The following is a 122,772-nucleotide window of genomic DNA, read 5'->3' on the forward strand; positions in this document are numbered from 1 at the left end:
GGTTGATTTGACTCAGTGCAATGTGAAACCAAATCATGGCAGCTGAAAATGTAACAAATATTGCAACTTTTGGTCCCCAATCCAACCCAATCTACTGGACAACCAGGTTTGAAAGCACCCTATATGTACAGTGCTATTCTTAATTAGATAAATATTAGACCTGTTCATCAAACCTTCTCCTTCCAGTCATATTGAAAACACATTGGTTGTTTTTTTTAAGGTTTAGGATAATAAAACAATAAAACGTTGAAAAATTTTTAAAATCTTGGTCGCCAATCGAACCGAGTCTACAAGACTATCAGGTATGAACATATTCATCAATCCTCTGTCTCTACCTGCTGGTCCTTGCAGTGCACAGTCTCAGGGAGACTGGTGCCGATCTTTGGCGTTCACTGGACAGATTACATCTCGGATATGTCACCAAACCATTTGTCATAGGACAAATGACCATGCGGACAGTCAATCACACATACACTCCTTTGGGTAATTTAGAGAGACCAATTAACGCAACAGTCGTGTTTGAGCTCACTGTTGGTTATTTTTGATGCTTGGATTTTGATAGCTCCTAATGTCTTCCATCTATACTAAAATCATCAACTCATGAACCCAAAGCCAGAAGAGTCTGAATTCGTACTTCTCATCCTGGCCGGTTCAAGTCTCCTGAAAAACACAGAGAAAGGAAAAGCAATTTGTCAGGCCAGACTGGCACTTTGTTTTTGAACGTGGAGGAATGTCCAGGTCTGAAATATCTTCTCATCTCGGGGTCTTTCTTCCTTTCCTTCTCATTTCTTCATTTCTGTGTCCCTCTGTAGACCTATCGCCCCTCCCACTTCGCTCCCCCCTGTCAAAATAAACACGCTGAGAGCTGGCCTTCTTTTCATTCAGACGCTCCAGGTCCACAAGGCTAATTTCAGGCTCCACTGTCCTCCAATATTTGTGTGTGTGTTTGACTGTACCTTTGTAGTATTTATAACGCTCGTTGAAAAGCCGCTTTTTTACATCCCGCCATTGCTCTTCCTCCTCCTCGTTCGGTACCATGATGGTATCTGACATACCCGGCGCTGGCTTTCTCTCCGTTCCTGGCAGATAGAGGGGCCGTCGACCGCTGCTGGGGGAACTTTCCTGGCTCGTGGAAGCTGTCGGACAATCACACCTTTCATGGGCCAGAGAGAACGCCGCCCATCCGCCGGCATACAGGCCCAGGCCAGGGAATTTCTCTCCTTTCAAAGACCCTCTCTTGCTCCATTTTCAGTCTCTTTTGTAACTTGTTGAATTCTTAAATCATGTTAGGATTTTCAAAGATATCCCTGGCAACAAAGAAAGACGTCTTGAAGGATCTCAAACACGGCAGACCAAAATTAGACTCAGATGAAAGTAGATTTTTAGAAGCGGATTCAGGAATCTCTTTTCTTTTAAGGGTATTTTCCACACCTGATAGGCTAGTAGACTCGGTTTGATTCAGCAACAATTGTTACATTTTCACTGCGCTGTGTCAAACGATTCAAACCACTTGAGAAACATGTTGTAGAAGAACCAGTTCTTCTTGGTGTAGAAGTCGTTCTTCCACACCAAACAAATGGTGTAAATGAACTGGACTTTTTGTCATTCAATCAATCATATTTGTTTGGATCACACATTTCAGTAACAAAGCAGTTCAAAGTGCTTTACATCTTCTAGACAAACGGACTAGAGTTGGTGTGATTGCACCCTTAATGTTTTATAGGTTCAAAAGGTTTGGTTGTGGTAATTTAGCAAAGACAACCTAATTTCTTAATAATCTTTGTTTGTTTTCCTTCCTTGATCTCCGCAAATTTTCTCCCCACATCTTTCTCCTCAAGATCTAACTCCCTGTGGGTCAACAAAGCCACCTTTTCATGGTTTAAAATTAGCATCACCTTCGTTGGGCCGCGGCTTGTAGCAGAGGCCATCATGAGGAGAGAGCGAGAGAGAGATTTTCTAAACTTGACCCTGAATTAGTATGTTCTGTGAAGACCGATTTGGAAAGGCTCGGTTTGGAGGCATGAGAGGTGCAGTTGTGATGTTGAGTTGTGTGCTTCCCGTAAGGGTGGTGAGTAGCTTTATTCAAAGAGCAGCTGTAAAAAGGCCAAAAAAAGATCAAATCAGCATGGAGGAAGCTCAGAGGGACGACAGCAGCGGTAAGGGCAACCTGGGACGTGGAAAACATTAAACACCGTTTCAAACATTTGGAGAATTTATGGGCATCCTGGGAGAACATCACAGAGCAAGTCTTCAAAGTGCAAACTGAATGAAAACGGGTAAAAAGCAAACAAGTTTGATTCCAACTTGTCAAGCTGCAGGAATGCAAAGCAGACACAATTTAATGACTGAAAGACACTTTTGTGCCTGAACATGATCAACCCGTACTCAGTTTTTTGACGTAGATACAGTAAATCAGGTTCAAGGCGAAAGTAACGGACAATCATCGAATCCAAGACGTGGATAGAGATGGAGACAGGATGTCATCGGTGCAATAAGTCCGTTCTCGCTCCTGAATATTCCACGATCAGCTGTTAGGAAAGTGGAAAGGGAACAACTGCAATTCAGCTAATAAGTGGTAGGCTTGTTAAATCACAGAGTGGGAACACCGAATGCTGAGGAAGACGAAGTCAGCAACTTTCTGCAGTTATTGGATCTTAAGGTCAGAGTTAGTGAGAAACCCTATGACTTTCCTACTTCCACTGCTGGCTTCGGAAAACCTTTCTGTTTATCTTTTTAACTTTGAAATAAGAAATTTATCTCCATAGTACAAACTGAACATGTAGTTTTACCAAATACTCAGCGGCAATCGTGTTCCTTATTTGCCTATTTAGATTATTTGTTCTTTACAACAAATCACAAACAATTAAGATAATCCTAGTTTAAAATGCCATAAATTTAAAGTGGTAGTGTAATAAAACATTCCACAACAACCACCTGAAAGTCATTTAGTCTTCTTTCAATTCAGAGTGAATGTAACTGAAAAAGTTCAATAGAAAGCTCCACAGCTTGATTTAAGGAGGATGCTGCTATGTGTAAATTAAAGTGTCATCAGCGTAAACATGTTATTTATCTGCTGCTGGTTGCTGTGCCAACTCATTTATAAAAACAGAATAAATCCTTCGGTCCAATTACAGTCCCATCAGCTTGTTTACATTTAGTTTTCTACAGTGAGATATTTAAATGTCAAAGTATAAATATCTCTCAAGGAAGGAGTGTCAGTGGATTACACTGGATTTTTTACTGATTGTTTTTATTATAATCAATTTTATTTGACTGTTAGTAACATGAAGTATGTAGTTTATAGACTAAATTCAGGGTGGACACACTTTTGCTAATTGCAGAGCTATTTTTCTTTATTAGCACTTTAGCATTTTTGTTAACGTTGAACATGTTTAGCACACTTAACTTCCCTTAAATTATTGTTTTGATGAATTCTAAAGCACTAAATTACTTGGCTGTCTTGTAAAATTTTGACACCTGCATTAAAGTTTTGAATATCGGCTATTAAGAATATTTGAAGTAGTTAGCCATTTGCTCATGCTCTTATTTTGAAAAGGACTAAAAATAGCAGGTATATATAACGTGGGTGATGGAATGGTAGCAAATGAGTAAAATGTATCTGTGCAGAAGCTCTGTTTCCTCTTCTCACCTTCTCCATCTGTGATGCGGTGAAACTAATGTTTATTCTTACCCAGAATGCATCAGTAAACTGTTTAAAAGCTACTGATGTCCTTCGTGTTTTCTGACCAAAACTCTGTTTTGCTAACCAAGTTAGCAAAACACAGCTAACTCAGTTAGTTTTGCTAACCAAGTTAGCAAAACTCAACAACTGTAACAGTGAAGCTGTGAGTGGAAGTGAATCACTTTCAGAAGCACCACTTCTCAACTCGGTTATGCAATAAAAATATGAGAATTTAACTCTTTAGGATTAACTTCTGCTAAATACCATAATGGTGTAGTGCATTAGCATTAGCAAAGCCAGTGGTTATGATTAGTGTTTCAGCATTGGAACAGCTTATATTTTAGTTAGTGGTGCCCACCACTGCTGACGTATGTCAATAACACATAGTAGGTATCAACATGGTTGAATTTAGCGCCTTACAGGTAGTTTCTGCTAAACACCATGAGGGTGTAGCGCATTAGCATTAGCAAAGCTAATATCTATGATTAGGGTTTTAGTGTTAGCACAGCTTGTTTTTAGTTAGCGGTGCCCAGGTTTGTCATTCACACTTGGTGTCAATGACAACATGGTTGAATTTAGTATGTTAGCAATAGCTTCTGCTAAATACCTTAACATCAGAGAAACTAATGCTTAAGACTATGACTTTAGCATTAGCGCTGCCAACTGTTTAGTGGCTAAAAGACAAAAACATTGTCATAAAGTGCGTGAATTTTTATTCCAGTCTGTTGCAGGTAAAATAGGAGACTTTCCTCCATGTTGAGGCAGTCCTTAAGACGTGCTGCGGGATAAAAACACACTGACCTGGGGAACCATTTGGGTGGGGCCAGCCCTGCAGGGCAGTCTTGCATCCTGGTTTCACGTCAGCCTCTTTAATTCCTTCCAGGAACCAGTGAGGATTTTCATGGTGTTCGCAAGGTGTGCTTATGCGTGACTCATACAAACATTAACCTCATATAACTTCTTTTTCCCCTTCCCATCTTTTTGCCTCTTTTGCTGTCTTAAGTGGCAGACTCAAAATTTCTCCTTCCCTTTTAAGTGGAAATCCACATGTTTGTTTTGTGGATTGATATTCTTGCAGTGTTTATGTACCTGCTCCCCACGAAAGGATTCAGATCTTGTCTCTTTAGCACGGTCTGCAGGGATTTTAGTTTCCTCGCCTGGTTTATACCAGAACATTCAACCAAACTGAAATATTTTCTGCTTTCTGTGTAAACCTCATCGTTTACACCAATCAGACGAAAAAGTGTTTCTGTCATGAAAGCTGCTTTTTGCTGAATCCAACTTGCTTCTGAGTCTCAGTTTGGATCAGTAATCTCATTCAGAATGAAGCTTCTAGTCAACGAGCGTATAACCAAGATAAAATCAGGCATTTCCAGGCCTTTCAGTGTCAACATTTGAAAGATAAACAAGATGTATCTTGACAGAAACTAAATACCATCACACAAGGCTTTAGACTAACTTTTTGCACTGGTTTCCATGGTTTACCACAGGTTTTTTTTATTATTCACTGTACAATTAAAGTAATATTGATCTGTAAATCATAAATTAATCCAGTAAACATAAGTTCTTTATTTGAAGCAGAATTACTTAAAAAGTGTTTAAGCAATTTCTATGAGCTGGAATTTACGGTGCACGTATTATTCAAAATTAAAATTTTCAATGTTTTATGCTTTTTATATTTCTCCTAAAAACTGTCCGAAAGCTTAGAAAACACCCAACCATTTTGATTAATAAGTTAATGTTTTTTAGTGTCTGGAAAATTAGTGGTTTCAAAAACCTTTGGAATGTATCATCACAAATCAGCAGCTAGTGCCCCTCCCCTAGCAACCCTAGCGAACCCCGTTACCTAGCAACCCGAGCTGAGCCTTTTTACCGCTCAGAGACAAGTGGAAGAGACAAGTGTTTTGTTGTTGGATTACCGTCCGGAAACCACGTGCTGCATCTTTGGTGGTTGTGCAGGAGGCCCCACTTCTGCTTTTCAAAGATGTAAGGTTGTATAATTACGCATCTGTTTTGCAGCTATTTTCACGTGTGAGTGTAAGCGTTGAGTTGGGAGGATGTGACAAATATTTTAGTAAATTTTAAATAAGACAATTATTCCTTAGAATTAATGAAAAAGTATTAGTTCCTTAGGAAGATAAATGTACAAGACATTTTTCCAATGGTTTAAGTGCCAATGATTTAAATCTGCCAATGGAACTAGAAATTTTTCATCAGTTCTAAGGAATTATTTACTAAAAACAAAACAAAGTTACTTTTAAGTTAGTTTCAGGTATTCTAAGATATTTGCGGGAGAAACTAGACCAAAATTACTTTGGTGAGATTTTGTGTTTTTGCAGTTTTTCCCTTTTCTCTGCAGATAGCGTCATGTTGACGTGAATGATTGAACCTTGCGATGTAGTCGTGCCGTTTGAGCTGGAGTTAAATCCAACGACTGCAGCTTTTGGCCCGGTTAAAGTAGCTGTGAGCAGCGAGCAGAACGCCGGTTCAGAACAAACAGAGCAGAGCTGGGATATAACTGGTCCGACTGGTTTCCCTTCAAAGATCGGTGATGCTTCAGGCAACACCGAGATGCAACTGGAGGTTTTATTTCTATGAGTTTGTGTTTTCATCCATGATAGAGAGCAACAGAACTATAAAAAACAAGATGTTTTGTAAATTCACTTTTGTAAAGCCAACAGGTATTGTTAGTTTTTGTGTCCTCATGTGACCAATCTTCAATAATAAAATGTCAAATTTACTCTTACAAAGAGAAGATGACAGTGACCATCATTCAGCCTTTTTCAAATTAACAGTTTATGACTTTAATAGCAGCTGCCTTTTCTCTCTCCTTCTGGATTTTATTTGAAGTTGAATGAGGCCGGCAAATCTAAATGAAACCCTTTGTTTGCTTGTGAAGACGGTTAATTAAAACTCATTAAAGCTGCAGTGTGGAATTTTTATTTGAAAAAAATCCGACTTTTTTTCATATCTATTGAAGCTGTCGCCATGTTGTGACAGTTTGTTTTGAGACAGATAATCTAATAAAAACAATCTCTTATTCCTCCCACTGCTGCTATTGGTAAGAAATGCACCGCTCCTGATGAAAAAAAAACAACCAAGCAGAGCCAGGAGGCGGGTCTTAATGCTGTCAATCAACCTCCTGTAAATTCCAAGGTTATTACAGTGAACTAAAACCAACAAAGTAACAAAAATTTAAATTGAAAAAACATTTTCATTAGCTGAAATAAATGAAAATGATAACTAACTGGAATCTTTATAAAACTAAAGCATACTGAAATTACAGATATTTTTCGTTTTTGTGTTTTATAAATCTATTTATAAGCCTTTCGAATTGATATGAAATGGATTTTTTTATGTCAGATTTTGTTTAATTACAGCACTCCATAGTCCTCATGGCGGCTACGCTAGTCCACAAAATGGCAGCACCAAATGTTAGGAGAAAATGCCAAAGTCATTCGGTTGATCAACAATAACTGAATTAATTTTTTTTTAAATTTATCTTCTGTTGAGTATTCTTTTCCATTTGATGTATACATAATCACAATATTTTATAATTCTGCTCTTAAATGTTAATCGAAACTACTACTATTGCTAATAAAAACTAGCAAACACACTCTAGCAACTAATTAAAACTAACCGATAGAAACATCATTCAAGGTTATTGCAGTTAACTAACTAAAATAACAAAAACTGAAATTGAGAAAACAATTTTGTTAAGTGAATTAAATAAAAACAGCAATTAGTGGACAAAAAACAATAACTAGAACTACAGTATATAGTGTTTTTATAAGACTAACTAAAACATACTGAAATTATAATATTCTTCATTTCCTGTTTTTTAATTTATTAATTAGCCTAAATTCGAAAAAGTTGAACAAAAGTTGGTTGTTCAACAATAATTGAATAAATTGTTTGAAAATGGTTGTGTTGACTATTCATTACCAATTGATAATCCCAATACTTTCACCTTTTTAATATGAAAACTAAAACCACTGCTATAACTAATAAGAACTACACAAAAACTAAACAATATTTAACCAATAATAACTGATAAAAACACACTCTAAGAACGTATTAAAATTAACTGAATTAGACAAACAAAAAGTCACAACGAAATGAAACTAAACCAAATTGAAAACCAAGAAACTATTATAATCTTACAACATTATAAAAGTAACTTTTTCTGCGCCTAAATTTCATCTACTGTATATAAAAAGATAAAGACTCGCCTTTTCTTGAGCCATTTTAGAGTGCAGCTGGTCCGCTCATAGAGTTTACACGTGGCTGCTGAAATTCTGCTACACACACACAATTTCCCACAAACATGCCATAAATAGATAATACGCATAAATCAGTCATTTACACAAGGTTTCTTACACTTTTCACACACACACACGCTCCCTGTTGGGGTCTGCTGCTCAGACGGGACAAAATTAGCGACATGGCGGGTAATTTTTCAGTCAACCAAACCAAATAAATAACACCACCATTCATTCACTTTTCTTTCCGCAGCTAGTTTCCCTTCTCCTGCTGAGAAATCAGAGAAAACACGCGACTCAAAAGCAACTCCAGAAGCGCTGAGATCCAGGTTTAGATCCAACGCTTGTTAAATAATAATAGTTTTTCCATGCTATCTTCTAAATATCCTTCTGTTGTTGCTTCCTTCAGGTCCTTAATAAGTAGATAATAACCAATAAATCAATTAATCACTTTCTAAATTAATCTAGCAACATTTATCATAGCAGACCTATTTGCATATTTCCATCAGTCTTTGCTACTTCCTTCCTGTCCTCCGCCATGTTTTTTGTTTTTTTTAATTACTTTTCATATCAACGTCCTTCCTTCCTTTATTTATACTGACACTAGATTAAATACTGTTAAACTATTGGCAGTCATCAAGCAACTTCCAAAGGGAATTGGTTGCACTCAGAGAAAAGGCGGCTAAATACATTTGCACACCGCACTTTTCAGTTTTTTTACATGTCTTGAATCATGTATAATTTTCTTTCTACTTCATAATTGTATTCCATGTTGTGTCAGTTTTTCACATAAAATTCCAGTGAAATGTGTTTGTTGTTTTTGAATTTTTAACTGTTATTTTTAATGTTATCGCCCCCTAGTGGCTGGTCAAAGGTAAATAGATATTTTTTTAATTAAACATGTCAGTATTCTTGACTGAAAAAGTTACTTTCTGGATGTTTTTGAAATGGCTCATTTTCCACACACCAAAAATCATCAACTTATCAAAAACTGCTTTGGTGTTTTCATCTTAAGCGCTTGGCTGTTTTTAGAAACCCAATATTGGTATTGCTATCACCCCCTATTGGCCAGTCACAGGTAGTTTGTCATTTTTTATTGAGAATTTTTTATATTCTTGGCTGAAAATGTCAAATTCAGGAGGTTTTTGAAATGGCTAATTTTCTAGACATTTTCTTATTTTTGAATTTCAAGCTACTATTTTTAGTGTTACTGCCCCCTAGTGGCAGGTAAAGAGTAATGTGAGATTTTTTATTGAGAATTTCAATATTCTTGGCTGAAAAAGTTACACTCGTGAAACTAGGCATTTTATCATTTTTTTAATTTTGAGCTATGTTTTTAGTGTTACTGCCCCCTAGTGGCCAGGCACAAGTAGTTTGGCATTTTTTAATTGAGAATTTTAATATCCTTCCCTCAGAAAGCCAAGGAATATTTTCATCAAATTGAGGGAAAAATAAACCATATCTGGATTGGTGTCATTATGTCTTTAATGTGACAGAATTTTGCGCTGCTAACATTCAAACAGATTTAAGCGTTTCCTCATCTTTTCAGTGATATTTTGTGTAAACAAAAACAAAAATGTCTCCGCGGCTCTGGGATAGCGCTGGTGCGTCTTGGATGGAGAGAAAGACGTAAAATGAAGTGCATCAATGGAGGAAGTGTCCTGCTCCAGATGCAGTGAGGGTCCAGTGCAAGGCAAACAGAACGGGTCCAGTTCGGTTCATTTCCTCCCCTGAAAACAGAGAGGGAAAAGACCCAAAGTTAGCGCCGCTACATCCTCAGGTCTGTTTCCCTCAAAACATCCGCTGCATGAATCAAACATCTTATTTACCGAGCGCGCTCCCTCCACTCGTCGACGTCTCGCCTCTCCCACGCCTCCCCTTCGTACGCGAGCGGGTCAAAATCTCCGAAGGGTTCTGGTTACCGTGGCTGGTCACTACCAAACCGCCGTGACTCAAAAAGCTCTCTGATTGCTCAACGGGGAAAAACTACTGGGCAAAACAAATAAACAACCAGGGTTCATAAGGAGCTATTTTTAGTTCCACTGACTGAAAGAACTTAGTGTGAAAAAAAATTATATATTCATCAACAACCCGACGGCTCACCGACAACAAGGCTCAAAATTTAGCAGCAACACTTTATCTGAAGGGGGATGCCCTTGCAAAAAATTCACATGTGAAAGTCACATGTGAAAACCGTGAAAACTGTACATGTGGTTCAGACAAATTTTCACATTTAAAACCACATTTATACGCTAGATTTTGGAACATTTTGTGGTAAAAACACGTGAACCCTATGTATTCACATGTGTATCTACATATAGAATATGTAGATTCACATGTATATCTACATATAAAATATGTAGATTCACATGTAAAATACATTGTAAAAGCACATGTATAAGTGTGATTTTGGAACATTCCGTGGTAAAAACATGTGAACCCTATGTATTCACATGTGTATCACATATAGAATATGTGAAACACATGTAAAAGCACATGTATAAGTGTGATTTTGAAACAGTTTGTGGTAAAAACCCATGTGATTGCGATGTTTTCACATGGATTCCACATGTGTGATACCCATGTGAAGGGGTACCACTAGCCCTTCACATGTTGTACCCATGTTTCACACATTTTCATGTGAATAACATGCATGTGATACCTATGTAAAATATGTGTATCACATATTTCATGTGTATCGCATATTAAATATGTGATACACATGTGATACCCATGTGAAAACTTGGGAATCACATGGGTTTTTACCATAAAAAGTTCCAAAATCACTCACATACATGTGCTTTTACATGTGTTTCATGTCGTTTACATGTGAAAATTTGTGTGGACCACATGTGTGATTTTGGAGTGTTTCTTGGTAAAAACCCATGTGATTCCCAAGTTTTTACACATTTTCACATGTGTATCACACACAAAATATATGATACACAATGTGGTACACGTGTGAAAACATGTGAATCACATGGGTTTTACCACGAAACATTCCAAAATCACATGTATTCATGTGCTTTGACGTGTTTCACATTGTTCACATGTAAAAATTTGTGTGAACCACGTGTATATTTCATGTGGTACGTGATGTTCACATGTGATTTACACAAATGCTACCAGCTAGTAAATTTTACACATCATAGGTACACTAAAAATATTTTAATTCCATCTAAAATTTTCAAGTCAAACCACAGAAAAAAATATTATTACTGATCTTTCTAGGCACTATTTAGAAATTTAGCTAGCTACAGATGCTACTAGCTAGAAGAGTGTAAATGTTTACAAATTAAATGTATATTAAAGGTATACTTTAATTTGATTTGAAATTTTCAAGTCAAACCTCAGAAAAAAACTTGCTTCCTCAATCCTATTACTGATCTTACTAGACATTTTAGCTAGAAATTTAGCGAGCTATAAATGCTATTTGCTGGTAGTGTGCACATTTTCCATGTTATAGGTATATTTTAATTTTATCTAAACTTATCCTACAAAATTTTAGAAGACTTTTTCAGTCAAACCACCGTAAAAGACTTTGTTTCTAAATCCTATTACTGATCTTATTGTAGCTAGAAATTTAGCTAGCTACACATGCCACCAACTTGCAGTGGATAAATTTTCCATGTTAAAGGTATATTTTAATTTAATCTAAAAATTTCCTCCAAATTTTTAGAAGAAAAATGTTCTTCCTCAATCCTATTATTGATCTTTTTGGTCAAAAATTGAGATTTTTTGCCGCAGAAAGCGTCCATGTTTATAGAGAACGTTGCTCTAACTTAGACTGAACTGAGCTGCTACACCCAGTTAACTTTTCCACAGCATTCCTGAATGGGTTCAAATAATAAGATAAAGCATTTTCTTTCCCTCTATCCTCCGTCTCCCGTCTCCCTGTTCTGTGTTTCTGCCCATTGTTCAGGTTCAGGTGCTGCGGCGGCTGGTTAATGGATAACCTTGGGCTCGGCGCTGGCGGGGAGCAAGGGGAGGAGGCGGCCGCCATGACGAAACGGTGACATTTCACTGCCATTATTCATCCGTGCTTTGTTCCCGCAGCGCAGAGAAGTGTTTGCACTGGGATGGAGCGCAGGGCGGAGGGATGAATGGGGCAGGGTGTGGAAGTGAAGGGGTTGATTGGGGGGATTGAGAGGTGAAGAAGTCATGGGGTTAAAATGTGAGACACTTATGAGGAGAGGATAAGGCAGACAAAGGCCTCTGTGTCTCTTCCCTGCTATCTCTGCCTGTAAATCCTGACTTTTTCCTTCCCTGTTTTTTGTTGCCTTGATGCTTTTTCTCTTGAATTCACACACATGCGCATGCGCCGCTCAGCTGTTTACCTGGTGTGTTTGAACAATATATTGGATGAGAGGAGGGAGAACAGCTAAGGAGGAGCAAGGATGTTCGCCTTGTCTGCATAGACGGATACAAACAAGAAAAAAACCTGTCAGTCGCAAAAAGTTTTATTGTTTTATTATCCCAAACCTTAAAAAAAAACACCAGATGAGTTTTCAACATGCAGATCAGAAGGATAAGGTTTGGTGAACAGGTCTAATATCTATCTAATTAAGAATCGTACTGTATATTTAGGCTGTTTTCAATCCTGATAGTCCAGTAGATTCATTTTGATTGGGGACAAAAGTTGCACCATTTGTTACATTTTCAGCTGCCATGGTTTCATTTCACACTGCACCGAAACCAAACAATTTGAAAAAACTGTTCCCTTTCTCGCCTATGGGGGCGCTGCACCAAGAACTACTGAACAAAATGACACAAAAACCTCTGAAGAAGAAACTAGACACAATTTGTTCTTCACAAAATGTAAACAAAAATGGAGTAGCACCAGATTTTAGCGGATTTTAGCGGATTTCTCTGGTTCTTCATTTCTTTCTTTCCTTTTTCTCTCTTTTTTCTTTCTTTCTTTATCTCTTTCATTCTTTCCCTTTTCCTTGTCTGTTTTCATTTTTTTATCTTTGTTTCCTTTTCTTTTACTCTGTCTTTTCTTTTTTCTGCCATTTCTTTTTCTATATTTTTTCTTTGCTTTTTTTTATTTTTTTATATATTTCTGAAAAATACCTACTTTTCTGTTCCAAATACCTTTTATTTATCTTTAAAAAGCTGTGAAACAAAGTGATAATATTCAGAACATTTAAAAAATTTAATCTGTAGTCCTAATATTTAATCATAGTCAAAATAAATTTTACAAGTGCATCCAATCTTAAATAAAGTGGCATAAATCTTCACCTTGAAGTCAACTGTACACTTCAGATAAAAATGCAAACACCCAAGAACAGATTTAATGGCATCCATTTTCTTCCGCTTTATCCGGTATCCGGGGCCGGGTCGTGGGGGTAGCAGCTTCAGAAGGGAGGCCCAGACTTCCCTCTCCCCGACCACTTGTTCCAGCTCCTCTGGGGGAATCCCGAGGCATTTCCAGGCCAGCCGAGAGACATAGTCCCTCCAGTCTGTCTTGGGTCTTCCCCGGTTCTTCCTCCCGGTGGGACGTGCCCGGAACACCTCACCAGGGAGGCCTCCAGGAGGCATCCTGACCAGATGCCCGAGCCTCCTCAACTGGCTCCTCTCGATGTGAAGGAGCAGCGGCTCTACTCTGAGTCCCACCCGGATGACTGAGCTTCTTACCCTATCTTTAAGGGAGAGCCCAGACACCCTGTGGAGAAACCCATTTCGGCCGCTTGTAGCCACGATCTCATTCTTTCGGTCATGACCCAAAGCTCATGACCATAGATGAGGACGGGAACATAGATCGACCAGTAAATCGAGAGCTTCGCTTTTTGGCTCAGTTCTCTCTTCACCATGACAGACCGATACCTAAGAAGCTGCATCTATCCGCCTGTCGATCTCCCGCTCCCTTCTTCCCCAATTCGTGAACAAGATCCCGAAATACTTAAACTCCTCCACTTGGGACAGGACACCCCCCCCCCTGACCTGGAGAAGGCACTCTACCCTTTTCCGGCTCAAGACCATGGCCTCGGATTTGGAGGCACTGATCCTCATCCCGGCCGCTTCACACTCGGCTGCAAACTGCTCCAGCGAAAGCTGCAGATCACGGCCTGATGAAGCCAACAGGACCACATCATCCGCATTAAACAGAGATGCGATCCTAAGGCCACCAAAACTGATCCCCTCAACACCTTGGCTGCGCCTAGAAATTCTGTCCATAAAAGTAATGTACAGAATCTGTGACAAAGGGCAGCCCTGGCGGAGTCCAACTCTCACCGGAAACGAGCCCGACTTACTGCCGGCAATGCGGACCAGACTCTGACTCCGGTCATACAGGGACCTGACAGCCCGTATCAAAGGGCCCGGTACCCCATACTCCCCGAGACCCCCCAGAGGGCTCCCCGAGGGACACGGTCGAACTCCAAGTCCACAAAACACATGTAGACCTTTTGGGCGAACTCTCAGAACCCTCCAGGACCCTGCCGAGGGTGTAGAGCTGGTCCAGTGTTCCACGACCAGGACGAAAACCACACTGCTCTTCCTGAATCCAAGTTTCGACTATCCGATGGACCCTCTTCTCCAGAACCCCTGAATAGACCTTGCCCTGGAGGCTTAAGAGTGTGACCCCCTATAATTGGAGTACACCCTCCGGTCCCCCTTTTTGAACAGGGGGACCACCACCCCAGTCTGCCAATCCAGGGGAACTGCCCCCGATGTCTATGCGATATTGCAGAGTCATGTCAGCCAACACAACCTTACACGTGGCTGCTGAAACCGTACCGTCCTTAAGGAACTCCGGGCGGATCTCATCCACCCCCGGAGCCCTGCCACCAAGGAGCTTTTTAACCACCTCGGCGACCTCGTCCCCAGAGATTGGAGAGCCCAACCCAGAGTCCCCAGGCTCAGCTTCCTCAATGGAAGGCATGTTGGTGGGATTGAGGAGGTCTTCGAAGTATTCTGCCCACCGGCCCACAACGTACCGAGTAGAGGTCAGCAGCACACCATCCCCACTATAAACAGTGTTGGTGCTGCACTGCTTCCCCCTCCTGAGACTCCGGATGGTGGACCAGAATCGCCTCGAAGCCGTACGGAACTCTTTCTCCATGGCCTCTCCAAAATCCTCCCACGTCTGAGTTTTTGCCTCAGCAACCAACCAAGCCGCATGCCGCTTCGCCAGCCGGTACCCATCAGCTGCTTCCGGGGTCCCACAGGCCAAAAAGGCCCGATAGGACTCCTTCTTCAGCCTGACGGCATCCCTCACCAAAGGTGTCCACCAACAGGTTCGAGGGTTGCCGCCACGACAGGCACCGACAACCTTGCGGCCACAGCTCCGATAAGCCGCCTCGACAATGGAGGCACAGAACACGGTCCACTCAGACTCAATGATCCCCACATCCCGTGCAGAACTTTGAACGTGTTCAAACAACAACTTTGAACGTGTTCAAAGTTCTGCCGGAGATGGAAGTTAAAGCTCCGTCTCACAGGGGATTCCGCCAGACGTTCCCAGCAGACCCTCACAACACGTTTGGGCCTGCCAGGTCTGACCGGCATCCTCCCCCAGCACCGGAGCCAACTCACCACCAGGTAGTGGTCAGTGGACAGCTCCGCGAGTGTCCAAGACATACGGCCGCAGACCCGATCAAAAGATGACAAAGTCGATCATCAAACTGCGGCCTAGGGTGTCCTGATGCCAAGTGCACATATGGACACCCTTATGCCTGAACATGGTGTTCGTTATGGACAATTCGTGACGAGCACAGAAGTCCAACAACAGAACATCGCTCGAGTTCAGATCCGGGGGGCCGTTCCTCCCAACCACGCCCCTCCAGGTCTCATTGTCATTGCCCACGTGAGCATTGAAGTTCCCCAGCAGAACAAGGGAGTCCCCAGGAGGGGCACTCTCCAGTACCCCCTCTAAGGACTCCAAAAAGGGTGGGTAATCTGAACTGTCATTCGGCCCGTAAGCACAAACAACAATCAGAACCCGTCCCCCCACCGGTAGGTGGAGGGAGGCTACCCTCTCATTCACCGGGGTAAACCCCAACGTACAGGCGTCGAGATGGGGAGCAACAAGTATGCCCACTCCTGCCTGACGCCTCTCATCGTGGGCAACTCCAGAGTGGAAGTATGTCCAGCCCTTCTCAAGGAGATTTAATGGATTTAATTTAAATATTTAATGTGTAGAAATCAGAAGAAAAAGCTGACAAATTTTGGCTCTGTCTTTGGAAAGGTTGCCAGGAGAAACCACAATGCTGCAGCAATATTGAGTCAAAAGCTGGAGAAAATGTCTGCAAGCTGAAGTATTGCTCAGTCAAATGCTTCTGTGTCGGAAAGGTAAAACTTAAACCAAACTGGACTCCTCAGTGGTGCATTTTTCTCAAATGTAGCTGCAAATCTACAACTGAATGGCCAAAAAACAGAGCGATAATAAGATGTTGCAATGGGCCAAAGTCCAGAACTCAACCCGAAATACTGTGCTGGGATCCGGACGTAAATCTGCAGTTAGAGCTTGTATCACAGCAGAGGTGTATTGCATTTTGCAGGTGATCTTAGTCATTGCATTTATTATGATTATGGGATGGTTCTGACTGTGTTTATCAGTCAGAAACAGAAACATGGACACTCCCACAGGTGTAAATTTTGGATTTAGGTCAGACCTTTAGTTCACCACTGTGTGGTGAATATTTGCTTATTTTCACAGCCTGGGTAAAATGACAGACTTTTCTGATAAAAAATAAATAAATTATACATAATTTAAAAAGTGTTTTTGACATTAAATCTGACATAAATAAAATAGTTAATATCTAAGAAGTGCAGGGTATGTAAAATATGAAAAGCTGTGATAACCTGGTTGCCCAAGTTTAACTAAAAAGTTAGTGTCACTAAAGTTATATATGCTAAAACTACAGAACTAATTATAAACATCAGTTCTGCTAATGCTAACCACTAAATCCACAGTATTTAGCAGAAGCTAATGCTAACTTTAATGCAAATTATATCTGCCCTTGTAAGACTACAATTCTTGAGAACAATTTAATTTTAATATTATAATCTTTATATTCTATAATACCTTTAGATTGTATATATGTTTACATCTTGTTCTCTACTGTTTTCTTTTGTTCACTTATGTTTCTTGTTTGAAATCATAATAGTGAAAAAAGAGAGACAGAGAAAGAAGGAAGATGAGGAAACAGAACTGCTGCATAAACAGACTTCAAAATAAGAGCATGAATATAAATGTCCACTTGAAGAATTATTAAAGGGGCAGTATTATGTAAAATCACCTTTTTTTTTAGCTTTACATCATGTTATGTTATTCCCGCAACTAAAACATACCTGGAGTGTTACTTTGATTCTTTCATGCATGTTTGAGAAATCATTTCATCTCCATGGCAACCATTCAGCTGTGAAACGCCTTGGTGGACCTAGCTCTGCCTTCAAGGACGAAGCTCCTCCCCTCACTCAGCTCCTTCAGACTAGCCAGCAGCAACTAGCAAACACCTGGTGGAGCTGCTGAGCTCATTATAGGATCTACTTCTTAGTGAAACTCTGGTAAAAACGTCGTTAAGGGGTCAATAGAGGAGCCATGTTGGAATGACTTCCTGAAGGCGGAGCTTCAGAACGAGCAGGTGATTTTAAAGAGACAGAGGCCCAATTTCAAGTTGTTCAATTATTAAGTTATGTCATGATGTGGTGTGGTGGGCCCAAAAGCAGCAGGTAACGAATTGGTGCGGTTTAGAAAATTTAATTAACAAAATCAGAGTCCAACTTACAAAAGTGAACATCCAAGGGAAACACAAAAACAAACCAAAGCAAATCCAAAACTGAGACACAAAGAGGTTCTAAGGAACACAGGGGGAATGACGAGCATGGAGATAAGCAGGGTAACAAGACGGACTGACGAGTTGTGACTGAAAAAGAGGAGCTTAAGTACTGGGAGGTAGTAATTGGAACAATGGCCTACCGAGAGGAGAAGAGTGATTGAAGGTGTGAGTAATTGGCACAGGAGCTGGCTGAGGGGCGGGGAGAAGGTGGCACAGGGAAACTAAGGAGATCTGCTGGGGAACCCAAAAGGGAGGAAACGGGGAGCTGAAAAATACAAATACAAAAGACACCAAGAGTAAAGAAAACCTGATGAACTAGGAGAGAAAGATATGAGGAAACCATAACCAAACCTAAATAGGAACCAGGCTGATCTATCAACAATAAGAATTAAGGAACATAGAGCTAGAGAAACTAGAAGATCTAAACAAAGAAATAACCTAACTAGAATGACTAAAGAAAGACTAACTGAACTTTGTGACAAAATAAGAACTAGTAACACTACAGGAGCAACTAGAAGGACTTAAGAAATAACCAAACTAGAATTAATAAAGGAAAATGTACACAGACTCGAACATGGAAGAATAACTGAACCTACGGTGATGAAATTAAGAAATAAACATTACTAGAAACACTGCAGGGAGGCTGAAATAAGAAAAAACTAGAAGGATAAAATAGAAATAAACTGTAGTCATTAAAGAAGGCTTGACATGGACTCAGACAAACAAGGACAGAACCTAAGGTAACTAAAGAATAAACCTAACTAGAAACACTATAAAGGACTGAAAATAAGGAAAGCAATAAAACAATTCTAATTACACTAAATAAATCAAATAATATCAAAAGGACCATAAAGGGCTAAACTAAAGTGAACTAAAACATAAAGCTAAATAAAATGAAAAGCAAAACCAACCCAAAAACCCAGAGTCCTGACAAGTTATATTTGTTATATACAGCATTTTTATAATAACTGAAGCTAACATAGTTACTTGATTGTGCTATAGTGGCACTATGATCCTGGAAAACATGCAACACTGCCCCTTTAAGAGTCAATAACCAAAACTTCAAATCATATGTCGAACTTAATTTAAAGGAAAGCTTACAAATCAGCGCTTTAGGATTTATCAAGCTAAGTATGCTAAATGTTTTCAAAAGTTAGCAAAAACTACTAACAAAGTATTCTCACCACTGATGACATTCAAAAATATTCACTTAAATGATGCTAAACAGCAAACTCCACCTGACTACATCTCCATATGAGTCAGTGGATATGTTGATGTGCTACCTGTACACAGTGGGGGTATCTCCTCAGTGTGTAACACACACACGCGCGCGCACACACACCCGCCTGCATGCAGAGTGTGTGAGCGGAACAATGGCTGTCTTTGAGCGCGCCGGGCTAACAGGCGGAGATGGGCTGCAGCTATTGTTCGCTGTGTTTGCTCACAGACTCACCTGGCACTGAGCTAACATCAGTGGCTCTATATGTCACTGCCGAGGGTCTCGGCCCACACACACACACGCACACACACACACGCACACACGCACACACACACCTACACACACACAAAGAACAAGTCTCCAAACTATTCATTTTGGATGCCTTGTTCTATATTTTTTAAAGTCTCAGCTGGGAGATTGTGCGTAAAACAGGGCGGGTTTATGGTGGAGAGTAAGTTGGTGGGGGTGGGGCTCTCTTAGGGTTTACTACTGTGCAAACAGACAGAGACACCGGCCACAGTTGATGGGTTTTGGTGGGATCAGTTAGGAGCCTCACGGCGACCCTCCCATGTTTGATCGACGGCGTTAGAAGAAGAAGAAGAAGAGGGGTCGGAGTTTATTTCATGCTTTGTGTTGCTGAAAAGGCCTCAAGTGTGATGGGACAGGTTAAACACAGGTGTCCGTCGCTAATGCCTTTTTATAATTATCCACTTCTCATCAGGGTATTTACAGTTTACAACAAACCCCAAGTTACACTGAGGAATTTAAATAAAAGTAGTGCTGTAATTCAAATGACAAAAGTAAACTGATTAATCGCCACTAGGCCTCTAACAATAACAAATTGTCTCAGAGATTATCGCGATAAACAATAATACTGTTGTTCTGAGGCCATTTTCAACTAACAGTAATGGAATAATGCAATATCACAATATCAATACACTTTAAATTCTAATGAGCATTTAACACTGGAACTGGGAGACATTTTAAATATCAAAAATAAATAAACAAAAACAAATATAATTAACTGTGAAGTCTCTGTAAACAAAATTGTTCTTAAAAAAAGCTCCAGACTGAAAACTTTTATCATCCAGTTTTTGGTAGAAAGAGAGAAAACGATAAATTACGCAAATGGAAATTATTGAGTTTGCTTCAATTTAACTGGTGATTAATTCATTTATTGGTTTATTGCATTAAACCAAACATGAGAAAATATCTTGTTACAAGTGAATTTATCTTCCAATGGATCTAGTGCTTTTTTAAAATAATTATCAAGGAATTACTGACTTAAAACAAACTCATATTTATCACCTGAAAAGTTACTTGTAAGTTAATTTCATCTTATTTCAAGTGTACTAAGAAATCTGCACTAGAAACTAAGCCAAAAATAATTTTTTGCAGTGTTAGCTATGCTACGCTAAACAGGCTAATCATGTAACAAACAAATCTACTGCACAGCTTTTGTGCTAAACTTATAAATGTGTTTTCTTTGGGTAAAGAAATAGTTTTCAATTGTTTATTTAGTGAATTCAATGAATTTAGATGAACTTGCAGTTTTAGTGCTTGGCCCCGTTAAGCCAGGCCTAGAGCCGCCCCTGTTGGGATCTGGCTGCATTAATGATTGGTCAGAAACGCCTTCTGGCTTCAGTCAGCTTCTGAAATTTATCGTATTTCTTCATCATCGCTTACAGACAGAAACACAACGAGACGTTTGAAGCAGAGTTGCGTTGCAGCTGGAGCAGGAGGAGGAAGCGATGTTTGCTTTTCCTTCCTTTAGTGAAGTAGTTGAAATCGTGAAGGTAGCAGAATCAGATGGCGTGTGCAGCCATACCTGCGTGACCTCATTAAGATCAAACGGGAGTTCACTGGACATTGGCAGCGGCCGGCAGTAATGGAGGAAAGGCCTTTTATCCCGGGCGGCGTGTTGCGCGTCGCTGCACAGCTAACTGCGCCGCATGTGGGCTTTCATGTGGCGCACGCCGCCTCCGCTGCAGCCGACCTCATCACGTCTCTGACTCAGCGGCCGCCATTACCAAAAAGTTCAATTTGTTCAGTGTACTTCAGTTTAATTTCAGCAAGGACACTGCACCGTGTACTTGTGGCTAGATAGTGTACTAAGTTAATACTATTTTGGACTAAATTGGCACATAAAAAGCAAATGGTTGTAAGGTTTGCCAAATTATGCTCTCAACTACAAAGGGTTGACCTTTAGCTTTATAACAAGAAAATAAAATAATCACATTTTGAGAATAAAGTCAAGATAATGAAAGAACAGTCATAATATTTCAACTTTATTCTCATTTTATTATGACTTATTCTCTTATTATTTCAACTTTATTCTCAGATTATTTCGACTTTGATCTCCAAATATTATGACTTTTTTTTCTCATGCAATTTCAGATTTATTAAGGTAGAACTTCTTGTAAACTATAAATTTATTCTTTTACGGGTTTATTCTAATGTTATGACTTTAATCTCAAAATATTCTGACTCATTTTGTTATTCTCATCTTATTACGACTTTTTCCCGTATTATTTCAAATTTATCCACGTGCGACTTCTCGTAATATTATGACTTTGTCGTTTATTCTTAATATTCGTAACTGTTCTCATATTTGATGTTATTCTTGTAATTTTATGATTTTATTTTTGTAATTTTATTTCTAATTTTTTTCTTAATTTGGCCCTGATGTGCAGTCCTACTTTGTGATAACGATAAAATGACAATAAGAACAACGTATTAATTTCTTAGGTAACTATATGGCTGTGACTGTGTGTCACAGTAATTGTAGTCCCATGAACACAAATACTGCTCTGAAAAACATTCCCATTTGTAACACGTTTTTATTTTTTAGAAACAGAGCGTTTTTTGTGGCCATCGCCATCAGGTCGGCGGCGGCGCTGCGCCTGAAGCCGAGCGCTGTGGGTCGGGCAGTGACCTCGGGGGCGTCTGGCCTGGATAAAAGGAAGTCCTGGTTAATCAGTAACCGTGGCGATGTGGCCTGGCGCTACAGGTGGTGTGGGTGGGGGTTGGCAGGAGCGCACACTGATAAGGGAAGGTGAGTTTCAGTGGGTGGGGGCAGCAAGAACACAGAGCCTGGAGCTTTGTTTTATACACCTTCAAGCATGTGGAGTATTTCATCTGAAGCAGAGGAATCAGTGAGAGTGGGAATGAATAACTCAACCAGCATCACAGCTGCAGGTTCCTATCTTCCTTACTGGATAAATAAAAGACCTACTTTCGGTTTTTAGTTCAGGTTCACACACCTGTTTGACGTTTTTGAATAAAACCAAGGAACAAGTAAAGTTCTGCCAGGAAAAATGCTACAGAAAACAACATGCTAGTGGCGTAGCATCCCAACCAGCGTTCCTAGGTGGGCCCCATATGGGATAAATGAGGGCAAAACAATATGGCTTTGCCCAGATATCTCAGTAAACCCACCATGCACTGCAAAAACACAAAATCCTACCCAGTATTGCTGGTCTAGTTTCTAGTTCAAATATCTTAAAATAAGAAAAAACTAACTTACAGGTCACCTTTTTAGTAAAATATAGGAGCTTGTTTTAAGTAAATAATTCCTTAATCTTGAAACGTTCTAGTTCCACGGGCAGAATATTCCACTGCGCTGTTACCTAGCAACCCCAGCCAAGCCCAGCCCGTAACCTAGCAACCCGATTCTAGTTCCATTGGCACGTTATTTCATTTATAACGTGACATTTTTCCCATGTTGTAAGTTAACTTTTTTGCCAATGAAACTAGAACTTTTTCATCAATATTAAATAATTATTTACTTAAAATTAGCCGCCATTTATTGCTAAAAACGTACTTATGAGTTAGTTTGTCTTATTTCAAGTGTACTGAGATATTTACACTAGACGGTAGGCTAAAAATACTTGGTAAGATTTTGTGTTTTTGCAGTGTGGAAATCTTGGACAAAACCCTTTGGGACCCATATTATTTGCCCTTATTTATACCATATAGGTCCCACCTAGGTATGCTGGCTAAGACTGGGCTTATCTCTAAAAATCAAATATAAAACTATTAGAGATTACATAAGCCATGTTTCCATTACAAAAGTGTGTAAAACTTTTGCCCATAAATGGATCGTTGACTAACATATTTAACGTGTATTGATGGTTTTGATGATGACAATTGTCAAAATGCAATGTCTGTCTCCGGTTTCTCAGTAGTTGATTGTATGTTGTTTTTATGATGTAAAGCTTGCCTGTATAGTTGCTGACATGTGCTACACAAATACACTCGGTTGATTGAATGATGACATTTGTCGATGTTCCGCTAATGTCAAAAAAACACAATTTTGTCATTTTGGTGTTTCCATTGAATAAGAAACTAAAATCAAACACGAATAAGTTTGTTCACGTGATAAGTAATTAAAAACATGCTGTGCCATCATCCTCTTTCCACTTCCTGTTGTTGTCTTTGTCGTTTCCAGCAGTAGCAACATCCTGTTTTTGATCATCTAACTTGTATGATGTGAAATACAAAAAGTAAAAATATTTGTATGCTTAACCCCATATTCTTAGGCTTCAAAATTGAATTATGTCAAACTTTTGTTTCTTAAATCTTAACATTGGTCATTTCTGCTACTTGTTTCCATGTTGATTTGCTGGTTACTACTTATTCATTCAAAATAATGAATAGATTAGACGAAATACAACTGTTGTGTTTGCACATTAAAAAACTTACTTTGTGTGTGAAAGACACATGAAATGTTCTGTGTTTTTTGGCCCTCCTGGCTTTCCGTACAAGCGCAGGACAGCCAGAGTTGAGCGCCAGAATACGTACTGAGCGAATGTGAGTGAGATTATTTCAATAATCGATTTGAAATAATCGTTTTCTATTAAATGAAATAATGGATTTCGATGAAATAATAGATTCATTTAATAATTGATTAATTACGATTCATTTGTTTAATCATTTCAGCCAGAATTTTATATTCTGTTTCTTGGGCGCCCTCTATGTTCTACCGCCCTGGGCATCTGCCCATTTGACCCATATCAAAATCCGCCACTGTGTGAAACTGAAACTTCTCTAAAGCTGCGGTGTGTAAATTCAAGTTGCAAAGCTTGCTTATGCTTTGGGCTAGCTCTGACTGCAGGGTTTAATAACGAGGAACGTGTCAGTTGTTTTTGCGGCAGAAGGAAGTATTTGGTTTTTTATGAGCTGCAGCAGAAGTAGTGAGGTTGTATTCGCGAGCGCAGCCCCGGCCGTAGCGCTACAAGCTGCCGCGGTTGTCAGGTTGGGTTTTATTGATCTGAAAACGGGAAATTCCTTGCCGTGCTGAAATGCACAACAGACACGGCACAGACAGCAGCTGAAGCTCGGATCATCCCGGATCCGCCAGGTAACGGACTCAACCGGCCAAACGACGGTTTCTCTCCGTTTTCTGGGGTTTTAACCAGAGACCTGAATGAACGGACAGAGCTGGAATGTGAAGTTGATTCGCATTGATCTCTTTCAGGCAGAAAGAAGTTTAGCCAGCGCTGATAAGACCCCCTGATACGGACCTAAAAGAGGTCGCCATGACAACAAAGGTCACCTTTAACCTCAGAACTTTAGTCTCACTTCCTCATTCTAGGCCGCGAGATGGAAACACGAAGGGCGGTGGGGCTAGAAACAGGAATTTAGAGATTAAAAGCTCTCTCCTTTATCAGAGCTTAACGTCGGATTTTAGCTAATATTTCCTCCAGAAAATGTACATTATAACCTTAATTTACTTTGTCTACTTACGTGGCCATTTCTAGTTGTTTGCATCCAAATCAAAGGGTTGAATTAACATCTTATTTTGACCTGATATAGCTGAAGCACTGTAAAAAACACAACATTTTATCAAGTAAAATGCTGGTCTAGTATCTAGTGCAAACACATTAGCTCACTTGAATTAAGACAAAACTAACTTATAAGTAACTTTTCAATAAGATATATGAGCTGGTTTACAGTCAATAAATCCTTAATATTCGTGAATAAAAGTGCTAGTTCCACTGGCAGATTATTTCACTCATAAGACATTTTTCTCATTTTAAAAGTGAAATAATCTGCCAGTGGAGCTAAAACCTTTTCATCAATATTGAGGAATTATTGACTTAAAACTTTCTAAAAAGGTATTTGTAAGTTAGTTTTGTCTTACTTAAAGTGCACTAAGATATTTCCACTGAAACTAGACCAAAAATCAAAAAATTGGTAAAGATTTGAATTTTTGTAGTGTACCAAAGTAATTTGTAGCATGAAAAACAGAAAGTTTTGAAGTATTAATTTTAGTAACAAATTAGTCTTAAAAGATAAAATCTCACAATTAAACACTATGTAGGAAGTTTTTCCATTTTTAAGAACAAAATCTACATGTAAAATGTCTGGGTACGAAAAGACTATTTATTCTTGTCTTAATGAAAAAAACAAGTATCTTTAATTTTTAGTCTAGTTTCTAGTGGAAATATCTTGGGACACTAAACTAACTTATAAGTAACAAGATAAAGAAGCTTGTTTTAGCTCAGTAATTGCATAATAAAACATTTCAGTATAGAATATTCCTCTGTGCGGTTACCTAGCAACCCCAGCCCAGCCCAGGTCGTTACCTAGCAACCCATTTCTAGCTCCACTGGCAGATTATTTCACTAATAACATGGGAAAAATGTCTTGTTATAAGTTAAACTAGAACTTTTTTCATCAATATTAATGAACTACTAACTTAAAATAAGGTGCTGTGTCTTGCTGAAACGTTACTTTTAAGTTAGTTTTGTCTTAATTCAAGAAAATAAATTTTTTTTTTAGATTGGTCAGATTTTGTGTTTTTGCAGTGAGTTTGCTGTTATTTGAAACCTCTTGTCGTCCTAAGTGCAGAATATTCCCCCTCTTAAGGAAGCCTGTTTGTTTTTCTTGAGTCTTAGCGGGAACAAAAGGCGGCTCTGAGTGCAACAATGCGTCGTCAAATCCCTGGCATTCACGGTCAGGGTGTAAAGTTTGGGGATGAACGCTTCGGGAGTCGGACTAATGAGGATAGAGAGCTGCTCCTCCCCGCCGCTGTCCCCTCCTCTTCCCGCACGCAGACCCGGTTCGACCGGACTGGGTAATCAGTTACCTGCTCTGTCTGACCTGCGCTGCCCACAGAGCGTACTCACAAACACCAACGGGAGCCAAATCAAGGCCACCGCCACAGGGCTTACCTCTTTTCTACGCTGAGATTATAATCCTCACTGCAAAAACACAAATTATTACCAAGTATTTTTGTCTAGTTTCTACTGCAAATATCTTAGTACATTTGAAGTAGCACAAAACTAACTTACAAGTAGCTTTTCAGCACGATACACAAGCTTGCTTTAAAGTAAATAATTCAATAATATTTGTAAAAAGTAGTAGTACTTTTAGATTGCTTCACTTATAATGCGGGAAAAATGTCTTATTGTAAGTAAAATAAGTTAAAAGTGGAACTAGAACTTTTTCATAAATATTAAGGATTTATTGACTGTTACCCAAAACATTTTGCATGTAGATTTTGCTCCTAAAAATGGAAAATGCTGCTATAAAGTGTTTGATTTTGAGATTTTAGCTTTTCTTTCAGACTAATGTGTTATTGAAATGAATACTTACTTCAAAACTTTGGGTCTTTCCTGCTACAAATTATTTCAATACACTGCAAAAACACAAAATCTTACCAAGTATTTTTGGTCTGTTTTCTACTAAAAATACTTTAGTTCACATGAAATAAGACAAAACTAACTTATAGGTAACCTTTCAGCAAGATACAGGCGATTGTTTTCAGTCAATAATTCCCTAATATTGATGAAAATGTTCTGGCAAATTATTTCAATTATAACATGGGAAAAAAATGTTATGTCATAAGTGAAATAATCTAAAAGTGGAACTAGAACTTTTTCATCAATATTAGGGAATTATTGACTTAAAACCAGCTCCTCTATCTTGCAGAAAAGTTACTTGTAAGTTAGTTTTGTCTTATTTCATGTGAACTAAAGTATTTTCAGTAAAAACGTAACATTTTTCCTTCTGCTATAAAAGCCTTTAAACAAATACAACTGGCTGTTAACACTGCATGCAAATTTCTGTGGTTTACACTGTTTTGTCCTTTTTCTTTCTACTGTATCTGATTAGCTCACATCCCACAACTAAAGGACCACATGTGTTTTCCTTATTCAAATGTTACCTCATGTTGACTTGGTTCGTCACATTTCTGCAGCAGCAGTAGCTTTGTGACTCATGATTAATGTTTTCTTTTAAAAGTGTTTCTGGTTTTACTCAGTAAGGTTTCTTAACAAACTCCTTCTCAGCAAGATACAGTATAACATTAATTTTATTTACATTAAAAAATATATAAGGCCGCAACTACTAACTATTTATATATTCGTAATCAATTATTCTGACGATTAATCGATTAGTCATCAGATAAACATAGCCATATTTTTCATTAAACCACTTAAACTTATTTTATAGAATACTATGAATATATTAATCTTACTTTTTATTTACCTGTAAGGCTGCAGCTATTAAGTATTTGTATATTAGTAATTGGTTATTCTGACGATTAATCAATTAATCGGATAAAACATTGACATGTTCTGCAGATTTTTCATTTAACCACTTAAGCTTATTTTATATGAGAAATATGATCATCTTGATTTTTATTTACCTTAATTAATGTAAGGTTGTAACTAACATTTATTTTAGCAATCCATTATTCAATTAATCGATTAATTGGGTAAAGGAATTGGCACATTTTCCAGATTTTTCATTTCTATCTTAAATGCAGACAATATGTTTTGACAACAAATGTTTTGCTGTTGATTTCCATTCAGAAACTATTTCCTGCATTCTTGTTAGTTGTGCAGGAGTCGCAACTTCTGCTCTTCAAGAAGTGGAGACGTATACTGGCGTATCTGTTTGCAGAGAGTGTAAAAGTTGAGTTAGGGGGCGTGGCCAGCATCAGGTTATTTAGATTTAAAGAGACAAGACGCCCTAAAACAACTCAAAATAGGCAGGAATAAGCAGGACTCTCATTTTGTAAGAATGATTTTGTGCAAAAAGTGTAATGAACATGTTTTGTATCGCCACTAACTTGTTGAAGGAAGCATATTAGGTCACCTTAAATTGTTTTCTAATTCTACCTTGGTCGATTCAGGCTTAAATTATTTATGAAGGACTTTTAAACGTACCACCTTACAGTTCACCCAGTCTGTGGTTCAGCAGTTCATCTCTGGGCGAACAGCTTGTTCTTCTGCCCTTTTCAACCCCCACATCCACATCCACACTCTCTGACCAGGATCGCCCACACCTGGTCATGCGGTCCAGCCCAGGCAGACGTGGGCTGAAGGGGAACAGAACGAACTGGCCCTCTGTCAAAATCAATTTGTTGTCATCATTTCTGGGCTCTGATTTATCGGCTGTGTTGCAGAGTCCGACCCCTGCACATCACAGCTCCAGCTTGCTCACTGTTTAGGCTTTTTACCTGCGTTTGTCCAGGTGATTCAAAGGAGAAACAGCAACTTTTACACCTTAAACAGGATGATATCATCACACCTGTGGAAATAACTTTCCACAGTCATTTACTGTGGAAATAACTTGAAGGATTTTTTTTATCAGCACATTTCTCTACTTTTCAACTCTACTGCTACAGATTAAGATTACAAGTCAGTAAAAAACATTTTTCTCCATCATCCTACCACTTCCTGTTGTCGACTTCTTTGATGTTTCTGTCAATAGTAACATCCTGTTGTTCATCATGTGACACGTGATGCAAAAAGTGTTGCCGTTTCGGTTTAGCGAAATACACTAATATGGATACAGCCGATAGAACCACCTCATCCTCACGCCAAAACGTTTTATCAAAAAACGAGTTTTTCCGAAATTGGTGTGTTTCCATTAAGGAAATTTATTTTCGAAATTGTTCAAATATATGGACAATGGAAATGCAGCTAGTGAGCACAGCTTAACAACTTAACAAAATGTAAACAAAAATGGAGTAGTGTCAGATTTTAGCAGTTTTAGGATTTCTCTTTTGTCTTTTGCTAAAGACCATAAGCCATTTCTAGCACCAGGCTAGCCCAGAATGCCCAGTGTTATAGTCCACTTCCTGTTTTTGGAGCAGTCTACGGTCCACTTGGCGTTCACATTTACATTCAAACCACAGCAGAGTTCACTTCAACCAAACCCAGACTGAGGTTTGTAGATGGACCAGAGTTAGCTTCTTTGGTTCAACTGCACATTCACACCTCTCAAACAAACTGGACTTTCTGGACAAACGGACTGGAGTTGGATTAAGGGGACAGTATTTTGTGTTTTAGAGACACATGGTGTCATTTTTATAGCACAGTCAAGTAACTATGTTACTAACAATATCAAATATGACTTAAAAGAAATTTGACATCATAATTTAATACCTTGAAATTGGGCCTCTGTCTCTTTAGGAAACTATGCCAACATGGCTCCTCTATTAACCCTTTAACAATGTTTTTACCAGCACTTTACTGAGAATTAGCTCCTATAATGAGCTCAGCAGATGGACCAGGTTTTTGCTAATTGCTACTGGCTAGTCTGAAGGAGCTGATTTGAGGAGGAGCTGCATTTCGTAGGCGGAGCTTGGTCCGACCAGGCATTTAGCTCAGCTGAATGTTTGCCATGGAGACTAAAGGATTTCTCAAGCATGCATGAAAGAATCAAAGCAACACTCCCGGTTTGTGTTTGTTGCATTTTAACTTTTACATAAATGCTGCCACTTTAAATCCGCTCACAAATATAAACGAACGGGCTTTGAGGTGAATCTTGTGTGCACGTCGCCACAGCAACAGGTGTTTATGACACCCGAGCCGCCGTCTGCTGCTTGTGGAATATCATCCAGGAATGCCGTGCGGAGGCACACCTGACAGCCAGTTGGGCGGCGGCTCCGGTTTATGGCGGCCCGCTCCGCTTCCGTCTCTGCATCCTTTAACTGCACAGGTGAGCAGCTTTCCGGAGATCCTGGAGGCAAAGACGGAGAGAGAGAGAGAGAGAGAGAGAGAGAGAGAATGGATCAACGGTGGAAGACTAGTGTTTCTTTGTTCCTCCGTTGTCGCCGCCCCTAAACAGGAACACATGAGTCAGAGTGTTACCTGATGTGGGTGTGTTGCTTTAAGAGGCTTATCATACAAGCTGTTGTTTAGTTAACAGCAGAGGCACTAAACCTGTTAACTGGTCCGGGACAACGCTGCATTTCTCCATTTACACACTGAAGCTTAAATGTTATTCTAAGCTGCAACAGAAAAATAAAAAATGGTTTTTAAATCTGTGATCATAAATATGACGCAACTGCTTGTTGTGCATATTTCGCTTTTTCTGATTATTATTCTGTAAAGGAGCTTTTAATAAAACCTGAAGCGTCTGTTTCTGGTCGTCAAGATGTTAGTGAAATATATCAATATCTGTAATATTGGTTATCAGCCATAATAGCAAAGTTAATATCAGATATCAGTGTTGGCCTAAATTTGCATCACTAGAGGAAACAGTTTATTGGCAATCTTTTTTTTTGACAATTTGGGTACCTAAAAATTTAAAAATTGACAAATTTTTGTTATTTTAGATCTTTTCTTTCCAGAAATAAGAAAAAAAAATCTACATATTTATAGTGCAAACCAACATAACGCTTTGAAAAATGACAATTTACAGGAAATGTGTTGTAATTTTTTAACGAACCGCCATTTTATTTTGAATTGTTGACGATTAAGATAAAGGAAAACATCAATATTTTGCAAAATGATGATGGAAATATTTTCTACTTTGACAGTTTGGATGTTTAAACATTTAAAAATTGTAACATTTGTTTTATTTTTAGATATTTGTCAATATTTTGTGGGTGGCTGGGGAACACTGTGAAATTAAAGCATTTTCATCAGTTGCACCAAGATAAATCAGTGTTTTTTTCTGATTTGTTTTCTACCATATTTGAATGCAACACTGACAAAAAAAAACTGTAAAAAAAGAAACATTTAAAAAAAAATAGAAATCTGTTTTGTCCTGTTTATTATATCACATTAGAAACCAAATTCACAGCCAGAAGACAAATATTTGATCAGATGAAAGACATTAGAGACACTTAAAGGTTTAACAGATAAACAGTAAAATAAAAGAAGACGCGTTTTAGTGTTTATTTAATAAATATTTTTAGAAACTTCTCCAGAGAGCGGACTCTTCCTGAATAGAGATGTTGTAGGTTGTGGTGTCCCTCAGGGATTCATGTTGGGCCCATTTTAATTTACGTCTTACATGTTTTTAAATATTATATTTGATTGTTATGGAAAAACTAAATATATTTGAGTTCTGATGACTCCACACTGTAAAATCTATTCAGACCTGAAGAAAACCGAAGGACAGCTGATAACTTTCATAAATCAGAGATGCTCGTTTTTGGTTAACAAATTTTTAATCCCGTTTAGAACCGTTGAAATATTATTCAGACCCAAACCAGGAATTCAGGTTTGATTTTTCTCCATCTATTTAAAATTAACTCAACTCTCTTTGCTTTGGTTGTGCATTAAAAATCGAAACAAACTTCAAATTTTGTTTAAACCTTTTTTAGAGTAACCTACTTTGAATCGGTTTTGAATTATTTTTGTTCATTTTTAATCATTTGTAGTTCATTTTTAAGTAAAATTATGCACATCTTCCTTACAGATTGTCTTTTTTAATTATTTTATGCAACACTTTGGTCATTTCTATTGATTTAATTTGATATAAACTAATTAATAAATAGCTGAATAAAGCTGTGTTATGCTGCCACACCCCCAAAAAAACACTCTGTCACTTAACTGAACAAACAATAAAGCACTTCAGTTATACTTTTGGTTGAGAGTAAAAGCTTGAATACTGTCAATTTTTTATCATTTAAGTGGAAAAAATGTCTATTTTCTGTTTGTGGCAGCTCAGATCTCCTACTTATGGACATTTTTGGGTTTATTTTAACAGAAAAAGAGTAAAAAGTCTTAATTTCCACATTTCTTGTCTCGCCCATCATTCATTCAGATCAGAAATGTTTCCTTTAAAGCGTCTATTTTGGGTTTAAAATGAGATAAATACTCAGAAGGAAGAGAAAAAAATTATCTCCTTGGGACAACAAGGCAGTGACCTAAAATAGTTCATGTTTCCATGTGCACCGTCACCAGCCATTACAGCCTGCTGTAGTGATGTCACCGGGTTTTATGGCCATCTCTGCCATAAATAGTCCTCACACAGTAGAAATAAAACAATATCAACTGACACTTATTTATTAAAAACGCACCTACAGACCTCTGACGCTGCTAAAATATTAGTTTACTGTCTTATTTTAGCTCTGGTTGTGTTTAAGGAAGTTTTGTTTTCACTTGAACTTTTACAAACGCATTGTAAAGAACTGAAATGGATAAATAAAAAAAAAAACAGGAAGTTGTGATAGTAATAAAAGTGGAGCCACAGTTGAGTTCTGGGTCGATCCTTCGGCAGAGTCACAGGGACACAAACACGCCTCCTATGGGAAAAATACAACCTGAAAGCATCACTGTTAGGAAAACAGAAGGAAAAAACGCATTTTACCTGCAAAACGATGGAAACAAACACGTCAAAGTTATCCCCAAAAATATGAGTCAATGGAAATAATAATAGTAAAAAATAAAATGTGCTACAGAAGAAAAGCCTGCCAGGGTTTTATTGCCTCACTATAAGTCTGTCTGTGTTGCTGTAAAACAATAAAACTGTCTAGATTTTTTTCTGACCTGGTTTCTGTGGTTACACACCTTCAGCTTGATATTTCATTGGTTTTTAACCTGAAGGAAGCAGGTGTGTTTGCATGTGTGAACCTGGAATTTCTCCTCTTCTTTCTTTCTTTCTTTCTTATCAATCTGCTGGTTTCACCGCCAACAAAAGCAAACTGGCCATTCATCACCTTTAAATAAAAGCACATTCCTCTGTTTTACACGGATGTTTCTGCTGCCTGCGCTCCGAGCTGCTGCTGGAAATGAACTCATCTGTTATCAAACCGAAACATCTCCGGCTTTAGCGGTTTATTCCTGCGCTCTTGTGCCCCCTGTTGGTCGCCAGAGGAAGTGATGTCTTTCTACAGTTTAACCTGGAAATAAAGGTGGATTTAAGCAAAATAATGCGTCATAAGAGTCGCAAATGTTACGTAACGTTGGGGAAAGAAGTACATTTGTTGTTATTTTAAAGAACCGTCCTGTTGTTTTGTATTGTTGCCGTTTAAAATAAGGAAGAGCATCGATATTATGCAAAATGTTCATGGAAATATTTTCTTTTTTGGCACTTAAAAGTTTCAAATGTAAAAGTTTTTGTGGATTATCAGATATTTTCGTTTATAAAGAAGAAAAATTCTACATATGTATAGTGCAAAGCTGCATAACAATTTGAAGATTATTTAAATTACTAATAAGAAACCGCCATTTTATTTTGTAAGTACTTTAAAATAAAATAAAAAAACATAAAAATATTATGGAAATATTTCCTATTTTGACAATTTGGTCACTTAATCATTTACAAATTTTTAAAATTGTTTTATTTTTAAATGTTTTCTTTCCAAAATGAAGGAAAATTCAACATATTGACAGCTAAAAAGCTACATACGCTTTGAAAAGAGACGATTTATAATCTACTACAAGAAATTTGTTATTATTTATAAAGAAGTGCCATTTTATTTTGTACTGTTTGCCTTTAAAATAAAGAAAAACATCCATATTTTGCCAGAAGATGATGAAAATATTTTATATTTTGACTATTTGGACAGTTAAACCTTAAAAACTAAAATGTGTTTTTATATTTTGATATTTTCTTTCTGAAAAGAAGAGAAAATTTACATATATTTTGTGCAAAGCTAGATAATGCTATGGAAAAAGCTGATTTACAACCTACTACACACAATTTGTCATCATTTTTAAAGAAACACAATTTATTTTGTATTGTTTGCCATAAAAATATAGAAAAAGATCAATCTTTTGCCAAAACAAAAGATGGATATATTTTTCTTCTGCATGTTGTGGTGATATTGAAAAGAAATTGCAAAGTTTACAACCTAATGACTAAAAAATATGCTTTAAAATGTTGCTGGCCCTTTTAGTGTAATTCTGTTGTGGAAATCGACTGCAATTATTCCATAAAAAATGGTAAAATTGGCATTTGTTATCATATGTACATTTAAAACATGCCAAAATGTGGTTCTCTTGTGTGTTTCTATTATTTTTAGCCAGTTATTAGAGTCATTGTGGAATATCCAAAGTCAGACATGTGAATTTCTTGATTATCACAAAGTAAATATATTTTCCACTGCTGGAAAATGTTTTTAAAATACCTCTCCCCTATGAATAAAATAAATTAAGGACTATTATGTTCAGAATATATAAATATTTCATTTAATTTCGTTTTCTTTCATGTAAATAGATACATATTTCCACCCCACGTTTCACTATGTGTAGTGTAAAACAGCGGCCTCATGTGGTGAAAAGTGATATTGTCAATTCTGGAATTCGTGAATTACGTCACGGTGCAGTCTCCGTTCTGATTGGCTGTTTCGCCGGATCACATGACCACCTGCCCAGCTCGCTGTTGTTGGTTCTGTATGAAGCTAGCACTAAACTGTGACAGATAATAGCGCTTAACATCTGTTTTCTCAATGTGTTGCCAGTTAAACGCGTATTTAACCATTACTGTGTTTAAAGAGAATACCTAGACGCAGTTATCGAAGGATTTTTAACCCATGTTAACAGGTGAGTTGGGAGTTTTTTTTTATTATTTTTTAACTGAAAGTTAGTTTTTTTGTGGTTTTGCTCTGTCAGCGACTTTGGTTCCTCTCATCTCACGTAAACAATGTAAGTTGTTTTCCTCACTTTAGATAAGTTATTTTATAGTTATACGGTGAACCAGATTATTTCTGCGGAGCTGACATGAACTCACTTACTGCCAAACGTGTTTGAGTTCATTCGCAACCGTTTATCACAAGATGAGTCAGAAAAACTCAAGTCATAGTTCCTTTGTTTTTTTTATTGTCGTTCCTCAGTTCAATGTAAACAACATGTGAGTTATTTTAGCTATAAATGGGGCAGATTTTTATTTTATTTCATTCATATTCACTATCAGTTTATGAAAGTTTAACGGTGCGTTTAGTACTCGGAAGTTGGGATTTCCTAGTTCCAATTTGTAAACAATGTGTTGGGAATTTCCTTTAAATTGGTGTTGCCTTCGGTTTTATGATGAACTCTTCTGTTTTATGTTTTGTTTCCCCCGTTTATTTCTTTTTAACACTGAAATGAAAAAGATTGTTGGCATAAATGTTCCGCTTTATTCAGTTATTACCTCTTGGTTTGGTCTGACTGGATGTTTGCTACTTTCCTGTAGCTTTACGCTATTATCATACGTAACTGATTATCAACTCAAAAGCTAATTTAATACCTGAACTTTGACCCCAAACCCATCAGGAGTTAAAAAAGAAAGATTTCTGGATGCAGAGGCAATTGGAGGAAGGTCAAACCATTTCCTCCAGCGATTATATTGTTTAAGATCCTATCCCCAACTCCAACGTCTTTCTGATTTCTAACCAGACAAAGATTATAAAGCAATCGAGCTGGATTAGCAGTGCTTGTCAACAATTGATGATGTCATTCAGGACTTATTACTGTAAAATATAATTTCTTCTGCTTGGAAATGGAGCTGTTAGCACGTGATGACAGTCATGAGACATTCATACGGCAACATTCTGGCTGCTACTGGAAATTCTCACTGCCTTCATCATCACTACCTACTGCAACTCTTTGAAGAAGGTCAGATGAGTTATGACTTTGGAATGAATAAAGCATTTTTTAAATTGAATTAATTGGCAAAAGCAGTCACCGGACTGAAGGATTAAACTATGCTCAACAGGTTCAGAAATTTGCTTTCACAGAGAGGAGCTAAGGTTAATGTTACCAGTAACAAGGTAAAGTTACACACTGCAAAAACACAAAGTCTTACCAAGTATTTTTGGTTTAGTTTCTGGTGCAAATGTCTTAGTACATTAAAATAACACAAAACTAGCTTACAAATGACCTTTCAGCAAGAAATATGAGCCTGTTTAAAGTAAATAATTCCTTAGCATTGATTTAAAATATAAAGTACTATTTCCACTGGTAGATTATTCCACTTATTTCATAACCAACTGTAACTGTACCGTTACCTAGCAACCCCGGCCCGTCTCCTAGCAACCAAATTCTAATTCCACTGGCAGATTATTTCACTTATGGGAAAAAATGTCTTGTGGAAGCAGCACTTTTTCATCAACATTAAGGAATCGTTTAAACAAGCTTTTATATCTTACTGAAAAGTGATTTGTAAGTTAATTTAGTCTCATTTCAAGTGTTATAACATATTAGACCAAAATTACTTGGTAAAATTGTGTTTTTTTTAGTGCATTTTCAGAACTATAAAACATTTCCATCACATCAGTCGTTTAGTTAAACTCATTAAAGGAGATGGCAGGGAAAGTGAGAACAGATTCCTCTTACCAACATGTTCACAGAGTAGAAGTAGAATATTAGATTTTAACAGAAGTAGTAGCTGGATCATAATATGTTGGTTTTTTTTATAACCCGAGGATCGCGGGATGTTTGATTTTTGAAGTCAAAGAACAGTTTGATCTGATTGCAGCGGTCCCTGTTCCAGCTGCAGAGACGCCTCACATGTTTCTCTTGCGGCACAAACTCTCGTGACTGCCGTCTCAGGGATTTTACAGCGCCACATTCCTGCTGTCAGCATCTGAACTTCCCCAGTTCCTTAAAAGGAGCAGTATTAAGTAAAATTGACTTTTTTTAAGCATCGCATAACATTATAATGTTATTTCATCATAAAAAACAAACCTGAGGTGTTAATTTGATTCTTTAATGCATGTTTGAGAAATCCTTCAGACTAGCCAGCAGCAGCTCAGAGGCAGGAGGAGGCTCTTAACACTGTCAATCATCCTCATGTACTCACTGCTAAATGTGCTAATGGTGAAGAAACAACTTACAGAAAAGCCGTTTATCTGCTGCCATCTGTGGCTATGCTAACTAGCTTTAGCGTTCACAACAAGCTATGCTAGCTAGCACAGAAGGTGACTGACAGCGCTAAGACCCGCCTCCCTACTCAGATTGGTCAGAACTAGTCCGAACTGAGAGAAGACAGAGGAGTTAAAATTTTTTCACAGATTATACATACAATACTGTCATAACATAGTGACAGTTTTCAAAAATATGTTTGTTTATTTTACAAAATTTACATTCTGCAGCTTTCACACAGGAGCGCTATACTGATAACGTCCTGAAGGTGGAGATTCAGAAAGAGCAGGAGCTTCTTAAAGAGACAGAGGCCCAATTTCAAGGCGTTAAATCAGGAAGTCAAATTTCTTTTAAGTCATGTTTTCTATGTAGCATTTTTACAACAACTGCAGGTAACATGATTACTTGATTGTGTTAAAAAATGACACTTTGTGCCTGGAAATCTATAAACAAAGAAAGCTGTGTGTCTGTTGATTGTCTTTCAGTTTGGAAATTTCCGTTTGTTGAGTTTGGAAAGAATAGAGCAGCTTCTGTTTTGTTCTCACTCTCTTTGGTTTGTTTGCTCTTTGACTGAAAAATGTGAAATATTTTTATTTTCTTTATGTTTTCTCAGATTTTTAGAGAAAAATCGGACAGAAACATAAACATGAAGTCGGACATCTCCTATAACCCGGTAACCAAGTTCTTCAGGCATTAGCAACTTACAAGAGACACACATTCAATAAATTAAAATATTACTGAAAAACCTAATTATTTTATTAACTTCAACACTTATTAAAACATATTACACATGAGCTGTTACTGATTAAAGTCTTGGTCTGTACCAGTAAATTATTTAAAATGTTTTAATATGCTAGTAATTCTGCGTATTAAAGCATTCTAAACCTCTTAGTTCTTGTTTTTTTTTTAAGTGTATTTCAGGTTTCATTGATAGTCATGAGATCATGAGATGCAAAAACAGGAAGTTATTGATTTGATAAATTATGAAAATGTAAAGCGACCGGAAGGTATTATTCCAGTTTCAGTCACATAACTGGTTTCACTTCTCACAAAGCTAAAGTATCAACTAACCTGTATTGTTGATTGTAGCTTCCAGACTCAGCTTCATATGAAAATCCCTACAGAGTTGAGTGTAATTTAGTGAATTTGTGTGCAGATGGTGGATCCGGAGAGACGGAGGCAGGAATTCTCCCGCAGAGCGCAGCTGGTGAGTTTCTCCTCGGTTTCAGTCTGTTGCTCTGATTCAGGACAGAATAAATAAATGAACAACTGCAGCCGTTTCTCCGTCAGTTCGCCAGGTGTCAGATCGCTCTGGCCGCCGCAGCCTGTGTGCTTCTGGCTGCCATGGCGCTCTACAACATCCTGAGCCCGAGGTCGGCGGGGTCAGTGAAGTCGGCAGGTTCAACGTTCCACCATCCTGCCTCCATCAGCAGCCGCCTTCAGGAGACGGTGGAGTCCTGCTCGGACCCCTGCAAGTAAGCAAAGACCCTAACATGAGCGGTAATGTGCTAATAGCGCAGCTAATTTTTCACTTAGCGGTGAAAAATTTACTCAAAATGTTCCAATATTGAGTTATTGGAAAATAACTCAATAAAAAAATATATGTTTGCATATATATGTATATCTATTGATATAAATATCAATAGATAATGCATCTGATAGAATATTTAATATTCAATATATAGGATATTTAACAAACGCTGATCCAGAACCGGCTAAAAGTATGAAGTGGCGTGTAAATTGGACCAACGCACCCGCCACTGTGGCGGGTTGACCATTTGAACAGAAGAAAAAAAAAAAAGCTCCATTCAGTTTGAACTTCTGTCCAGAGGAGGACTGACCGTCTGGGAGACATTACAGACTAACGCACATACTCTATATGGGGCGGCCCTAGGCTGTCATAATTTAACAAAAAAAGGACTTGAAATATAATCTTTATCGACGGCGACAGCCCATTGGTTGATTTTATTGAAGGACATTGGGCTTATCCAATGAAATCCCTCAGTCCCTCTCCCTTCTAAGTTTATAAATTGCGTTATTTCAGTTAACCGGAGTCCAAGCAAAGTGAGCGGATACGAGACCGGGCGGGTCAGAAAAACTACGATAACAAAAGCTAAAAAGCGCATAAACCCATTCAGAAAAAATTGTCAAACTAACCGATAAGTTTAGCACACAATTTTTGACCCCTGGAGCAGATTGAGGAGCAGAGAAGGAGGGAGAATTAGCGATTCAGGGGATTTATTATCATTGGAGGAGGATGATGAGAGAGATGTGACGAGGGACAGATTGAGGAAGAGTTCAGATTAGCTGCTGCTGCCCGGTAAGGAGTGAACATGTTCACAAAGAGGCAGGAGGGCAGGTGTGAGTGAGGAAAGCTAACGCTAAGCTAGCAGGCAGACTGAAAAACACTGGGATAACAGGAATAATGACGGCCGTGGAATTAATAATGAACACGTTCTGAGATGTTTTTAGTAAAAATAAGAATTGTGAATTTCAATCGAAAACGTAATAAGTAAGGGAAAACAAATAAAACAGTTAGAAAACAGCTATTAATATAATTTAAAAAATGTTAAAAAATTACTACACACAACTTAATACTATCTGGGGGAGTTGTAGCCTAAATGTGGAAACGTTCAACATAGGAAATGATTGCAGGAATTTAAGGTTTGTGTAGTTAAAGTTTGCTGTTAGTAATTACTTCAGTGAACTTATTGCTTTACACCTCTGTTAAGGTGTCCATGCTTTATGTTAAATTAGTCTGTATTTGTACATATGTATGGTAAACTTATCATCAGTAAATCAGTTTTCATAGAGTTAAGAATAAATTGCATATTTTATATAATTTGCTTGTACAGGTGGGGTTTGTAATCAAAAGAAAAAATCAGGCTGGTGGAGAAAAAATTTAATTTCCACCACTGACTTTAGATATTTAAACCAAAAAACTAATCAATGATTATCAATAACGATATAAAAAGCTTACGCCATGATATGTTTTTAGCCATCTTGTCCAGCCCTGTGTTTTAGCATTTTTGCTAACTTTGAAAACGTTTAGCCCACTTAGCTTCTGCTAAAGGAATTTAATTGGCTGCTTTGTGAAAAAAGTTTAACATGTTTGACGTGTGGTGGGAGTCGACCTGTCTGACATTAGCACGTTAGCATTAGCCTCCTCCTGCTACTATATTGTTGTAGCGCTTTAGTGTTAGCGGAGCTAAGATTTTAATTAGAATATCATATCACTCCGACATTTACATTGTCTGTATTTTAAAATACAAATAAAAAACATTGAAGTTTCAGGTTTTAACTTGACAAAAATGGAAAAAGTTAGTAAGTATGAACACCTAAAAAAAAAAGCTTCTGGTTTTCTACATAACATTAGAAATAAAAGGGAAGAAAAATTAGTAAATTTCCACCAAAGAAAATCAAACATTTTGAGATTAATTTTACATATTTCCAATACAAAAAAATGTAAATATTCTCTGATTAAATTTGCTAGAAAAAATGTAAAGTTTCCCATGTTGAAGGTACTTTACTTGGAGTTTCTGTGGAACCCGACTGTGACGGTTTGTAATTTCTGGGATGTCTCCTGACACTTCCTGTTCTTCTCCCCGGTCAGGATCGTTCTGGTGGAGAGCATCCCTGAGGGGATGGAGTTCAACTCCAGCACCAGCAACCCCTCCATCTTCCAGGCGTGGGTCCGCCTGATGAGCGAGGCGCGCAGCAGCGTCGACATCGCCTCCTTCTATTGGACGCTCACTAACGAGGACACCAGCACTCACGAACCCTCAGCCTCTCAGGTCAGAGCCAACCCAAGGTCCTTTACACTGCAAAAACACAAAATATTACACAGTATTTTATAGTTCCTAGTATAAATAGTACAGTGTTTTTCATAGTGGAGGCCGCCAGGGGGCGCTGTGGCACCTCAGAAAGTTGGATGGAAAAGTAAAGAGAATTAAATCTGATAAATTTTTTAATCTTTAATTTTCCTCATAATTTTTTGTTTTACTATTATGTATTTTTTAATAGTAAAATACAAGTTAAAATAATTTATTTAAATCTTATTTTTGATGCTCATTCTCTGATTGACTACCAGACAAATTCATCACTCTGCTATTCTCCTCAAGCTAGCATAGCAAGAAAAAGACCAAAACAAAAAAAAATGTTCAGCTGCAAAAAACTATAAGAACGGTGAGGAAAAAATTAAATTTGATGTATTTCATGTAAAATATTAAATATTTTCTTATAATTTAAAGAGAAAATTGTGGTGAAAAAAGATATTATCTGATAACGAAATGTTCTCCCACAGAACTTATGACCGTCTAAAATGAGTCGGTATGAGGTCAGCACTTATGTTAATTGATGTAATATTCATTGAATAGTGAATAAAAAACATTCAAAATGTTTCTTTCCATGATATCGGAGTTTGTTTTAAATTAATAATTCCTTAATGGTATATAACAAAACATTTTTCCCATATTATAAGTGAAATAATCTGCCAGTGGAGCTAGAACTGGGTTGCTAAGAAACTGGTTGGGCTTGGCTGGGGTTGCTAGGTAACGGCACAGTGGATCATTCTACAGATGGAACTAGAACCGTTTCATCAATATTAAGGAAATATTAACTTAAAATAAGCCCCTGTTTCTCGCTGAAGTTATTTTAAAGTTGGTTTTGTCAAGTGAACTAGGACACACTAGAAATTAAACCAGAAGTACTTGGTAAGATTTCATGGTTTTTGCAGTGTAGTGTGTAATGGCGGTTTCTGTTTGCGCAGGGGGAGGAAGTTTTGAAGAGGCTGGCTGATCTCTCCGGGAAGCTTCAAGTTCGGATCGCAGTCGATTCGCAGGAGGGAAAACCACAAGCTGACCTCAAACTGCTCAACGATTCAGGTGATTCGTTTACCTTCACATCAGCAACTGCAAAACCCTCATAGTTAATGTTTGGTTTTTAATTGAAGTGCAACGTTTTTGCCTCTTTCCCTTTAAGAGATTGAATTCTAGAAAAAAAAGAGCACAAGCTAATTATACTGTCACTTTGTTATACAGAAAACAATATCAAAATCAAAGCAGCAAAATCTTTTCTGAATATTTTTCTAAAAACCGTCTCAGAGGAATTCCAGATAAGTCTGTAGAAAAGCTCATAAAGATGCTAGAATAACCTACATTTGGTTGATATATAGCTTTATTAAGTCATGATTAATTAATTATAAATCTTACAATTAACTTAATTAAAATTTTTATCAAGTCCAACCACTAATTAAACAATTAAGCCTTTTTTGTGATTTATAAAAGTATGCCTTTATACGTTTTTACATTTATAAATTATATATTCATTCAGAAGTGAACTCTCAGTATACAGAAATACCTAAGACTTGTGAATATTTAAAATTTTCTAAAATTATTAAAGCTGCCTATTTTAATAGTTAAAACACCAAATATACCTTGATACGCATTAATACACTCAGTGGAAACCGTCTTAGCGCTACCGCTAAGCACTACATTTTCCCTCATTTCCTCTCTCTAGCGTTCAGTCAATCAGCACCAAGCGAAACAAATGGCGCTAGCATTTCTCCCATGTATTTCAGATTCTCATGCTGCATTTTCTTTCGAATATTTCCGATTTTTCAACAACAAAAAAGCCACTAGTAGGAAAACTTTTTGCATTCACTTTGCAGTTTTTCTTCACATAAAAATCAGTTCATAACTGATCATGTTCATAGGCTCCTCTGAACTTCACATTTATTTGTGCATCTTATGAATAATTGGCTATAATCTGATTATTAACAAAGAGCGCCTGCTAAAGCCCAGGTGTGTTTCAGGAGCCGACGTCAGGACGGTCAACATGAGGGCGCTCACCACCGGGGTTCTTCACACCAAGTTCTGGCTCGTAGACAGGAAGCACATTTACATCGGCAGCGCCAACATGGACTGGAGGTCCCTGACGCAGGTACAGCTAAACTGCTTGAAATGCTCAGGGTAGGCCTATGGCCTATACAAAACATGTTTATTACATTTTTCCACTAAATCATTCTTAGATAATGAGATTTCAGTCTGCTCAGTTATAAAACTATCTAAAACTATCTTAAGCTGTTTTAGAGTGAAAATGGCTGCAATCTGATATGCAGTTATACAACTGTACATCTTTGTAAAAAGCATTAGTAGAGCCTTCTGCACAACCAACAAGAATGCAGCAAGTAGTAGAGGTGGGTGGATCGATACAAAATTTCAATAATATTGATACCAAGTCTGTATCAACATCAGATCATTGTTAGCGTGGTAAGATTTATACTTTGTTTCTTGAAATTTTATTTTATTGTTGTATTGTAGTTTAAGTATCCTGTAAAAACTATTTTGCTTTGATTTGCTCTCAGATGATAAATAGCTTTTATTTAGAAAATAATTCACATAAATTTGTTTAGTTTTTCTAATATTTCTGTTTATTATGCTGATACGTTATTAAAGCATTTTATAGACACCTATAAACTTTATTTAGATTCTGTCCTAGACTTTAGCAAAATAATTCAAAGGAAAACCCACAGAAATACGTAAAGGTCTAAAGTTTGATGATGTATCATACTTAAAAAGTAAGTATCGATATTGATATTGGCGAAACTGGCCCTGTGTTTACTTGATATTGGATTGATACTAAAATATGCAACATCTCACACCTCTAGTTTCTGGTTGGTAAGTCAGCAACTCTTGTGTAGCGTTCTGATCTATCAGAATCTCCTAAACTTTTTAAGCTCCACCAGCTGCTACACAACAATGTCCACTACTGTTATAAAACTCAAAGAAATTATATAAATGTCATGTTTTGTGATTGGAATACCCCTGAATCAAATCCATTTATGTCAAAAATGAAGGAAGGAGATACAGAACCGAGACTCCCACTTGTTTTCCCACCTGATAGTCCAGTAGACTCGGCTCGATTGGGGTTTAAAGTAGAAACATTTGTCACATTTTCAGTTGCTGTTGTGCTCTTTCACACTGCACTGAGTCAAACCAACCAAACCAGCTGAAAAACCTGTTCCCTCCTCGCCTGGGGGGGGGCGCTGCACCAAGAATCACTGAAGGATAAGACACAGAAAACCTCTGAAGAAGCCGAGCCCATCTGCCTCCTTCTTGAAATGTAAACAAAAATGGAGTGGCATCAGATTTTAGCGGTTGTAGGATTTCTCTTTTGTCTTTGGTTAAACATCAAAAGTCATTTCTAGCGCTAGCCTAGCATGTTTGTTTTGGTTGTATTTACCCAGAATGCCCTGGGCTGTAGCCCACTTTCTGCTTTTGGAGCGGTCTATGGTCCACTTGGTGTTCACACATGCATTTGAACCGAACCAGAGTTCACTTCAACCGAACCAAGACCGGGGTTTGTAGGTGAACCAGAGTTCACTTTTTGGTTTGATTCAGACCTCCACAACCGAACCGGACTTTCTAGACAAACGGACTGGAGTTGGATTAAAGTGGGTTAAACAGGGCTGGTGTGAACGCAGCCTCAGATTCTCCTGTGAAACATTTTGGCTCCACGGTTGTCCAGGTGAAGGAGCTGGGGGCCGTCGTCTACAACTGCAGCTGCCTGGCCTCAGACCTGGAGAAGATCTTTGAAGCTTATTGGTTGGTTGGAGGGAGCGAGTCCATCCCGTCGCCATGGCCATCCACCTTTTCCACGCTGTACAACAAAGACACGCCACTCCAGCTGCCGCTGAACAGCACGCCGTCCAGCGTTTACCTCTCTGTGAGGATCAGCTTTTATTCCAGTAACACCAGACTTCTGCTTCTTGTTTCCTGTTTTGCTAACTCTCCTCTCTCGTTCAGAGCTCTCCTCCGTCCTTCTGCGCCGCCGGCAGGACTCCGGATCTTCAGTCGCTTCTCAGCGTGATTGATGACGCAGAGGAGTTCATCTACATCGCTGTCATGAACTACCTGCCCACTACGGAGTATACGCACCCGAAAAGGTAAAGCTGAGTGGATTTTAGCAATGCCAGCGGTAGCATCCTGGGTATTACTGTAGCCAAGAAGAAATGAAAAAGATGAAAATACTGAAAAAAATAAGAAATAAAATAATTTTAATTTTGATAACTTTTGATCCACCATGTCTTCAGTTTTCAAGTCAATCGATCAAATTCAAAGGCTAAAATTAGCCAAAATTTAGTCAGATTATCAGCAGAAAACAGAGACTGATGCTGATAATAATCTAATGACATGTGAACAGATTTAGTATTTAATTATTTATGAAACCGATACTAAAGTATAACTAAATAAGATGCTCAATTTTCCTCATTTTATCATAGTTCAACTTTATTCTATTAATATTACGACATAATTCTGGAAATATAAAGATTTTGTTCTTGTAATATTGCGACTTAGTTCTGTTAAAAATCTAATTTTATTCTGGAAATATTATTTTTATTATTATTATTATTATTATTATTATTCTCTTCATTTTAGGACTTTATTCTGTAATATCATGTCTTTATTCTGGTATTAAAGTTTTTTGTTAGCTAATACTTTGTTGTAATTTTGAGCTTATGAATAAATGCAAACTTGTGCATCTAGTTTTTAAAACTCATTACAGTTGATAATAGTAAAATCATTCCCTCTCCCTTGTTAACTGTAATTTCACAAAATAGTCGCCTCCATATTAGGTTGGATTTTTTGCGCTGTGTGCAGGTACTGGGCCGACATCGACACGCAGCTGAGGCGGTCTGCGTACGAGAGGAAGGTCAAAGTTCGCCTGCTGATCAGCTGCTGGCCTCACTCTCCGCCCGTCATGCTGCCCTTCCTGAAGTCTCTGGCTTCGGTTCACGACTACAGGAACAAGCTGGACGTCCAGGTGGTGAGTGGCGCCTCCTCCTGAAAAACACAGCCGCGGTACGCTGGGCCGGTTGCTGCGGTAACGAAGCTGGGGTGTTCGGTGTCGGTTTTTCAGAGGCTGTTTACGGTTCCCGCCGACCCGAGGCAGAAAGCGATTCCCTACGCAAGAGTGAACCACAACAAGTACATGGTGACCGACAAAGTGGCGTATATCGGTAAGACCTGTGGTACATCCATTGATTTAATCTTTGGTTCTGATGATTTAATTATTGGAAAATATGGAATTTTTTTTCACCAATTCACTCCTTGTGTTTCCGTAGTTCAGAGTGATGTCAGGGCAGCCATCTTGTTTTACAGCTTCATTATAGTTGGACTTTGAAGATCAACTCTATGACGTAGTTTTAGCGCCAGGCTGCGATTATTATAGTTTTAGTTATGAGAATAAAATCATAGTATTACCATCAGAGGAGGGAGGAGTAACCAAAAACTGAACTCAAGTAAGAGTAACTCTACTTCAACATAGTTTTTCTCAAGTAAAGGTAAAAAGTAGCCATCCAAGAAATTACTCAACTAAGAGTAAAAAAGTATTTGGTAAAAAGTACTGAGTAACTGATCAAATTATCAATCATTTAATATTTAAAATTACATCATCAGATGGACCAAAATATAAAGTTAAGTGGGAATTTTGGTATTTTAAAGACAAAAATTCATATAGGTAACAAAAAATAAAATCAGGCAAAATAAAAATGTTCTAAATCCATTTCTTTCAATAAAAAAACGTATGAAACTTTAATAAAAACTGCAGTGTGTGTATGAGTCTGGTGAATATCTGGGTTAAAACATGTTTTGTGGGTAGAAAACCCAGAAATTTTACTCAAGGAAGAGTAGAGATACTTCACAATATAATTACTCAAAGTACAGCGTAGTAAAAATACTCCTAAAAGTAAATTTTTCTCAAAAAGTTACTGAAAATATAGTAAATGTAACTGAGTAAATATAACTAGTTACTACCCGACTCTGATTACCAGAATAAAGTCATAATTATACTAATGTCACATATCAGCAGGCACTGCCTATTGCTTAGCAACCCCAGTGGAACTCAGCACGTTACCTAGCAACCCAAGCTGAGCTTCGGCACATCTGCTCAGCTGGTTTTTGTTTACTGTACAATGGCTGCTGGAAAAGACAAGTGTTTTGTTGTTGACTTACCATTCAGAAACCATTTTCTGTATTCTTATTGGTTGTGCAGGAAGCTCAACTTGTGCTTTTCAAAGACGTACAAAGATTGCATAATTCCAAGCATTTTCTCGTACGAGTGTAAACGTTGAGTTTCAGTGGTGTGGCCAGCAGCAGCTTACTTAGATTTAAAGTGACAGGACAGCTAAAATCTCCCTAAAACAGCTAAAATCTCATTAACTATGAATGATTGTGGGCAAAAGAAATGTGATGAACATGTTTTGTGTAGACCATAAATCTGCCTGAACCTGTTCAAGGATAATAAGTCACATTTAAAATGGGAAATCGAATTTGGTATAAAAAAAAAAACAGGTTTTATTTTTAAACACCCAGAGAGATTTCAGTTTCTTAAAGTGGGAAAGAAAGTTAAATGGATTGAAATATATTTATAAATATGTGTGTTTTTGTCCTCAGGGACGTCTAACTGGTCGGGGGATTACTTCCTGAACACTGCCGGGTCGGCGCTGGTCGTGAACCAGACGGACTCGCCGGACCCGACAGTCCAATCCCAGCTGAAGGCCGTCTTCGAGCGGGACTGGAACTCGGCCTACAGCGCCTCCATCAGACACGGTGCAAACCTCAAACACGTCTGCTGATCTCCTCACACTAGAACTCGTTTGCACATGTGTAGCATTCAGGTTCTCCTGGGCTTTGGACCCGGGCGAACGCTGGTTCTGGTGAGCTGGAAACACAGAACTATTTTTACTCCTTGAATTACTTTTTCCCCCCACATGTTGTGGAGGTTTTACACAAACTTCACTGGGATTTCAAACGCATAAGTGTGAAAGGGAAAGAAAAAAAGGTTTTTACTCAGAAAAATCTGAAACGTGTGGCGTGCATTTTTCTCAGCACCACTAAGTCAATTATTTGTTGAACACTGCAAAAGCACAAAATCCTAACAAGTACTTTTGAGTTCACTTCAACTAAGACAAAACTAAGTAACTTTTCAGCAATTTTTCTAAACTTATTTTAAGTCAATAACTTCTTAATATTTCCCAGTATAATTAGTATTTTTTTCATTAATATTAAGGAATTATTAACCTAAAATACGCTTCAATATATTGCTGAAAAGTTATTTGTAAGGTAGTTTGTAGTAAATCAAAAATACCTCAAAACTTTAAATACTTTGGCTATTTATGCTACAAATTACAGCAGTACACTGCAAAAACACAAAATCTCACCAAGTATTTTTGGTCTAGTTTAATGGGAAAAATGTCTTATTAGTGAACTAATCTACCAATAGAACTGGTAATTTTTCATCGATGTTCAGGAATTAATTTCTTAAAACAGGCTCCTATATTTAGCTGTAAAGTTAGTTTTGTCTTATTTCAAGTGCAATAAGATATTAGCACTAGAATCGACCAAAAACACAGAAGAGTTTGTGTTTTTGCAGTGCAATATCCATATTCAAATGATGGATTTAACAAGTTTCTGTTTTTAGATTTTTACTTTCATTAGACTTTTATTTTCGTTCCATTTCACAGTTATGCGATACTTTTAGTTGGTCTGTTACTTAAAACACATTGAAGTTTGTGAAGCATTAAGGCCAAACATTTTCTCCTGTGTCTCTTTAAAACATTTTGCAGCTTTTATTGATTTTAGTAACAGAACATTGTTTTGTTTTTTTATTACAATACATAAATGCTCTTACTTGGATTTTAGAATGTAGTTCTTTAGCATTTTAAGCTTCACCATCAGTGGGAGTTTTTTCAACTCAGGGACTAAAATCTGACTATTTTTGACTTTATCAACGTGAAAATTAGCCTTTTTACTTCCTAATCTGCTGCAATTGTCCTGTTCTGAGATTTTTAAACTCACTTTCAGGATCTGAGTGCATTTTCTTTTTCTTTTTACAACTTCACAGCAGTTAAATAAATTAAATTAAGCATGCTAAGCAATGGTCTTTAGTTTCAGGACTACTTTGAACTCTGGTTCGACATCTTTGTTGTAAAGTGATTGAAACAGCAAATAATCCCAGGTATAATCTCATGAAATATCTGGGAATATCAATAATTATCTGCAGCAGCAGCTGCCTGTGATCAATAAATCATTTTCAATAAAAGTTCTTAAACCATTTTCTGTGTTTTCATTTTTACCTGCGACGTGTGATTTCAGCTAGAAAAAAAGCTAATGTAGATAATACGTATGGAGTGCCAATTGTACCGTTAGTCAAAAATCAACAGCAACAATTTGGATTATTTAGTCTGACTCAAGAATGTTGTTTTTTTTCAAACTCATATTTTCACCATCATTGTTTTTTATTCTTTTGTATATTTAATTTGCTTAAATAACATTTAGTTGTTGCCCTGCGACAGACTGGCGACCTGTCCAGGGTGACCCCGCCTCTCCACCGAAATGTTCGCTGGAGAGGCACCAGCACCTCCCGACCCCATTAGGGACCAGGATGTTAGAAAATAGATGGACGGAGGGAATATTTAGTTGTAGGCTAAATATTGAGCTCCAAACTAAATCTTTAGGACAGAATTCAACAAATGGCAGTTTAGCCACAAGATATCTAGCTTACAAACTAAATATTTAATTAGTGAGCTACATATTTAGCTTCAAACTACTTGTTTAGTTTGTAAACTGAACATTTAGTTTCAGCAAATGTTTTGTTTTCAAATTAAATTCTTAGTTGGAAACTAAATATTTAAGATGAGTTTCAACAAAAAAAATAAATAACATAAATTGCCAAGTAAATATTTAGTTTTGACCTAAAAAAATTACTTTTCAAACTAAATATTTTCACTGCAAAATATTTAGTTTGAAACTGTGACATTTAAATGAATGAAAAACATGGTGAAAATATAAAAAAATAAACCCCCGATATTTTTTTCTTATGGCAGGCTAAGTGTACAAATTTAGCTTGCAATATTTAGTTTGCAAGCTAAATTCTTAGCTCCAAACTAAATATTTAGGATGGGTTTCAGCAAATGGCTAGCAACCTAACTAATTTTGTAGCTTACAAACAATTTGGTTTAACCAAATATGTGGTTTGAAGCTAAATATTTAGCTTGCTATTGTAAATATTTAGTTTGTAAGCTACATTCTTAGCTCCAAACTAAATATTTAGTTTGTAAGCTATATATATTTATATTGTAAACTAAAAATATTTAGTTTGTAAGCTAAATATTTAGTTTACTAACTAGATATTTGTAAGTAAAATATTTTTGCTTGCAGCTATAAATGTTTAGCTTGTGACCTAAATGTTTAGTTTTCAAGCTAAATCTTCAAACTAAATATTTAGTATGGGATTAAGCAAATTAACAGTAAAAGAAAAAGTTACTCAAGTAAAGGTAACTGCATAAATATAACTAGTTACTACCCATCTGAATGCATCGGACTGTATGGTTGTATCAGGTTACAGCGTCCCTAAAATAGCCGGCTGATCCCGGTGCAGCTGCTGCGGTCGGTCAGACCTTCTGGGTGTTTCTGCCTCCGAACCTCCGTCTGGTCCGAGCGGATCCGGGAGGAGGAGCGACCAGGAGGCGGACATGGCGGTGCCCAGCCCGGGATAACCACCGCTCCGCTCCACCGGGGACCAACTTTCTCCGATTATGCGACGAAGTGAATAAAATCACCATGTTTGGAGAAAACCGATGCTGCAGCGTTGCAACTCTCCAAACTTTTGCCGGCAGATTTCCAAATGCAGGAACGGCTTTTCCAGGGAAATGAAGGTAAATCATTACAAACTGCATGGAGTTCACAATAAAAAAGATAGCCTGGAATATAAACATCTAATGTTTTTAAACCACTTTTAACGCCTTTTGTCAAGTTTTGCCAATGAAATTTCTCCGTCCTCGTTTCAGCGGCTGTGTTCAGGTTAAAACCCCGCGGATCCTTCACCTCTGCTGGGAACACCGTGTTCACCGTCACTGCAAGTTTCTCCAACTTCTCCACCAAGAAAAAACACATGAAAGGGTTAATTCATCAGCTACGGGTTAGAAATTATGTCATTTTTGTTTTAAGCACAATAATCAAAATCCATCAACGGTTTATATTTTCTTAAGATGATTTACGCAGTTAATAAATAAATAAAATAGACAGACCTGAAACACAGCTGTCAACCGTTATTCACTGGAAAAACAAAGTATGTTTGGTTAAAAAAAAAAAAAAGTATTTTCGGTAAATATCTTATAACATTAGAAATAAGAAAAAATGAATGTACAAGTTTTCAGAAAGACGTAGGAGCTTAAGTCAATAATTCATTTAATATTGATGAAAATTTTCTGGTTCTTCTGGCAGATTATTTCCCATTCAACGGCTACCGCGCCGTTACCTAGCAACCCCTGGAGACTCCGCCCATCACCTAGCAACCCACTTCTAGTTCCGCCGTCAGATTATTTCACTTACAGCATGGCCAAAAATGTCTGTCATAATAAGATAACCTGCTATAAAGCTACTTTTTCATTAATGTTCATGAATTATCGACTCAAAACAAGCTCCTATATATCGCTGAAAAGTTACTGCTAAGTTATTTTTTGTCTTATTTCCAAGTTGTTAGAACTAAACTGAAAAAAATAAATATGAAGGTCCATTTATTTCTAAAACATGAGGCAAAGTTCTCAATTTTTTAAATGAACTGGTGCATTTTAAGGCTATCGATTTATGTATTTCTGCTTTTATTTTTCTTTATGTCAGTTTCAGCTTTCCATATCTAAAATATTTATTTTAACAGAAGTACAGTTAAGTTGTTTGACGTTTTAAGACAAATCAGAAGTATATTGGTATATTTTTGAGGTTTTATGGACAATTTTAAACAACATTAAATGCGATTTAATGCTTACATAATCCTTAATGAAAGAAAAAAAGAAGCTTTTTTCAGTAGTTTGAATATCTCCTGATTTCCAGTATCTGTTTATAGTTTCCAGTTATTTTTCTTTGTGTCTGGGTGCAGTAGCAGATTTCAACCACTGGTGGGCGCTGTTGGTGCAGGTTTATTTTTCCCTTATACCTGTTTGACAGATAAATGTTAGAAATTGAAGAAAGTAAGCTAGAAATTTAAGAGAATAAACTTCAAATTAACAAACTAGGAATTTAAGTGAATAAACTCCCCGGAGGCGTGACATCACTGCCGGAGTTTAAACTCCCAGTCACTCCCTGTAATTGGTTGTGGTCGTTTTGGAGGGTCAGCTGTTGACCCCTGGATCTGGGTGTGTCTAATCGCCTCAGCCCACCCAGTCTCTGCTGACTGCAGACTGGTAAACATGTCTGACACGAGGTGAGCAAAGTGGGGTTTAAATTCGCCGAGCTAAAGATAAAACGCTCCTTTGAAGCCAACATTCGGCCATCTTGTCTCAACAGACCAGTTATTTCTCGGAGTCCTGGGAAAGTTTGCAAATGTTCTGATAGGTTTTCTACAAACTTACAATGTCACAAACATTGGTGCTTTCTCAAGATTTAAGCAACCAGTTAAGCTCATAAGTCACTGTATTCATTTAGTAACTTCCTGTATTAAAAACAGCAGTTTGGGTAGTTTAGAAAACACAAAACCTTACCAAGTAATTTTGGTCTAGTTTTTATTGCAAATATCTTAAAACACTTGAAATGAGACAAAACTAATTTACAAGTAACTTCTCAGCCAGATACAGGAGCTTGTTAAGTCAATAATTATTTAGTATTCAGATAAATTCATTTATAACAATCAATTTTTCCCTGCTTGCCAGATCCAGAGTAGCCAAAAATTGTTCCCAACTAAGAGTAGCATTTAATATTTAAAAATGACATCATCAGATGAACGAAAATATAAAGTTTAGTGGAAATTTTATATCAGAGAGGTAAAAGGTCAAAAATTTTCATAACTTTCATGAGTTTTTAATCAAAAGAAACTGACCTGGGAAAGTCTCTTTTTACTGTTATTTATATGAATTATTCTCATTTGGTCCTTAAAATACCAAAATTTCCACTTGACTTTATATTTTGCTCCCTCTGATTATGTAATTTTTAAATATGAAATTATTGATAATTTGATCAATTACTCAGAACTAGAGTAAATATTTTTACCAAATACTTTTTTACTCTTAAGTAATTTCTTGGACGGCTACTTTTTACTTTTACTTGAGTAAAATAAAATATGTTGAAGTAGTTCTAATCTTTCTTGACTACAGTTTTGGTTACTTTACTCACCTCTGTCCAAACCTTAACTTGATCTAAATACTGAAGAATGTCTTTCAAAAGGACGACTCGCTTTATTGACTTTATTGGGACGTAAACTTGAGTGTCATCTGCGTAGCGGTGAAATGTGAAGCCGTGTTTCCTAAAAATAGAACCAGAAACTGAGCCTCCAGTGTTCAAATAGTTCAGGTCCAAGAATTCATCCCTGAGGAACGCCACAAGAGACGAACATTTGAATATTCTGTCTCTCATATATGATTAAAACCATACATTACTCTTTTGTTTTTTGTATATTTCAGCCTGTAAATGCTTTTTAAAAAAAACTTAAATTGGAAACATTTACATAAAACAAACAAAAAAATAATAACTTTATCATCAAACTGGTTCACTGAACCGCCTATATATACTACTGGGAGAAGCTCTGTGTGTGTGTGTGCGTGTGTGGGTGTGTGTGGGTGTGTGTGTGTGTGTGTGTGTCCTCCACTCTGAGGACCCAGTAATTTATTACTATTCTGGATTTTTGCAGATAGGATCTTTTGTGCTCATGTTGATGCTTTAGCACCAAGATGTTGAGATAAACAGAATGCACGGCACTTTTTGGCTCCTCTAGTCAGGATTCGTTAAAACTCTTTGAATAAATGATCATTTCATAGCAGTAGCTTAATTACTTATAAGTTTCAACCTTTAAATTGAGTTTTTAGTCTCTCTGGAGTCTTGGATCGTCTCCTCATCTATTTAAGTCAATAAACTCTTTTTTTTCTTCTGCATTAATTTCCAAACGTTTAGGTCATTTTTCTGCTGAAATACTAGATACTAACTGTTTTTAGTTTCCTATTTGAGTCCACCAGCTCTGTATTCAAAAATGTATTAGCTGCACAATGGAGCGGTTGGTAGTCATGTTGCTTAGCAACAAGAAGGTCCTAGGTTCAAATCCTGACCTTGTTCACTTCTTCTCTTCTGTTTTCCACTTTGAAAAGTGTCGCCTCATATTTATACCTGAGGAAAACAGGAAGTCATAACCTACCAAATTAAAAGTTGTTTTGATATAAATGAAAAATGTATTACTTAGTTAAAAAAAAAATTCTTAACATTTTTCCCACACTGGATAACAATGATCCAATTAAAAGTTGGACTTTTCTAATAAAAGATGAATAAACAATAGAAATATAAGGAGAATTACATTTTTAATTTATATTTTCCTTCATCAGGAAGTATGGGGGATTTTTTCCAGGAAGTGATGAAAAATCTTCTGTTGACAACAGGTAACAATCAGAGGTTTTTACAGTGAATCTCAAACTATTATTGTTAAACAAATGAATGGACGAATTAATAAATCACCAAATAATAAGCCAGACTTGTAATAATTAAGACAAAACTGGTAATAAATAAAAGTATTTAAACTAAAATGAATAGTTTGTTACAGTATTCAGTTATTTTAGAGTCATTTTCAGCTCTTTTAATTGACCCTGAAATCTGATTGGCTAACCTTCACAGAAAGTCCACTTCTGTTGGAAGTCAAAATAAATCTATTTTTTACTGTTTTACTTTCTCTGCACTTTAATTGCCGCTCCGTTCTGCCGGTGGACAGACGCGGTGACGAGGGTGCGAACAGCAATCGGTGGCTCCTCCTCTCTGACTCGCTCACACTTTTACCTGCCAGATGTTTGGAGGTGAAACAAACACCACCACACTGAAAAACCGAACTGCATCTGATTCTAATCAAGTTAAAGCTTGAGGGGAAAAAAGAGAAAACAGCCTTTTGTTTAGTGGACGCATTTAATCTCTTTGCTTTGTCTTTAGGTAACATGTGAACTGAAAAGACTTTTATCTGAATGTGGAAACATTTCAGTTTCATATGACATGAAGCCGAGTTGTAGGAAATAGTAAGAAATTTCTGAATTGAAAAAGTCAAAAGTTTCTCGAAAAAACAAAGAAAACTTTGAGTTTAAAAAAAATAAAAAATTTGCAAGAAAAATCTCAAATTTTTATGTTAATTGCAGAAATTTTATAGAAAACATAAGAGAGTTGAGTTTGAAAATTTAAACATTTGCTTAAAAAAACAGGAATTTTTAGTAATTTCTGAGGTTTTTTAAAAAATTATTTTTTTGTTTCTGGCAAATTTTCAACTATTCAACCTCAGAAATTTTATAGAATAAAATTGGAAATTTCAGAGTTCAAAAAGTCATAAATTTGCCGTCGTAGATTTGATTTTTATCTCAGCCTTGCAGTTTGGAGAACATGACAGAATAACTAAATGAAGTTTAAAAGGATGAAAACATTTTTACAGTGTTTTCTTTGAGCTTAAATTCTTCCAGAAATCCAGATGAAAACCTGAACGCTGCTCTTCCTTCTCTCCAGGAACCAGGAGCAGCAGAACCACAGATCCACACCGAACCTTTTCTGTCCTTCTAAGACAGACAGCAGCTTTCTGCTATGTATTCTGTATAAAATACATTTTTGTACAGGAGGAATATTAAATGCAAATTTACTCAAAGTACTTTGTGTCTTCTTTTATGTATTTTATTGATTTGCATTTATTACCATCTGCATGCAGCAGAGATAGTTCAATAATCCACCTGAACCAATCAGAGTTTGACTTTAAGTTTGTGCAACAATGGACGCTGGAAACAAGTTACACAGTAGATGCTTTTATTTTGGTAATTTGCAGTGGTGTTACCTAGAAAGATATTTTGGTGAACCCTAAAGCACCAATCATAAAGATCAGTTCTGCTAATGCTAAGGCACTACATGCTACAACATTTTATTTAGTAGAAGCTGAAGCTAAGATGCTAACTTTAATTCAAGCTGGTTTGAAAAGTAGAAAATTTGACAGAAAAAAACGAAGGAATTTTGAGATTAATCTCAGAAATTAAAAAAACAACATAATTTCTGACTTTGAAAAGTCAGAAAAAAAAGATTTTTCAAACTCAGAAATTTCTTGGTTTAATCTCAAATTACAGAGTTTTTTTCTAGCTATTTTTTTGACTTTTCAAACCCAAAAATTTTCTAGGAAAATTTCTGGGTTTACCAGAATTTCTTTCAAGAAAATTTCTGAGATTTTTCCAAATTTTCGGATTTTTTTCTAGCAAATATTTTCCTTTCAAACTCAGACATTCCCACATTTTTTATAGCAAATTTGCAACTTTCCAAGCTCAGAGATTTCATTGTTTTTTCTACAAAACTTTTGAAATTAATATCAATATCTGAGATTTTTTTCTAGCATTTTTTTTTACTTTTCAAACTCTGAAATTTCTGCTTTTTCTCAAAAATTTCTGAGATTTATTTGGTGGAAATTTAACCCTTTAAATTTTTTTCCCATCCTCCCATTTTGTATTCTCACTTATCTCTGTAGGTCAGTGGTTGATTGGCTGCCAGTCTCTCACATGAATTAAATAAAAACAATAAGGATGAATAAACTACAAAACTTTGACATGTTTTTCATTTGTGCTACTGCTCCTATTTTTGGCAGCCTAAAGGTTTTGCGTCTTAAAGCAAGCGATTCCTCTGAGCAGCAGAGAAGAAGAAAGGAGCTGAAGATGAGACGGTTAAGCTGTGAATGATGAGAAGAAACGCCGTTTGATCCATCTGAGCCACCGTCTCTTAAACCCACAGGATTTTCAGGGTTTCAGCAGAAAGGAAACGTTTGCACATGATTCAGCTACCAGCTACTCTGCAGTCGGATTATCTGAGGCTTATTGCACACAAACAGCACAGACCAATCCTCATTTATTCCCTCCAATAAATGAGGGAAATACAACTTTTAAAAAAAGTTAAAGTCTTAAAATGAAGCGGAAAGCAAAGGTTTGTGTCCAAAAGTAAGCATGAATAACTTTTACTATCTAATTAAACCCAATATATCTTCATAAACCTAAAAGCCTTACTATAAAACATAAATAAATATTTTTTATTCTTTCTAATGAAAGTTATTTAGTTCTTAAATAATTAAGAAATAATTTGTAATTATTTCTTAATTGTTTATTATTTACATAAAGGAATTATTATTTAATAAAGAATTTTTAAAAATAATTAATTGCTATTAGTTGGCAACACAAGAAAAGGATGAATTGGGCACTTTTGCTACAAACTTCATCTATGAGCTTTTGGACATAAACAGATGAAGAAGAAACTAAATTTGATAACTTTTTTCTTTCCTCTGAGGATAAGAAACAACCAAAAACTCAGATTTAAGGCACAAAACAAAAATTAGGGAAAAGGACACAACAAAGCTAAACGCAGCTACGATTGGTAGCTTGAGCAGGGAGCAAATAGCCAGACCACAACAGTTGTTTGTGAGCATAAAGTTTGTTAGGTAACAAAATGCTTTTTCATAACACTTTTTACTTTTCATACGTCCTTTGATTGCAATAAATCAATAATTATGATCTTTCTGCATATTTAGACAATTAGGAGAAAAAACTGAACTGCTACGTAAACTGTAATCACCCCCTTCAAAATAAGAGCATGAATGTTTGTTTAATGAATTCTCAACATTCAATAAACAGAACTTCAACACAAACGTTGAATGTTTTCCATCTAAAAGTTTACAAAACTGCCAAAATAATTAAAAAATTTATTTTGTGGAAGCTAAGTGCTAAAAGTGCTCAAAGTTGAAAAATTAGCTTTGCTATTAGTGCACTAACACAACTGACTTCACCACTGAGGAGAAAAGATGAAGTGAAAATACTTATTTAGAAAAAAAAATCACTAAAAAATTCCCTGTGGTCAAACACACAAGTTTGACCACGTAAGATAAAAAATAAAACGGTTAAAGTCTTCGGTTCCCCTCCTCATTCAGACTTAAACCATCACAAATGATCAGCCAGCCGAGCTGCCGTGCTTGTGGTGAGTTTGCAGTCATTTTGTGTGAACAACACCCAGAGTCCAGCCGCTCTAAGCCCAGAAACAAGGCGCAGATAAAGCCCCCGGCAGCAGCAGACAATGGAGCCGGGCTTTGGCAAACGTCACCTCAAACTGCTGACTGCCCACTACTGCTAATACGCTCCTGTTCTGCCTTTATACACACTTATTTGTTTATTCCTAACAAACAGACACTTATAAACAGATATGAAAGCAAACTAAGTACCTCAGTCTGCAGATTTGATAAGAAAAGTGAAATTAATTCTTTGTTACTAATGAATGAGCAGGCTACTTACATTTACTCAATTACATTTACTTGAGTAAATTTTTTTAAAATGTACTTTTAACAGTATTTTTACTACACTGTACTTTGAGTAATTTTATTATGAAGTATTTCTACTCTTACTTGAGTAAAATTTCTGGATTTTCTACACTGAGTGCAAAACAAACATGTTTCAACCAAAGATTCACCAGACACAGACACCTGCAGTTTTTGTTCAAGTTTTGTGAGTTTTTAATTAAATAAACTGATTTGGGAACATTTTCTTTTTCCTGATTTTGTTTTTTGTTGTTGTTGTTGTTGTTACTTGAATTAACTATTGTAAATTTGTCTTTAAAATATCAAAATGAGTCCAATTTTCGGCTACTCTGCCCACCTCTGCTAGCAGAACTACTGTATATTGTGCGGTTATAAAAAATAACTAAAACACTCCGAAATTATAGATATAATATCCTTCGTTTTTGTGTTTACCAATCTACTTATTATCCTTTTGAACTGTTTACTGCTGATGTGAAATTAATTGCCCTCCCCCCACAAGCAGTTTACGTCAGCAAATTACAAATTACGGCACTCCGTCCGGCGGCGCTAAACTGCCACAAAATGGCGGCAGCTAAAGTTGGAAGAAAACTCCGGAATCAGTTACTTGTTACAGTTACTCAGTAAAATTACTTTTTTCTAACTCTTACTTGAGTAATTTCTTGGGTGGCTACTTTTTACATTTACGTCTTGAGTAAAAATATGTTGAAGTAGCGCTACTCTTACTTGAGTCCAGTTTTTGGCTAAGTCTGCCCACCTCTGTGAATCGGTACCGCATCCCTCCGTCCATGATACTCTCCTCCCTCTTTCTCTGTCATCGTCTGGCTATTCGGTATCCACGCTGACGGTGTCACTCAGTGTCACTCTGACCCAAACAGTTAGACCGACCCTCTGATCGCCTCCGACACCCACCGGCCTCCCACAGCTCTCCCAGCCTGCGTGCGGGCTGCTCCCCCGGTTCATCGCCTCCTTTTGGGCCTCCTGCTGCGGACCATGTGCGAGTGTCTGCGTGGGATATTCAGAGTCACCTGGACACCTTCCTCCGATACAGGTAATACTCGATTTCTATTTAGATAACATTTAAATAGCATTTAAAGCTATAGATACGTAAAAGAGTGTGATTTGTTTTCTTATTTGCTGAAAAACAAAGCTGTTTCTACGCCAGGGTTTCCCGTGATGTTTGGAAGAAGCTGTGTTTGTTAATACCTGACTTTTTCTGTGTTGGTGAGAAATGCAAAGCAGGATTTTAACAATATTTAGGATTGTTTAAGACAAAAAAATCCCCATCAAAACATTGGTTCATATGGCATTGTAATTCATTTATTTATAAAAATAACAGTTTCAAACTAAATATTTAATTTGCAAGCTAAATACTTAGCTTGCAAATACTTAGCTCTGAACAGTCTAGCTCAGAACTTAATATTTAGTGAGCAAGCTAGCTATTTAGCTCCAAACTAAATGGCTATCTTCTTTACTAAATATCATCAAGCTAACTATTGAATTTACAATCCTAATATTTAGCTTCAAACTAAATATTTAATAGCATGCTTGCTAACTGTTTACTTAGCTTCACACTCACTATTTAGTGTGCTATCAACTAAATAGCTAGCAACTATTTAGTTCCACAACTATTTAGTTCATATCTAAATAATTAGCTTAGTTCTGAGCAAGCTAAATATTTAGCTAATATGCAAATTTAGTTGCCAGTGAGCGGAAGTGGACTTATCAAAATAAGGGCTGGCTCTGATGAGCCTCTGAGCTAATATTTTATTAAAGCAAAAAATGGCATTATAATTCTTGCAAAATGTCAAATTTAGGAACTTTGGACATTTGAAGTATTTTCCTGTTTGTCAGGAATAACTATTTCATGATTCCCAAGTGTTTGTGTTTCAGTTGTCCTTTGTATTTGTTCTCCTATCATTTCTGGCTGCATTTATGTTAGTAAATGTCGAGCGGCTCCCACCAAATAAATCTTAATGCAGAAAGTAAGAATATGGTAGCTAGTTTCTTTCAGTAGATTTGTTTAGTTTTTGACTATTTCTGAGGTCAGACACTGATGTTGGCTGATAAGGCCCATATTACAGTATCCGCTCTAACTCATTCCAAAGTGCAGGTTGGGGTCAGGAAATGAAATCCACAAATGAAATGAAAGTTGGGAGCAGAAAATAGACCAAACGTGTTTGTATATTGAACTATCACATATTCCCAAGGTAAACTTCTGGAAAACAGCCTCACACCATGATCCCATAAAATGCAACAATCTAGTGTTCTTTTAGTAAATACTTGATCATTTGTAGCAAAGAATGAAAAATACTTCTAACATCACCGTGTGAGAAGCTCAGCCTCTGTTGACTATTTTTTTTATATTAACTGATTAATAATTAGATAGCAAAAGATGCTTAATAGGATTTTTTTTCTTACAGAATTTAACCAGGTGAAGCTAAAACTGCTACTTGAATTTTGGTAGAGATGGAAAGTATTTACTCAGTTACATTTGTTTGAGTAACATTTTGGAAAATTGTACTTTTTGCTTTTACTTTAGTAAAAGTGTCTTGAAGTAGTGCTACTTCACCCACCTCTGGTTCTGGATAAAACATATTTACAGACAAATATGCTTTTTTTTTATCTGAAATTCAAAATTTTAATATTTTTTGTACAGTTTTGGCTTAATTGCAGCTCTGAGTATGTTGTTTTTCTTAGAGGAAACAGCCTTTATGTACTGTTGTTTATTCTTGTAAATAATCAATAATTAAATTTGTTGACGATTATTTCAGTAATCGATTAATCACTACTAATCTGATTAATTGTTTCAGCCCTACTGTTATTTTTGAACAAAAATTATGTTGTTACTTTAAAAAAAAAAGAGAGGTGTGGGAGCATCAGCTGTTATAATGTGTAACCATGGCAACAAGGTATGTGTTTTACAATTGCGATTAGCTGTTTAGCATCTGAAAAGCTCAAATAATACTTGAACTCTGACCCCAGTTCCCAGAGAACTTGAATAGGAAGCTTTATGGCTGCAGAGCAGAGGGAGAAGGAGGAAGTTCAAACATTCTCTTCCATCCATCATAATTTTCAGAGATCATATCCCCTACTCCAACATCTCTCAATGAGTCAATGAGATGGGTTAGCAGAGCTTGATAACAACTGATGGTGTCATCCAGGACACTGCTGTCTGGAAACTGAGCTGTTAGCTTGTCATGACGGTTGTATGAGACATACAGCAACAGTCTTCAGTCAGAGGCCTCTTCAGATTGGTCGAAAGGCTGACTGCTTCTGGAGAAAGCATCAACATCAGCAGCTACTCTTTGAAGATGAGTGGATGATTTGAGTTACTTTAACATTTAATTTTTGTGTTTTTGATTAAATGAACTGAACTTGAGAGCAGGGTAGTTTTGGTTTTTTTATTATAGTTTAGTTTTATTTCGTTGTGACTTTTTGTTTTCATCTAATTCAATTAGTTTTAATTAGTTTTTACAGAGTTTGCTAGTTTTTGTTAGTTAAATATTGTTTCCATTTAGCTTTTATTAGTTATGGTCATAATTTTAGTTTCTTCACACATTGGTTAATTTTTAGGTGCAGAATTCAAAAGGTATTGTTTTGTGATTATGTTTGCATTTATTGGGCAGTAAATACTCAACAGAAGATACTATTTTAAAAAACTGTATCCATTTACTGTTCAACAATCAACAAACGTTTCCATTTTACGTGCTAGCATTAGCGCCTCCAGGAGGATTATGGAGGTGCTCCAGGAGGTTTATGTCAGCTGTAATTTGTCAATAGCTGACATAAACTGGTTGGGAAAACAAAGATCAATTTCACATCAACTCAAAAGACTAACATATAGATTTATAAGCACAAAAATGAAGGATGTTATATCTATAATTTCAGTGTGTTTTAGGTAGTTTTATAAATGCACATTAAAGTTCCAGTTAGTTATTGTTTTTCTGCATTAATTACCATTTTCTCAATTTCAGTTGTTGTTATTTTGCTAGTTTAGTTAACTATAATTACCTTGCTTGGGAACAAATGCACCATTTGTTGGTGACAATCAATTTTTCATCAGGTTCATTGATTGCTGCTCTACAGCGACATCTAGTGGTCCCAGTTGAAAACAGGAAGTGTAAACAGTGTGAGCTGCATACTGTCTGCAAGCTCTGATTTCCTGACCTGTTTAAGCTCTGGCGGCGGCAGAGTTGTGTTCTGGTGAGACCTGCAGGCCTCACCAGTAAAAATAAGACACCACAGTGTGAAATAATCAAAATAATTTAACTATAAATCATTTAAAATAACAAAAAGTGATGTTCTATAGTAATCAGACGATCAAACTCCCTCTCTCTGCCTCAGTAATTAGTTACATTTACTCAGCTACTTTTACTTGAGTAACTTTTTTTGAGAAAATGTATTTTTACTACTCTGTGCTTCGAGTAATTTTATTATGAAGTATTTCCACTCTTGAGTAAAATTTCTGGATTTTCTACATGTCTTAACCAAAACTTCACCAGACTCAGACACACACCCGCAGTTTCTGTTAAAGTTTCATCCGTTTTTTATTGAAAGAAACTGATTTGGAAAAAAATATATATTTTACCTGATTTTGTTATTTTTGAATTATGAATTGAATTATTGTGATTTTTGTTCTTAAAATACCAAAATGTCCACTTAACTTTATATTTTGGTCCATTTGATGTTGTAATTTTTAAATATTAAATGATTGATAATTTGATCAGTTACGCAGTACTTGAGTAGACTCTTTACCTAATACTTTTTACTCTAACTTGAGTAAAAATTTTGGTTACTCTATCCACCTGTGAAAACAATCAAGACAATTTAGCTGTACATAATTCAAAAATGACAAAATTATGTTTTACAACAATCAGACTCCCAGTCTCTGCCTCCCTGTGACTCCCAGCTCTTGTTTCGGGTCCCAGGCCTGTAAATCCAGGCTTTGTGTGGGAGCTGGATTGAAACAATGACCATGTTAGCTGACCGAGAGCTGGCGGCCCGATCTGTGCTGACAGCATCTCCTCCCTTACAAACCGGCTGCTGGCCGGATTTAAAATGAGAGGAAGGTGAAAGGCTGGCCAGCAGAGGTGGTAGAGAAGAGTAAGAGTAGCACTACTTCAACATGTTTTTACTCCATTAAGAGTAATTTGGTAAAAAGTTTACTCAATTACTGAGTAGCTGATCAAATTATCAATCATTTAATATTTAAAAATTACACAGTCAGATGGATGAAATATAAAGTTAAGTGGAAATTTTGGCATTTTAAGGACAGAAATGACAGAAATTCATATAAATAACAAAAAAATTTAGCAAAATCAGGCAAATCAGTTTTTCAATATAAAACTCATGAAACTAATAAAAATAGGCTAAAGTGAAAAGTATTTGACTTTTAATAATCATAAACTTTCCAAGTCTGTTTTAGAAAATACATAAAAATACGTAAAATCAAAATTTTTTTGTGTGCAAATTTTAAATTTTTGGAGCTCAAAGATTTTCAAAATTTTTGCTAAAAAGGTTTCTCAGATTAAGGTCAAAATTGGTGGAAATTTGCTCCTCTATTTTTTTTCTATCTGCCATTCCCTAAAACGCCGTCGTACTGAACACACTTTCAGTTGGGTTGGAAATCTCTTACGTTCTCACGGTTTGTTTCAAAAGTGTGGTCTCTGTGTGCCGTTAAATGCTCCTAACTAACAAACAGCAACATTATTCCTTTTGATTGACTCCATTTTTGGTTGAATAAATTATTTAGGACTAATAAAAAACCCTGTCTGGGTCACATGCTGTACTTGGATCAGAAAGGATTCACGCTGCCAAGCAGAAATTTAGTTAGAGATAAACACATAAAATAAATCATTCAGCTCGCAGCTGCAGCTGCCTCCCTTAAATGCATCACACTTTCTCTAAAATAAGATCCAAGGCTTGCTGTTTCTATTTTCAGCTATTAGCCTTAAAATAACTTCCTGACCAGAGAGCTGCTGTGCGCTCAAACAGAATTATCTAATTCAGTAAAATCAGTTTTTTATTATTTTATACAAATCCATAACATAAAATGGATTCTTCTTTGACAAAAATACTAAACATCTAGAGAAAAATGTCTAATCAATCAGTGACTGTTGCTGTAAGTTTGGATACAGAAAGACAAAGAACTGTATAATAAACAGATATTCATCTACAATCATCATCAGCTTGAATTCCTGCGACAGCATGTACATAGTAATAAAAGGAGTAAATTTCTGCCAAAAAAACTCAGAATATTTTCTAGAAAAATCATGAAAATTTTTGACACTGGAAAGTCATAAATTTTGGAGGAAAAAAAATCTGAAATTTTGAAATCAATCTCACAATTAATCTCGGATTTTTTTGATTTTCAAATGTCGAAAATCTTTGACTCAAAATTTTTGAGATTTTTTTTAGAAAAAACTGGAACATTTCTGGGCTCCAAAAGCTGAACATTTGTGAGAAAAAGCTCAGAAATTTTGAGGTTAATCTTTGAAATTTTCTAGGAAAAAACATGTAAATTTTCGACTAAATTTCTGCAAAATGTTTCTATAGAATTTCTGAGACTTATCTAAAATATTTTCTAGAACAAAACTCGGACATTTCTGAGTTTCAAAAATAAAAAAAAGCTTTGACTTTTGAAATGTTAAAAAGTCAAAAATTTCCAAATTTTTCTAGAAAATTTCTGAGATTTTTAGTGGAAATTTATGCCTATTTTATTAATTAATTAATTAATTTATTTGGTTGTACTGGTTTGGAACAAATCGGATTCTTTTGTGCCGTAAAAAAGTTGGACATAAGTCGCATTTGCCTGCTGTGTGATTGTAGCCTTAAATCTCTTAAAGAGGCAGTGTCATGTAAAATGTACTTTTTTAGCTTCACGTCATGTTGTGACGGTTGTCCTTCATGAAAATCTGGAGTGTTGATTTGATGTTTAAGAAATCCTTTAATCTTTATCGCAACCGTTCAGCTGTCCAAAACACCTGGGTGGACGAAGCCCCGCCTTCAAGGATGGAGCTCCTCCCCCACTCAGCTCCTTCAGACTAGTCAGCAGCAATTAGCAAACATCTGGTGGAACTGCTGAGCTCATCATAGGAGCTGCTTCTCAGTTCAACGCTGGTAAAAACGTTGTTAAAGGGTTAATAGAGGAGCCATGTTGTGCTGACTTCCTGAAGGTGAAGCTTCAGAAAGACCAGGAGCTTTAAAGAGACGGAGGCCCAATTTCAAAGTGTTAAATCTCAAAGAAACATTTAGTTTAAGTCACACTTGATATATACAGCATTTTAATTACAACTGAAGGTAACATAGTGACTTGATTATGCTATAAAATGGCACTATTTGCCTGGAAAATGCATAATACTTTAATACAGAGGATACTTTTCTTTGGTTGGCTGGTAAGACAGTGTCATTAAAGGGTTAATAGAGGCGGAGCTTCAGAAAGAGCAGGAGATTTTAAAGAGACAGAGGCCCAATTTCAGGGCATTAAATCAGATAGTAAAATGTATATATTTATATACATATATGTGTAAAATATTTTTATAACAACTAAAGTTAACATAGTTACTTGATTCTGCTATAAAATAGCATAATGTGGCTGGAAAACACATAGTGCTGCCCATTTAAATCCAGCAGTTTGCGCAAATAAAACATGATTAACTAAAGCTCCTTTAAGTTGTCATTGAAAATTTTCATTCATTTCTATTTAATTATGTAAAACATCTTCATTCTGGTGATGAGCAGTTCTCTAAACAAGCCTGGTTCTGCTGCTTTGTCAAACTTTTTCTTGTTTTTCTCCCTCTTTTAATCGCTGTAAGGCAGCTCCGCCTCTGCCTGCCCAAATATGGGCGTGTCAGTCCGGCCTCCAGCCAATCAGCTGCCTGGATTCGTCCCTCCAAGAGATGCCATGGGTTTGGGCCAGGCCTGAGTTTCAGTGAGGGGAGCAACAAGCTGGCTGAAGGGGGCAAAGGGGAACAGAGAGACGGGGAAAAGATATTTATGATTTAAAAAATAATAATTATAACAAGAGGAAGAAAAGCAGCAGAGTGATGTGAGGAGGGAAAACTGATTTCTGCTGCTGCAGGTGGAGGTGTGTCACATTTAAACCTCTGGAGGAAACACACTGAGGTTGGGAAGTAAAGGTAATTATTATCTGTTTGTGATTTTTCAGCTGATTTAACAAAGCAGCATTCAAACATTTTCATCCGACTAATTTATCTCTGGAAACCTTGTTTAATTTAATGTTAAGTTTTGGCGGGACGGTTTATGCAGCAGTCTCCACTCTGCTGATTTTGGAGAGCATAACAATGGAGTGCTGTTTAAATGCAAAGACGGTTTTAGTTAGACAGCTGCCGCCTGTGTTTATTCCAACATGCCAGTGGCCGGGTACAAACACTCCAGCATTCACTCAGGGTTATGCTATTTATTTGCAGCGTGACATGTCACTGGAATCTCGTTAAGCAACACACCAGACTTTTAAATGTTTTACATTTTGCTGATTGTTTGTTGTGTTTTTTGCTATATGCCACCTGAATGATCAAAATATTTACTTGGTTTTAAAAGCTGCGCTGCTTCTGGGTGTCGTTCTGTGAAATAGCTGCTGCCTGAATGCTAAACGGCGGCGGCAGCTGCAGGATGACGGTCATAGGATCTGTTTGTCCCCCAGTTCCAGCTCAAGCCCTCAGCCTGGTATGCATGACGCCCCAAAGTGGGCGCAGCCGTCAAAACACTCTCTCTTGTAGAGGATCTCCGACGTTTCTGTGTCACTGCGTGAGATTGCAGAAACCTGATTTAAGATGAGATTCAAGACGATTATAATCTGTCATTTGGTGGTTTTCTACGGGGAGCCGATTGTAAAGCTAAAAAAATTTAACAGCAATAGTTTGGGTTATTTAGCTTTTTATGAGAGGAAAATATATGGAGGTCTATTTATCAAAGTCATATTTTCACCTTATTATTCATTAATTTATAAATTTCACATTTTTAAACTAAATATTTCATTAACAAGCTAAATATTTTACAAATTAATTAGTTAGCAAGCTAATTATATAGTTTGCAGACCAACAAATATTAAGCTCAGAACAATGTATTAAGTTAGTAAGCTAAATATCTAACTTACAATATCTAACTTATATCTAGCCAATTATTTACTTGGTAAACTAAATATTTAGTTTGGAGCTGTACATTTAAATTATAAACTACATATTTAGCTTGCTAACTAAATAGTTAGCTGCAAACCAACTATTTAGTTAGCAAGCTAAATATTTAATTTCAAATTAACTATTTTGCAAGACAAATATGTATGTGACAAACTAAATGTTTAGCTAACTATATATTTAGATAACAAGCTAAGTAATTTGATGCAAGTTATATATTTAGATTTAAACTGTGACACTTACTAATCAATAACATGATGAAGACAAAACTTTGAAAAATGAAAATCCACTTTTTTATTTTTTTTTATACGACAGGCCAGATAATCCAAATTATTTTTGCTAATTTTTTATTTTAACTTTACAAACGGCTCTGCATGCTGTTGCTCCTGCTGAAGTCAGTTTTCATGTGAGATTCTGGGCAAAGGGAACAAACAGCATCATGAAGACCAAAAAACAGAGCTGCAACATTTAAAACATGCTGTAAAACTTGCGTATTAAAGCCTGTTCACGTGTTACAATGGTCTCCCTCTTATCTTCACCTGTTTTTACAAAAACCAGGCAAACATCTCGGTTTCCACATGTGCAGAACTGATGGAGGCAGACATTAAAAAAGCTGCAGCTGTAATTTAAATGAAACATGGCTCCACAAAGTGTTGACTCAGAGGGCTGAATGCAAAAGCACTCCACACTTTTCAGATGATTAGTTTTAATTTTCCTGCCGTATCCCAATAACATACGTACAACAGCGTATTGGGGCCATTGCACATAGAAAAAGAGGAGGTAGATTTCTGCCAAAAAACTGAAATTTTGAGATTGATCTGAGAAATTTTGTAGAAAAAATAAGGCGATTTCTGAGTTTCTAAAGGCCAACATTTTCCAGTGTTTTCTAGGAAACAGACAATATCCAAATAAAACACTTTAAAGTTTGTGGTTTGTATTGTAACAAAAAGTGAAATTAATACTTTTGTAATGCTGTACATGCAAATCAACTGTTACTGTTTCGCATTGGTTGAAATATGCATTTATACTGCAGAGTAGTAGAAAGGAAATCCTTTCAGAAATGACATGATGATGGATGAAGATGGTCATCATCAGTTTCCTGGCGACGAACTTTGGGCGGTGGGCAGCGGGTGGGCTTGGACCAGGACTAACGGGTCAAGTGGTGTCATGAGTTTGCTTCATGAGGAAACGCCGCCTGACGTACGTTGGAGCGTGAACTTCCCTCAGTCAAGAAAGGAAAACTTAAATAAAGCAACAAATCCAGCCCACACTCACACCTTCAGGATTATATTGAAATTACTCCACAGTTTTATTTCCAACAAGTTTTCTACCTTCTGTTCCTGCATCTGATCCCATCAAACAACAGAAGCTGTTTGTGAGATGTGAATCGGTAAAATGTAACTCTGCTTCCTGTTTACATGGAGGCATTTCCTGTCCAGAGGCAGACGCCTGCGGGTGTGCCTTGGTTTTTTTTTGTCATCTGATGTTTAAAATTAGGGGGAACACCCTCTGATCTATCTCTGACAGATCTGGAAATTGTGCTGCTCGGAGGTTGCTCTTATCTAAAGAGGCTGGAGGCTTCCCGAAACGTTCTGCTCCTACGGCCCCCGAGGGCGGCCATCTTGGATGGAGGTGCTGAGCATCATGGCTTGTTTTATTATTCATTCACTCAACTTATCGTTACTGAACATTTATTCACCTTAATCAAAATTTTTAATTGGTTCCAAGCAGCCAGTCAGGTCCTACAGAGAGTCCTGCACTGGAAAAACATAAAATATTAAAAAGTATTTTTGCTCTACTTTCTAGTGCAAATATCTTATTACATTTGAAATAAAACAAAAGTAACTTACAAGTAACTTCTCAGCAAGAAATAGGAACTTGTTTTAAGTAAGTCTTTAATATTGATTTAAATTTTTTTTTATAGTTTTACTGGTAGATTATTCCACTTATTTCACAATCAATGGGCACTGTGCTGTTACCTGGCAACCCCGGCCAAGCCCAGCCCGTTACCTAGCAACCTACTGGCAGATTATTTCACTTGTTAGCAGTGAAATAATCTGCCAGACAAACTAGTACTTTATAAAAAAATATCTAAATTAATGAATTATTGACTTAAAACAAGCTTCTATATCTTGCTGACATATGACTTGTAAGTTAGTTGTGTTTTATTTCAAGTGTACTAAAATATTTCCCCAAAAACCGACCAAAAATCAAAAACACTTGGTAAGATTTTGTGTTTTTGTTATGTTTAAACATGTGGATGAATAATGTCTTTTTGTACCCAAAGACATGTTGCATGTAGATTTTGTTCATAAAAATGGAAAAGGTTTCCATTTTTCTGAGATTTCAAAACATTGGGTTTATTTTGGTACACTGCAAAAACAAAATATTACAAAATTATTTCTTGTGAAAATATCTTAGTACAGTTGAAATAACACAAAAATAACATTTGCAGCAACATTTGAGTTTGTTTTCAGTCAATAATTTCCTAATATTGATGAAAAACTGCAAAATCCATTGACATATTATTTCACTTATAACAAGACCTTTTTCCCATGTTTTAAGTGAAATAATCTGCCAGTGGAACTAGAACTGGGTTGCTAGGCAACGGGTTGGGCTTGGCTGGAGTTGCTAGGTAACGACGCAAGATATCGAAACTTGTTTTAAATAAATAGTTTGCTAATAATAATGAAAAGGTATTGGTTCCACTGTTAGATTTTTTCACTTATAACATTTTTCCTAAAAGTGAAATAATCTGTCACTAGAGCTAGCATTTTTTCATCAATATTAAGGAATTATTCACTTACAACAAGTCTTCTCTAATTTTTTAGAGACACAAACTTCAGCTTATCTTTTGAGTTTAGGAGTCTGAAAGATAACGTTACTGGATAAACTATTCCTCTGAGAAGTGTTGGGAACATGGAGAGCTGCATTCAGCCATCTGATGTGTTTACAGTTAGCGTAGCGCCCGGAATAGAAACAGCTTCCCCTCCTCCAGACGTGTGATTGTCCTAAAATTAGATCCAAAAAAAAACAAAAAAAAACTTTTGGTGCTATCTGCCCAGACTGCCACCAATTGTGAGAAAGTTCAGCGGTATTTCCTGAGTGTGAACTCCTGCGCACGCAGGAGAGGAGAAAATATTTTTATGTCTGTTATCTGGTTTCTGCTGATAAAACCTCGCTCTACAAATAAATCCCAAACACGTCCTCAGCTGTCTGTCGCGCTGGAGGAGGCGTTCATATCAACTGTTTAGAGCTCAGCGTGGGGCTTGTTTTCTTTGGGCCGACAGCTGATGCTCCAGTTCAGGCAGAGCTGAGCCAACTACGACGTCTCTGACGGGTCCACAGACCTGGAGAAACCCCAGAGACGGGTCAGGATCTTCCTTCATATGACCTCTGGTTTGACCTCTGCTCAGGCAAACAGAGAAGATGGCTTCTGAAGTGAAAGGGTGAATTTGGGAGCAACTGTTTGGAGATTATAAGAGACGTGAACCGTGGGGTGCTAACACATGATGCCATAGAGCCATTGTAGATAGAAAAAAAAACTAAACCCAGAATTTTTTACAATTTAATCTCAGAAATTTCCTTTAAAAAAAAAACTGGAAATTGTACAAGTTTCAAAAGTCAGTTTTTAACTTTTGGAAAGTTTTCTAGTTTCGAAATTCAAAACTTTTAAACTTTTGGAAAATTGTCAAGTTTAATAATTCAAACTTTTTGACTTTTATGTTTGAAACTTCCCAGAGGTAGAAAATATTGACTTTTGCAAAAAAAATAAAAAATAGTTTCAAAAGTCACAAATTTTTGATGTTTGGAAATTTTCCAAATTTCAAAAGTCAAAGGTGTCAACATTTTGTACATTTAGTTATTTTTTTTGTTTTTGTTTTTTTACAAAATTTCTGAAGTTAAGCTCAAAAATTCCGTTTTGTCTAGCAAATTTTTGACTTTTCAAACTTTTTTCTTTCAGTTTTTTGTAGAAAAATCTGAAATTTTTTAGAAAATATTTGTTTTCTAAAATTATGATGCGCCGTCATAGTAAGCTTCTCTCAGCAGGCCTGTTTGCAAACAGGAAGTGAAAAGAACAGAGCAGAAAGGCTTACCAAAGTAAAACAGGAAACTGCCATTAAGAAATTCAAACTGAAGACATCAAATCACAGCTGAACAAACAAAGTCCATCACATGTCATTTATTTGGTGGCAACAACTACCTTCCTCTAAAACATTTAAAGCTCACAGAGGGAACGATGGAGGCCGACGCAAACGGAAATGTTTCTTCTTTTAGACTTTATGAGGAATAACTAGCTGAGTCGCTTCAGGGCTTTTTAAACTCTTTTCTGCTAATAAAAGCAGCCGCAATAACAAACCTGCTGCAGACAAGTTAATCCCGCTGCTGTTAGACAAACCGCGGCTCCAACTCTCCTCGGCTTCCTTATCTTCAGGTTCAGAACTTCACAAGCAGCCGGGCTTCAACAACACGTCGCAGCCTCAGGCGTCAATCATAAGAAGGTTTTACACTTCTTCCTTTTTTTGCTCTGAAATGTTAATTTCAGTTTAAGAAAGTGTGTCTGCAGAAATAGTCGCAGTAACTTCTCAAATACAACATGTCAGATTATTTTCCAAATGTTTTTCTTCTGTTTTCTGTGAGGAAGGAAAGATGAAGAAGATCCAAGTTTATTTTTAAAACCTTTTTAGCCAATTTATAACAGGATTTTGGTGAAAATGTTTTTCTGGTTCACAGGGTTAAAGTTAAATTAGTTCCTATTCATTATTTACCGGCTAAAATCTAAAACATGAACCGCAGCAAAGAGTTAAGAGTTGATCTGTCTGATATTTTTAAAATCTAATTTGCTTCAAAAAGCATAAACAACAATAAAATCTGAAATGTTCTTACAGTTTTAATCTGGGTTGTGTTAGACATATCTGCTTCAAATGAAATACTTAGTTAGCAAGCAAAACATTTAATTTACAAACTAAATATTTAGCTTCAATGTTTAATTAGCAAGTTAAATATTTAGCTGAAAACAAAATTATTAGTTAGTTAAATGTTTAGTTTTAATCTCAAAACTTTAGTTTGCTAACAAGATATTTACATTCAATATTTAGCTTACAAATGTTTAATTGTTTAATTAGCAAGTTAAATATTTATTTTTACCATATTAGGGCTGTAGTAGTAGAAAAAAGTAAATTCTTATAAAAGAAAATTCTGACATTTTGACATTTATTCAGAAGTTTTCTAAAAAAAAATTGGACATTTCTGAGCTCGAATTTCAAACCTTTCAAACTCAGAAATTTACTCTTTTTCCTAAAAAGTCTCAGATTAAGAAAAAAAATCTGATTTCTAGCAAATCTTCCACCTTTAATACTTTTCTGGAAGAAAATTTTTCCAGAAAAATCCCTGAATTTTTTCTAGGCAATTTAATAAAAATTATAACAAAATTGCCTTTTTTTCCTTTTTCTTTTTTTTCAAAATTTTAATCTCAAAACTTTAGTTGGTTTTTTTTACAGCAGATTTGGGACATGTAAAAAATTCCACTTTTTATTTATAGAAAATGTAATTTTTATTTTTTCAGATTTTTTTTGTTTTCTCTCTCTTTTTTTTTTTTTTTTATCTATAATGGCCCGGACACATCATCGTGATATAAGCTTCACTTAACAGAGGCAGCAATAAATCTTTGCAACAGAAAATCTGCAGCAATCACGCCGAACTAAAATAAAAGAGTTATTTCAAATCAGGTGGAAGCGTAAATATCTTAAGGTACAGAGAAAAACATCAGGAAAATGTTGAGTGAAACCTGCTTTAACGACTGAAGTGAGTTTAGGTGGAAAATATCTGCAGTTCCTGCTGATTAGAGATTATTTTCAAATAATCTGTCAAAAAAATCTTTATTAAATCGCCTTTTCTACAATGGGAATGTTAAATGTGGTCCTTAGATTAGCCTAAGTTATCAGGAAAAAGAACTATCATGGCTGCTGCACCTGCATGCAGGAGGTCGGAGGTCAAAGCTCTTTCTGGCGTTTGCTGGGCGTGTTCAGGCCTGCAGATGTGAGTCGGATCTATAATAAGATTGAGATGCGAGGCATTTCAGATCATGGCCTCGTCCTGCGCCGCGCCGCCGTTCCTCAGCTCCACCCAGGGAGCGCCGCCGCAGCGGGACGGACACCTGCTGCTGTCCGTCCCGCCTGCAAATCAGCAGCAGACATGCATAAATCTCCCATCTGAGCTTTATTGCTTCTACTCTTTTCCAAGAAACTTTAATATTTTTTGTTCCTTTGCTTCATTCTTTAAGATAAATTTACTGATTTGCATCGACGGCTGCAGTAAATGCGATGCGTTGTTGTTTTTTTTAAGTGTTGGACTCCTGATATCTCCAGCACAAACAGGAATCCACGCACACCACACTGGAATATACGCACAAATTTACACACACGGATCGGTTTTCCTCTTCACACACACACACACACACACACACACACATAGCAGAGCTAAGGCAGTTAAAGAAGAGATCACATGAGGAAGACAGGACTCTGAAGAATGAGATCAATGCAACGCATGAACTGCAACCGCATATCAGAGCCAAAGTAGATAGAAAAACAGGAGAACATTTTCTCCAAAATACTGAGAAACCTTGAGATTAATTCCAGAAAATTTAGAGAAAAATCATGGAAACTTTCTGATACTGAAAAGTTGTGAGATAAACTCAGAAATCTTGAGATGAATATCAGACATTTTCTAGAAAAAACAGGAAAATTTATGAGTTATAAACGTCACATATTTTGTGATAAAACTACGAAATTGAGATTTTTTTAGTAGCGTAGTTATTGAACTATGATGGTGTATTAGTGCCATTGTTCATTAAAAAAAGGAGTAAATTCTTGTGCAAAAAACTTTCAGATTAGTCTCTGACGGTGTTGTGGTACTCGAGACCGGTCTTGGTCTCGAGACCATTTTTTGACGGTCTCGTCTCGGACTCGACCGCATTTGGACTCGGGCGCTGAGGACTCGGGATTTTATTTCAAGACCGCAACTGTGGAAATATCACTAAACTTCCAGCGTACTGTCCAGTTTATTTGTTAACATGTTTGTTTTCACTGGATGCAAAACGCACCGATTAAAATCCAAGCAATAACGTGATTTACCAATTACGTGTTTCTGTTACTGGATCGTTCAAGCTCATTTTCTATTGACAGCTTTACAAATCTTTTACATTTCATTACCAAATCTCATTAAAACAAACCTTTATCTTGGCTTTTTTTCTATTCTTCCTCTTTTCTCCCTCCCTGAAGGATAAGTCCTTTTTTGAGACATTGTTTTGCTAACTAACCTTCTGACTGGAGCTTTGGACGTTTGGATCTCATTGCTCATGTCACTGGCGAAGCGTGCGGTACCTACCGGGGCCACCAGGGGGCCCCAAGAGCAGTTTTGTTTTTCTTTTTATTGCTAAAATTATTTCTACATGCATTATCAAATATATATTATTGTAAAAACAAATCACTTCATAGTGAAATTGTGTGTTTTTGATATTATAATGACATAGAAATTATTACTAAAAAAAATAATAAATCAGCTCCACTGAGGGGGCCCCTTAGTGGCCCTAAGTGACTGCTTAGTTTGCATATGCCTTAGGCCGGCCCTGATGATATGGGCAAATGCCCAGGGCATTATCTTTTTTTATAAGCAGAACAAAGAGTTTGTTCTGTTTTTAATATTGGTTAAATTTATTTCAGCTCTAAGTATTTAATATCTAGGTGTTTTTATGGGAATGTGAATCTTTCAGATCAATTTGATTAGCAATTTTGATCATATTTCAGATTTTATTGTGTCATGTAGCGCCGGGCGCTGGTCTTGGTCTTGTCTCGGTCTCGGGTTAGGTGGTCTTGACTACAACACTGCTTTGACATTTTCTATTAAAAAATAGAACATTTCTGAGCTCCAAATGTTGAGAATTTGCAAGAAAAAATTCAGAAATTTTGAGATTATTCTCACAAATTTTCTAGAAAAAACATAGAAATGTCTGAGCTACAAAAGTTGCACATTTGCATAAAAAATTTTGATTAATCTCAGAAAAAATTGGGAAATTTCTAAACTTAAAAATTTCAGACATTAGCTAAACCTCTTCATACGTTTCTAATATTTATATTAAATCAGATTTTATAATGATTTTGTTTAAGGATCAGAAAAAAAACTTTACCTTTTGAATGTTTTCTCTTTCAGTGCTAATTTGTCCATATATTTTTCATACAATCTAATGCACAAAAAAGCAATATTTTCAATTCTAAAACACTTTTACTGCTAAATTATTGAATAAATAAACATGAGCTAATCAACAAAGATATTTATTATTTTGTTATTCGGGTTATTTAACCTTCAAATTGGTGCAAAGTTTTGTTGTACTAATTTAGCTTCCTGGTGGAAATTAAACTTATTTAGAAGTGTGGACTTTGAATGCTAACATTAGCGTTAGCATCTGTGCAGCTGCTACATGTTTAGCATTGAGATGCTATTATATTAGGCTAACTTCTTTTAGCACAACTTGAGCACAACAACAGTCTTTTCCATCGTCCAAGCAGATCGTTTTTTAGAGCTGAGAGGAGCGGCTTGGTTGCTCATCACTGTTAGCGGACGTAGCTTGTGCGTCCGATTTACGGCTGTACTAGAAACGTGTGGATACAAAGGTTCCGCTTTGCAAGAAATAAAAGAAAAGGCGATTAATTGCATTAAAGTTAAGTGATGCAATGAGTTGTCTGGTTCTAATATGCAGATTGTGACGTCCGTCAGTTATTGTGTTTTGTCCTGAGGCGGAGCAGAAGGGGCGGGACCAGGATTCGCCAGGCCCAGCGCGTCCTCGGGATATAAGCAGTCTGCTTCAGCGCGTGGGGAAGAGAGGACAGGAGCTGAATCTGGCTTGGGGCTGAGCCGGCTTCTCCACCCAGCTTGATTCTACAGAGGTGGCTGTTCCTCCCCAGCTGCCTGCCCACCCGGTCCTGGTTTGGGATGGTTTGTTTGACCTTTCTTTTCTTTTCGCAGGGCTTATCCGTGGAGCAATGACACCGACCACACGGGGGGAGGGGCACCCGCTTGTCGATGCTGGTCCTGTTTATTTGCTTGGATTGTACAATAAAGACTGTACTCTTTTATTGAGGGCCGTGCCTCTCTGGCTTTTTGTCGCGGCTCACGAGCCGGGTCGTAACAAAATGGGGGCTCGTCGTTAGTTGAACCTGGTTGCGTCTGTGGCGTTTCGTTTTTTTTTTTTTTTTTTCTCTCTCTGTAATCAGTGGGTGAGTGTTCATCGTGTACACCTGTTTGCAGCTTTGGTCCCTTGATAGGCGATAGAGGTGTGGCTCCTTTGGGCTTCATCTGGTCGTTGTCTTTGTAGTGTCGCTTCTAGGTGGTTAGTGTTAACTGTTTACAGTTATCTCGGGAGCACGTCCGTGGGATTCTAGGCAGGGAATCTGTATAGATTTCCTTTCTGGCCCGCTGGTTTAAGGTGCGTAACAACCCGCCGCCGAAAAGCGTGAAGACTAGGGATCAGCTGTTAGGTCAGTTTTTGTCTATAGGCAAGAATAGTGGGGTTTCTCAGTCTGCCTTTTGGGTACACGACTGGGCACTTTTCCCTGGTTGCTGTTTGCGTTTCGTTATAAATGATCATGACTTCTCTCTCTGAATTTTTTGATTCTCCCTCGGAGGAGTTTTTGGACGGTTGCTCAAAAGAGCAATTATTCGAGATTGGAAGACATTACGGTGTGGAAATTGATGGCCGACGGTCTAAAGAGAATGTGAAGTCCATTTTGGTCGCAAATTTAGTTGAGAAGGACATTTTGCACAGCTCAGTTGGTGAGATTACAGCTAAACCTACTGTTTTACCTCCTGGTTTAACATTTGAGCAGCATAGGGAATTGCTGTTGTTACAGTTTGAACACGATAAGTTCAAAATGAAAGTACAACTGGAAGCGGAGCACACTAGGTTGGAGATCGAACGGACACGACTAGATTTGGCTAGACGGAGTGTTGCGTCTGGAGTCGCTCGTTCTTCTTCCGTCGCTTCTGAGGCGGTTGATATGGCGTTTGATGTCATTGGGAATTTACGTTTATTGCCTAAATTTAATGAACTTGATCCAGATTCTTTTTTCGTCATTTTTGAGCGTGTGGCTGAGGCGCGCAGCTGGTCTGATTCTGCACGTGTGCTGTTGTTGCAGTGTGTGCTTGTGGGGCGTGCTCAAGAAGTTTTTTCTGCGTTGTCTGACTCTGATTGCCATGACTATGCTAAGGTGAAAGCTGCTGTTTTAAAAACTTATGAGTTGGTGCCTGAGGCATATAGGCAGAGGTTTCGGAGTTGCAGAAAAAACTCTGAGCAGAGTTACCTGGAATTTGCCAGAGATATTAAAATGCATTTTATGCGGTGGTGCGCGGCAGCAGAAGTTAAAACCTTTGAGCAGCTAGGTGAACTTGTTGTTTTGGAACAACTTAAGGACTCAGTTCCTGAGGTGGTTGCTACTTATATTTGTGAACAGAAAGCTCAGACGGCAGCTGCAGCCGCGGCGCTCGCGGATGATTACGTTTTGACCCATAAATCCCAGTTTCCGGCAGTAAGTGGTTTCAGGGGGGACATTGGGCGAAGCGATAGTTCTCGCCGTCCTGCTGGTTTGCGTAAGGTGGAAGTTAAACCTCCTGGTTCTTTTGACAGTAATGATCGTTGTAACTACTGCCATAAGCGTGGTCATTGGAAGGCAGATTGCCATCTATTTAAGTCTAGAACTCTAACATTTCAGTCTAGACCAGAGGGGGCGGGTTTAGCGGCACCTGTGTTTACAGGTGTTGAGAAACGAAATGAATCGCCGCTCGTGGAGTCTGTGGAATCATATTTACCATTTATAAGAGATGGTTATGTATCATTGGAAAAAGGTGAAAAGAAAATACCTGTGAAAGTACTTAGAGACACTGGTGCGTTTAATTCTTTTATTCAGGCGGATGTATTGCCTCTCCCTGAGCACACAGAGACGGACAACTGTATTCCGGTGAGGGATATGGGTTTGAATATTTTGTTGGTTCCTCTCCACAGGGTGTTTTTGGAGTGCCAGCTTTTTTGTGGAGAGGCTTTGTTGGCGGTGCGACCTGCGTTACCTATTGACGGGGTCTCGGTCATTTTGGGTAATGATCTGGCGGGTTCCAGCATGTGGGCAGATGAATCACCCACACCCTCAGTCGGCAGTGAGCCGGAGTCTCAAAACTTGGATCGACAAGAGGAGAATGAGCGTGAATTGTCGAACGTTTTCACTGCTTGTGCTGTGACTCGAGCTATGTCGCGCTCTCAAGTGAACGGTGACAAGGACGCGCAAGAGGAAAATAAAGATTACAAGTCCTTTTTGCCTCTTGCTGATTTTCCATTTCCTGTCACTAGTACTGATTTGATAACTGACCAACGTGCAGATTCCTCATTAAAAGAATTATTTCAACAGGTTCGTCCGGAGGGGGCTGTGTCAGACCACGAAGGTGCGTATTTTCTTCGAAACTCTGTACTAATGAGAAGATGGGTGCCATATTTTGGTTCTGTGGAACATGCGGTGTTTCAAGTGGTAGTTCCCTCTAAATATCGTGAGGCACTGTTGAAAGTAGCACATGATGATTCTGGACATGCTGGTGTAAAAAAAACATATGACCGAGTCCTTAGACATTTTTTTTGGCCTCGTTTGAAGAGGGATATTTCCTCCTATGTTAGGACATGTCATGTCTGTCAGCTAACTGCAAAGCCTAACCAACCTTTGAAACCCACTCCTTTATTACCCATCCCTGTTGCAACAGAACCGTTTGAGCACCTAATCATTGATTGTGTGGGTCCCTTGCCAAGGTCGCGATCTGGGGCTTGCTATTTGTTAACTGTTATGTGCCAAAGTACTCGATATCCGGCGGCTTACCCGTTACGCACGATAACAGCAAAATCTGTGGTGCGTGCTCTTTCTCAGTTCATCTCTGTATTTGGCATTCCACAGACTATTCAGTCGGATCAAGGTACTAATTTCTCTTCACGTCTTTTTGGTCAGGTGCTAAAACAGCTTCGTGTTAAACACAACAGATCTACGGCTTACCATGCAGAAAGTCAAGGAGCGTTGGAGCGTTTTCATCAAACTTTAAAGTCATTGCTCCGTGCTTATTGTATAGAACTGGGGAAGGATTGGGAGGATGGGTTGCCATGGTTGATGTTGGCTGCGCGGGAGGTTACTCAGGAGAGCATAGGCTTTAGCCCAAATGAGTTGGTGTTTGGACACACCGTTAAGGGTCCCTTAGCAGCTGTGGCGGCGGAGTGGAAAGAACCAGAACCACCCCAAAATCTCATTGACTATGTGAACGGCTTTAGGCATAGACTGTATACAGCGCGGAATTTGGCTAAGAAAAAATTGTCTGTTAGCCAACATAAAATGAAATCTTTGTTTGATCGTCGAGCAGTGGAACGCTCGTTTTTGCCCGGGGATCAGGTTTTGGCACTGTGTCCCATTATTTCATCTCCTTTTCAAGCGAAGTTTTCCGGCCCGTATACAGTGTTAAAGCGGCTCTCTGATCAGAACTACCTCATTGCAACGCCTGAGCGCAGAAAAACCACGCAGTTGTGCCACGTGAATTTGCTAAAACCATACTATGCGCGAGATCAGGTAAAAAAATCTCCCGAGGACATACACCCTGTTTGTGCGGTTAATGAGGTTTGTATGGCCACTTGTTCTAACGAGGAGACTGGTACCTTGGACAGCGCCATGACACACGGGCGTCTTTCCAACTCGGAGTCGCTGCAGAAATTGGATGTGTTATTATCACATCTTTCTGAACATCGTTCAAAACAGTTGAGTGAGCTGATTTATAGCTTCCCGGGTTTGTTTTCTGATACTCCTGGGCGTACAACTTGGTTGGAACATGATATTGATGTGGGTCAGGTGAGTCCCATAAAACAACATTTTTATCGGGTAAACATGGAGAAACGAAAATGTCTTGATGCAGAAGTGAAATATATGTTGGATAATGGGATAGCTGAGCCATCTTCGTCTAGTTGGGCATCTCCCTGCATTTTGGTTCCTAAACCGGATAATACATTCCGTTTTTGTTCAGACTATAGAAAATTAAATGCCGTTACAAAGCCTGATTCATTTCCACTTCCTAGAATGGATGATTGTGTGGATCAAGTTGGTTCGGCTAAATTCGTTAGCAGGTTTGACTTGCTTAAAGGGTACTGGCAAGTTCCTCTGACAAAACGTGCGCAGGAGTTAGCTGCGTTTGTTACTCCTTCTGGGTTGTATTCATACACAGTTATGCCGTTTGGACTTCGGAATGCACCCGCTACTTTTCAACGATTAATGAATTATGTGGTGGGTGATATGCCAGGTTGCGCGGTGTATTTAGATGACGTAGTGATTTATTCTGATACTTGGGAACAACACATGGAGCGCATTCACGACTTGTTTACTCGCTTGTCGGTGGCAGGACTTACAATTAATCTTGCTAAGTGTGAGTTTGCGAAAGCAACCGTAACATACCTCGGCCATGTAGTTGGGCAGGGTCAAGTGCGCCCAGTCGCAGCCAAGGTGCAAGCAGTACTGAACTTTCCTGTTCCTGTTACAAAAAAGGATCTCATGCGTTTTCTTGGTCTGGTCAGTTATTATCGTTGTTTCTGTAAAAACTTTTCTTCGGTAGTAGCCCCATTAACCAACTTGCTTTCTAAGGATGCCAAGTTTGACTGGTCTCCTTCTTGTCAGCATGCGTTTGAGCAGGTAAAGCAGCTTCTCTGTTGTGCTCCGGTTTTGGCTGCCCCACGCTTGAGTGTTCCTTTTCAGCTCAATGTGGATGCCAGTTATGTGGGTGCAGGTGCAGTTTTGACACAAATAGATGACCAGGGAAATTGCAAGCCAGTCAGTTATTTTTCAAAAAAATTTAACAAACATCAATTGAATTACTCTGTGATCGAAAAGGAGACACTTGCTTTAATCCTGGCCTTGCAGCACTTTGATGTTTACTTGGGGGGTGGTGCTCCTATTGTTGTATATACGGATCATAATCCGCTTACATTTTTGACGACGTTAAAATGTCCTAATCAACGTTTGGTTCGTTGGTTGCTCTTTTTGCAGTCTTTTTTTTTGGATATACGGTACATAAAAGGACGAGATAATGTAGTTGCTGATGCGCTTTCTCGTGCCCCTGTATGGTAAACGACAATGCATCTTAGATTTGGATGATTTTTATTTATTTATTTATTTATTTATTTATTTTTTTGGGTTTCCCTTGTGGGAACCCATGTTTTGTGGGTGGGGGTGTGACGTCCGTCAGTTATTGTGTTTTGTCCTGAGGCGGAGCAGAAGGGGCGGGACCAGGATTCGCCAGGCCCAGCGCGTCCTCGGGATATAAGCAGTCTGCTTCAGCGCGTGGGGAAGAGAGGACAGGAGCTGAATCTGGCTTGGGGCTGAGCCGGCTTCTCCACCCAGCTTGATTCTACAGAGGTGGCTGTTCCTCCCCAGCTGCCTGCCCACCCGGTCCTGGTTTGGGATGGTTTGTTTGACCTTTCTTTTCTTTTCGCAGGGCTTATCCGTGGAGCAATGACACCGACCACACGGGGGGAGGGGCACCCGCTTGTCGATGCTGGTCCTGTTTATTTGCTTGGATTGTACAATAAAGACTGTACTCTTTTATTGAGGGCCGTGCCTCTCTGGCTTTTTGTCGCGGCTCACGAGCCGGGTCGTAACACAGATATAGAAATGAAATAAGGCTCTTCACTGCTTTAAGTAAAAAACTTGGATTCGGTAAGCATTTTGTCGTATTGGTGAGACAAAATTTACTCCAGTTGGATATTTTGCTGTTTTTATCAGCAGTGGCTTTGTTTGTCACACCTTATTGTTTGCCCACATGTCCAAATTACCATTTTTTATGAGCAGCTCGTCATCCTCCATTGGTTGTTTGCTCCGTTTCTTATCAGCCAGACTTTATGGGAGCTGCGTTAGCTTGTTGGTGGAGTTATGCAAGCGGCTCAGGCTCATGTAGCCGACTCAGAGGAATGATCGACGCTACGGAAAGAATGTAAAGACCGCCAGAAGCTTCAGGCTGCTGGCCTTGCTTCTATATCAGATCCTTTAGCTTCACATGCTAAGCCTGACATGAACACCACAGTCTGCTGGGAGCTAATTACTGCTAAACAGTTTTTTAGGTCATGATTATTTACTGCTCTTCAGTTTTTCTGATATTTTATTTTATGTTTCAGACTCTGACATTGACCAAGAGGACAGCCATGTTTACAGCCAGACCAGAAATCAAGCCGTGAGTAAACAAACACATTAACTCACAATATTTGGACTCAAATGTTGATGTTTTGGAGACATTTTTGATCAGAAACTCTGGTGCTGGTGTGAAGCTGTTGTAGAAACAATCCAGGACAAACTGGTAGAGTTTAGTTTAGATCTGCTTTGGAAACGTTTGAAGGTAAAGTGCATCAGATCATATTTTTACTCACGTAAAAGTAAAAAGTCTCCTCAAGTACTGCGTAACTGATCAAATTATCTGTCATCTAATATTTAAAAATTACATCATCAGACAGATTAGATATAAGGCTAAATGTACATTTTGGTATTTTAAGGACGAAAATGATAATAATTAATATAAGTAACAAAATCAGGCTAAATGAAATGTGTCTAAATCAGTTTATTTTATTTAAAAAACTGATGAAACTTTAACAGAAACTGCAGGTGTGTGTCTGTCTGGTGAAATTTTGGCTAAAATATGTTTGATTTTCATTCAGAGGGAAGAAAATCCAGAAATTTTACTCAAAAGTAGAAATACTTCATAGTATTATTACTTAAAGTACATCGTAGTAAAAATACTCCTAAAAGTACATTTTTTTTCAAAAGTTACTCAAGTAAATGTAACCAGTTACTACCCGACTCTACTTACATCTAGTTGAGTGATTTTTAAGGGGAAGGTTGAGGTGCTAAACATTTTCAAGTTAGCAAAAAAGCTACAGAGCTAAATGGAAAATTAGCATATTAGCTAATTAGCATACCCACCGCAGCTAGCAGCTGGCACTTAGCTAGCATCTAATTACCTTATTCTAATCATCTAGTTATTGAGATTTTGTGCCAGTTTTGGTGCAGAAAATTTAGATATTGTTTGAATTAGGTGAACACACATGAGGTTAGCTTTTTATTTTTCTTTATTTTTTGTTGAAGAGTGACTTAAACAAATTAGCAGTTATAGAATAAGAAAGAAAATCAAAGTGGATGAAACTGGGCTGAACTCTGAGTCTCATGCAGGAATAATTATAACAGTATCACTATTTTAGGACCGGAAACGCGCTGTTGCGTTACCGGTCACACCAGCAAAGTGTCGGGACGCAATGTTTTCACAGGATTTACCGGGCAAGAGTTCATGAGACAAAACGTGGAAGGAGATATGGCAGACGGGGTCATGACACGCTTCCTCCAGGACGGGAGGAAGAGGTGAAGCGATCCAAATCCAGCAAACCCAGTGGAACCAGAGCAGAAGTGTATAGTTTTATAGTCAGAACTCGTCACTCTACATTTAATCAACAGGTTGACGTTTTATTGATTTTAGCATCTGTACAGGTGGGACATTGTGATTAGATTTTCATTTCAATCGCACCAAGAATGTTTGAGTTTCCAAAGATGGGAGACTCTTCTGGTTCTGGTTCTGGCCTGCTCTTCAGCCCCCAGAACCAGAACCAAGTATGGAGAAGAAGCATTCAGCTTCTACAGAAGCATATATGCGCCACAAATCTGGAGTAAACTTACAGAAAACTGCAGAACTGCTGAAACACTCACTGCCTCTGGTTAGAGTTTCCTTTGATTAATAATAAATGGAAAATTCACAAAGACATTTGATGTTTATTTATCATTTTAACGATGGAGCTAACAAAATTAGATTTATGTTATTTGATGTTTTTTTTATAATGTGAAGCACTTTGAACGGCCGTGTTGCTGAAATTTGCTATACAAATAAACTTATTTGACAACTTGATTGATTGATTGATTTCTGCATTCAGGTGAAAGACAAGCGGCGGTCTCCCCCCTCTTCAAGATCGCCCTCGCAGCGCAACCCTCACCACAGTGGCACCGCGGACGACCAGGAGAGCCCAGAGAGAGTGGTGAGACACATTACACCACTCTCTCCACATTCATAAGGACGAGTGTTTAGAAACGTTCTTATGACCAACCAACCAACCAGCCGCTTTTATAGCCATTATTGGTCGCCTAAGATAAATGCTACGTTGAGTCGACCATAAATTGTGATTATTATTATTTTTTTCTTCTGTCTTCAGGTGCAGAAGGAGAAACTACATGCAGAGCTGAAGCAGGTGTTGAGTCAGAAAAGAAGTAATTTACGAGAGTCGACCTGCAAACTGGCCGAACCAGAGATGGATTCAGAGTCTGCAGAAGAACAGACAGTAAGCAGGGCAACATTAATCAGCATTTTGATTTATAAATGGGTTTTCATAAAGTGAATTCTGTTAACACGGGGTTTCCCACGGAAACCACACCAATCATCCAGCGGCTGTCTGTGTTTTTGAGTTAAAAATGTTTAAAATAGGCAGGAAATTTTAAAATATGACAAAGTAATTGTAAATGTGTTATTGGGAAACATTAACAATACAAAAACACCAGCAATAAATCTTTAAAAACGGCAAATATTAAAAATAAACAATGCTCAGTCTGGTGGCAACCCTGCAACACCAAACCCACAGAAAAACATCTGCAGTGTATCTGGATGTGAGGGTTTATTTTTCTTGTGTTTGTTAGCGTGTGGAGGAAATCTCCAAGGCTGTGGAGATCGTGGTGGAGACGGAGGCGGAGGCCGGAGCCAGCGGCTACAGCGTGACGGGTGGAGGACAGCACGGGATCTTTGTCAAAGACGTCCTCAAAGACTCTCCAGCTGCTAAACACCTGAGTCTGCAGCAAGGTACCGTATTCCCCGGACTATAGGGAGCACCGGATTATAAGGCACACTGTCAATAAATCGCCTATTTTCAATCTTTTTTCATTTACAAAGCGACATTTATAGGCGCGTTTGTAACCCTTCTGTGTTCGTCTCAGATCCATGACGGACACATTCAGGTTTACTGTATTTATTCTAATAAAAGAGGAAATAAAGGTGGTGGTTAACTTCAGTCCAGCAGCTTCAGTTACAGACAGCAACAGAAAAGTATCATATAGTGGTATTTAACATATATTCATATCATTAACACTGGGAGTACCAGGGTTTTCGACCTCTCCCCTAACGTACCGAAACAGAGTCAAAGACCCTGAGTCCAAACTGACGACTCTGATGGCTCAAATTAGCATCCCTTCTTCAATTGTAAATGTGGCCGTTGACCGTCAGGCCAGAAGGTAGGAGTGTGAATAGTCCATGTTGGGGGTGGGTATCTATGATACCTGCAGGAGATCAGGTCTCCTGTAGGTAATTCTCGTCAGTCTAGTTTTGAAGCATACATGAAGTGTTTTTGGAGAGATGTGACCTTTTGCAGCTGATCCATGATGTTGTGCTGCATTATCCAGGTCATTTTGCCAAATGTACATAGAGTTTGCAAAACATACAATCTGTTTCAAGAAATATGCAAAGGTTTTTCTAAAAGAAATTAGTAATGTTTCTCTTTGAAATAAAGCTAAGTGGGTTTAAAATGACAGTTTAGAAATAAACTAACCAAATTAATTGTGTTGATCCACCTCAAAAAAATCATGCAAAAAGTGTAAACAAAAGAGATCTGGGAGACTTTGCACATGCAAATTTGCATGCAGCCTTTTGTGCTGTGGAGGATAAATAGGTGACTGCTTCACCTATTTAGTTCACAAGAACTAATGGCATTTATTTCAGTCATAATCTTGCGGGGGGGGGTGACCAAGGTTCCATCACTATGTGACAGCTGGTCAGCAAACCTGGCAAACATGATTGACATGGCAGCACTGAATGCACATGTGCTTTATCAGGCATGCATTGGGGTGCAGGAGAGACGGGTGGACTTCCTGGTTGAGCTTGCAAAAGAGTTGGGTAACTCTCATGTGAGTGAGAAGAAGGCACACAAGGAGAAACTGCTTCGGCAACAACCTTCCACACCCAGCTCAGGCAAAAGGGCGAAGTGTCAGGTCAACCATCGATGCAGGATGCGTGTCCTGAGGCCGAAACATCATCAGTGACCCCTCACACCCCCACCATGGACTGTTCTCCCTGCTGCCCTCTGGAAAGAGGTTCCGCAGCATCCGGTGCAGGTCCACCTGGTTCTGAAACAGCTTTTTCCCACTTGCCATCAGACTGCTGAACTCTTACCTGGACTGCACTCAAAAACTGGTCTCCACTTTATACCGTGCACATGTACAGAGCTAAATAACTTCCATTTTACTGTCAGTCCTGCACTTTATATTTTATATTTAGATTTATATTCATATTTTATACTGTATTTTATTTTACTCACAACATTGGAACCTCAAACATTGTCCTGAGCCGTATGCAACGAAATTTTGTTCTGTATACACCCTGTGCATGCAAAATGACAACAAAGTCAGTCTAAGTCTAAGTCTAAGGAACAATTGTGCAACTGTGAGATGCGTTGAGGCCATTAACAGGTACTTATAAGGTAATGGCTTTATTTACAGAACAAAATCCTTCAGGTCAATCGACCCATCTGTGGGGTCCAAAGGTAGAAATGTTAAATGATCTTTCTCTGGTACTTCCAGTAATAAGTACTAGAACTAGCCAGAAGTGCAGAGTACCCAAATATTGTACTCAAGTGTAGTACTACTTCATATTTTTACTCAGGTAAAATTAAAAACTAGTCATCCAAGAAATGACTCAAGTAAGAGTAAAAAAGTATTTGGTAAAACTTCCCCACACTGGCTAGCTGTTTAGTTCTTGTTAAATCTGATTTTGTTTTTCTCTGTATTTTTATTTTTTGCTGAAATAGATTTTTGATCAAATCAGTTTCTTTGTTTTCTTTGCTACATTTGATTTATTTTTCTGAAATCAGTTTTTTTCTTCTTTTTTTATGTTCATTCCTGTTTCTGATTAAATTTTACCAAATCATATTTTGTGTCAACAGTTTGCAACTTGCACTAGCTGGTTAGCCGGTCAGCTGCCTACATACCTTTCTAGGCAGCTACTAAGTAAAAGTAGAACTACTTCAACATATTTTTATTCAAGTAAAAGTAAAAAGTATCCGTCCAAGAAATTACTAAAGTAAAAGTAAAAAGTATTTGGTAAAAAAGTTACTCAAATACTGAGTAACTGATCAAATTATCAATCATTTTAAAATTACATTACCTGGACCAAAATAAAAAGTTAAGTGGAAATTTGGGTATTTTAAGAATGAAAATGACAGCAAATCATATTAGTAACAAAAAATAACAAAATCAGGCAAAATAAAATGTTTCCAAATCATTTTTTTTCAATAAAAGATTCATGAAACTTTAATAAAAACTGCAGGTGTGTGTCTGTCAGGTGAACTTTGGGTTAAAACTTGTTTTTCATTCTGTGGGTAGAAAATCCAGACATTTTACTCAAGTAGGAGCAGAAATACTTCATAATAAAATTACCCAGGTAAATGTAACTGAGTAACTGTAACTAGTTACTACCCAACTCTGCCACCAGCTCAGCACATTTGTCTGTTTGCAGATTTTTTTGAAGACATGCTGAACAACTGAGAGCCATGAAAACTCACTTTGCCTAATTAATCTGATTAATACTTTTATATGTATTTAACACATAAAAGTTTCTCACATTTTGTCTGCGATTTTGCATCGACGTTTCCCATGAGCAGAGGAAGAGGAGGCAGATTTTGAGAACCTGGGATTTTTTTCTGGTTATTTTTTATTTTTCAGCTGACTGGGTTTTGTTGCCTCTGAAGTGGAGTTATTATCTCCCAAACACAAACCCAGATTGAGAAATTGATCCATCTGGGTGGAGAGATTGACCCTCTCTGCTCTCATTCACTGACGGGGAATAATTCGACTTGTTCCACAGGAGAAACGCCCATAAAGATTTCAGCTGAAGCTTTCAGCTTTTTCTTAGCAAGAACTGATGGAAGACGGATAAAAAGGATTCATGCTGGACGTTTGCTTGTTTAGATCAGGAAGAGACGCTGTTTGTTTACTTGGATGCCTCCAGATTAAGGATTAAGGCGCACCTAAAAACCTTCAATTTTCTCAAAAGCTGACAGTGCGCCTTATAATCCGGTGCGCCTTATATATGGACCAATATTGAGCCACAGCAGGTCTCGCAACTACGGTAAGCAGCCGCCGACTTCAATTCCCCAGTAGAAGAAGAAGCGCGCGGTGCAGGCTGGGTTTTGTGTAAAGACCCCAAAATGGCTCCTATTAAGAGACACGTTTACGACGCAGAGTTTAAGCTCAAGGCGATCAGTGATGCAGTAAAACACGGGAACAGAGCAGCAGCCAGAGAATTTAACATGAACCAATCAATGGTTATAGCGGAAGTGGATATATATTGTGATTGCACTAACGTTTGATTTACAGTAACAGTATCAGACTGTTTTTTACGTGTTTATTGAATCGAGGAAAAGTTCCCCTCCACTATATGTTATTTCTTGCTGTTGTTAAAAGATAAACTGTGTCACCAAAATACCACGTCACTGACTTTACCTCGGGGAAAATAATAAAACAGCTTTTTATTCATTTTGGGAATGAACGGAGTTTTCAGAACGCTGGTTTGTAATTTATTAATAAAGTTTGACTGACCTATCTGACTGTTTTGTTGACATTCCCTTTAGCGCAGCGCCATCTATTGGATGCATAACGTAACTCCAGCCTCTACTGTAGCGTCTATTCTATGCGCCTTATAATGCGGTGCGCCTTATAGTGCGGAAAATACGGTAAATGTTTTCAAACTTTTGCAACACCACACTTTGGAGATAAAAAATTAACTAAAACATCTAATGTATCTTTTAAGAAGACTCAGTGATCTTGCTGTTACCCAACCAGAACTTGTGTACAAGACAATATTGAGTGTTTTAACTTTTCGTCTCCTCGTCTGGTTTGGTCACATGAGCTGCAGACTAACAGATAAACTTTTAAGAAACTTCCAGTGGCGGGTAAAGTAGCAGGTAAATAGACCTGAGTGAAGTTGGCCCCCACCTTCTTCAAATCAGGCAAATTTGGTGTCAAACGTTTGTGCAGCAAAAAATTTTGTTTGTGCCGCTATAATTTTAAAGACATAAAGAAATGTTTCTAGAGGTCATCAAAGGTCAACCAGCCCCCCCACCTTCTTCAAATCAGTTTTTTAGGCTCTGATAAAGTTTTTTAGGCCGTTATTTAACAAGTTGAACAGGAAATTGGGAGGAGAGAGAAGGGAAAGATATGCAGCAGATTCTGCAGGACTGGGAATTAAACCCAGGTTGACAAACAAAACCTATAAGTAACGTCCTAAACAAAACATAATTTGCTGTCTTACCATAAACTGGTTACAAAAATAACTGAATTATTCATTTCTTAGCCCCTTTTCCTTCTCTTTTATACAAGCAGACAACACATAAGTTCAACAACACAAAAGCTTCATATTTATTACAAAGTATTGATCTAAGAATTGATTTCTTCCTGTAATGGAAATGATTTCTGATTAAGTTTTCTGTTTTCATACTTTCATGGGTTGTTCTTCTTTTTTCCCTTTTCTACAGGTTTTCATGTTAAATTGCACTTTTTTGTTAAGTTTGTTAAACTATCTTGAATCTGTTATTCTAAATAAAGACTAACAGAAAGATCACAGTAACTTTTATTTTTTATAAAACCTGTTTTGTTCTTATAACAAACAAACCAGATAAAACAAGTTTGGGTTTCTTTATGGTTCAGAGAATTAAATTATGATAATTATCATCTAATATTATGTACAGATTAAACTCTAATCTTAATTTAACATCCTGGAACCTGAAGAATCCAAACCTGTTAAATCAACTTTTTAAAGTTTGGTATAAAAAGAAAAACAGGATTTATCTAAGAAAAAAGGTGAATGGACTGAACTTGTGTAGAGCCTTGCTGGTCATGTTGACCACTCAAAGCGCTTCACACTACAGTCACATTCACACCGACATGCAGGTCGGAGGGCAACTTGCCGCTAAGTGCCCCGCCCCGGGGCAGCTCAACATGTGGCTGAGGAAGCTGGAATCGAACTTACAACCTTCTGGTCACAAGACGACCACTCTACCCACTGATCCACAGTCGCACTAAAAAAGCCACTGCATGATCCTTTTGCTAATCCTCTTTAAAATACAGATTTAAACAGTTTAAAAGCTACAATTTAGTGCAATTTAATATAAAAAGTGAGTAGAAACGGTAAACTAAAGGACAAACCATAAAAGCACAAGTACAGTGGAAATAAACAGAAATCATTACTATTAAATGAAGACATTTTAACTCTTAAATCAATACGTTGCTATAAAAATTGAGCCCAGTGTTGCTGCGGCGCTAGAACAGCGAAGGGAAAAGGGCTAACGTACGGCTAATTCAATTAATTTTAAAGTTTAACAATAAAGCTGCACATGTGTTTGGGGTTTCTTCAAATCTTTGGGGGCAATTTGCAGTGACCAACTGACCTGACCTACATGTTTTAGGAGATGTGGGGGGAACCGGAGCACCCGGAGAAAACCCACGCAAACACGGGGAGAACATGCAAACTCCACACAGATGGTGTCTGTGAAGACGCAGCGCTAACCGCTGCACCACCGTGCTGCCCACGTTTTTTCCAATTGGGTTGGGAAGGGATCTATTTTCTAGTTTGTCAATGGGGGGAAAAACTTTTTAAATTTGGTCTTGACGGAGCGTGGCATGGCGCCCCGTTCACAGAGGCTACATCCTCCATGCGTTTGATTCCAGTCCTCGGTTCGTCTCCTGCACGTCTTTCTCCTTCTCTAAATATCAAAATCAAGAACTTTACACACGTTCTTGATTGTCTTCACTCGTTTGTTTCTTTTTTGGCTTCTTCAATCGCAGAGTGTTTCGTACCTTCTTCCAAAATGACATTTTAGACTTTTTCTTTTTACCATCTGGATTGTCCAAATCCTCCAGGATGGTTTCTCCAGCGACCTCGGTCTCTTCTGAGGATTCTGGATCCGTGGAAGAACCTGGTAAAGGTTCTCCTGAGAGATCCTCCTCTGAAGAAACCTCTTGATTTAAGACTTTAACTTGGTTCTGTGAGTTTTCTTCCTTCTCTTGGGAAACTGTGATGGGTTGTTGTTGAAAACCTTCTTCCTCGGCTCTCAGAGTGTCGGCCAGCAGTAGATCGTCTCTCGCTCTTTGTAAATCCTTTTTCACACAAATGAGCTCCTCCTGGTGTTTTTCTGCTTGCTGTTTAAATGCAGTTACTTCGGTTTCAAACCGACTGTTTAGCTCCATGTACAAACTGTTAACATTCTCCAGCTCAGCCTTGGCACTCCTTTCCTTCTCTTGCAGGATTTTCTTCTCTGTTGTTGTAATTTCTTGGAGGATGGCATATTCAGCTCTCAGCTTCTCTAGAAGCTTCTTGTCCTCCTCTGTTTGCTCCAGGTGAGCTTTTCTCTCCTGCTCTACCTGATGCTGGTATGTCTCGATTTCTCCTGACATTTTGTGGAGGAGCTCCTCCTTCTCAGCTCTCATATGGTCTAGCAGCTTCTTGTCTTCCTCTGTTTGCTCCAGGTGAGCTTTTCTCTCCTGCTCTACCTGATGCTGGTATGTCTCAACCTCCTGCTGTAAATCCATATTGTCTCTTTCAAACCTACGTTTCAGCTCCTCGTGCGAAATGTGAACCTGATCCAGTTCGTTCAGCATCTGCTTCTCTCTCTTTCTCAGAATTAAGATTTCTCTAGCCATTTTTCGAAAGAGCTCCTCCTTCTCATCTCTCAGCTTGTTGACTAGCTTCAGACTCTCTTTTTCTCTTTCTATGTTTGCGTCTTTCTCACGTTTCACCTCCTGCCTTACCAGAGAAATATCTGCTTCATACTTACATCGCAGCTCCTTGTATGAAGTCTGGAGTTGGTCCAGTTCTTCTTGGACAGCCTCAGTTTTCTTTCTCTCAGCCTGTATTCCAGCTACAAATGCTTCCTGGCTGAGGAGGTGGGCCACCTTCAAATCCTCAAACTCCTGCTGCAAAGTCTTCTCCTTCATGTTTTTCACACTGTTATAAAACTTGGAAGCAATGTTTGCAGCGTAAAGTTCTGCTGGTTCACTGGACATCTCTTCTCTCTCTTCTCTCTCTAGTCTCTCAAGTTCTCTCTTTGCCTCTTTGACCTCATTAATAAATCTTTCTCTGAGAGCTTCCTGCTGTTTTAGCCGGAGTTCCATCTCTTCCAGCTCGGCCTCCAGCTCGGCCGGGTTTTGGTTGTCTTCTATCCTGGCGCTCTCCATTTCCAGACTGGAGTCCAGTCTTTGGGTTTCCTCATCTAATATATCCAGATGTGCAGGAGCGAAGCTGCCTTGGGGGTCTTGCTGGACTCCCGTTCTCGCCTGGGGTCCCATCATTTTGTTGCAGTATTGCTGAAATAAGTGAAACATTTCTCCTCAATACAATCACTAAAGTTGTCGATTGGTAAACTACCTTAAAGAGCTTTGCGCACGTCTGAACTGGTCAGTGATATTGCAAGCAATGAAAAATATGCAGAATTGTGTCACATACAATTCTGAGTTGATGACATCACAGACTGCATCGCCAGTGACATCACAGAGTCTTCCTTTGCTGGCGGTGTGACATCATTCCACCACCAAATATCTCACTATTCATTCTTGTTTACATTCAAAATAGTCCATGATTCACTCGTTTTTATCCAAACTCATTTCTGTTTTGGGCCAGATCAAAAACCCGAATGTTCATAAAGGGCCTGTTGCACCAGAACATATTGATGAAAACCAATTAAACTGTTAAAATATCAATAAATAGGTGTTTCAGCATCAATACGTGTTTCTTAAAATAACGTAATATTGAACATCTTTTCACACTAATCAGTTCATCCAGGATTGTTTTTGTGTTTTTCTGCAATCATCACAGATTTTGTGGCGCTAAGTTAGAAATATTTGTAAGGAATTTTTTACAATATTTGCGCTAACATATGATGTTAAATGTGATCTTTTATTAATCTCTCTATCGGTCATGGACTATAACTTGACATCAGGTCAGGCTGAGACAGCAGGCACTTGATCCAAAATGTTTATGGTCAATTTTGAGAAAAAATGTTGATAAACTCAGAAAAAATGTTAATAAACTCAGAAAAAATGTTGATAAACTCAGAAAAAATGTTGATAAACTCAGAAAACATGAGGGGATCTGTTGATTGTTGTGTGAATTTTGCGGTTATTTGTAAAAACTGGAGGGGCCCATTGCTATGATTTGGAGTCTAGAGGGCCACATAAAAAGCTATGGCGGGCCAGATTTGGCCCTCGGGCCTTGAGTTTGACACACGGGCCATATATGATGATCTATAGAACTTTTTTCAATATCTAAACATTTTGAAGTTAATTTTGCTTGTTTAGTCAAACATTTATTTTCTTCTGCATTGTGGAAAAAGAGAGTGTGAAAGAAAATTTATAATAAATCGATGTAAACAATATGAAAAGTAAAATATAAAAACTAAAACTATTGATTTATAAATCTTGTTGAAAGTTGGTTAGGATTGATTAAGCCTCGTTGTTAATATCAGGCTTAAAACTCAAAAATTGTAAATGAGTAAAAGTTGTAATGTACTAGTATTGTGGTTTGTTTATTGTTGTCATAGCAACTGCCTGCCAAGATGGCTGTCAGTTAAAACAAAGAATGTTGTAATCTATATTTTCAGTATGTTTTTGTTAGCTTTTTAAAGGCACAATGTATTTCTTATTATAAATAGTTTCTAGTGAGAAAATAAATGTGTGTATTTTTTATCCGGTTTCTACTGTAGAAAACTTTTTCCACATTTTAATCTTCTAATCAAAATTAAATTACACGTTATCACAGAACTGTTCAGTTTAAATATCAATAACTTTCAAGGACTAGAAGCAAAGTTTAGTGCTTTAATTACTGATTAAACACAAAATTAAAGCACTACTTTCACATTTTTTATTGTGAAAACCTCATATCCACATATGTCAACCAAGCAAGAATTTTGCAGTATTAACTTATGTTTTGCGGCGGTCTTTGACCAAGCTCAGGAACTTCTCGGCACTGATCTCATCATCAATCACAGTGTAATCGATACCCTGGTTTGGTAGCAGGATAAACATGGAGACGCCTTCCTGTTATGGCAGCTGTCTGTTTTTCATTCTTCTGATTTTCAGAGATAAAACACAGTTTCTCCTTGAAGGATTCAGATTGTCCTATTGACTATCTACTCTTATTCGTGGTTATAATCCTTCAGTAAATGTGACAAGATGAAAATAAACCAACAGTTATTGTGACAACAGTTACAGAGTCTCATAACATCTCTGCCTTCCAGCCAGAAACAAGCGATCTCCATTTACACTGGATTTATATTCCACCCTGGGGCTATTGCTGAAATCTTTAAATATTTGATTCCTGTTCTAAAAATGCTTATCAGTGTCGATTTTTAAAGGTCAAACACCAAATGTACCTTAATATGCATTACAGTGGAAATGGTGTTAGCATAACCGCAGAAGCTAACATCTACAGCCTTACTTATCTCAGCTCTGGTTGGCTCAACCAATCAGCGACAAGGAAAATGAAAGGCTCTCCTGGATTGGCTAAAAGTATGTCAACTGTCATTACTTTTAGCCAAACTAGCCAAAGACTTCCCAGGCTGCATTTTATTTAGAAAATCTTAGACGTGAATTCTGAAATCTGCAAATTTGAACTGCAAACGGGGGCGTCCACTGTACTTGGTTTTATTATACAACCGTACATCTTTGAAAAGCATTAGTGGAGCCTCCTGCACAACTAACATGGATGCAGCAAGTGTTTTCTGAATAGTATGCCAACAACAAAACATTTGTCTTTTCCAGCAGCCATTGTACAGCACACACAACAGTAAAAGTAGCTGACCAAATGTGCTGGAGCTCAGCTTGGGTTCCTGGGTAAAAGGTGGACCTCTGCTGGGATTGCTGGGTAACAAGCTGGGGTTGCTAGGTGACAGGCAACTCCATCACCTAGCTGCTGATTAGTGATGTTACAGTCCAGATGTTTTTGAAACTAAAAATTGTACTCAATTAAAAGTAAAAAGTAGCTGTCCAAGACATTACTAAAGTAATAGTAAAATTTTATTTGGTAAAAGTCTACTCAAGTACTGAGTAACTAATCAAATTATCAATAATTTAATATTTAAAAATTACATAATCAGACGAACCAAAATATAAAGTTATGTGGAAATTTTGGTATTTTAATTGGATTATTCTTCAACTTCACGTTTAGAAAATATAAATAAAGGGATATGTTTGAGCTACACTGCAAAAACAAAAAAATCTTACCAAGTATTTTTGGTAAACTTCCTATCACAAATATTAGTCCACTTGAAATAAAAATTAATGAACTACAACAGCATTTAATTTCCCCGTGGGATTAATAAAGTATTTTTGAATAAGATAAAACCACAAGTAACTTCATCAAGATATGAGCTTGTTTTAAGTCGATATTTCCTTAATATTGATGGAAAAGTACTCGCTCCATTGGCAGATTAAGTTAATCTATAACAACACATTTAGTCCCATATCATACGTGAAATAATCTGCCAGTGGAACAAGTACTTCATTAATATTAAGGAAATATTTACTTAAAACAAGCTCATATCTTGATGAAAGGTTACTTATAACTTAATTTTGTCTTATTAGAAGTGTAATATGATTTTTGCACTAGAAAATAGATCAAATTGGTTAATGAATTGTTCTGTAAATGTTCATTATGTTTAACAGTTTCCACGCCTTTTTCAGCGATTTATAAATTTGTTCCGTACAGTTTTTCCTTTCCAGAGATGAAGAACAAACAACGCTGAACATGAGCAGATTTACTTTCTGCAGGAATATTTAATAACATCAGGCATCAGCAGCATGTTTTGGTCAGAGCTTCAGAAAATCGGCATGTTTCAAATGTGAGTAACGATACAAGACAGAAGAAAATCCTTCCAACGCAGATATGGTCAAATACGAGGCAAAAAGATTTCTAATGCACCTTTAAGTATGGGACGTAACAAAAAGGAAATCAAAACATTTTACAGCCAAACGGTGAATCGGCTTTGATTTAAAAACAAAAAATAACGTATATTTCTTATTTGTTCTAATTCTTAGTTTATTTAAACTTATCCGACCTTCTCTAGTCTCTAATAAAAGTATTTTCCCAAGTTTTGTACGTTTGCAGTGCTGACCACACTTATGCTAATAGCGGAGCTAATCTTTAGCTGAACGCTTTTGCGTTTTTTTGCTAACTTTAAAAACAGTAAGAGTAACCAAACTTTTCTTAAATTACTTTTTTCTGAAAAGACTCCAAAGCGCAAATTTAGTTGACTGTTTTTGTAAACTTTCAGCTGAATGAAGTTTGAAATGTGTTTTGAAGTTTATCAATTGTTAATTATTATTTAAGTAGTTGGACGGTTTTATGCTCTTATTTTGAAGTCTGTTTACACAGCGAATCCATTTCCTGTCCATACATTTAATCTCTTTTGCACTAACTTTGTTTAAATAAATAAACATACGGCAGCCAAGTAAATGGAGAGTAGAGAACTAAATATAAAAATACACAATATCTAATGGGATTAATGAATATGTAAATGATGTCAAAATGAAATTGGTGTAGCGCAGCTCGCTTTTTAGCTTTGCTCACCACTGTTCCTCAGGCTCAAGAAACGTCATTTTTCAGATTTAATCTGACTCAAAGGCATGTTTTTCAAACTCCATATGCATCTTGCATTAAATAAATTTTTATCTTTTGACTCTAAAAAGAGAAATACAAGGTTTGAATGAGACATTTAAGCAACTTATGTGAAATATGTCAATATTGTGATTTAAAAAAGACCTTATTAATGCCCATAAACTGTTTTACAACAAAACTAGCTGAAGCATTAATCCACAGAACTAATCCCATCTTTAACATAAATAACAATGTATATGTGTTTTAGTACAGGAAATAAAATCACACATGCAACAACCACAGATTCTCACACCGTTGATAACTGAAACATTGTATCAAAAATTTAAACTTACCTAACAGGAAAACTAGGTGTCTTTATTAATTTTTATTTTTAAACAGCAAACATACTAAATCTGCTATGACATATTAGGGTCATTGTAGAAAATAATAGTAGTACATTTCTGCCCAAAAGCTTTTCCAAACGTTTTGAGAGTAATCTCAGAAACATTTTCTAGAGATATCAAAAATTCTCCACAAAAAAGTTGAAATTTCTGTATTTCAAATGTTGAACATTTTCTTTAAAAAAAATTCTGAAAATGTTGATTTTGACATTTTTGAGCTCCTGTATCTGACTAAAAAGTTACTTGTAAGTAGTTTTGTCTAATTTCAAGTCTTCTAAGAAAATTGCACTAGAAACAACACTAAAATACTTGGTAATATTTTGTGCTTTTACAGTGTAGTACAGCAATTTGTGGTAAAACAACAGCAACTATGAACTTGTTGCTGTTCATAGTTGCTCTCGCTGAGTTGTGCTCGTTTTTTTATTTTGCCCACATGGCAAAAAGTTTGGACACCCCTGAACTTTAACCTACAACATCGATTAGATTCTCAAATGAAATTTGGATTCAAATATACAGGCTGCAAGTCAGCTATCAAGTTAATTATCTTCAAAAACTGACTCCTTGTGTTTATTTTCCTCATGCCCGTGTCAAAATAAAGGTTAGTTTTATAATATTTTGCGATAGTAGGCAGGTATCTACAGCACAAACATGATCAGCTTTGCAGTTATGCACCCTGATATTGGTATTTTCTGATGTTGATTTATAATCTCCTCTCTGAAGGTGATCAACTGCTGAGTGCGAAGGTCTACTTTGACAACGTGCGCTATGAGGACGCGCTGAAGATCCTTCAGTGCGCAGAGCCATATAAGGTCAGCTTCCAGGTCAAGAGGACCGTTCCTAAAGCTGACGTCAGCGTCCGGCCAAGAGTTCCCAGCCTGGAGGTCAAAGGTCCCAAGGCCAAGATGGCTAAAATGGTAACCAGATATTTTCTTAAAGAGACTTGCATATTAAAGGAGGAATAGGTTGACCTAATAGTTCTGTTTTTGAACTGAACTTGGAGAGAAACAACTAAACGTTCTCCCTCTACTGTTACTACCTTTTACTTGTACCGTTACAGTTGTTTTGGATTCCCCTCCATGTTTATGTCTCCTTGCTTTCTGATTGGCTACATGTCACATTCAACAGGCTGCGTTCTCGTTTGTCCTCAGGAATAACTCCACTATAACTGCAATATCGTTCCAAAACAATCCAACAAAAATATCCTTTAAGTTACAAAGAGGTTCAGCAAAAAAGCTGTTCAAAAACTTGTTCAAACTGCGTTTATCCACTGAATTACCACATTCAGAAAATGTGTTTTTCTGTTCCAGAGTGTGAAAGGCATGAAACCGTTTAAGATCCAGAAGAAAAGAGGGGGTCGTTTTGGTCTGAAGAGACTGAAAGAGAAGCGCAAAGAGGAGCTGGTGATCGAGGGAACGCCCCCGCCAGCTGAAGTTGACGTGGAGTTTTCGCTTCCTAAGTTAAGCCAGAGGAAGACTGACGAAGAGGTCAGAGGAACAGGAAGCGTTGGAAATGCAAAAAGGAGGATCAGGTTAGTTTAACTCCACCAAATACTGTTCTGGTTGGATGTTCGATTCATATCCGGGTTTCTGCTTACAGTTCGGACTGTGGGTGTGTTTTCAGGTTCCCCCATATGAAAGCGAAGGGACGCAGTGGTGCGGGAGGAAAACTGGAACTTGAGGGACATGAGAGCATCCCTTCGTCTGAAATACCTGGAGCTAACGTGAAAGCCAAAGGAAAGGGACACAAGTTTGGGATCATATTTCCCAAGACGAAACACGCAAAGTCGGGTTCTTCCACGGGAAGCGTGGAGCTCAGGCCTCCAGAGATAAGCGTCCAGCCGCCGTCGGTGGAGGTCAGTTTGTCTGGTAAAATAGACAAAAACGTGGAGAAGAGAGGCTCAAAGTTTAGCCCCCCAGATGTGGAGTTTGCCCTCCCCTCAGGAAAAGCCGAGGCATCTCTGCCCAGCGTGAAGGGAAGCGCGGAGATCAAGGCTCCTAAAGTAGACGTCAAAGGAGAAGCTGATGTCGGCAAGGAAGATGCAAAACTCAGAATGCCAAAGTTGAAACTACCCAAAATCAGACTCTCACGCCACTCGGATGAGATTGACGGTGAAATCAAGGTGAGAGCGGAGGGAATGAAAGTACCTCACGCTGACATCAAGACTCCAACAGCTGAAATTAGAGGTGATGGAGAATTTAGTGTTCCTAAAGTGGAGGTCACCAAACCAAAAATTAAAGGAGACGTATCAGGAAAAGCTGCCTCAGTTCAAATGCCCTCAGTTGATATTTCTTTGCCAAAGGTAAAGGGGAAGTCTGGCACAGGTTATTCAGTCCAAGGGGTTGAAGGAGCAGGGAAGTCAGAGATCAACATGCCTGCTATCAATATCTCTGTACCCGATGCTGGTCTGGAGTTTGATTCGGGTCAGAGAATTCCTGATGAAGTGGAGGGAACTGTGAAAGGGCCCAAAATCTCTCTGCCAAAGGTTGACATCTCCTTACCAAAGATGGAAGCTCCTGATGTTGATATTAAAGGGCCAGGAGGTGGAGGAAAGTTCAACCCACCTTCTGTTGACGTCTCTTTTCCAAAGATGAAATCAGACGGCGCCGATGTGGACATGGACTATTACGTTGGTGGTGACGGAAAGTTTAAACTTCCTGATTTTGACGTAACTCTTCCTAAAATGAATCCACCAGACGTGGAAGTGGGATTCAAATTGCCCAAGGTAGATTTAACTCTTCCAAAAAGCAACGCAGGAGCAGCTGACAGTGAAGGAAAGGGAAAATTTCAGCTGCCATCAGTTGATGTCTCGCTGCCGACACTGAAGGCAGGCGAGGTGGAAGTCGGCACTGAAGGCCAAAAAATGAAAGGTGGTAAATTTGAAATGCCTGGTATTCCATTGCCTAAAGGAGAAATAAAGGGAGATATAGAGGGGGACAAATTCAAAATGCCTTCGATAGATGTATCTCTGCCAAAACTAAAACAAGAAAGTCACGTAAAAACCCATAAGCTCGAGATTGAAGGTGAAATTCCTGTGCCTTCTGTAAATATGTCTGTGCCAAAAGGAAAGGCAGAGGGCGATGTTGAAATAGGAAGTCCAGGTGCAAAAGGAGGAAAGTTCAAAATGCCTTCTGTCAACATCAAACTCCCAAAAATGGGAACAGCTGGGGCTGAGGTTGACATTAAAACTGCGCCTCCATCAGCAGATGTTTCTGTACCTAAACCCAAAGGTGAGCTTGACATTGAAGGAAAAGTCGAGGGAGGAAAATTCAGCATGCCTTCTGTAAACATTTCTCTCCCTAAAATGAAACTTCCTGAAGGAGATGTGAAACTAGAAGCTCCCGAACTTCCAAAGATTGACCTCTCGCTTCCGACATCAAGGGAACAAGGCAGTGTGGATCTGGAGGGAAAAGGTGGCGCCAAATTTAAGATGCCAACATTTGACTTCTCATTGCCTAAGGGGAAAACTGAAGACAGAGAACTAGATGTTAAAGAACCTGCAGTCAAAGGAGGAGCAAAATTCAACATGCCATCTCTTGACATTTCGCTCCCTTCAATAAAACCGCCTGAGGGGGGAACTGACATCCACACTGAAGGTCCTGAATTTCACATCAAATCACCTACAGCTAATGTCAATTTAAAAGGAACCGGGATCAAAGAAGGAAAAATGAGTTTGCCTGCAAAAGATTTTTCTCTTCCAAAAGAAAAAGTAGAGGGGAAGATAACTGTTGAAGGAAAAGGAGGGAAGATAAAGATGCCTTCACTTGATGTGTCCCTTCCTAAAGTGAAGACGCCCAAGGAAAACATTGAAATCGGAGGACAGTCTGTTGACATCTCACTTCCAAAAGAAAAATTAGAGGTGGACATAGGAACTAAAACTAAAGGAGGGCATTTTCATTTACCCTCAGTTGACGTTTCCCTACCTAAAATAAAATCAAAGCAAGGTGAAATCAACATCGAAGGGCCAGAAATTATAAGTGGAGAAGTAAAAGCACCAACTATCGACATCTCCCCACCACAAGGAACATTAGAAACTGACGTTGATTTTGATGATAAAGGTAAAATGGCTGGATTCAATGTGCCATCTGTAGACATTGACTTACCCACTGTTAAAATTCCAGTAAACTTTCAAGGTCCAAAAGTCAAGGGTGACAAATTTGAAATGCCCAGAATTGATCTCTCATTGCCTAGAGGGAAAAAACACGGAAACATTGATATTGACATCCACTCTGGAGTAGATGGAAACTTTGAAATACTTTCTGGTGATACTAAACTTCCTAAAGGAAAAGGCAAATTTGGTGTAAATATTAAAGGACCGGAGGGAAAAGCAGGAAAACTCACAATGCCCAAATCTAAAGTTTCAGCTCCAAAATTGGATGTACCAGACGTCAAAGTGCAAGGACCAGACATTAAAGGAAAGATTGAAATGCCAGCTGTTGATATTTCACCTCCTGAAGGAGCAATAGAAGGAGATCTTGACATTGACGGTCATGGAGCAAAAGGAGCTAAATTTCACATGCCTTCGTTAAACATTAACCTTCCAAAGATAAAATCTAGGGAAGCTGGTATTGACGTTAAAGGGCCTAAAGGTGAAGGAAAAACATTTGACGTGCCATCAATGGATATATCAGCACCCAAAATAAAAACTCCAGAGGTAGACGTCAGCCTCCAGGGTCCAGATGTTGACATTTCACTTCCAAAGCCAAAAGCTGATTTTGAGATTGATGTTAAAGATGCTGAAATAAAAGGAGGAAAGACAAAAATCCCAACATTTGACATTTCAATGCCAAAGGTAAACTTTCCTGAAGGTGAAGTCAAAGTAAAGGGTCCTGACTTCAAGGGCAAGAAGATTGAGATGCCAGACATTGATATTTCGCTGCCTAAAGGAAAATCAGATGTAGAAACTGATGGGCATGGCTGGAAAGGCGGGAAGTTTCACATACCCTCAGTTGATTTTTCTCTACCAAAGATTAAAGCTAAAGGACCAGAGGTCAACATAGATGGGCCTGAACTTAAACAAGGAGACATCAACATGCCTGACATTGACATTTCTCTTCCAAAAGGAAAAGCTGATATTGACCTCAATATTGAAAGTACTGAAGTAAAAGGAGAAAAATTCAAAATACCCAAATTTGATATTTCCCTTCCAAAGACAAACCTTCCAGAGGGCCATGTTGACATTTCTCTACCAAAAGTAAAAGGAGAAGTTGACATTGATGGTCACATGGACAAAGAGGCCAAGTTTCAGCTGCCTTCTCTTGACGTTTCTCTCCCTAAAATAAAAGCAAAAGGAGCTGACATTGATCTCGAAGGTCCAGAACTAAAAGGCGACATCACACTACCAAAAGGCAAAGTGGAGGGTGATCTAAGCCTCAAAGGCCCTGATGTAAAAGGAGGATTTAACTTGCCTACTGTGGACATCTCATTTCCCAAAGGAAAAACTGATGGAGACTTTGATGTTGAAAGTTCAGAGAGAAAAGGTGGAAAGTTTAAAATGCCAAAATTTGATGTCTCCTTGCCCAAAGTAAGTCTTCCAGAGGGTGATATTAGAATAAAAGACCCAAATATCAAGGGAGAGAAGCTTGAGTTGCCAGACCTTGATATTTCAATCCCAAAAGGAAAAGCAAAAGGGGACATTGAAGCCGGAGGACATGCCAGTAAAGGAAGCAAGTTCCAAATGCCCTCAGTTGACATTTCTCTTCCTAAAATAAAAGGTAAAGGACCAGAGCTGAGTGGTGAAGTTCAAGGTGGGAAGGTAAATTTGCCTTCAGTGGATGTTTCTGCACCTAAACTGAAGTCTCCTGAATTAAATGTTGGCCTTCAGGGTCCAGATATGAATGTTGATCTTTCACCATCATCATTTAAAGTGGAGGGTGATGTTAACACTGAAGGACTGGACATAAAAGGAGGAAAGTTCAAGATGCCAAAATTTGACGTTTCTTTACCAAAGATTACGCTCCCAAAGGTTGATTCCAACATTGAAGGTCCAGAGATTAAAGGAAACCCAAAAATTTCAGCTGGTGATATTTCACTTCCAAAAGCTAAGGGACCAGAGATCAATTTTGAGGGTCCTGAAATTGAAGGAGGGAAGATAAATTTACCATCTCTTGATATTTCACTTCCCAAAACACAGTCTCCCGATACAGATGCTAGTCTCAAGACCCCTGATCCAAAGGGAGGAAAAGTCAAAATACCTGCTATTAATGTCTCCCTCCCTAAAGGAAAGGTTGCTGGTGACTTTGATGTTGAGGGCCCTGAGATGAAGGGTGGGAAGTTTAAATTACCAAAATTTGATATCTCTCTACCAAAGGTTACTCTCCCAAAGACTGATGTCAGTGTTGAAGGGCCAGACATGAAAGGAGAAATGGAAGTACCATCTGCTGATATTTCACTGCCCAAACCAAAGACAGATGTTGAAGTTGATGTAGGTAGTGGTAAAAGCAAGTTTCACTTGCCCTCTTTTGATATCTCTTTTCCTACAATCAAAGGAAAGGAAGCCAATGTTGATATTCAAGGACCTAAAATCAAGGGTGATGCGTCACTCCCTAAAATAAAGTCTTCAGACATAGATATTACCATCAAAGGCCCTGACATAGGAGGAAAAGTTGACCTACCAAATGTGGATGTTTCACTTCCCAAAGGTAACATAGAAGGCGATGTCAAGGCAGAAGGAACTGAAGTGAAAGGAGGAAAATTTAAGATGCCACAATTAGATGTTTCTCTCCCAAAGATTACCATCCCAAAGGTTGACATCAATGTTGAAGGACCAGATATGAAAGGGAAAATTGAGAAGCCAACCACTGATATTACGCTACCAAAAACAGATGTAGATATAAATGTTGAAAGTGGTAAAGGAGGCAAATTTCATATGCCCACAGTGGATTTCTCTCTTCCACGGGTCAAAGCAAAGGGAGCTGACATTGAGATTGAAAAACCCGACATCAAGGGTGATTTGTCTCTACCTAAAGTAAAGTGTCCAGAGGTAGATATCAGTCTTAGAGGCCCAGAGGTTGAAGTAGGAAAGGTAGTTCAACCAACCCCAGACATCTCATACCCCAAAGGGAAACTTGAAGGTGGCATAGAAGTTGAGGGCCCTGAGGTGAAGGGGGGTAAATTTAAAATGCCAAAAATTGACATGTCTTTACCAAAGGTTAATCTCCCTGAGGGTGATTTGAAGATAAAAGGCCCAGAGTTCAAAACAGGAAAAATTGAGTTGCCAGACATTGATTTGTCACTTCCCAAAGGAAAAGTAAAAGGAGACATTGCAACTGCAGGACATGCTGGGAAGGGAGGCAAATTCCACATGCCAAACATTGACATCTCTCTTCCTAAAATGAAAACCAAAGGAACTGAGATAAATGTTGAAGGTCCAGAATTTCAGGGTGGAAACCTCAACATACCTGAAGCTAACATTTCACTTCCAAAAGAAAATATTGATGCTGACCTCAGCGTTGGAGGTCCAGAATTAAAAGGGGGAAAAGTAAACCTGCCCAAAGTTGATATTTCTCTTCCAAAATTTAGTCTACCAGAGGGCGCTGTCAAAGTCAAAGGACCAGATGTTAAGGGAAAACTTGAAATCCCAGCCGCTGATATCTCAACTTCTACGGGAAAAGTTGAGGGGGATATAGATATTCAGGGACAAAGTGACAAAAAAGGCAAGTTTCAACTACCCTCAATAGATATCTCTCTTCCTAAAATAAAAACAAAAGGAGTTAATATGGATATAGAAGTACCCAAACCCAAAGGTGAAATATCACTTCAAGGTGGACAATTTGAGGGTGATTTAAATGTTGAAGGACCTCAAGTTAAAGGTAGTAAACTTAAAATGCCCACATTTGATGTCTCGTTGCCCAAAGTCAATCTTCCAGAAGGTGAGCTGAAAATGAAAGGACCTGAAATGAAGGGAGGAAATATTGACATGCCAGATGTTGACATATCGCTCCCAGGGGGTAAAGCAGGAGGAGAAATTGAAACTGGAATGCTTTCCAACAAAGAAGGCAAGTTTCACATGCCTTCAATTGACATTACTCTTCCTAAAATAAAAGTTAAGGGACCCAATGTAAATGTAGGTGGTCCTGAAATTGAAGGAGGAAAAATCAAAATGCCTGCTGTTGATGTTTCCCTCCCTAAAGGAAAGACGGATATTGACCTTGATGTGGAGGCCCCTGAGATGAAGGGTGGGAAGTTTAAATTACCAAAATTTGATATCTCTCTACCAAGGGTTACTCCCCCTAAGGCTGATGCCAGTGTTGAAGGGCCAGACATAAAAGGAGAAACTGAAGTACCAGCGGCTGATATTTCACTTCCAAAAGCAAAGACAGATGTAGAAATTAATGTCAACACAGGTACAAGCAGCAAGTTTCACATTCCCTCGGTTGATCTGTCGCTTCCTAAAATCAAAGGAAAGGGAAATGTTGATATTCAAGGGCCTAAAATCAAGGGTGATTTATCGTTTCCTAAAATCAAATCTCCAGAAGTAGATGTCAGCCTCAAAAGCCCAGAGGTTGAAGGAGGGAAAATTAACTTACCAGCTGTTGATATTTCACTCCCCAAAGGAAAAGTTGATGGTGACTATGAGTTTGAGGATGTTGAGGATAAGAAGGGTAAGTTTAAAATGCCAAAAATTGATGTGTCTTTACCGAAGGTGAGCCTTCCTGAAGGGAATGTTAAAATCAAAGGCCCGGACATCAAGGCAGGAAACATTGAGATGCCAGACATTGATTTATCTCTTCCAAAACCAAAGGTTGAAGGAGAAATTGACACTGATGGATATGCTAAGAAAGGAGGCAAGTTTCATATGCCTTCTATGCATCTTCCTGACATGAAAGCAAAGGAACCGCAAGCCAACTTAAAAGGTCCTGAAATTGATGTTGATATCAAGGGTCCAGATGTAAAAGGAGGAACAGGTGGAAAGTTCCACATGCCAACTCTTGACATAAATATGCCCAAATTTGATCTGGACCTAGGCCTTCCATCTGGGTCAAAGGATAAAGGCCTTAAAGTCGACATCAGTGGACCTGATGCATCTGGAGATTTGGAGATGTCGGGTCTGAAAGGTAATCTCAAACCAGCCCAATTGAAGGTTAGGACTGAAGATGTAGAAGGTCCGGGTGCATCATTGAAACTTCCCTCAGTCAAGCTACCAACAGTTGACATCTCAGCCCCAAAAGTGGATCTAGACTTTGGCCTTAACAAACCTAAAGGTGATGATGTTGAAGTTGAACTTTTGAAAGCAGAGGGAGGAAGACCTTCTTCAGGTGGTAGCTTTGATTTGCCTGATGTCTCTCTCAAAGTGCCTAGTTTCACTTTCCCCCGGTTTGGTGTAAAGTCAAAGAGTGGTGATTTGGAGGCATCCGGACTCAAGGGAGATATTTCCCTCCATCCGCCAAATGTCGAAGGAGAGATGAGGGCACCATCAGTGGAATTTGATGGGGATGGAAAAGTCAAAATGAAGAAAGCAAAAATAAAAATGCCTTCATTTGGAATATCTAAAAAAGATACCGATGTATCAGTGTCTTGTCCTGATGTTGATGTTAACCTGAAAAAAGGAAAAGCTGACCTTCCTCACCTGGATTTCAGGACTGAGAGCCCAGACAAGGCAAAACATAAAGTAAAGTTTCCAAAGTTCAAAATGTCATCTCCAAAGGTTCAACTTCCAGAAGGAGAGGTTGATGCTAAAGGGGAAGCTGAAGTGGATAGAAAGAGTGGCTTTCACGCACCTGATGTCACTCTCAAGTTACCAAAGTTCTCAATCCCAGGATTTGGCTCCAAGGAAAAAGATTTAGGTAAACCAAGTGGTGAACTTAAAGCCCAGGGCAAAGTCAAGATGCCTTCCGTTGAGCTGTCACTCCCAGAGGCTAAAACACCAGAGATGGAGGTTCTTTTACCTAAAACAGAAGTTGATGTTTCAGAAGCAGATATTAAAGGCTACGAAGGAAACCTTAAAATTCCCAAAATGCCTCAGATTGATGTTTCTATTCCCAAAGTAGACCTTGATGCGTCTTTCCCAAAAGGTAAATCCCAAGAGATTGAAGGATCAGGTATGGAGCTTAAAGGAGGTGACAGAAAATTCAAAATGCCTCAAGTAACAATGCCAACATTAGATGTGAGTCTTCCTAAAGGAAAACCTAAAGACCTCAATATACCTAAAACTGAAATAGAGGGTGATGGAGGGACGTTTAAAATGCCTTATGTCAAAATGCCCACTGTTGATATAACTGTACCAAAGGCTGATATTTCACTGCCAAAAGCAAAATTGGAAACCCCTGAAATTGAAATAGAGGGGACTACAGAGCAAAAGTTTAAAATGCCCAGGGTTGACATCTCTCTTCCAAAGGGTAAACTCCAAGGGAATGAGGCAGCTGAAATGGATGGAGAAAGAGGAAAAATCAAAATGCCTCACATAAAGATGCCACATGTTGATATCTCTCTCCCCAAGGGAAAAAATGAAGGTTCAGATGTGGAAATCAAAGGAGAAGGGGGAAAATTCAAGATGCCACAAATCAGCATGCCGTCTGTTGATGTTTCACTCTCTAAAGGAAAAGTTGAAGGTCCAAATGTTCAGATAGAGGGCACGTCTGAAGACAAAGTCAAATTACCTCAATATAAAATGCCAAATGTTGAGGTTGTTCTGCCCAAGGGACAGATTGAAGGTCCCGATGTAGAGCTCAAAGGAGAAAAGGGAACTTTTAAGATGCCCCAGATTGGTATACCATCTGTTGAAATAACCCTTCCTAAAGGAAAGGTTGAAGGTTTAGATATTGAAGGCGATGGAGGAGCAAAATTCAAAACGCCGTATGTAAAATTGCCTTCAGTTGACACATCCGTATCTAAAGGAAAAACTGCTGACCCAAATGCTGGAATTACAGGAAATTTGGGAGGAAAATTCAAAGTGCCTCATGTAAAAATGCCAAATGTGGACTTCTCAGTCAACAAAGGAAAAGCTGGTCCAGATGTGGAGATTGAGGGTGAAGGTGGAAAGCTTAAGATGCCACACTTTAGTATGCCTTCAGTTGATATATCATTACCCAAAGGAAGAATTGAGAGTCCTGATATTGAGAAAGGAGATACAGAGGGCAAAATAAAAATGCCTCACCTGAAAAAGCCAAATGTTGACATCTCTTTACCCAAGGGTAATGCTGCCAAATTTGAAGGAACAGAGTTAAAAGTAGAGGGAAGCCTACCAGAAGTAGCCGCTGGAGACATTTCTTTACCAAAAGATAAGACTGCATGCCCCAACACTGGCATTAAGAGTGAAGGAGGAAAGTTCAAGTTGCCAAAAGTTGATATATCTCTTCCCAAAGTAAAACCTTCTATGGAAGCTCCAGAGATGGACATAAAGAAAGAAGGACAACTCAAGATGCCAAAAACAAGTACTGACAAATCTAGTGGGAAAATTGAGGTAGAGGGTGGAACTATCAAACTACCCCATATAAAGATGCCTGAAGTTGATATTTCCCTTCCTAAAGGTAAAGGTAGTGAAGTTCCTACTATGGAGATGGAAGTTACAGGTCCAGATGCCAAACTTGCAAAGGGAAAAATATCAATGCCAAAGGATAAAATACCCAAACCCGAGCCTGGGTTACAAGTGGTAACACCAGATCTGAAAGCCGATTTAAATATTGAGGGAGAGAGCAAAGGTATAAAACTGAAAATGCCAATAATAGATATTGAAAGTCCAAAAGAAGAACTGAACATAGAATTTCAAAAAGGGGATGTTAAGATGGACAAGAAAAAAATTGTATTACCAGACCTGGATCTAAACACATCAGGAGCCGACAGCAAAGTTAAGAAGGGAAAGAAGGGGAAAAAATTCAAGATTGGAGTGCCAAAAATGAAAGGTGTTGAAGATGTAACCGCAGAAGTAAAACACAGTGGGGACGGTGGTGTCAAAAACAATGGCCATGCTACTGATAAATGTCAAGTTAACATCACAGCACCAGAGGTGACATTACCAAGCATTAGTCTCAAAACAGGCTCAGGTACCAAAGGAGGCCCGTCATCTTCCAGTAAAGAAGTCAAAGTACCTAGAATACCTGATATAGAGTTTGATATTGGTACATCACAAGATGAAGATGATGACAAAACAGAAACGGAGAAGAAAGTCAAGATCCCTAAATTTGGGGTCCCATTGCCCTCCATCTCTTCTCCTGAAGGAAGGATGGATATCCACGGACCAGAAATTCAGTATGAGGGTCCTAAAATGCCCAAAGTAAAGAAAGCTGTTTTTGTTTTGGTGAATCCAAATGAAATAGAGCAGGCATCCGCTAGCATTACACCCCCAAACAAGAAGACAGAAGCTGAAACAGAGACAGAAGATGTCAAAGTGAAGATGCCCAAAATCAAAAAGAAGTCAAGCTTTGGGAAGTCTAAAGATAAATCTGAAAGAGAAGCAGAGGAAGAGGAAAAGTCAAAGGGAGCAAAGATTAAAATACCCAAAGTTTCATTTTCATCAGGCAAATCAGGGTCTGCTGATGTCACTTTGAAGGGAGACAGTTCAAGTCTCAATGGAGAAAAAGCTGAAACTCATCACAAGGATGATAAAGGGACATTTGGGGGCAAAATCAAACTTCCAAAGGTGGAGTTTACTAGTCCGTACAGCAAGATGGCATCAGGGGATAAAATGGGAAAGGACTCTTCATCAGAAGTAAAGGGTGACCGCCAAGGGGCTGAAACTCCAGACAAAATGGCCTCAAAGGAAGTGGTGTCATCTCATGCCCGAACAGAGATGTTGGACAGGGACAGTTCAGAGTCTCCACTGGGTTTTGGTGCAGAGTTCACATCAACGAAGGTTCAGAAGTGGAGCGAGGTGGAGAGCAGAAGCAAAGAGGGAGAGGAAAAGGAATCTACCTCTTGGTTCAAGGTCCCCAAGTTCACACTGAAGCCCCATGCCACAGGTAGGAACAGACCCACCAGCAATGATCATTCGTAGTATCTACAGGATGTTCCTCAACCATTAACATCTCTCTTCCTGATTTGTTTTCTCTTACTGAAGACAAAGTTTCCTTTCAGTCCTGATTTCTTCACTTATCCTCCGCACTCTTTCTTGTTTCCTCTCGCATCTGTCCCTGTTTCCTGACCCCAGGCTTCTTCCAGATAACCCCAGAGGGTTCCCCTCAGGCCCAGCGCCGGGGCGAGCTGGGAGGGGAGGTGGACGTCTCCGGATCCTTCTGTCTCCACACCTCGGGACTCGACTTCGCCAGCCAGCAAATGTCCGAAGAGCACCAAGTCTCTTCCACAGAGGAGGGAACCGTCACAACGGTCACCAAGACGACGAGAATCACCAGACACCTGCTTACCACTGAGACTCGGACCGGCGAATCCTCAGTAACTACTCACCAAGTGTCAGACTTTTAACTACTGAGAATGCTGTATTGATATCTTAAATAACTTTTGGTTTTCTTTGTTTTTGTGTTTTTTTTAGACTGATGAGGTTGCAGTGTTATTTTAATGAGAGGGAAAAATTAAAGTTCATCTTTTATATTTTATCAGGTTAGGCATGATTGTGATTAAATACAAGGTCTTTTTATCAACCAGCGTTACTATCAGTATTACAACTAAAGAGTAATATATACTGGCTTTGTATTTTTCTTTTGACTATTTTTGTTCATTTAGTTTTGTTAGGTTTGTCCTAATTATTTATCCAGTTTTGTTCAGTTTTGATAAACACATTAAATATCAACACGCCATCAATTATTTATTTTTGTTTATTCAAAGTGCGAATAACTTTACGCTCACCAGCAGAGTCGATGTAGTTCCAACAAGTCTGAACTGGAAGTGAGCCGCGCCACCGATCCTCCATCTTGGTAGGCAAGTCCAGCGCAAAGCATAGGTGAACCATGGCTTCGAGACCAACAGAAAGAGAGTAGGTTACTCGAATAATTGTTTTAATGTTCTTATATTTTTATAAGTTAGAGAGGAATGAGGTGAGAGCTAGTTCTAAGCTTGTGGCTTGTTTGTTGTTGTCATAGCAACTGTCATGACAGTTGGATACGTTACCTACCAAGATGGCTGTCAGCTACAAAGTTCCCGGAAGTGCAACGTCACATGAGAACTACACATTGTACCAGATTTTTTTTCAAGAAACTTAGAATCATTTATGCTGATCAATCAAAAAACATACTGGATAGATTTATGTAAATATCTCTATATTATAGCGTTTTTCTTTTTTTTAGTTTTTTTTTAAGCGTTGTCCCTTCAAAGCAAAATTTAATTATTTTCATATTCAACAGAGTTGGGGTTTTTTTTGTTTTGTTTTTAATCTAATGACCTCCTTTGTTGGTGTTGCAGGAAAAGTGTGAGGTTATAAAGATGATAGGCTGTTATTTTCTACGTAAGACTTGTACTGAAGGTATTTAGTTGGTGCTACATCCCAGAGTTTACCGCTGTGTGTACGCAGGATGCTCTGGACTCTTCTGCTCTGTGACCTCTGACCTTATAGTGGCAGATTCTCTCAAACATTTAGGTCAACATGCTGCTAGCCTGTTTATATTTTCACTTTGCATCGCCTGGAAGTTATTCAACAGTCTCATGGATGGAGATTTTATTTTTGCAAAAACGTGAAAATGAGACGATGGGAAATTAAGGGATTTAATTCAAAGACTTAAACACAAAAATAACTGTAAATTTTAAATTATTATAAATTTTTTGGCTGCTACAATGAAACTAATTAAGGAGTGGCAAGCTTTAATTTACTCAGAAGCCCAAGTGTAGCATAATGTGTTTTGTGTGGTTACTGCTACATAATAATATAAGAAGTGCCTTTAACTGTTACCTTTATAAAACTGTGTCTGCCAGTAAATCAATATATTGACCATTTTCCTTTCTGAAATGAGGAAATACTGCTTAAAATCTGAGAAAGGGATATTCAAAATGTCAGCTGCAAAATATTTAAAGCATCTGAGAGCAAATTTGTGCTTTTCATTTGATTGTTTAGTTTTCCTTTGGTAACTGAAAGGAAGAAACGTCTAGCAGGTGAAAAAACGTTTTTTAAAAAGCAAAGTTAAGTCAAGATAACATTGCGTGGGCTCAACTGTATGTGTACAGATGTTTTTACCTTTTTGGATGAATGAGGTGATCACATTTTCTTTTGGATTTTAAGACTTTCAGAACTAAATGTTGTGCCAGAGCTGCATTGGAAAGACAACAATAAAATACTATTCACTCTTTTTGTTGTTGGTTTTTGGGGCCTGCCATGCAAAGCAATGGCAGGAACCTATTGCTATTCTCCCAAGAAAAGTTTCTTTATTATTATTATTATTGGGGCCTGCCATGCAAAGCAATGGCAGGAACCTATTACTATTGTCGGAGAGAAGTGTCTCTTTAAGTATTATAATTCTTTATTTTTCTTCCGTAACCGTTAATGCGGCTCATACCGCTGGGTGCACACCTACAAATGAGGTATCAAAACGTGCAGAAAATTCACGCCATTGGAGCTATTATTTGTGGTGGGATTTGGGGTTAACGTGGCGACATAATTCGCAAAAAACTACGAAAAAAAACCCATTATAAGTCAATGGGAAGAATCCTGGAAATACCCTATTTTTGAGGATTTGCTGTGTCGTCACAAATTCACCTAGAAATGCCATTCAAATTTCATTTTGTAGATACGTCTGTGATCTCTTCGAAAGTGAAGACGGCTCGTCGAGACCAGTTACGGTTTGTCCACAATTTGCCTCTAAGCGACCCAAAGTTTCTCATTTTTGCTCAAATTAGAGTGACAGCCGATCACGGATCAGATCTGGGCACAACATTTCTTTCTCTCATCACTGTAAATGTTCTGAGTGAGGTACAGATATGAATCTCGGGACTATCGCAGAAGACACATAGGCCTCTGATACGCTCGAAACGCTTTTCGAATATGTATTACGGTTCCCGAACAAGAAGGATTTGTTTCCAATGCTTTTTTTCAGTAAAACGTGTTGGCTCAAACACACAATTGTGTGTTTGAGCATGTATGACTCACAGCTCACACCTGCTGAGACCATTATTTACCATAGCAACGGAACTCAAGAGGCTGTTGGCTGCTGATTTGTACTACAAATACGCATCATTGTAGTTCTATCTATCCTCAGTTGAAACAGATCAGGACAGAGAACTGGCCTTTACAACTACCTGCTGCTATGGGCTGTATATAACTGATTTAACTCAGTAACTGTTACACATGGGATTAGTTTGGAACTTTAAAATTAAGCATACTGAAAATTTCAAAATAAAAGCCTTGAATATTTTACATGACGTAATTGCTCTTTTTGGCCGTATATGACTTTTTCATCCAAAGCAATGTTACACATGGGATTAGTTCGGAACTTTAAAATGGAGCATAATAATAATTTCAAAATAAAAGCCTTGAATATTTTTACATCAGGTAATTGCTGTTTTTGGCTTTATGTGACTTTTTCATCCAAAGCACTGTTACACGTGGTATTAGTTTGGCCCTCTGAAATGAAGCATACTGAAAATTTCAAAATAAAAGCCTTGAATATTTTTACATCAGAAAATTGCTCTTTTGAGCTTTATATAACTGATTTAGCCCAGCAATTGTTACACATGGGATTAGTGTGGCAATTTAAAATTAAGCTTGATGAAAATTTCAAAATAAAAGCCTTGAATATTTTTACATCAACTACTTGCGTTTTCAGCATTATATAACTGATTTAACCCAATGACTGTTATACATGGGATAAGTTTGGCCCTTTGAAATGAAGTTTAACAAAAATTCCAAAATAAAAGCCTTGAATATGTTTACATCAACTACTTGTGTTTTGAGCATTATATAACTGATTTAACCCAATGACTATTACGCATGGGATTAGTTTGGACCTTTGAAATGAAGCTTAACATTTCAAAATAAAAGCCTTGAATATTTTTACATCAACTACTTGCGTTTTCAGCATAATATAACTGATTTAACCCAATGACTATTACAGATGGGATTAGTTTGGCCCTTTGAAATGAAGCTTAACATTTCAAAATAAAAGCCTTGAATATTTTTACATCAACTACTTGTGTTTTGCGCATTATATAACTATTTTAACCCAATGACTATTACGCAGGGGATTAGTTTGGCCCTTTGAAATGAAGCATACCAAAAATTTCAAAATAAAAGCCTTGAATATTTTTACATCAACTACTTGCTTTTTCAGCATTATATAACTGATTTAACCCAATGACTATTACACATGGGATTAAAATAGACTGTTTTGCATGAGCAGCAGATAGATCCTCTATTGCACATGTGTCAAACTCAAGGCCCGCGGGCCACATGTGGCCGGCTACGTCATTTTATGTGGCCCTCTCCCCCCTACCACCGTTTTACAGCCCCATTGATTGACTTAAAATAGGTTTTGAGCACGAATTGACTACAAACTACATATCCCATAATGCCTTCCGATTCTTACCAACCAACATTACGGCTTCTCGCCACTAGAGTGCAGCAGAGTCACCTCAAGCTGATTATTAATTTTCCCAGCGAATAAAACTGAAACATCGACAAGCTAACAAGCTAACAAGCTAAAGAGCGAAGTCCCGTGATGTTTCAATCGAGGACTTTTACCGTCTACTGCCCCCTGATTTGATGCCACAGCTTCGACTCCATGCAGCTCGTGTTTTGTCCACGTTTGGAAGCACCTATCTGTGCGAACAGATGTTTTCAATAATGACTTTAAACAAGACCAAGCACAGATCGCGCATTACTGACGAAAACCTACACGCCGTTTTGCGGATTGCCACAGAATAGAACTAAAACCAGACATCGACGAACTGACCAGGGGAAAACGGTGCCAGACATCCGGCCAGAAAACATTGGTAAGCACAAACAAACTACATTTAAATAGAATGAATGTAAAACCAAAACGCAGTATACTGGAATATGCATATAGTTTATTGATTTTGCTTGTGTTTTGTTTATTTACAGAACACAACGCAATGAGGATGTGTGTGAGTTGGTGACAGGGTGAAGAGGGATCAGCGTTGTGTTCAAGGACAGGCAACGTCACCTCATTGTTTGGTTCTTATGTGAAATGCATGTTCGTTGTGTAATAAATAACGAAAAAGTTTTGTGAATGAAGTTGAGAGTTAATATCAAAACTTGTTTTTTATTATTTGTCTGCTTATCTTCAAAGCAGACAAAGAATAATTTTCCCAGCGAATAAAACTGAAACATCGACAAGCTAACGAGCTAAAGAGCGAAGTTTAGCTGAGCAGCTTAAAAATACTGAGCATATTTTTAAACTGCTCAGTTTAAAAATACTGTAATTTTTAAACTGAGCAGTAATTTTACATCCATGCAAACTCAAATGTAATATTTAAAACTTTAATACATAAAATCAGTTATTTAACAATATGAGGTGTTGTTTAAAAATAAAAAAGATAGCAATTTCTTTTTATTGCAGAGACATTAGATTCTTAAATTTATGGTATTCTTTAAATGTTGTAATTTTGGTTCATTGTAAACTTTACCTGTAAAAAGTTTGTAGAAATCTTTAACATAAGGTCAATATATATTTTTAAACTGTGATATGTTGTGTGTGTGCGTTATTGAAAATTTATATTTGTGACAATCATTAGGTAAATGCTAATGAACTGCCTTCCTGCAGTTTATGAGCATTGAACTGTTACTAAACAGTTCAATGCAAGGTTCATTAGCGTTAGCATTTTAGCTTCAATAAGCTATTAGCTATTTATTTTACTTTTTAGCAATGTTTAGTATACTGAATGGAGTAAATCAATTACAGAAAATATCCTAGTGATTTCCCACATGCTGATGAAAGCAATGACGCTAACATTAGCGTTTCTGCTGATTTTAGCTGATATACTTACTTTATAATACTGAATGGTGCGCGTCCGCCTTACTTAACGTTCTTGCGGTTCTCCGCGTGCCACTGATTACGTCGCGGCGTTCTTTAGCGTCGATGCCGATTTGTAGCGTGACGACGCCGGGCCCATGCCCGACGGGCGCGCCTTGGCAGGCCCCGGCTAAATTTCTTCAGAAATTTTCTAGTTGGGGCCTGCCATGCAAAGCAATGGCAGGAACCTATTGTTATTGTCGGAGAAAGTGTTTCTTTATTCTTCTTTATTTTTCTTCCGTAACCGTTAATGCGGCTCATACCGCTTGGTGCACACCTACAAATGAGGTATCAAAACCTGCAGAAAATTCACGCCATTCCAGCTATTACTTCTGGTGGGATTTGGGCTTAACGTGGCGACATAATTCGCAAAAAACTACGAAAAAAACCCCATTATAAGTCAATGGGAAAAATCCTAGAAATACCCTATTTTTGAGGATTTTCTGTGTCGTCACAAATTCACCTAGAAATGCCATTCAAATTTCATTTTGTAGATACGTCTGTGATCTCTTCGAAAGTGAAGACGGCTCGTCGATACCAGTTACGGTTTGTCCACAATTTGCCTCTAAGCGACCCAAAGTTTCTCATTTTTCCTAAAGTTAGAGTGCGTGTCTGGCTGCTTAGAGTGAGAGATGAAGACAACTTTTTCAGCCCAAATCATTTTTGAAATCGCCATCACGCCCACAAATATCGCACGATTAGTATCAAAATCGGTCCTGACATTGATACGCCTGTCTGCTCCGGTAAAATGTTTTCGAAATTTATCTAGACCGTACGGTTTTCTGTCACGGTGCTTCAGAGCAAAGTCATGCGACAGGATTTTCTGAGGCTGTCTGAGGCTCTCTCCCATGTATTTGAATAGAATTTCAGATCTGGGCACAACATTTCTTTCTCTCATCGCTGTAAATGTTCTGAGTGAGGTACAGATATGAATCTCGGGACTATCGCAGAAGACACATTGCCCTCTCATACGCTCGAAACGCTTTTCGAATATGTATTACGGTTCCCGAACAAGAAGGATTTGTTTCCAATGCTTTTTTGTCAGTAAAACGTGTTTGCTCAAACACACAATTGTGTGTTTGAGAGCTCAGAGCTCAGAGCTCACACCCTGCTGAGACCATTATTTGCCATAGCAACGGATCTCAAGAGGCTATTGGCTGCTGGTTTGGACTACGAATACGCATCGCTGTAGTTCTATCTATCCTCAGTTGAAACAGATCAGGACTGAACTGGCCTTTAGAACTACCTGCTGCTATGGGCTGTATATAACTGATTTAACTCAGTAACTGTTACACATGGGATTAGTTTTGAACTTTAAAATGAAGCTTAACAAAAATTTCACAATAAAAGCCTTGAATATTTTTACATCATGTAATTGCTCTTTTTGGCTTTATTTGACTTTTTCATCCAAAGCACTGTTACACATGGTATTAGTTTGGCCCTTTGAAATGAAGCTTAACAAAAATTTCAAAATAAAAGCCTTGAATATTTTTACATCAGGAAATTGCTCTTTTGAGCTTTATATAACTGATTTAACCCAGCAATTGTTACACATGTGATTAGTGTGGCAATTTAAGATTAAGCTTGATGAAAATTTCAAAATAAAAGCCTTGAATATTTTTACATCAGGAAATTGCTCTTTTGAGCTTTATATAACTGATTTAACCCAGCAATTGTTACACATGTGATTAGTGTGGCAATTTAAGATTAAGCTTGATGAAAATTTCAAAATAAAAGCCTTGAATATTTTTACATCAACTACTTGCTTTTTCAGCATTATATAACTGATTTAACCCAATGACTATTACACATGGGATTAAAATAGACTGTTTTGCATGAGCAGCAGATAGATCCTCTATTGCACATGTGTCAAACTCAAGGCCCGCGGGCCACATGTGGCCGGCTACGTCATTTTATGTCGCCCTCTCCCCCCTACCACCGTTTTACAGCCCCATTGATTGACTTAAAATAGGTTTTGAGCACGAATTGACTACAACCTACATATCCCATAATGCCTTCCGATTCTTACCAACCAACATTACGGCTTCTCGCCACTAGAGTGCAGCAGAGTCACCTCAAGCTGATGATTAATTTTCCCAGCGAATAAAACTGAAAGATCGACAAGCTAAGAAGCTAAAGAGCGAAGTCCCGTGATGTTTCAATCGAGGACTTTTACCGTCTACTGCCCCCTGATTTGATGCCACAGCTTCGACTCCATGCAGCTCGTGTTTTGTCCACGTTTGGAAGCACCTATCTGTGCGAACAGATGTTTTCAATAATGACTTTAAACAAGACCAAGCACAGATCGCGCATTACTGACGAAAACCTACACGCCGTTTTGCGGATTGCCACAGAATAGAACTAAAACCAGACATCGACGAACTGACCAGGGGAAAACGGTGCCTGACATCCGGCCAGAAAACATTGGTAAGCACAAACAAACTACATTTAAATAGAATGAATGTAAAACCAAAACGCAGTATACTGGAATATGCATATAGTTTATTGATTTTGCTTGTGTTTTGTTTATTTACAGAACACAACGCAATTTTTAAACTGAGCAGTAATTTTACATCCATGCAAACTCAAATGTAATATTTAAAACTTGAATACATAAAATCAGTTATTTAACAATATGAGGTGTTGTTTAAAAATAAAAAAGATAGCAATTTCTTTTTATTGCAGAGACATTAGATTCTTAAATTTATGGTATTCTTTAAATGTTGTAATTTTGGTTCATTGTAAACTTTACCTGTAAAAAGTTTGTAGAAATCTTTAACATAAGGTCAATATATATTTTTAAACTGTAATATGTTGTGTGTGTGTGTGCGTTATTGAAAATTTATATTTGTGACAATCATTAGGTAAATGCTAATGAACTGCCTTCCTGCAGTTTATGAGCATTGAACTGTTACTAAACAGTTCAATGCAAGGTTCATTAGCGTTAGCATTTTAGCTGCAATAAGCTATTAGGTATTTATTTTACTTTTTAGCAATGTTTAGTATACTGAATGGAGTAAATCAATTACAGAAAATATCCTAGTGATTTCCCACATACTGATGAAAGCAATGACGCTAACATTAGCGTTTCTGCTGATTTTAGCTGATATACTTACTTTATAATACTGAATGGTGCACGTCCGCCTCGCTTAACGTTCTTGCGGTTCTCCGCGTGCCACTGATTACGTTGCGGCGTTCTTTAGCGTCGACGCCGATTTGTAGCGTGACGACGCCGGGCCCAAACCCCACGGGCGCGCCTTGGCAGGCCCCGGCTAAATTTCTTCCGAAATTTTCTAGTTATTCTTTATTTTTCTTCCGTAACCGTTAATGCGGCTCATACCGCTTGGTGCACACCTACAAATGAGGTATCAAAACCTGCAGAAAATTCACGCCATTCCAGCTATTACTTCTGGTGGGATTTGGGCTTAACGTGGCGACATAATTCGCAAAAAACTACGAAAAAAACCCCATTATAACTCAATGGGAAAAATCCTGGAAATACCCTATTTTTGAGGATTTGCTGTGTCGTCACAAATTCACCTAGAAATGCCATTCAAATTTCATTTTGTAGATACGTCTGTGATCTCTTCGAAAGTGAAGACGGCTCGTCGATACCAGTTACGGTTTGTCCACAATTTGCCTCTAAGCGACCCAAAGTTTCTCATTTTTGCTCAAATTAGAGTGACAGCCGATCTAGGTTCATATCTGGGCACAACATTTCTTTCTCTCATCGCTGTAAATGTTCTGAGTGAGGTACAGATATGAATCTCGGGACTATCGCAGAAGACACATTGAACTGTCATACGCTTAAAACGCTTTTCGAATATGTATTACGGTTCCCGACCAGGAAGGATTTGTTTCCAATGCTTTTTTGTCAGTAAAACGTGTTTGCTCAAACACACAATTGTGTGTTTGAGAGCTCAGAGCTCAGAGCTCACACCTGCTGAGACCATTATTTACCATAGCAACGGATCTCAAGAGGCTATTGGCTGCTGGTTTGGACTACAAATTCGCATCGCTGTAGTTCTATCTATCCTCAGTTGAAACAGATCAGGACTGAGAACTGGCCTTTAGAACTACCTGCTGCTATGGGCTGTATATAACTGATTTAACTCAGTAACTGTTACACATGGGATTAGTTCGGAACTTTAAAATGGAGCATAATAATAATTTCAAAATAAAAGCCTTGAATATTTTTACATCAGGTAATTGCTGTTTTTGGCTTTATGTGACTTTTTCATCCAAAGCACTGTTACACGTGGTATTAGTTTGGCCCTTTGAAATGAAGCTTAACAAATATTTCAAAATAAAAGCCTTGAATATTTTTACATGACGTAATTGCTCTTTTTGGCTTTATTTGACTTTTTCATCCAAAGCACTCTTACACGTGGTATTAGTTCGGAACTTTAAAATGAAGCATACTGAAAATTTCAAAATAAAAGCCTTGAATATTTTTACATCAGCTACTTGTGTTTTGAGCATTATATAACTATTTTAACCCAAGGACTATTACGCATGGGATTAGTTTGGCCCTTTGAAATGAAGTTTAACAAAACTTCCAAAATAAAAGCCTTGAATATTTTATATGACGTAATTGCTCTTTTTGGCCGTATATGACTTTTTCATCCAAAGCACTGTTACACATGGGATTAGTTCGGAACTTTAAAATGGAGCATAATAATAATTTCAAAATAAAAGCCTTGAATATTTTTACATCAGGTAATTGCTGTTTTTGGCTTTATTTGACTTTTTCATCCAAAGCACTGTTACACGTGGTATTAGTTCGGCCCTTTGAAATGAAGCATACTGAAAATTTCAAAATAAAAGCCTTGAATATTTTTACATCAGCTACTTGTGTTTTGAGCATTATATAACTATTTTAACCCAAGGACTGTTACGCATGGGATTAGTTTGTCCCTTTGAAATGAAGTTTAACAAAACTTCCAAAATAAAAGCCTTGACAACATTTTCAATCGTACCGAATGGTGCACGTCCGCCTCACTTAACGTTCTTGGGGTTCTCCGCGTGCCACTGATTACGTCGCGGCGTTCTTTAGCGTCGACGCCGATTTGTGGCGCGACGACGCCGGGCCCGAACCCCACGGGCGCGCCTTGGCAGGCCCCGGCTAAATTTCTTCCGAAATTTTCTAGTTTTTATTGCAATCTTCTTGGTGAGCAATTACTGTAAGGGGAACAAAGCCAACTTTTTAGAGGAAGAAACAATTAAGTTTCCATTAAAACAGATTTTATTCCATCTAAAATTCTGAAATGCCACAACTCTTACGTTTAGTCAAAAACCAATTTAGATATCGGGAATGTAATTAGTGAAGCTGATTTTATGTTAAAACGGCTTGCCATAAAGGATGCACGTACTGGCGTCCAGGCTACGCCACATCGATGCAGTAATTCATGCAAAAGGAGGCATAGAAATGACAGTTTCAGTTTTATTTATATATATAATATTGATATATTTTATCAATAATATATCAATATACATCATTGATATACTATATTCTAACTTTCTGAAACAGAATATTTTTTGTGGGGGTTACTAATCAAAATTAAAAGAAATAACTTGCAGTATTTCACTCTGATATTTTATGTTTTATTTTCTGAAATTAGTGACTTCCACCTGATTTTTTTTAGCTGTGCCTGAATGAATGAAGAGTCAGATAAAAATCTGTGAAGCCCATCATGGAAAACTACACACGGATGCATGACGTCTTCCGGCGGTGTGTGTGTTTTGCAGCTCGTCTTCAGCGATGACGCAGTGAAAACGTATCTCCGCAATGTGTGTCTGAGGAGGATAAAAACTGATCTATGAGGAGCAAACAGTGCCACAGTCAGGAGGGAAATGAAAAGATTTGTCTCTGCAGTGTCACCAGCTGCACTTTCATATGGAAAACTCAAGATTGTTTTTTATTTGACCTGTTTTTGATTTAAAATTAACACTTTGTGATCAAATATTTTGGGAAAGTTAGAATATAACCTGTTTTAATTGTGACTTTTAGGTCACAAGCGTATTGTACTTTCTGACATGTTTAGTTTAGAATTATTCGTAATGGCAAATTTACATTTAAAATTATTTTCTTTCAGCGATGAAGTTTGTTTTTGATTGGAAATATAATGGGCATCTCCAAAAATATAACATAATACACTGGGGGGCCTGAGTTACATTTGTGAAGTCTTTTTTATTTCTCCCTCAGAAATGTCCACATTTTGTCTCAAACAATCTGAGATTAACATCAAGATTTCTGAGGATTTTTTTTCCAATTATAACTTTTCAAATTCTTAAATTTCCA

General features: G+C 37.9%; 3 protein-coding genes and 1 long non-coding RNA gene across 9 annotated transcripts; all 4 read left to right on the plus strand.

Moving 5' to 3' along the window:
- Window positions 1-34,499: 34,499 nt before the first annotated feature.
- Window positions 34,500-49,098, plus strand: pld3 (phospholipase D family member 3). Of its 4 annotated transcripts, none has more exons than XM_032544833.1 (12): window positions 34,500-34,685; window positions 37,597-37,656; window positions 38,140-38,190; window positions 38,259-38,458; window positions 40,597-40,777; window positions 41,752-41,866; window positions 42,796-42,923; window positions 44,511-44,708; window positions 44,789-44,928; window positions 45,644-45,809; window positions 45,903-46,002; window positions 47,438-49,098. In XM_032544833.1, exons 2-12 carry the CDS (start codon window positions 37,630-37,632, stop codon window positions 47,617-47,619), a joined length of 1,488 nt encoding a protein of 495 aa, XP_032400724.1. In that variant the 5' UTR covers window positions 34,500-34,685; window positions 37,597-37,629; the 3' UTR covers window positions 47,620-49,098. The 4 variants fall into 4 exon arrangements, with proteins under 4 accessions (XP_032400724.1, XP_032400725.1, XP_032400726.1 ...); XM_032544834.1 differs by having other exon boundaries at window positions 34,501-34,685; window positions 38,274-38,458; XM_032544835.1 differs by lacking the exon at window positions 37,597-37,656 and having other exon boundaries at window positions 34,501-34,685.
- A 1,341-nt stretch (window positions 49,099-50,439) lies between these two features.
- LOC116707619 (uncharacterized) lies at window positions 50,440-55,634 on the plus strand. Of its 2 annotated transcripts, none has more exons than XR_004336526.1 (4): window positions 50,440-50,700; window positions 50,833-50,963; window positions 54,346-54,399; window positions 55,496-55,634. It is a non-coding gene; the product is annotated as an uncharacterized LOC116707619 (long non-coding RNA). The 2 variants fall into 2 exon arrangements; XR_004336525.1 differs by lacking the exon at window positions 55,496-55,634 and adding an exon at window positions 54,726-54,939.
- Window positions 55,635-66,414: 10,780 nt separating this feature from the next.
- Window positions 66,415-112,793, plus strand: prx (periaxin; the record flags this gene model as incomplete). Its single annotated transcript, XM_032545644.1, has 9 exons — window positions 66,415-66,451; window positions 82,689-82,744; window positions 84,483-84,584; window positions 84,759-84,884; window positions 85,237-85,396; window positions 98,350-98,543; window positions 98,937-99,157; window positions 99,250-110,522; window positions 110,711-112,793. Coding segments are annotated over 9 exons (12,441 nt in total), but the record flags the coding sequence as incomplete, so codon positions are not given.
- Window positions 78,298-82,128, plus strand: LOC116737638 (uncharacterized). Of its 2 annotated transcripts, none has more exons than XR_004342872.1 (2): window positions 78,298-81,933; window positions 82,013-82,128. XR_004342872.1 is itself a non-coding variant. In XM_032590941.1 (2 exons), the coding sequence occupies exons 1-2, from the start codon at window positions 78,484-78,486 to the stop codon at window positions 81,921-81,923; spliced, it is 606 nt and encodes a 201-aa protein (XP_032446832.1). In that variant the 5' UTR covers window positions 78,298-78,483; the 3' UTR covers window positions 81,924-82,128. The 2 variants fall into 2 exon arrangements, 1 of the variants encoding a protein (XP_032446832.1); XM_032590941.1 differs by having other exon boundaries at window positions 78,298-78,949; window positions 81,784-82,128.
- Window positions 112,794-122,772: the final 9,979 nt, after the last annotated feature.

Source organism: Xiphophorus hellerii, chromosome 18 (assembly GCF_003331165.1).
Source record: "Xiphophorus hellerii strain 12219 chromosome 18, Xiphophorus_hellerii-4.1, whole genome shotgun sequence".
Lineage (NCBI taxonomy): Eukaryota > Metazoa > Chordata > Actinopteri > Cyprinodontiformes > Poeciliidae > Xiphophorus > Xiphophorus hellerii.

Coding starts and splice junctions, on each gene's coding strand:
- pld3 (XM_032544833.1), top strand. CDS start 37,630: ATGAAGTCGGACATCTCCTATAACCCG. Junction 38,459..40,596: donor TCCTGCTCGGACCCCTGCAA/GTAAGCAAAGAC, acceptor CTCCCCGGTCAG/GATCGTTCTGGTGGAGAGCA. Junction 45,810..45,902: donor ACAAGCTGGACGTCCAGGTG/GTGAGTGGCGCC, acceptor TCGGTTTTTCAG/AGGCTGTTTACGGTTCCCGC.
- LOC116737638 (XM_032590941.1), top strand. CDS start 78,484: ATGGGTTTGAATATTTTGTTGGTTCCTCTCCACAGGGTGTTTTTGGAG. Junction 78,950..81,783: donor GGCTGTGTCAGACCACGAAG/GTGCGTATTTTC, acceptor TTTTGTCCTGAG/GCGGAGCAGAAGGGGCGGGA.